A 141,823-nucleotide genomic window follows, 5' to 3' on the forward strand; every position below is an offset into this window, starting at 1 on the left:
ATTACTTATAAAACCAAGTACGTCAAAACGAGATATGTGTTGGGGGAGAGTGATTGTAAAGGGATTACCTATATTACTTTAAATATTCGATATTTAACAAACTACAATTTACTTTCAGACACAAAATGAACATGCGTACAACTTTTTAGTGAAGAATTTACGTCTCTTTCAAGGTAAAATTAATTTATTGACGTACATATATGTTTATTATTCAAAGCTCAACAAAGGAAAACAATCTATAATACAAAGAAGAACAATGTCAGTCTTTTTGTCTATTTGTCCGTTTGCCTGTTAGTCTGTCTCTCTGTGTGAAGCTTAAGATCTCAGTAACCAATGAACCGATTGGGCACTATTTTTCAAGGAATATACCTACTGGCCCTGTGATGGTTTTAAGCTATTTTCTTGGGGGGTGGGTGAATGTGCAGAACCTTTAATTCAGTTCCGTGCACAGGGTTATACCACGGGGATGGTGCACGAAGCGCATGCGAAAAATTTGACACCCTCCTTAAATTAGAATTAAAGGGAGTAAATTAAAAACAAATAGTGGGGGTAGTTTTAGTGCCAGGGGATTGGATACACCCCCCATCCACCCACTTAAAAGTCAAACAATTATCCTCCATGAATTAAAGGGGGGAAGGGGGGGGGGGTTTAATGCAACCATCTCGTAATCAGTGAGCAAATGGCACTTAGAATTCGAATTTCCGTCTGAAATTTTACATGAGTAAACCTTGGTAGGTCTATTATCCCTAAATCGAACAAAAAGTTGGAAAAGTAACGGCTAACGGCTGGCGGCTCAGCTGTTTTGCCATTTTTTGGATATTTATATTGCTAATTAGTTATAAAACCTATCTACACATAATATTCTTTTCCACTCCAAAACGCTTTCAAACGGTTCTAGACGGTAGCTGTTGGTACTAGAAGTTTTTAAAATGGTTATTGCTATCATTTAACATGAATTAAACCAAAAATATGTTTTAATAAGTTGATTCCTACGTAATTGATAATGGATTTACCCTGAAAATAGGCAAAAAACGGCTAAACGGCTGAGCCGCTAGCCGTTACTTTTCAAACTTTTAGTTCGATTTAGGGAAAATAGACCTACCAAGGATTACTTATGCAAAAGTTCAGATCGAAATTCGAATTCTAAGTGCCATTTGCTCACTAATTACGAGTTGGTTGCATTAACCCCCCCCCCCCCCCTTTAATAAATTGACAGGCAAAACTTGCATTTTTTTCTAGCATCACTCATTATTTAAGGACGATGTGATTTTTAGTTTTAGGGGGGGGGGCGGGGGAGGGGGCTCAGATCAGTGACGAGGAAGGTGTATCCAAATTCATCCACTTAATTTTTCCAGGGGGTTGGATACACCCTACTTTCTACATGCCTCTGCTTTTATTGTAAAATGGAAAAGAGTAGAAAAACTTTTATATTGTGGACTTTTAAAATTAAAATCAGCCAAAAATTGACATTTATGTTATCTTCCAACCATCTAATACAAATTTTTTATTCAGGAGATGGCATTGACCGTGGTATCATTAGATAAACTGAAACTGAGTATTCAAATCAAGAAGAAATAAGAAAATATAATGTTCCAAAGACAATGGTTCAAAATTTTAACTAGATAATAATACCTACTTTTTTTCTGTTTAATAATGTCAATTTCATTTTAATTATCATGAATTCACATATATGCAAATGATTTAAGCACCTGTTTTTAAAAGTGAATCTTTTCTTTAATAAGGGTCGGTCCGTACGTCCGTCCATACGTTCATAATGGATAGCTCTTTTCTTTAATTTAGGCATGTTAGAATTGTCCTATCAATTTTAAACTTTGCATGATGATTCCTATAAGAGTTAGTTAGAAAGCAAATTAACTCTAAAATCGTTACCAGAAAGTAGAAAAAAATAATATTTTTTGGACCTATAAAGTTTTTGGCAAGGGTTTTCTACCTTACTGTTACAGGATTCATCATGGCAATTCTACATCAACAAAACAATATAACATGCCTAAATAAATTTTAAGAGCTATCCATTACAAACGGACGGACTGACCCTCAATGTAGATAGGTTTGTTATTGAAATTAAAAATAAGTTGACACTAAAGATGATTTAATTCTTGGATACAAGGCTTACTTTTGTGATTTCTTTGTTATATATGTGTTTATATTTATTGATATTTTGCAGGGATCTATCTATATATCCATATTGAACTTAAACTTCTTGATAAAGCAGACATAGAAAACCATTTCATATTCAATTTCTCTAAATTCCTAACTACATAATAACGTTATGTTCCTAAAGTTACCATTTGTAAAATTATCTTTTTAATTTAATCTAAAATCTATGTAACCTTACTTTAAATCCTTTTTGTATTATATAGTTTCAAAACATGAAATAAATATTTTAAATGTCAATGTAAAAATGTATATACAGTACATATTGAACTAAACAAAACATTTCATACTCTTTCGACGAAAATAGATTAGCATTTTTAACTTTTTTCTTAAAAAGGGGTAGCTACACAAAATGCATTTAAACTTGACTTTAAACTGCGTATTTTTTCCTGTTCAATGGATTAAATTACATTTATAGATCAAGCATATATTTAAAAAAATTTCAATTTTCTACCATGTAGTTTTAAAAATATCTAAAAAATCGACTTTTTGTGATAAATGCAAATTAAAAAAGCTGGCTTATTTTCACAAAAACAGTATGACGAGTAATTTAGTGATGTCTAATTGTTTGTTATTTATTTTAAAACAAAATCATATATGTTTTATAGTATACTGGTAACTTCTGCTTCACATCAATTTTCTTAAATGCACTTCATGCATGAATCCCTTAATTTAGGCCCATATGTTATAAAAAAAAACCTGGTTTATCTCTCTCTTACCCAGACTTTCGGGACATTAGTGAATTTTGATAGGTTGGTTCGTTTGTTGGGCGTTAAAACGTTTCAACTACTAATTTTGATATTCCGAAGGGATACATTTGTTTATCATCCTTTGGAATAAACATCAATTTATCAGCCATTGTCTTATCTCTTAAGATCCTTGCTCTTACCTCTTTTTTTTTATATGTATTTCAGTCAAGTCGATTCCCCTTTCTTGTAAATATTTTAACAATTCATTTTTACCGTGTTTACTATGTTTTTATTAATGTTGTAAATCTTATCATTATATCTATTTAAAACATTATTGCAATATTTAATGGCTTTATCTTATCTTTTTTTGTTAATGGTAAATTCTACTTATTTTAATTTTAAATTCTTATCAGAGTTTTTAAATTGAAAATTTATGTCCAGAACCAATATAAATATTTTTTTTAAAACTAACTTCTTGTTTGTATTTTTATTGAAGATTAAAATTCCTATTATATACATATATATAGATTTTTTGTGCTTTGATAAATAAAATACTTTATTTAGAAAAGGTTTTCTTGGTCTATACATTCTATACGTCAAGTTTAATTTGTTGGATTAAACCTATTTAACTTCTAAATTATTAGACGTTAATAACAAGGGTGTAAATATCCATAAACAGCATAGGAAAACAAGGCCGGATGAACATCCATAAAAGCGAAGCTTTAAAATCACAAAAGGAACAATAACTCTTGTAGAGTGTAAGAACTTACTAAACAGAACATTAATGACTAAGACTAAACAAAATTGTTCCTAAAGGGGGAATTCCGTAAAGGTGTGTGTTTTAAGACAATAAAATAAGAGTAGAACTCTAAAATTTGGCATAGTAGTTGCTATAATGGGGTTTAAAGTGGATTTTTAAAAAAAACGGCGGCAGAATCACTACTCCTGCCGAAAACTGCAAAAAACAATTTCCGCATTTTCTCGCCAAATAAGACAATTTTGAATCATTTGAGACAAACTTTTTTTGATAGAGTTGGGAAATGTTTCTAAAATTAAAATCAAAGAAATCACAAGTGTCCAGAGCAAATAAAAGTTCAATTATTTTAGAAAATAATAAGCTTGTCTTAAATTATTCAAATTTGGGTTTTTCAGCAAGAAAAAGCAAACAAAAACTTTGTAGGACATATTGTTTTTTTTTGCCAGCAGCAAAGGTTTTGCCGCCGTTTCTTCACAGTTTTATATAGTATCATATTAGAGCAACTGTCATAACAAATTTTAGAGTTCTACTCCTATTTTTAAGTCTTAAAACACAACCTTTACGGTATAAACTATCTCCACATGTCATAGGAATCTTCACTGAAAATTTTTGATGAAACTTCAATAACAGGCGAGAAAATCACATTTCCCCAATAAAGTAATAAACAGACAAATTAAATTATAAATTAGCTTTGCTACTTCTAAAATCGAATAATAATAAGCAAACAACATAAGGAAATATTTGATAATCAAAAAAAGGGATAGTTCCACGAAATTTATTTTTTTAAATCATTGAACTTGTACTTACAAGAGGTAAAACTGTTAAGATTTATAACTAATCCCTTAAACAAAAATGGACATTTCTTATTATAGAGTAACTTTGCTACTTAAAAATTATACATCACAAAAAGTAAATATCATAAAAACAAGTCAATCTGTTAAGAGCATTTTATATTTTAATTTCAACTAGAACAATACCTAGTAAAGACATTTAAATTCTTAATTTTCGAAATTTTAAAAAATACAATGAATATTATAAACTTTTTTTATTTCATTTCTTATTTCTTGTTCTCAACAAAAGATTGTTAACTTCTCAACACCTGAAAAAAAAATTAATAAAAAAGATTTGAAAAGATCTCGCTAACCGAAAAGGATTCTTTTTAAATCGAAGCTTATAAAAAGTCCAGGGAAGGTTGTTAAAAATTCTAATGAAATAAAAACCCGAACAAGACACATACACTTCAAACTACCATTCACAGATATGATTCTACATTTAATAACTACCTAGAATTACTAGAAATTATTTACTCATATTTATTAGAAACCGATTAATATTCGGTGGATTAGAACCGGCTGTCATCCATATGAGAAAAAAAACTATGTCTAGCAATTTAAGGTCCGATTTAATTACTCCTAAGTAAATTTCTTCCTGGCCTTTGCAGGGCCTAAACCCTGCGGGGCTAATGTAACCTTTGTTTAACATTCACGAAATTTAATATACTTTATGTAATGAAGGGTATTTCAAGTTTTTAAAGTTAAAAAACATTATTATATACGTATAATATTCATTTATCATTAGACTCCCCCCCCCCCCCCCCACCAAATAAAAGAGTGACAACATCCATAAAAGCGAAGCTCTGAAACGGTAGAATAAACAAACATTTACACTTGTAGAGTGTAAGAACTGAATAATCAAAATGTATAGAAGTTGAAACAAATTTTTCTAAATGCTGCTTAAATACAGGATAATGTTTAAGGAAACATAAGAATTATGTGATACAATAGCCTAAATAACATGCTTAAATTAACGAAAAGAGCTATCTGTAAGGGACGGGGCCCTGATTATAAAAAAGCTTCGCTTTTAAGAGGGGGAGGGGGGAGAAGTTTTTGTACCTGATTGGGTTTGGTTGGTATCTTACCTGTTGTTGTGATGCCATAATGTTTTGTAGTTGTTGTTGCTGAGCCATCATATTTTGTTGTTGAATCTGCATTTGTGTCCTCTCACTCCTTGGAAATTAAAATTATAAATCCTTATTATAAAGTAACAGGATGTTTGTGTGTTTGTATGTTTGTACCGTAGGATCTCGCTAACCGCTGAACCGATCGGGTTCTCCTTAACAGAGTATCTTCTCATAGGTCCCAGGAAGATTCATAATTAATTTGGGGGAGGTTACCAACACCCTCCCAAGAGAAATCACAAAAAATTAATTTTTTTCTCTCGAATAGAGACTCCTTCATAACATTGCAAAGTATCGTATTTTTTTTAAACACCAAACATTTAAAGTGCCACTAGAGAGAGGGGTGTAGCAAGTATTAAGAGTTTTTATGTCTTTAACTTAAGGTGTCAATAACTACTTAACAGATGGAGTTCTCCCTTTCAGGGAGGCTTCACATAGGCCTCGGGATGGTTTTAGATTTTTTTCTGCCCTTCCCTACTCCTTCAAATGTAAAGCCCCTAAAGGCTAGGGGCACAGCCACTAGTCTTTGTGTGTGTTTGTATCAAAGAATCTTGTTTACTGCTAAAACGATTATAGTTCTCCTTTTTAGTAAAGCTTGGCAAAGGTCATAGGAAGGTTTTAACCATTTTGAAGGTTTGAGTAATAGGAAAAAATGACCCTCATGAAATAGAATATTGTCAAGATCTTGCTTACTACTGAACCAATAGAGTTAAAGTTGACAGATATATAACAGAATTTTACTAACCTTTAACAGTTTTTAAATAAACAGACTTCTGTCTTGCGGGTTCATGTTTAGCAGCATCTGTTTTGATGTTAAGTCATCTGAATGGTATGCCTCTGTAGCTGGACAGTCTGGCCCCATTGACCACTTGTGTTAGGTATTATCAGTCCCCTATAAAAAAAAATAGTATTTATCTTAACAATCCTTAAAATAATTACCACTATTGGTATTCTTTTGTACAAATCCTCTAGAATACAGGTTAAGGCAATGACCGATCAATTGATGTACCTTCCAATGATTATCTACAAAATTATCTCTTCTGTAAATTACAATTAGTGGTTAAAACGTTTGGACATTTAACTTGAACCAGCTATTCAATAAAATTACCTAAGGTGATTGAGCTAATGAATAGGAAAACAATATTATAAAACTTTGGGAAATAAAAAGCCCATTGTCCACTCCCTCCCTGTCTAGAATAAGATTCAGTGACCGGCCCAATTATAGAAAAGTTATGCTTTTAAAAATCTTGATTTAATAGATAGCTAGGTACGCATAACATCTATATAATTGTTACGTAAGTATGCGTACATATACACATAATCATAACTCAAATTACCAGGTGGTACTGGGCTGTAAATTATACGTGTAAAAAATTATGAGAACGCTCTCATTCATTGCAAGACAATTTTTGTACTTAAAAATGATTTTTATTGGCTGGTAAAAAATGCAGTGTCCAAACTTTTCCACGTAATTGAGATGCACATCAGATTATTTTCCATACTTTAATTTAATAAAAGATAATTATTAATCTAAAATAAACAAAGTTGGATAAAACATATATAAAAACAGATTATATCGAATATCAATAAAAAAGCAAGGTTTAACCAATCTAAAGCCTCTAGGGGCATTTAAGGTGAGTGTGAAAATGGCCTTAAAAACCTTTAATGGACCTATAGGAAGCTTCAGGAGAACCGTGGCGGTTCAGCGGTTTACTAGATCCATAGCTAAAGATAACAAAGCTTACAACTTTATATAATACCATAACATATAGTGATCAACACAGTTTAATTAAACATGTTATTTTTATTTGATAAGTCCAATACACAGGGATAAGATATTGTATAATACGTTTTTTAGAAAGCAAAACTTAGTTATAAATAGATGGGTCGACCTTTATTGTAGAAAAACCTTGCTTTTAAATTATAATGATAAAATAATTTGCGTTTACATTAAATTGTTTATAAAAAAACGTTTAAATGCATAATTATTTCAATCTACTCTCGACAAACAGACAAGCTACAGCTGTGCGTTTGTTTTGTTTTGTTACACACACGTCACACACTAATATGCTTTCCTTTCCCCCCTTTCTCATTCAATAATATAATGGTGCCGAGATTCTCAATTTTATGTATTCTATCAAAATATTAACTAATTGCATTTATTTATTTTGTTAGTGGTTATATTATTTAATCATATATATACAAAGCAAATAATTGCCTTTAAATGATTTTTAACATCATATATCTATAGATATGTAAAATTTGAAAAAATTTAAAATAAATGAAAAATGGAAAATCCAGGGTCAATAATCAAAACTGTTTTTCTCCATATATGGATATATTTTTTCGATAATCGGGAGAATTTTTAATCACCCCTAGAAAGCGATATACAACCTATTTTGGTTAGTTTAATATGTATGTAACAAAACCTTACATATTTAACTATTTATCCATGAGTAAATTTCAAGAAAAATGAGCGTTATTTGTCAATTTGATAGGTTTTAAGATATGTATAATAAAACACACAAAAAACATAAATGTTTTAATGTGTGAAAATTAATTTTTTAAAAGTTTAATTTATTTTGAAATGTGAAGTATATAAGACTTAATTCTTTTAAAAATACTCTTGAAAAACATTAATCTGTAACATATATCAACTATTTTCCAGCTTCGTGATCACTTTAAAACTATCTTTTGAAAAACTAGAATTTCTAACATTTTTTTTTATTTGATAACTAAGAACTGAGCAATAACAGTTTTTAAAAAACTACACTAACATTTATCATATTTTTAGAGGATTTTAGGCAAAAATTAAGAAAAGAAATATTTCGCGAATTTTCTCAAATATTTTAAAACTTTCCTAGGATTAATGAGAATTTATATTGTAAATAGACAGCATCTCTATATTTTTTATTTTCTATATTATAAAAATTTGCTCTAAAAAATCGATTTTTTATCTGACTTTTAAAGTGCTAGATTTTATATGTGTTGACTTTAAATAAAGTCATCATATGTTCGTTTCTATGCATTTTAAAAAAATAAAATGTTTACTGTAACTAATGTATGAAATCGTATGTTGTATAAAAATTTGTATGCTATTTTGAATAAGATTTATACAATTTTAAGGTAAGACAATATATGTATACTGTAGTAAAAATTAAATTATACAAAAATGAATAAATTTACCTATCTTATGATTTTAAAAAAATTACCACTACTAACTACAAAACAAACAAATACTACTACCTAATAATTCCTATAATGTTTCTTTAACTAAGGCGCCCTAGGCAACGGCAGGTAGAGAAAGAAGAAATAGAAGAAATAATTGCATAGAAAAAGAAAAGCCAAAATAAATATTAGACTAGTTTTAACAGTTTTGTTATTACTTAATCCCTTAAACATACGTGCGTCTGTTTTTATTTAAAAATTTAATTAAATTGTTTAAATTTTTATCTAGTTTTAGCATCATTTTGGGTGTCTAAATTTATCAACAATTGTCTTATTCCCTATAGTTAAAGTGTATAGGTCTCTATTACTATTTTTAGAAACAAAGGTGATTTTAGCGCCTAAAAATAAAATTTAAGAATGTAATCATTTTTTTAAAATTAAATTTAGGTAAACAAGTATCTCTTATGAATTCTTAGCATTATTTAAGCTTAAATATTAGATTTGTAGATGGAAAATGTTTTGTCTATCAATCAGACACATTTAGATTATCAATACAATTTTTAGTAAATATAACCAATGAAGTTTATTTTAAGAATTGTAACTAGTTAAACACAAATCATCAAAAACTATTATTAGTTTTAATAACTAGCTTTCTTGTTTGTCAATTTTGGTGATTTGTGACTAGTCAGTTACAATTCTTAAAATAATATTTAGTGAAATACAGAGTTACTAAAAAACTATCTTTTTTTGCAAGATTTTAATGTCGTCTCATTATTTAAATTTCAAAATTAAGCCCCTTTTTTTATCCAAAGGTATCTACAACAGAAGTTTTCTTGATTTTTTGTTTAAAAGTAATGCCTAATCTTAAATTTTTTTCCGTTTTTTTTACTAAAAAAAATTTTTAAGAGTATTAGTAGAAAGTTTTGTGTTTATTTTTTTCATAAAGATTAAAATAAACTAAATAAACTAGAAAAATGCTTTTGAGTTAATAACCTCTTCTAAATCACTGTTAAGTTGTTAATTAGATTTTTAAACACAGACATTGAATAAAAATAGCCCTAACAAATAGCTATTTTATTTCTGTATGGTTTCTACAACCTTAATTTTTAAATTTTTTTCTAATTTAAGGAATTCTTTTTTTTTAAGCATGGGTACTTTAAAGCAAATTAATTAATTTTTTATAAACATATAGTAGCGAAGCTCAAAAACTATGGATAGACATCTGAAAATAGAGCAGTGTAATACAAAAAAATATTAAAATAAAATCATTAATGATTTGTAAAGTGGGAATCTAAGAATTAATCTAGCACCAAAAACAATAAGTAAATTTCAATAAACTTATTTAATCGTCTATCTAGACTAAGAGTTAAAAAAAAAATTGAACTCTTTAAAAACTAGTAAAAACCAATAAGTAAAGCTTAATGGAATTTTATAGAAAAAATGTAAAAAGTAAACTCACTCAACCGTCTATCTAGACTAGAAGTTGAAAAAAAACCTTGAACTCTTTAAAAACTAAGAATCGATATAGCATCCTAACCAATAAGCAAATCTCAATGAAACTTTATAGAACTATGCAGAATTTAAATATATATAAAATCCCTAACAATTATAGGCGTATATCTTTAAAAGGAGCCGAAAAACGTTCCAGACAGACAAACGGACAGACAGCAATTTCAATTTTTAGAATAGCTTTGCTACTTAAAAACATTATAGAATTACAAAAATGTAATAAGTTACTGTTATTGTATTAAGCTAAAGCCACTACATAAATGCTACAAGATGCATAATAGCTTCTAATACTCTTTAAGGGGATATTACACATAATTTTAGGGAGGTTTTACCTGCCTTTATTAAGGTTATGTTAAGGGCAAAAAATTGTTTTAACATTTGTAAAAAAATTTTAGCATTGTACAAATTCACCAATGCTAAATTAAAATAAAGCCAATTGTTTAAAAAGAAAAATTGTGAATAAGATATTGTTTTTTTCTTAGGTCGATAATTTTGTTTGCATTACGAAACTTATATTAGAGATTCACAATGGTACTTCATGAGGTCAGCTGAATTATTCTTTCCGATTGTGTTTGTATCACCCTCATCCTGTCTCAATGATTACTACTAGCTAAAAAAGCTTTAAACTTCCCAAAAAAATCAAAATTTAAAAAAATTTAAATTTTGAATGTTTAATGTATAAATCGTTTATACATTATATCGCTTTTCCCTTTGATCAGAGTAGCTGAATAAAGATTTTGCAATAGCCTTTGCAGTGTGTGGACGCTTAAGGGCTTGCTCCCATTATGGCTGTAATTATTCAGTCTTTCTCATACACAGTCAGCTTATATATAATACAGGTTGAAAAAATGTGTTTGAAACCAATTTATGTAAAGAAGTGAGAAAACCAGCATGAAGAAATTTCCACATACCAAAACCATTCAGTGAAGCCAGCTTAAAATATAAGAAAAAATTCTTTTTTTTTTGTTTCCAAGATGTTTTTCTGTGTTATCTGTTGGGGAATATACTTCCCCACAAATCCTACTTGCAGACCAACCCTCCAGCCTCCTCCTCACCCTCCTTATGGAAGAACCTCCCTACGTCATTCTACAAGAACCTGTTAACCCCTTCTCCCTCCTCCCAAGCCTGACCGCTGGGTGACGCTTGGCTGTAATCTGAACCTAACTTCGCATCATCACATTGGTAAATATGGGACAAAACAATTTAGCTTGGAGATAACTAATTTGTTTTTTTTTACATAACTCTTGATGTTTCAGTTATTATCTCCTGGTTTTACTCATGCCAGGCAGCTGCCATTTTTTATGGGTAGAGGGTTTCTTTATTGAAACTTTGGCGTCTTGCTGTCGACGACTTGCAGTGATCTCTGACACTTTCCCTTCAATTCAAAGTCATGGTATACACTGCATAAGAAATCAGCACTGAGAAGCATTGATACCTGTCTATGTGGATCTTGTATAAAGTGTAAAAAGTGACAATAGTAAACTTCATTTATAGCAAAGTAGACGGTTTTCCTCCATCTTTATTTCCGTGGAATCTTGACTACATCAATTTGAAGAACATATCAACTTGAAGAATAACATAATTATATTTAACTACAAATCTATTATCTTGTTGATTATCACTATTATTATCATATGTCTGCCCATGCAGAGTAACATGGGATCATTATTATTTGTTTTGGTATATGCTTACCATGAACATTATTATCCAGTATTTAATGAAAAAAATACTGATGAATGCTATATGTTTGTACACACTATAGCCCATTGTGAGTAGCCCCCTCACCCTACCCGAAGCCTAGCCGGTCCAGTGTCATATATTTTGACAATTTACTAATTACAATTTTTTAACTCTATTATTACTGTGTAGTTAGATTAATGTTTTTATTATTCTTTAAATTGTTTATGTTTTTTTTTTAAATTTAAATGTATGATAGTTCCTTTAAATTAATATGTGATTTAATTATGTATAGTTTGTTCTTAAAAGAATAAATTATTAAATAAGAAAGTTGGGTTATCTGTTGTACAACTTTAGAAATTAAGGAAAAAATAGGTAATCAATTTTCATTTCATCCTTTATAAGGTTTTGCCCTTAGCCTCTAGGGGCTTTGCCTTTCGAGGTAACATTCCCATATAGAATTTGTAAGTGGTAATCTAAGCCTAAGTGTTCTTGCAGCGGAACTAAATAGAATAAAATGGTAGGTACCTACCTAAAAAAAATAGGTACCTATCTAAAAAAAAATATGGGGGGGGGTTGTTTTTAGGGGTGTCCCACCTTTCAAGAAAATAGCCTAAAACCACAACAGGACCAGTAAGTATATTACCTGAAGAGTAGAATCTAATCGGCTCAGTTGTTACTAAGATCTTAAGGGACAGACAGATGTATGGACAGTCAGACGGACAATCATCAAGCTACTTTGTATTATAAATAGGGCTCATGTGACAAAGACTAGGTTCAGGCCTTGTGACTAGTCTCCTTCACACAACACCATTTAGGGCTTTGGTTCTTCACACTTCAAATTTACAAGATATTAGACTATGGGCGTAAAAATATCTTTATCGTGCAAGTGGAAAGGCAACAGAAGACTTCATGAATTTGTTCCTCATTCAGTTAACCTATCTTTACACTTCATTAGTCCTGTAACATGCATTCACACATAAGCAATTGAATTATTAAAGGGACTGTGAACGTAAATTTTTCTCATCTTCCCAGTAAAATGTTGGTCACATGTCACAATAATTGTGACAATTTAATTTGTGACATGTCACTAGTTTTTACAATTTTAAGATTTTTTGTGACATTTCACAAAGAAATGAATCCCTCCAAAAATATTATTTGTGACATGTCACTAGTTTTTACAGTTTTAGAATTTTTTTGTGACATTTCACAAAAAAATAATTCACTCCAAAAATATTTTTTGTGACATGTCACTAGTTTTTACAATTTTAGAATTTTTTGGGACATTTCACAACAAAATGATTCACTCCAAAAAAAATGTTTTGTGACATGTCACTAGTTTTATAATTTTAGAATTTTTGTGACATTTCACAAAAAATTATCCATACCAATTTACAAAGAAATGATTCCCTCCAAAAATATTATTTGTGACATGTCACTAGTTTTTACAAATTAAAAATTTATTTGTGACATGTCACTAGTTTTTACAAATTTAAAATTTATTTGTGACATGTCACTAGTTTTTATAATTTTAGAATTTTTGTGACATTTCACAAAAAATTATCCATACCAATTCACAAAGAAATGATGCCCTCCAAAAATATTATTTGTGACATGTCACTAGTTTTTACAATTTAAAAATTTATCTGTGACATGTCACTAGTTTTTACAATTTTAGAATTTTTGTGACACTTCACAAAAAAATATTTGTGACATGTCACTAGTTTTTAAAAAAATACCTAAGGGAAATTGTGACAGGTCACCAAAAAAATTAACCCATTATATATCAAAATCCCAAATAAATATATTTTTTGCAATTTATATTATATATACTCCTCTAACACTATGGAGGACTATATTCGATTGTGAAGAGAGCAAAAAAAATGCCCAAAAAATCTTAAAAGGAGGATGTGCTTAAGGACCATTTGGGCAGGGGGGGGGGGTTTACTCGAGAACCCTTAGAGCTAGAGGGAGCTAATTTTGGATTTAAGCTTCTATGGGGCCAAAGTTACTTTTAAAATTATCGTCGACCCCCCACCCCCCCCCAAAAATTTTTTTTTTGGGGGGGGGGGGGGGTAAAAATTTTTTTTATTGCATTTCTCGCCGAATTAGGCAATTTGGAATCATTTGAGACCATGTTATTTTTTTCAAAAATTTTTCGCCTTACAAGCAAATTCTCGGTTATGAAGGTATATCTTAAATACAGTATGCTACTCTCTTAGTTTTAAAGATAATTGGATGAAATCTTTTTGATTGTGTCACTTATTACCCCAAGTTTTGGTATCTTTAAAAAAAAAACGGCGGCGGGACCGCCGCTCCCGCCGTCCGCCGCCGTTTTCCGTTTTGAAAAAAATAACATGGTTTACTCGAGAACCCTTAGAGCTAGAGGAAGCTAATTTTGGATTTAAGCTTCTATAGGGCCAAAGTTACTTTTAAAATTATCGTCGACCCCCCACCCCCCCCCAAAATTTTTTTTTGGGGGGGGAGCGGGTGGATTATACTATAGCATGTTTCTAAGAAACGACTTGAGATAAATGGAGCAAACCTTGGGATAACACTTTTGTAGGCCTATATTTGATTTTAAATTATCGCTGACCACCCACCCACCCCCAAACCCCTAATTAAGGGGGGGGGGGCGGGTGGATTATACTATAGGGTGTTTCTAAGAAACGACTTGAGATAAATGGAGCAAACCTTGGGATAACACTTTGGTAGGCCTATATTTGATTTTTGAATTATCCTGACCACCCACCCACCCCCAAACCCCTAATTAAGGGGGGGGGGGGCGGGTGGATTATACTATAGGGTGTTTCTAAGAAATGACTTGAGATAAATGGAGCAAACCTTTGGATAACACTTTGGTAGGCCTATATTTGATTTTAGAATTATCGCAGACCACCCACCTACCCCCAAACCCCTAATTAGGGGGGGGGGCGGGTGGATTATACTATAGGGTGTTTCTAAGAAACCACTTGAGATAAATGGAGCAAACCTTGGGATAACACTTTTGTAGTCCTATATTTGATTTTAGAACTATTGTTGACCAATGACCACTGACCCATCCCCAAAACTCTAATTTTTGGGGGGGGGGGGTAGGTGAATTATACTATAGGGTGTTTCTCAGAAACAATTTGAGATAAATGGAGCAAACCTTAGGATAAAACTTTTATGGGCCTATATTTGATTTAAGAATTATCATTGACCACCTACCCACCCCCTAACCCCTAATTTAGGGAGGGGGTGGGGGCAGGTGAATTATAATATATGGTGTTTCTCAGTAACCACTTGATATAAATGGATACCAATAGTTGGGGTAATTAGTGATCCAGCCCAAAAGATTTCATCCAATTATCTCTAAAACTAAGGGAGTAGCACCCAAAATAAAACACTTAGAATATTAGGTATTAGATAAGGGGGGGGGGGGCAAATGTGGTGACTCGTCACACGACATACCAGCAATTTTATTGTGGGTGCTACTCCCTTATTATTAGAGATAATTTGATGAAATCTTTTGGGATGGGTCACTAATTACCCCAACTATTGGTATCTTTAAAAAAAACAGCGGCGGGACCGCCGCTCCCGCCGTCCGCCGCCGTTTTCCGCCGCTACAAAAAAAAAAATTTATTGCATTTCTCGCCGAATTAGACAATTTGGAATCATTTGAGACCATGTTATTTTTTTCAAATTTTTTTTTAAAGATACCAATAGTTGGGTAATTAGTGACCCAGCCCAAAAGATTTCATCCAATTATCTCTAAAACTAAATGAGTAGCACCCAAAATAAAATTGCTGGTATGTCATGTGACCAGTCAACACATTTCCCCCCCCCCCCCTTATCTAATACCTAATATTCTAAGTGTTTTATTTTGGGTGCTACTCCTTTAGTTTTAGAGATAATTGGATAATTGGACAAAATAAAATTGCTGGTTTGTCATGTGACGAGTCAACACATTTCCCCCCCCCCCTTATCTAATACCTAATATTCTAAGTGTTTTATTTTGGGTGCTACTCCTTTAGTTTTAGAGATAATTGGATAAAATCTTTTGGGCTGGATCAATAATTACCCCAACTATTGGTATTGCTTGCAAGGGTGAAAATTTTTGAAAAAAATAACATGGTCTCAAATGATTCCAAATTGCCTAATTCAGCGAGAAATGCAATAAAAAAATTTTTTTGTGGCGGCGGAAAACGGCGGCGGGCGGCGGGAACGGCGGTCCAGTCGCCGTTTTTTTTTTAAGATACCAGTAGTTGGGGTAATTAGTGACCCAGCCCAAAAGATTTCATTCAATTATCTCTAAAACTAAGGGAGTAGCACCCAAAATAAAACATTTAGAATATTAGGTATTAGATAAGGGGGGGGGGGGGGAAATGTGGTGACTCTTCACACGACATACCAACAATTTTATTTTGGGTGCTTCTCCCTTAGTTTTAGAGATAATTGGATGAAATCTTTTGGGATGGGTCACTAATTACCCCAACTATTGGTATCTTTAAAAAAAACGGCGGTGGTACCGCCGCTCATGCCGTCCTCCGCCGTTTTCCGCCGCCACAAAAAAAAATTTTTTATTGCATTTCTCGCCGAATTAGGCAATTTGGAATCATTTGAGACCATGTTATTTTTTTTCAAAATTTTTTTTTAAAGATACCAATAGTTGGGGAAATTAGTGACCCATCCCAAAAGATTTCATCCAATTATCTCTAAAACTAAGGGAGTAGCACCCAAAATAAAATTGCTGGTTTGTCATGTGACGAGTCAACACATTTCCCCCCCCCCTTATCTAATACCTAATATTCTAAGTAAGTGTTTTATTTTGGGTGCTACTCCTTTAGTTTTAGAGATAATTGGATAAAATCTTTTGGGCTGGATCAATAATTACCCCAACTATTGGTATTGCTTGCAAGGGTAAAAATTTTTGAAAAAAATAACATGGTCTCAAATGATTCCAAATTGCCTAATTCAGCGAGAAATGCAATAAAATTTTTTTTTTTGGTGGCGGCGGAAAACTGCGGCGGGCGGCGGGCGGCGGGAGCGGCGGTCCCGCCGCCGTCTTTTTTAAAAGATACCAATAGTTAGGGTAATTAGTGATCCAGCCCAAAAGATTTTATCCAATTATCTCTAAAACTAAGGGAGTAGCACCCAAAATAAAACACTTAGAATATTAGGTATTAGATAAGGGGGGGGGGAAAATGTTGTGACTCATCACACGACATACCAGCAATTTTATTTTGGGTGCTACTCCCTTAGTATTAGAGATAATTTGATGAAACCTTTTGGGATGGGTCACTAATTACTCCAACTATTGGTATCTTTAAAAAAAAACGGCTGCGGGACCGCCGCTCCCGCCGTCCGCCGCCGTTTTCCGCCGCCACAAAAAAATTTTTTATTGCTTTTCTCGCCGAATTAGGCAATTTGGAATCATTTGAGACCATGTTATTTTTTTCAAATTTTTTTTTAAAGATACCAATAGTTGGGGTAATTAGTGACCCAGCCCAAAAGATTTCATCCAATTATCTCTAAAACTAAGGGAGTAGCACCCAAAATAAAATTGCTGGTTTGTCGTGTGACGAGTCAACACATTTCCCCCCCCCCCCCCTTATCTAATACCTAATATTCTAAGTGTTTTATTTTGGGTGCTACTCCTTTAGTTTTAAAGATAATTGGATAAAATGTTTTGGGCTGGATCAATAATTACCCCAACTATTGGTATTGCTTGCAATAAAAATTTTTGAAAAAAATAACATGGTCTCAAATGATTCCAAATTGCCTAATTCAGCAAAAATGCAATAAAAAAATTTTTTGGTGGCGGCGGAAAACGGCGGCGGACGGCGGGAACGGCGGTCCCGTCGCCGTTTGTTTTTAAAAATACCAATAGTTGGGGTAATTATTGATCCAGCCCAAAAGATTTCATTTAATTATCTCTAAAACTAAGGGAGTAGCACCCAAAATAAAATATTTAGAATATTAGGTATTAGATAAGGGGGGGGGGGAAATGTTGTGACTCATCACACGACATACCAGCAATTTTTATTTTGGGTGCTTCTCCCTTAGTTTTAGAGATAATTGGATGAAATCTTTTGGGATGGGTCACTAATTACCCCAACTATTGGTATCTTTAAAAAAAAACGGCGGCGGGACCGCTGCTCCCGCCGTCCGCCGCCGTTTCCGCCGCCACAAAAAAAACTTTTATTGCATTTCTCGCCGAATTAGGCAATTTGGAATCATTTGAGCCATGTTATTTTTTTCAAATTTTTTTTTAAGATACCAATAGTTGGGGTAATTAGTGACCCATCCCAAAAGATTTCATCCAATTATCTCTAAAACTAAATGAGTAGCACCCAAAATAAAATTGCTGGTATGTCGTGTGAAGAGTCACCACATTTCCCCCCCCCCCCCCCTTATCTAATACCTAATATTCTAAGTGTTTTATTTGGGTGCTACTCCTTTAGTTTAGAGATAATTGGATAAAATCTTTTGGGCTGGATCAATAATTACCCCAACTATTGGTATTGCTTGCAAGGGTAAAAATTTTTGAAAAAAATAACATGGTCTCAAATGATTCCAAATTGCCTAATTCAGCGAGAAATGCAATAAAAAAATTTTTTTCTGGCGGCGGAAAACGGCGGCGGGCGGCGGGAACGGCGGTCCCGTCGCCGTTTTTTTTTAAAGATACCAGTAGTTGGGGTAATTAGTGACCCAGCCCAAAAGATTTCATTCAATTATCTCTAAAACTAAGGGAGTAGCACCCAAATTAAAACATTTAGAATATTAGGTATTAGATAAGGGGGGGGGGGGGGGGGGAAATGTGTTGACTCTTCACACGACATACCAGCAATTTTATTTTGGGTGCTTCTCCCTTAGTTTTAGAGATAATTGGATGAAATCTTTTGGGATGGGTCACTAATTAACCCAACTATTGGTATCTTTAAAAAAAACGGCGGTGGTACCGCCGCTCCCGCCGTCCTCTGCCGTTTTCCGCCGCCACCAAAAAAAAATTTTTTATTGCATTTCTCGCCGAATTAGGCAATTTGGAATCATTTGAGACCATGTTATTTTTTTCAAAATTTTTTTTTAAAGATACCAATAGTTGGGGAAATTAGTGACCCATCCCAAAAGATTTCATCCAATTATCTCTAAAACTAAGGGAGTAGCACCCAAAATAAAATTGCTGGTATGTCATGTGAAGAGTCACCACATTTCCCCCCCCCCCCCTTATCTAATACCTAATATTCTAAATGTTTTATTTTGGGTGCTACTCCCTTAGTTTTAGAGATAATAATTGGATGAAATCTTTTGGGCTGGGTCACTAATTTCCCCAACTATTGGTATCTTTAAAAAAAAAATTTGAAAAAAAAAACATGGTCTCAAATGATTCCAATTTGCCTAATTCAGCGAGAAATGCAATAAAATTTTTTTTTGGTGGCGGCGGAAAAGGGCGGCGGGCGGCGGGAGCGGCGGTCCCGCCGCCGTCTTTTTTAAAAGATACCAATAGTTGGGGTAATTAGTGATCCAGCCCAAAAGATTTTATCCAATTATCTCTAAAACTAAGGGAGTAGCACCCAAAATAAAATATTTAGAATATTAGGTATTAGATAAGGGGGGGGGAAATGTTGTGACTCATCACACAACATACCAGCAATTTTATTTTGGGTGCTACTCCCTTAGTATTAGAGATAATTTGATGAAATCTTTTGGGATGGGTCACTAATTACTCCAACTATTGGTATCTTTAAAAAAAACGGCGGCGGGACCGCCGCTCCCGCCGTCCGCCGCCGTTTTCCGCCGCCACAAAAAAAAAATTTTATTGCATTTCTCGCCGAATTAGGCAATTTGGAATCATTTGAGACCATGTTATTTTTTTTCAATTTTTTTTTTAAAGATACCAATAGTTGGGGTAATTAGTGACCCAGCCCAAAAGATTTCATCCAATTTTCTCTAAAACTAAGGGAGTAGCACCCAAAATAAAATTGCTGGTTTGTCGTGTGACGAGTCAACACATTTCCCCCCCCCCCCCTTATCTAATACCTAATATTCTAAGTGTTTTATTTTGGGTGCTACTCCTTTAGTTTTAGAGATAATTGGATAAAATGTTTTGGGCTGGATCAATAATTACCCCAACTATTGGTATTGCTTGCAAGGGTAAAAATTTTTGAAAAAAATAACATGGTCTCAAATGATTCCAAATTGCCTAATTCAGCGAGAAATGCAATAAAAAATTTTTTTGGTGGCGGCGGAAAACGGCGGTGGACCGCGGGAACGGCGGTCCCGTCGCCGTTTGTTTTTAAAAATACCAATAGTTGGGGTAATTATTGATCCAGCCCAAAAGATTTCATTTAATTATCTCTAAAACTAAGGGAGTAGCACCCAAAATAAAATATTTAGAATATTAGGTATTAGATAAGGGGGGGGGAAATGTGGTGACTCATCACACGACATACCAGCAATTTTATTTGGGTGCTTCTCCCTTAGTTTTAGAGATAATTGGATGAAATCTTTTGGGATGGATCACTAATTACCCCAACTATTGGTATCTTTAAAAAAAAAACGGCGGCGGGACCGCTGCTCCCGCCGTCCGCCGCCGTTTTCCGCCGCCACAAAAAAAACTTTTATTGCATTTCTCGCCGAATTAGGCAATTTGGAATCATTTGAGACCATGTTATTTTTTTCAAATTTTTTTTTAAAGATACCAATAGTTGGGGTAATTAGTGACCCATCCCAAAAGATTTCATCCAATTATCTCTAAAACTAAATGAGTAGCACCCAAAATAAAATTGCTGGTATGTCGTGTGAAGAGTCACCACATTTCCCCCCCCCCCCTTTTCTAATACCTAATATTCTAAGTGTTTTATTTTGGGTGCTACTCCTTTAGTTTTAGAGATAATTGGATAAAATCTTTTGGGCTGGATCAATAATTACCCCAACTATTGGTATTGCTTGCAAGGGTAAAAATTTTTGAAAAAAATAACATGGTCTCAAATGATTCCAAATTGCCTAATTCAGCGAGAAATGCAATAAAAAATTTTTTTGGTGGCGGCGGAAAACGGCGGCGGGCGGCGGGAACGGCGGTCCCGTCGCCGTTTTTTTTTAAAGATACCAGTAGTTGGGGTAATTAGTGACCCAGCCCAAAAGATTTCATTCAATTATCTCTAAAACTAAGGGAGTAGCACCCAAAATAAAACATTTAGAATATTAGGTATTAGATAAGGGGGGGGGGGGAAATGTGGTGACTCTTCACACGACATACCAGCAATTTTATTTTGGGTGCTTCTCCCTTAGTTTTAGAGATAATTGGATGAAATCTTTTGGGATGGGTCACTAATTACCCCAACTATTGGTATCTTTAAAAAAAAACGGCGGCGGGACCGCTGCTCCCGCCGTCCGCCGCCGTTTTCCGCCGCCACAAAAAAAACTTTTATTGCATTTCTCGCCGAATTAGGCAATTTGGAATCATTTGAGACCATGTTATTTTTTTCAAATTTTTTTTTAAAGATACCAATAGTTGGGGTAATTAGTGACCCATCCCAAAAGATTTCATCCAATTATCTCTAAAACTAAATGAGTAGCACCCAAAATAAAATTGCTGGTATGTCGTGTGAAGAGTCACCACATTTCCCCCCCCCCCCCTTTTCTAATACCTAATATTCTAAGTGTTTTATTTTGGGTGCTACTCCTTTAGTTTTAGAGATAATTGGATAAAATCTTTTGGGCTGGATCAATAATTACCCCAACTATTGGTATTGCTTGCAAGGGTAAAAATTTTTGAAAAAAATAACATGGTCTCAAATGATTCCAAATTGCCTAATTCAGCGAGAAATGCAATAAAAAATTTTTTTGGTGGCGGCGGAAAACGGCGGCGGGCGGCGGGAACGGCGGTCCCGTCGCCGTTTTTTTTTAAAGATACCAGTAGTTGGGGTAATTAGTGACCCAGCCCAAAAGATTTCATTCAATTATCTCTAAAACTAAGGGAGTAGCACCCAAAATAAAACATTTAGAATATTAGGTATTAGATAAGGGGGGGGGGGGAAATGTGGTGACTCTTCACACGACATACCAGCAATTTTATTTTGGGTGCTTCTCCCTTAGTTTTAGAGATAATTGGATGAAATCTTTTGGGATGGGTCACTAATTACCCCAACTATTGGTATCTTTAAAAAAAACGGCGGTGGTACCGCCGCTCCCGCCGTTTTCCGCCGCCACCAAAAAAAATTTTTTTATTGCATTTCTCGCCGAATTAGGCAATTTGGAATCATTTGAGACCATGTTATTTTTTTCAAAATTTTTTTTTAAAGATACCAATAGTTGGGGAAATTAGTGACCCATCCCAAAAGATTTCATCCAATTATCTCTAAAACTAAGGGAGTAGCACCCAAAATAATATTGCTGGTATGTCATGTGAAGAGTCACCACATTTCCCCCCCCCCCCCTTATCTAATACCTAATATTCTAAATGTTTTATTTTGGGTGCTACTCCCTTAGTTTTAGAGATAATAATTGGATGAAATCTTTTGGGCTGGGTCACTAATTTCCCCAACTATTGGTATCTTTAAAAAAAAAATTTGAAAAAAAAACATGGTCTCAAATGATTCCAATTTGCCTAATTCAGCGAGAAATGCAATAAAATTTTTTTTTTGGTGGCGGCGGAAAAGGGCGGCGGGCGGCGGGAGCGGCGGTCCCGTCGCCGTCTTTTTTAAAAGATACCAATAGTTGGGGTAATTAGTGATCCAGTTCAAAAGATTTTATCCAATTATCTCTAAAACTAAGGGAGTAGCACCCAAAATAAAACACTTAGAATATTAGGTATTAGATAAGGGGGGGGGGGAAATGTTGTGACTCATCACACGACATACCAGCAATTTTATTTTGGGTGCTACTCCCTTAGTATTAGAGATAATTTGATGAAATCTTTTGGGATGGGTCACTAATTACTCCAACTATTGGTATCTTTAAAAAAAAACGGCGGCGGGACCGCCGCTCCCGCCGTCCGCCGCCGTTTTCCGCCGCCACAAAAAAAAAATTTTATTGCATTTCTCGCCGAATTAGGCAATTTGGAATCATTTGAGACCATGTTATTTTTTTCAAATTTTTTTTTTAAAGATACCAATAGTTGGGGTAATTAGTGACCCAGCCCAAAAGATTTCATCCAATTTTCTCTAAAACTAAGGGAGTAGCACCCAAAATAAAATTGCTGGTTTGTCGTGTGACGAGTCAACACATTTCCCCCTCCCCCTTATCTAATACCTAATATTCTAAGTGTTTTATTTTGGGTGCTACTCCTTTAGTTTTAGAGATAATTGGATAAAATGTTTTGGGCTGGATCAATAATTACCCCAACTATTGGTATTGCTTGCAAGGGTAAAAATTTTTGAAAAAAATAACATGGTCTCAAATGATTCCAAATTGCCTAATTCAGCGAGAAATGCAATAAAAAAAATTTTTGGTGGCGGCGGAAAACGGCGGCGGACGGCGGGAACGGCGGTCCCGTCGCCGTTTTTTTTTAAAAATACCAATAGTTGGGGTAATTATTGATCCAGCCCAAAAGATTTCATTTAATTATCTCTAAAACTAAGGGAGTAGCACCCAAAATAAAATATTTAGAATATTAGGTATTAGATAAGGGGGGGGGGGGAAATGTGGTGACTCATCACACGACATACCAGCAATTTTATTTTGGGTGCTTCTCCCTTAGTTTTAGAGATAATTGGATGAAATCTTTTGGGATGGGTCACTAATTACCCCAACTATTGGTATCTTTAAAAAAAAACGGCGGCGGGACCGCTGCTCCCGCCGTCCGCCGCCGTTTTCCGCCGCCACAAAAAAAAAAATTTTATTGCATTTCTCGCCGAATTAGGCAATTTGGAATCATTTGAGACCATGTTATTTTTTTCAAAATTTTTTTTTTAAAGATACCAATAGTTGGGGTAATTAGTGACCCATCTTAAAAGATTTCATCCAATTATCTCTAAAACTAAGGGAGTAGCACCCAAAATAAAATTGCTGGTATGTCGTGTGACAAGTCACCACATTTCCCCCCCCCCCTTATCTAATACATAATATTCTAAGTGTTTTATTTTTGGTGCTACTCCCTTAGTTTTAGAGATAATTGGATGAACTAAGGGAGTAGCACCCAAAATAAAACACTTAAAATATTAGGTAGGTATTAGATAAGGGGGGGGGGGAAATGTTGTGACTCGTCACACAACATACCAGCAATTCTATTTTGGGTGCTACTCCCTTAGTTTTAGAGATAATTGGATGAAATCTTTTGGGATGGGTCACTTATTACCCCAACTATTGGTATCTATAAAAAAAAACGGCGGCGGGACCGCCGCTCCCGCCGTCCGCCGCCGTTTTCCGCCGCCACAAAAAAAAGACAATTAGAAATATAATTTTGAGACTGTCATACTTACTTTTGGAATTCAACAATAATTCTGAAATCAAATATAGGCCTACAAAAGTTGTATCCTAAGGTTTGCTGCATTTATCTCAAGTCGTTTATGAGAAACACCCTATAGTATAATCCACCCGCCCCCCCCCCAAAAAAAATTAGGGGTTTGGGGGTGGGTGGGTGGTCAACGATAATTCTAAAATCAAATATAGGCCTACAAAACTTGTATCCTAAGGTTTGCTCCATTTATCTCAAGTCGTTTATGAGAAACACCCTATAGTATAATCCACCCGCCCCCCCCCCCCCAAATTAGGGGTTTGGGGGTGGGTGAGTGGTCAACGATAATTCTAAAATCAAATATAGGTCTACAAAACTTGTATCCTAAGGTTTGCTCCATTTATCTCAAGTCGTTTATGAGAAACACCCTATAGTATAATCCACCCGCCCCCCCCCCCCCCCAAATTAGGGGTTTGGGGGTGGGTGGGTGGTCAACGATAATTCTAAAATCAAATATAGGCCTACAAAACTTGTATCCTAAGGTTTGCTGCATTTATCTCAAGTCGTTTATGAGAAACACCCTATAGTATAATCCACCCGCCCCCCCCCCCAAATTAGGGGTTTGGGGGTGGGTGGGTGGTCACCGATAATTCTAAAATCAAATATAGGCCTACAAAACTTGTATCCTAAGGTTTGCTGCATTTATCTCAAGTCGTTTATGAGAAACACCCTATAGTATAATCCACCTGCCCCCCCCCCCCCAAATTATGGGTTTGGGGGTGGGTGGGTGGTCACCGATAATTCTAAAATCAAATATAGGCCTACAAAACTTGTATCCTAAGGTTTGCTCCATTTATCTCAAGTCGTTTCTTAGAAACATCCTATAGTATAATCCACCCGCCCCCCCCCAAAAAAAAAAAAATGGGGGGGGGGTGGGGGGTCGACGATAATTTTAAAAGTAACTTTGGCCCTATAGAAGCTTAAATCCAAAATTAGCTCCCTCTAGCTCTAAGGGTTCTCGAGTAAACCATGTTATTTTTTTCAAAACGGAAAACGGCGGCGGACGGCGGGAGCGGCGGTCCCGCCGCCGTTTTTTTTTTAAAGATACCAAAACTTGGGGTAATAAGTGACACAATCAAAAAGATTTCATCCAATTATCTTTAAAACTAAGAGAGTAGCATACTGTATTTAAGATATACCTTCATAACCGAGAATTTGAAAAAAATGACTAAGTCCCCCCGCAGGGTTGCTTGTAAGGCGAAAAATTTTTGAAAAAAATAACATGGTCTCAAATGATTCCAAATTGCCTAATTCGGCGAGAAATGCAATAAAAAAAATTTTTACCCCCCCCCCCAAAAAAAAATTTTTGGGGGGGGGTGGGGGGTCGACGATAATTTTAAAAGTAACTTTGGCCCCATAGAAGCTTAAATCCAAAATTAGCTCCCTCTAGCTCTAAGGGTTCTCGAGTAAACCCCCCCCCCCCTGCCCAAATGGTCCTTAAGCACATCCTCCTTTGAAAAAATTTATTTTCTGGCGCATGCGCCTGGTAGTGTTGTCAAATATTTTTTAATGGGGCCATAATATAAGAATAAAGATTGAATAAAAATAAGATTCTAGGGTTTCTAGCTTATATTCAAAAATATTTTATTACAAAATTTTAAATTACAATTTAGTTAAGAAAATTACAAAAATAAGTAAATTTGAACCTATTGGCGCTCAGTCAAAACAAAAGATGGCAACCTTAAAAAATTTAAAAAATACATACAACACAACTGTTACAAACTGAAACAACACTGGTGACTGAAATTGCAAAATTAAATTGTGTAAAATTACGTTATTCTAAAAACATAAGTTATAAGTTTATGGTAATTTTTAGTTTATTTACGTTTTTACATAGTTAATTTTCATAATATATTTATTTTTCAATGAAGTAAAGCAAAACTCGCTGCTTTTCTTTTAAAGTTTGATAGTTATTTCTCGTATCGTATTATAAACGGCTTTCCGCGGATATAGAATGTACAATTATATATGATTGTACATTTCTATATTCGTAGAAAACTGGATATAATACGATGCTAGACATAGTTTTTTCGTATGGATGAGAACCGGTTCCTATCCACCGAATTCGAATGAATACGAGAAATATTTTTCTAAATTTCAGAATCAAGAATGCAGGGAGTTATATCAGAGTTTGAAGCTAATATTTAAATTTGGCTTGTACGCCAGTTTTACTAAAGCATTTCAGTTTGTTGACAGCAGTGACCTCTGCAGAGTTGAAGCTTTGAATTTAAATATTTATCAAGGTAAAAAAAAATTTGTATTTTATGGCATGCTATTTTTTTTTAAATTTTGTCAATAAATCGCTTATCATGACATTTTGAATTAAAAAGATTAAAGTAACATTGTTCTATCATATGTATTCTTTAATCAAATACCTCACATCGAGGAGAGGGATACATACTATTTGTACCCAAAGTTTTATAATCATGTTCGTTGGATCAAATACTTTGGGTTGGTACTAATATTGAATTTTATTGGTTGGTTTAAAACTAGTAGGGAGTATTTTGAAGTTTATAACAAATAATTATATTTTGTTCATGATTATTGGGGATGTATAACAATTTATCTACATTGTCTTATCCCTGTTAATAGTAGACTTTTCAACCACTAACAAATGTCGTAAATTTTTTTTTCCAAAGTCTTATCCCCTAAAATCCCTGAAAAATTTTTTTGCTATTGAACTAACAGTTGTTTTATTCGCAGTACGATAGAGTAACTTAAAACCTAAAGATACGCACATACCAAAGTCAAATTCTTGTTTTATGTTAAGGTGGGCAACGAGAGCAAAAGTGAAATCGAAATTAACTGCTGTGGACTTTAATGCTAGCTCAAGGAATAAGGTTTATGCTTAATTGATTTGACAACCTATTTAAAACCTAAATTATACATGTATTAAATGTATCTCTAATATTTAATAGGTAGACGTTCCTATAAAAATAATTTTAAAAAACATCCTAGAAACTTTAAAAAGCATGTTATGCCTAGTCTCCTGAAAATAGTCGTAATCAGGGAGGGAGGGGACATTTGACTGTACATTGCACTAACTACCAAAGTTTTACGAACGCTTTCTAGTTTCTGATATTCGTTGGCTATAAAATGTAGATACACTAATAGTGTCGAAATGTTCTTTAATTTTATTTATCAGGAGATGTATACCTATACATTTATCGTTTTTGTTGACTTGTAACTTAAGATGCCAGATATTATGTAAACCTTATTTCTCTGTTGATTTTAGTTAAACAGATTTGGTGCTTAGTTTCACCATTGTCTTGCCTGTCCGTTCGCTCCTTAAGGTAAGATTCACATTCCCACATGAACAATTATTACACCCCAGAAAAATGTCCTTGTGTAAAAGTTCCAGGATGTCTGTCTGTGTGTCACACAATTGAGAATTGAGTATAGCCTATATAGATCTAATTTAGGATCCTTGATAATCAATAATTTTTAAAAACAAAGCTTTTCTAGTATTAGGGCAGGTCCGTCCGTACTTCCGTCCTTCTGAAACTGTTTGCTCTTTTCTTGAAAATAAATTTCTTTTTAATACTGATGTTTATACAATTAGATAAAATTGATAATAGATAATTTAGATAATCTACAAGTGGATTTCTTCTTCATAATACTTCTACGAGACGAACAGACAGATCCTTTTTATACAGTAGTTTCGTTTGAATAGTAAAGTTAATAATATATTTTCATTAAGGATGTCATAACTGCTGGGGGCAAACTTCCAGCATCTGAAGCTGGATGGTAACAGTCATTTATCAGCGCACAGGCTGCTTTGTATGCTAAGGAAAGAATTCATATCAAATTATTGTTTTTTAAGTCTCAAAAGCAATTAAAATATAGAAAGGCAAATAAAAAAAAACCTATGATAGAAGACACATCCTATTGAAGTCTTCACCCCCCCCCCCCTTGTTTGAGTCTTTACTTATTCTAACTTAACTAAAAAAAGTCTCCTATGTTTGCTATGTTAGATACATGACAATGTGTAATGTTAAATTAATACCTAGCATGTCGAACAAAGGAAATAACCTAAGAATGTTTATTTTATGAATTCATAAAAAAAAATAATAGGGATTTGAAACCTGTATAAAAGAATAAGATCCGATATTCCACATAATTTCAAAGAAAACTGAATCACCAAGGACTTTTTTCAATGCAAAAGAACAGGTAATTCTATATCTGTATTTTTAATAGCAGCTAAGATGTTTTTAAAAAATATGTACAAGGTTTACGACATACTGGCATTCAAATTATAGAGTAATTTTGCTTTAAAATTGACTAATATCATGTTTAATAATCATAAGAATAAACATAAATTCGTGTTATGGTCATAATAATACTTGAATGTTAAGAGTAATCTTAATAATAAAGTTTTCTTTTTCAGGGATACTGTAGAAGAAAGTATGCCGTTGATTTCGAAGCCTTATTGTAACTGACCTCCATTTTTAATTAACATATATCCTGCATTCCTTTTTTTGGGAGAGTAATTTTTAGCATTAGAACTTTTTGTTTTGCAAGAGTTGAACTTTTAACATAAATAAATTGCAGTGGTTTTCACTATAATGCTTGGCGACAAACCAACCACAAATTAAAACAACAAAAGTATTGAGGGGGGGGGGGGAGTCTTTAATCCTTAATTAACTTAACATAAATTCACTTAAAATAAGTATCAAAATAGTTTGTTTGGTCGGCAAGCATTAGACGGGAAAACTTCTTTCTATAGTATCAAACTTTAAATATGTTTTCTCGTATTCATTCGAATCCGGTGGATAGGAACCGGTTCTCATCCATACCAAAAAACTATGTCTAGCATCGAATTATATACAGCTTTCTACGAATATAAAAATGTACAATCATGAGATTAAAACAGTTTTTAGCCCGTGCCTTTGGTACCTCGGGGCTAAAAAAACTGGTTTTAATCTTATAATTGTATATTCTATATGCGCGGAAAGCTGTTTATAATATGATGCGAGAAATAACTATTATCAAATGCTGTGATTATTAAGTTTTGTCAAATGGTGTGCTTATTAAGAAGTTAATATTTATAAATAAATCTATTTTTTTATTACCTTTTTATTTCTGTAGTACCATTGTGACATGTCACTTATATTTCATGTTAATAAAAAATTGTGACAAGTCACACACATACTTGGTGACAAGTCACACAATACTTTGTGACAAGTCACATATTTGGAGACATTCATACATTCAATGTGACAAGTCACAAACATTCTTTGTGACAAGTCACATATTCTGAGACATTCATACATTCTATGTGACAAGTCACAAACATTCTTAGTGACAAGTCACACAATACTTTGTGACAAGTCACATATTCTGAGACATTCATACATTCAATGTGACAAGTCACAAACATTCTTTGTGACAAGTCACATATTCTGAGACATTCATACATTCTATGTGACATGTCACACACTTTCTTTGTGACAAGTCACACAATACTTTGTGATATGTCACTCAAAAATCTTGTGACATGTCACATTTTTGATGACAAACTCACTATATAAAGTGTGTGACTGGTCACAAGTTTAGGTGTGTGACATTGTGACATGTCACAAACGTTAACATCGGAAAAAGTTGTGACATTTTTCAAAAACATGTTACTGGGTTAATATCAAATCTTAACATTATCTCATTCATAATATCTCACAGATAGAGCAAAACGCGCTTTTGTTTGCTTAAAAAACGGTTTTTTCCAACGATTTTTATAAGGTAATTGGAAAGGAAGAAATTTTCCCTATTATATAAAATGTGCATTAAATTGCTTTTTCTCCCATTATAGCTAAAATTAAACTTTTTCACATAGTTCTTGATTTTTCCTAACGGTTAAGCTGACTGTTAACATAATCCTTGCTTTAATACGGACCTAGAAAATCTTCAGCAAATCCCGTATCCCTTATCCCTGTAATATGTTTGTACAATATTTTTAAGAATTTTTTTATGTAGATTTCAAAAATGATGTTAATTTTTTAAAATTTTGATTATTTCTGTGTTTTTTTAAACAAAAAATTTAATCAAAGAAAATTAACTATTTTCTGCTCTCTGGACAGTTATAGATATCTTACGATAAAAACCGCCGAGATTTTAAAGATAGGATGTCTAAATCCCCAATCACTTAATATGACCAATAGGAATAATACATAGACACAATCATACCACAAAAAAATTTAATTGAGAGTAAACAATTTGACAGGTATTTTTACAATAATTGATTAATACAACTTTCTTTGAATATTTGAATTTAGCTTCAGATAAAAGTTGTTTAGGGAAATTATGATGTCTACAAACTGTATTAGTTTATTTGGATTGTTTATCTAGTAATAGTATATCCTTTGTATGGAGAGTATTTTAGCCAATCGCATCTTATCATAATCATATTTCCTCCGGTACAAAATCTTCAAAATATTCTTGCCAAGCAGGCAGGCGTGTTGGGCCAGTTTCTTGCCGCAGGCAGGCAAGCGTGCTGGGACACATTATATGTTGATTGAGAAAGGGAGATGAACGCAAGGAGCAAGCGATATACACAGCGAGAAAAGGGGAAGGTGCCATTAATACTAGTAATGGTTGCCAACTAAAAATGAAAATAAGATTTCTAATATTTTTTATAATCCTTCTAGCTTTCTTTTACTATTACTTACCCCTTTTCTCCCACATCATATCCCTTGCTCCTTGCTCACACCTCCCTCATCCATTTCCCTATTGTGTGCCTTTAAAAGAGAGGTGGGGGAGTGGGGAGTGAAAAAGAGTATGGGGGCCCCCATACTCTTTTTGGGGGAGGCTGTGTATTCTCATTTTAAGCTATTTAAAAACTCAACTCTGGCAAAATAAAAGAAAACCAATAAACAAATCTACAAATGCTCATCTGTGATTGGTTGTTAAGCGGATCCAGCCTTCTGATTGGCTAAACTGCTAAAAAATATATAATTCACACATCACAGTACCTTCAATGTCATATAGCCTTTAAACCAATTTTTTTGTGATTTTTTGACTTTGGGTTGGGTGTTTTTATTGTAAAATGTGTGTCATTTATTGGCATCCAAATCGGTATTTTTCCTTAAACCCAGACCATTATTTGCACCAAACCAAACCAGTTTTTCAGTTGGTTAGTTTATCAATGTGCCAGGGATCCCAAAGTCGTCATTTTCACACAATGTTTTTAAAAAAAGTCGTATATTTCTATTTCATTTTTCAGCAAATCTGAAAAATTTGGTGCACACAAATTTGTATTGCTTTGTTGTTATATTTTTCTAAATTAACCTGTTTTGTAGGAAACCAATATATATTTCTTCGATGTGTTTTTATTGTCATATTTAAGTTATATGTATGAATTTAGAGATTGTATTATAGTTTTTCTAACTAACCTGTTTTGTTCAAAATTTTTACTTATTTGATAATAACTTTTTTTATTACCTTAGCTTCCTCTTTTCTCTACTCACTTCCCTTTTAAAAAGTAGTGTACTCTGAAAAGTAAAAGTCGTGTGATTTTAGTTATTATTGGGATCCCTGCAATATACCCGCTACTCACCAAACCTACACACAAACAGATTACAACAAACTGCAAGAATAAAAAGATACTAATGCTTATTTAAACTTACTCAATATTTACATAGTAGTTAATTAAAGTTGCCTTTTTATGTATATACAGTTGTATATTTTATTTGACTTTTAGTTAAAGTAAAAGTCGTGTGATTTTAGTTATTTTTAGGATCCCTGCATGAATATACCCGCTACTCACCGAACCTACACACAAACAGATTACAACAAACTTCAAGATTATAAAGATATTAATGCTTATTGTTATTTAAACTTACTCAATAGTAGTTAATTAAAGTTGCTTTTTTATGTATATACAGTTGTATATTTATTTGACTTTTATATAACAATGACATTATTTACTTGTTAAACCTTTAGAAAAATATATAGATTTACCTATGCTATTTCCATTAAATATTAATGAAACACATAACTTAATACTAAAAGAAATATTGTTCTTGCATATTCATGCCAATTTTAAATAATTCCTTAGGATTTCTTGTACGTCTGTGTGTTTGTATGTGCAATTTTGAACTTTTTTTCACACATATCAACAAATGGCCGGGGGGTTCGACATGATTTTGAAATGTTAAAAGACTACTTTTTCAGGCTACAATAATCTTAATAAATATTGATATTATTGATGTAATGTTTTTAATAATGTTGAAACGTGAATTAAAGGCATAATTCCCCTTTTCAGAATGAATTAGATTTCTATAAATAAAATGACTGTGCCAAATTCTAGCCAAGGACAAGGGGTTATACCGTTAACAATGACTCAGTCAGGGCTACCGACATTAGCACCTGCTCCATCTCAGCACACTCAACCAATACAAACTAGCCAAATTCAGCAGTTACATTCAGGTATACCAATTTATCTATATCAGTGATCAAAGTATTTTCCATACTCCCAAGATTGATTGCTATCTTAGATCACTTAATTAAGAAATTTTAATTTTCTACAATAAAGAGTTCAAAATTTGGAGACTATGATACATTAAATTTTAAATGTGTTTTATTTTGACTAAATCGTATCCTTAAAAATTCTATAATTTAATTGCTATTACTAAGTATGTAGAGGGGTGGGGGGGGGGGGGGGGTTCAAGTTCTGACACTAGTCTAGGTTTAAGAACCCAAATAGTTTTTAAACACTGCTCAAATTTTACGCATTTTGTACGCCCAAGGGTTAAGGACGTTCACAAACTAAATTAACCATCAGAATTTAACACTGTATGACGTCACTTAGCACTGCTAAAATTGAACGATGGGTACGATCGTTTTATATCATTAAACGCTCTGTAAACACACTTGATGTGGGTCACGTGACCATTGAAATACACTGAATTTTGATTTTGAAGATAATATTAAATGTCTTCTTCTCTATAAAAAGAAGGAATTCGATTCTTAATACATAACTATTAATTTTAAAAATTATTATATTTTAAAAGAAAGATTAATATTTATTCTATATAATAATTTTTTTTATAGACATTTAGGTAATATAAATATGTTCTTGATTTTTTTTTCTCTTATTAATAAATTAAATTTACAAAGAGTGTAGGTAATTTATATCAGAAAAATACAAAGAGGAAATCTTTATACAAAAGTAACAGGATGTATGTATGTATAATTGAAAAAAATCTCTTTTGTTAGGACAATGTTTGTATCTGTACTATGTATCTCAGAGAAACGGTGGCAGCCGCGCCGTTGCTGTAGAAAACGCCGCCGCCGGCGGAATTTTTTTTTATCATTTCTCGCCGAATCAGACAATATTGTATCATTTGAGTACATGTTATTTTTTTCCAAAAATTTTCCACTGCGGTAGGACTTAGTCATTTTTATGTCGAATTTTTATTTACTTAGGCTAAATCCTAATTTAAGGCTTTCAAAGTTTGGTTAAGGCCTACATAATAAAGCAGTTACATGTCCCCCTTAAAAAGAAATCAATTAAACTCGGTATTATTCCTATATGAAACGACGACATTAGAAATATTAATGCAAAAACATATGATTTTTTCTATGGCAACCCTGAACAAGCGTTGTTTACAGTGTTTAAAATTTAACTTTGCTAAACGTTCATTAACACTGACGTATGTAAACAAATGAAATGTCCTTAACCCCTGGATGGTTAATTTGAAGAGTGTTAAGATTTAGCACTGCTAAACATTGTTAAATAAAACGTTCTAAAACACTCAAAGTTCTTAAACCTAGACTACTTTTGCGTAAACAGGGAGTATAGGCTTTGTCTGAGGAGAAACCTTTGAGAACCCCAAATAAAGATAGGTTATTTGCCAGAAAAGTTTTCTTTTGAGATACCTATGTATAGTTTCCCTATTTAAAAAAAAAAAAAATTTCCTCCATGTTAATGTTCTTCAGACCTCTAGGTTGTCTCTGAACTTGTAAAAATAAAAAAAACAATATTTGAATAGTCGGAGGTCCACTTATAAAATAAAATACCTATGTATCTTTTATCTTTAAATATAAATGATATATTTTTTAATTTAACTGTCCAGAGACAACCTGGAGGCCCACAGCATCTATTAAATCTATTCTTGACTTTAACAAATATTCTTTAAATCTACTTGTACTTATTCCCATCCACGTTTTTTTGTGCTTCGCTACTTATGGATGTTGTAATTAGGGTTGGCAATCCGTATCCGGGATCCGGAATCCGGCCAAATTTTGGCCAATTTTGGAATCCCAATCGGATTCTTAATTGGTAGGCTAAAATTAGCGTCATGAGTTTTTTTTTCAACTCGCCCTTTTTGAAGGCAAAGATTATCATCATTAAACCTATATAATATCTTTTAAAATCTGGTTCGATTCTCGGAAGTGTACTATAGAGAACACCATGAACATTAATTTTTAGGATATATGTAGCACTTAAAATTTTTATTTTCTAAATAAAGCCTTTTAAAATATTGCTAGAATCCGGAATCCGCCAAAAATAAGAATCCGAATCCAGTCCAAAAATTTGACGGATTGCCATCCCTAGTTGTAATCCTTGTTTTGATTATAAAGAGTGGCTTTTTGTAAAAGTATAATTAGTTACTGGCAACTTAAGTTGGCAACTGCCAAAAATTATTTCTAAATTTCTATCAAAAGCATCAAATACCTACCTAAAATGTCAATTTGAAACTTTTTGGTTATTGAAGATTAAGGCTTCAAAATTTTGGTATTGGGTCTACTTGCGGCAGTGTTTTAGCAGTTAGAACGGTTTATTTTTTGCAGGGTTACTTCAATTAAACACTAGCCTCTAAGGGCTTTATACCAAGAGGTAAATGAAAAGAAGAAAAAAAAGTAGGTACCTATTACAGGACACCTTGGCTGCAATTATGGATATATACAGGGTGAGTCAGAAAAAACTGAGTTTTTCGATTTTCGTAAACAACCAGAAGGAATACAGAAAAAATAAGTATATATCCTTGTCCTCTGTAAAAAAGCACATCAAACTTGTAAAAGGTGTTTTTCATTATCTCTAAAAATGCGGCCTCTATGATAGGTGTATGGTGTCAAAAAATGCCTTGTGTGAAAAATGTTGATCAAGAAAAATTAAAATAACTCTTCTATTTTGTATCAAAAAATCTTAACATTTCAATATTTATTTAGAAAAGGGTCTAAGAAAAGTACTTTAATGAGTTTTAAAGGTGAAATGCTTTTTGGCTCCTCACAAAAGCATTTTTAGAATACTGCAATTTGTCATTTTTTCATATTTCTTGATTGTGATGCATGTGGTTTAAAAGAATCTTCTATAATAACGTAGCTTATAGTAAAAAGAAAAAAAACCTTTTTATTTGACAAAAAAATCTCTTAAGATTAAAAAGTTGTCAAGGTTTGAATTTTTAAAATGAAAATGCCTTTTAGAAACCCTACCCTATTTAAATGAAGTTATTATGATGGATTATAACACACAAGTATAATTTGTCAAAAGGGATTTTGGAGATTAAATCCCGTCTTGCACTAAATATAGAGGAAATTCAGGGGGAGGGGGTAGGAATTTAGGTAACAAGATGAAATATTTCTGGTCATGAGCTGGTTTTCCGGTCATGGAGTATTAAATCTTATAAACGTTTGATTTATAATGTGATAAATTATTTAAATAAATTGTATTTTTAAGATGTTAAATATTTACAATCTGTTGAATACAAATTTTAATAATCAAAAAATATGTTTGTTTATCTTTTTAGAATGGTAGACATTTTTTATTATAAATAAATCTACCTATAAAGTACAAAATAATGGCCGAAAAAGTCATCACACACACTTTTTGAAATCTTTGTGCTTTAAAAAGCGCCGTTGTTTTTAGAAATATTCAAAAACACCTTTTCTAACTTTAATGTATAGGTATTTTTATAGAGAACAAGAACCTATAATTGTTTTTTCCACATTCCTACTGGTTGTATCAGAAAATCGGAAAACTCAGTTTTTTCTGACTCCCCCTGTAAAAAAATTCAAGTTTTTATGGCCTTCTGCAGTTGTTACCCTGGAATTCACAGAATTTAGATACAAAAATCTCCCAATAGAATGTTTTTAATTATTTTGTTTTGTTTTACCTGCCATTTAATAAAAGTTGCAACAAGAATAAACATGAATATTCCCAGTCCAGCCGTTCGCCGACGTTTTGAGCTTCTGCCGTTTTCCGCCGCCAACCAAAAAATAACATAGTCAAATGATTCCATATCGCTTAACTCTGCGAGAAATGCTAAAAAATAGCAGTGAGCGGCGGCCACGCCGCATTTTTTTATGAAAGATATGAACACCAATATGCATATTTTTTCTTCAAATATGTAGATAACAATCAAAAAGGTTTAGCGTATCATTTGCAATTTTATTAATGGTTTCAGAGCTTCGCTTTTATGATTGTTCTCATCCTTGTTTTAGTGTCAACTAGACATTCTAAATCATTAAATATTTTTTTTCAAAAATCGTTTGAATAATACTTAAAGATAACTCAATATCTATAACTTGTTCGTTTGTCCATCCATATTTAAAAAAAAACTAAATATCGATTTTTGATCCTAAATAAACAAAGATTTGCATACACTTTTTCTGTAACTTGGAAATTTCTATTTTTACACCTGTTTAATATGCTCTTCTATGTAAACTTCAAGATATCATTATTTCTACTACACCTATCTTTTTTTAGGTTCTCAATCGGCAGGGCCCTCACATCAAACAATAGCTGGTCAACCAATGGCCCTTCAACAAGGATTAGGCCAACCGCAATTCTTGATTCAACAAGCCGCATTTCCTGGTGGTCAACAATATACTACTTTTCCCCAGTTTGCTTACACAAATCAACAAGGACAAATAGTTCTTCAACCAGCACCACAGTTTTCCATACAAGGGGGTAATCCTGGACAACAAGGTCAGCAAGTGATTTTAACAAACCTTCAACAAAAATCTGGACAACCCCAAATGATAGTATCTACACCGGGTGCAACTACAAAGCAAACACAGCCAACTTATACAATAACAAGCTCAGGTCCCATTCATATGCAAAGTGGGACACAACCTGGAGGCCAACATCCAACATTTATGATTCCAAATCATATGACTCAGAATATACCAAGTCCCGTAAGTATGTCAACTTCAAATGGACCATCAAGTATAAATGGATTAAAAGTGGCAGATGGAAAACAAATTAGTTGTTCGCCAAGTCAAATAAATGGAACTTCAAATACACCTCAATTTGTAATTCCAGCTCCTGGAATGACTTATATACCTACAGCAAATGGGACTCATCAAATCATTCAAAATGGTCAACAATTAATTTTTAGATCACCTGTTCCACAAGAACAACATGTTATGTTTTCATCCTCTCCACAACAGCATCAACATCAGGTGCAACCCACATCAAATATTGCTCAAGTTCCCAACAACCATATGGGATCTTTACAATTACAGGGTCCTAGATCACTTGCACAGGGAGCACCACCTCCAGGGAAAACATCCATTTCAAGAGCTATCGCACCTTTACCAACAACAATTAGTCAGACAAATAGTCGAGTAGGGTTCAGTAATACTATAGCTACGGGACAGGGTAGTCCAAAAACGAAACAAAAGATGTCTCCACGTGGAGCAGGCAATAATGCTGGGCGCCCATCTTTACCCAAAAGTGCTCCGAATAAATTCGCGCATTCTGGAATAATAACAGAACCTGAAAAAGTATCTGTAGCTGGTTCGGTTTCAATCGATGCTCAGTTAAATATGAATAAAATACCAGCTATAACAGATACCAGGTCCCAATCTCAACTTAAAGGACCACCCAATCTTTCTCCAATGATGCTTTCATCAGATTCTGCTCCGATATCAACTCCTCAATTAACCAGCTCCTTTCAGCAAGAATTTTCTACATCTTCAATTGTTAATCCTTTATGCACATCAGATCCAGTGTCTGCAGTTTCTCTGATTACTAATGTTAATTTGAGTGAACAAAACATAAATTCACCTAAAGAAACAAAGGAGGAAGCAACTATAACCTCAATAAACCTACCTGATATCTCAACATCCTCCTCAAAACCGTTATTGATGAAAAATATCTTGCAAACCGACTCGAAAGAATCTTCTACCATGACTCCAAAAGCAGTTGTCAAACCTCAAGTTCTCACTCACGTTATTGATGGTCATATTATCAAAGAATCTTGTCAACCATTTCCTGTAAGCCCAGTGAAAGGTAAAATTTATACCATCTGTCATTATATGCGACCATTTTGTAATCATTGCGTTATTTGCGTGTTAAACTTGACATGAGTTTACTTTGATTAGTTGAATAAAAGAAACGGCTTACGTCAGTTTTAGGACAAAACTATAAATACTTTTTTTTTGCTTTAATTCATTTAGTAGGTACCTATAGAACTAAATATTTTTCTAAGGGAGTGGGTGGGTGTGACACTTTTTGAAACCAAATCTAAAGGTCACAGGAACTCAGCTTAAAAAAACAGTTACAGCCAGCGTTGCGGGGCCGTTTGATTGGTGCAGCTCCGGCTCCGTGAAGCCGCCAGTGAAAATAACGGCTCCGGCTCCGACCTAAAATCAAGAAAACTTAACTCAACATATTTTTTTGCCAAATCTGTTTTTTACTTTTGAAGGTTTTAAAAGTTCAATATTTGATAACAATGGACTTAAAAATCTTATAATGGGCATTTGCACACAACACAACAGAGTTACCAATTATACTAACTTATACCTAATTATAATAATGAAAAATCTCTTATTTCAGCTAACCACCCGGAGCCGGAGCCGTTTTTTAACGAAAATTACGGCTCCGGCTCCAGCAAAATATGGCGGCTCCCGCTCCACAACGCTGGTTACAGCACTGAAATTTAGCATGGCAGTCTCTTTAATGAGGAACAATGTAGAACTGTGAAGAAAAGGCGGCAAAACCGGCGCTCTCGCTAAAAGCCGCCGTCTCCCTTATATTTTCACTTGACACTTTAAATATTCTAACATTTCACTTAACTAATAAGTTTCAATTAAAAAAATGAAGAATATTTTTATGAGAAAAACTAAGATTCTAGGATCATTTCTTCTGATTTGTTCACGTTCTTCCATCATATTTAGAGCATCAGTAGGAATTTCATTGACTACTCTCATTATTCTGCCCGCCCGGTTGTATTGAAGAGGTTGGTGAGAATTGACCGATCCACTATGACCGACGTGTTGTTACAACAATGTAATTTGGCATGACAGTTTCTTGTTTGTCTCAGATGATTCAAAGGGAGTTGGCGGAAGTGACACTTTTTTAAACCAAAACTAAAAGTCAAAGGAACTCAACTTAATAAAGAGTTACAGCTCTGAAATTTGACATGGCAGTTGCTTTAAAGAGGTACAATATGGAACTGTGAATAAACGGCGGCGCTTCCGACGAAAATTGCCGTTTCCCACCCAATTTTGTACATTTTTATGAAAAAAGTAGGTACATTCCTGATTATTGAAAATTGTCTGAAATGGCGAGAAAAGGCAAAAAAAAATTCCGCCGCCGTTTCTTCAGTTATTTTTCCCCTTTGTAGCAACTGACATGCCAAATCTCAGAGCTGTATATCTAGGTATTTAGTTGAGTGTTATATTTGGTTTCAAAAGTGTCACTTCCGCCCCCTCCCTTTATCTAATTTGGCGAGAATGTATAAAGAAAATTTCGGCGGGTAACGTCGGTTTCTTTACAGTTCCACATTCTACCCCAAAAAAGCAGGGATGTGGAGCCGTTTGATTTTGGTCCTCTGAAAATGACGGCTCCGGATTTGGCTCCAGCTCCGACCTAAAATCAACAAAAACTCAGGGGTGTATATTCTGCACAAGATTCATTTTTTTCCCCTGCTGCAAATTTTTTTATTTTTTTCCCTCTTGGTTTTTTCAAGCAAGGAAGGGGTAAAATTGAAAAAAAATTCAAAACTCTTTATTTTATTTATATTTTACCCCCTCCCACACATTATTTTAGTTTTTTTCAACGAGGATAACAGAAAAATGAAAAAAACATATTTTTTATTTTTTTACCCCCTCTCCCCCTCCCCATCAGCAGGGTCAATTTTAAAAATATACATCTCCTTCAAAAACTCAACAAAAAGTCTATTTTGACTTTTGAAGGTTTAAAAGTTCAATATTATTTTTGAGAAAAATGGACTTGAAAAACGTAAAAGGTGCATTTGCACACGACACAACAGAGTTACCAAATTATAATTAATAAAAATTTTCTTTTTTCGCTACCTAACCCGGAGCCGTTATTTAACTAAAATAACGGCTTCAGCAAAATATGGCGGCTCCTCACCTCCGGCACCGCATCCCTGCTATAAAGCAACTTTCAGTGCTGTAACACTTTTTTATATGCATTTCTTTAACTTTTAGTTTTGGTTTCAAAAAATATCACACCTGCCTCTCCAAGGGGGGTGGGGGAGGGGGGTCCTTTAGTGTTATTACACAATCAAGTATAATTTCAAATAAGTTTATTACAATGTTAGGCGATTAAAATGAGGTATTAAATACTATCTAGCTCCAAAATATATATCTTCTAGAGCAATAATAAGTTTAAAGCAATGGTACTTTTTATCTTAAGAGTTAAATTACTAACACCAATGTATTCACAAATGACTTATCTACAGTTAAAACACTTCAGTCCATTTAGTAGTGAAGCTACTCTATAGTTCGAAATATCCGTCTGTCCGTCCGTCAGACACGAAGTAAGGAAAATTTTCTCTGCTCCTATTTATTACGGGATTATGCGCAAATGGCACTTAGAATCTGAATTTCGTTATGAAACTTGGCATTAGTAATCCTTGGTCAATGGTAGGTCTATTTTCTTTAAATCGAACAAAAAATTTGAAAAGAAACGGCTCGACTTTTTAAATCATATTTTTGCTTTAATTCCTGTTAAATGATTGCAATAACTAGTACCGGCCATGGGTATGATGCATATATAGAACTCGTCACGTATAGGGCTTGTGATGTGACTATGGGTAGGTTTTTATGGGTGATGAGCTCAAAAATACCAACAAGAATTGTGACTGACCATACAAAGACAGCTGGGAAGTTTTTGAGCTCAGCACCCATAAAAACCTACCCATAGTCGCATCACAAGCATCATACTCTTGATAACTCCCAGCCTTTTCAGCCGTTTCTATTCGGTAAGCGGCTGGTACTAAAAGTTTTAAAATGAATTAAAGCAAAAATATGTTTCATAAATTTGAGTTCTGAAAATAGCAACAACAATAAACGGCTCAGTCACCTGCCGTTTCCAATTACTTCTCCGACGTTTTGTTCGATATAGGGAAAATAGACCTACCAAGGATTACTAATGTCAAGTTTCATAACGAAATTCGGATTCTAACTGTCATTTGCACTTGTTTCTCTATCATGACTAAAACACACCCATGGCAATACATTTTTTCACAAAGGGGGGGGGGGGGTTAATGCAACCATCTCGTAATCAGTGATTAAATGGCACTTAGAATTCGAATTTCGATCTGAAATTTTGCATGAGTAATCCTTGGTAAGTCTATTTTCCCTAAATTGAACAAAAAGTTGGAAAAGTGACGGCTGGCGGCTGGCAGCTCAGCCTTTTTGCCGTTTTTTGCCTATTTTCAGGGCAAATTCATCATTTATTACGTAGGAATCAACTTTTAAAAACATATTTTTGGTTTAATTCATGGTAAATGATAGCAATAACCATTTTTTAAATTTCTAGTAACAGCTGCTAAACGGCTAGAACCGGCTGTTAACGGCTGGGAGCTGCCAAGATTATGAAGGGTAGATATGGCTTGTGATATATCTAGGGGTAGGTTTTTATGACTGCTGAGCTCAAAAACACTACCAAAAATAGTGGCCGCCCATTTATTTGGCAGCTGGGTAACAGCTGCAGCTCAGCTGGGAGCGGCCAAGAGTAGAATGAGTAGATAGAGCTTGTGACGTGTCTAGGGGTAGGTTTTTATGGGTGCTGAGCTCAAAAATACTACCAAAAATAGTGAAGGCCGATCCATATGGCAGCTGGGTAACAGCTGCAGCTCAGCTGGAAGCGGCCAAGAGTAGAATGAGTTGAATCAGTACATAGGGCTTGTGACGTGTCTAGGGGAAGGTTTTTATGGGTGCTGAGCTCAAAAATACTACTAAAAATAGTGGCGGCCCGTCCATATGGCGGCTGGATAACAGCTGCAGCTCAGCTGGCAGCGACCAAGAGTAGAATGAGTAGATAGGGCTTGTGACGTGTCTAGGGGTAGGTTTTTATGAGTGCTGAGCTCAAAAATACTACCAAAAACAGTGGTGGCCCATCCATATGGCAGCTGGGTAACAGCTGCAGCTCAGCTGCCAGCGGCCAAGAGTGAAATGAGTAGATAGGGCTTATGACGTGTTTAGGGGTAGGTTTTTATGGGTGCTAAACTCAGAAATACTACCAAAAATAGTGGCAGCCCATCCATATGGCTGTTGGGTAACAGCTGCAGCTCAGCTGGGAGCGGCCAAGAGTAGAATGAGTTAATTGAGTACATAGGGCTTGTGAGGTGTCTAGGGGTAGTTTTTTATGGGTGCTGAGCTCAAAAATGCTACCAAAGATAGTATCGGCCCATCCATATGGCAGCTTGGTAACAGCTGCAGCTCAGCTGGGAGCGGCTAGGATAGAATGAGTTGATAGGGATTGTGACGTGTCTAGGGGTAGGTTTCTATGGTGGCCCATCCATATGGTTGCTGGGTAACAGCTGCAGCTGTGCAGTAAGCCTTTGTTTAAGACTTAGCTCTAAGCACTTTTTGGTACTATTAAAGGATAACCAAATATTGAATATTTCAGTATTGATTTAGTTGTTAAACAGCTAAAAATGGCTGAGAACAGTTACCAACAGATAAAAGTAAAAGTTTAAGACATAGCTTGTAATGTGTTGGGTAAGTTTTTATAGGTGCCAAGCTTATTAATACTCCCCAAAAATAAAAAGGCCCATCCATATGGCATTAGGGTAACGGCTGCTGCTCAGCTGTAGCTGTTACCCAGCGGCCATATGGATTGGACCCCACTATTTTTGGTAATATTTTTGAGCTCAACACACCTATAAAAAGTTAAAAACCTACCCCTATATTGCTATATCTACAACATATACTTTTGGCTGTTGATAACTGTTTTCAGACATTTTTGGTAGTTTTCAGTGAAACCTAGAAATTAAAAAAGTGTTACTAGTAATATGTTCATGAAATAAAGTTATAATGTTAATTGGGCGAAGTTTAATTCTACTGAAATAATAAATTTTTTGATATCCTTGACACATCACAAGCTATGTCTTAAACTTTTATCTGTTGGTAATTGTTCTCAGCCAATTTCAGCTGTTTAACAACATAATCAATACTAAAATATTCAATATTTAGTTAACCTTCAATAGTCCCAAAAGTGCTTACAGCTGAGTCTTAAACAACGGCTTACTGCACAGCTGCAGCTGTTACCCAGCAACCATATGGATGGGCCACCACTATTTTTGGTAGTTTTTTGAGCTTCGCAATCATAAAAATCTACCCCTTGACACGTCACAAGCCCTATGTACTCATTCTACTCTTGGCTGCTCCCAGCTGAGCTGCAGCTGTTACCCAGCCGCCATATGAACGGGCCGCCACTATTTTTAGTAGTATGTTTGAGCTCAGCACCCATGAAAACCTACCCCTAGACACGTCACAAGCCCTATGTACTCAATTAACTCATTCTACTCTTGGCCGCTGGCAGCTGAGCTGCAGCTGTTACCCAGCTGCCATATGGATGGGCCACCACTATTTTTGGTAGTATTTTTGAGCTCAGCACCCATAAAAACTTACCCCTAGACACGTCACAAGCCCTATCTACTCATTCTACTCATGGCCGCTCCCAGCTGAGCTGCAGCTGTTACCCAGTTGCCAAATGGATCGGTGGCCACTATTTTTGGAAGTATTTTTGAGCTCAGCAGCCATAAAAACCTACCCCTAGACACGTCACAAGCCATATCTACCCTTCATTCTCTTGGCAGCTCCCAGCCGTTTTCAGCCGGTTCTAGCCGTTTAGCAGCTGGTACTAGAAATTTAAAAAATGGCTATTGCTATCATTCACCATGAATTAAACCAAAAACATTTTTTTAAAGTTGATTCCTACGTAATTAACAATGAATTTGCCCTGAAAATAGGCAAAAAACGGCAAAACGGCTGAGCTGCCAGCCGTTACTTTTCCAACTTTTTGTTCAATTTAGGGAAAATAGACTTACCAAGGATTACTCATGCAAAATTTCAGATCGTAATTCGAATTCTAAGTGCCATTTAATCACTGATTACGAGATGGTTGCATTAAACCCCCCCCCCCCCCTTTAGGGGAACGTGATTTTCTCGGCTCCTTTTTAGATTGAAGTCTGAAACGTTTTTTCGATATTCCAATCATTATAGAGTTCAAAAAAATATTTAACATCCATGGCGGTCGGACTGCTTTTTAGAACGTTTTTTTGTTGCTATTTTCATATTTTTCACATTTTTGCTCATTTCTTTGTTTTTTTTGTTGGATTTTCAAAAAAAAATTAGAAAAGGGTAGGGTAGCATGTGGTAATTCAGGTCAATTTTTTTCTTCCTAAAAAACATACTTTTAATAACTTTTTTCAAAATATTTTGCAGATTCTTACAGTTTTGGCAATAAACTTGATGCCTGTCTTGGTCCCATTAAGATCTCGCACATAGAAGTTTGTCAAAATTCGGTCTAAAGAGAGGCGGTTGGCATGGACCGGAATTAAAATCCGGTCATTTGACTTTGGGGAGGTGGTACACCCCCTTAAAATATTTTTATCGATATTTTAAGCTATATATGGAAAATTTAGATCATAAGCTTTCTAACGGTAATAGTCGTATGCAGATCGGACAATTTTTTTACCTTTTTTTCCCATTTGAAAAAAAAACAAAATGCAAACTTTTTTTTTGAATCATACTTTTCATTATATTATTTTTTTTTAAGCTTTATACATATAATAGAGGCAATTGCTGAATCGCAGATCTTGGAATTTTTTGAAAAATTATTTTTTCCTAAAAAAAATAATTTTAAAAATCCTACCAGTTTTTGCAGCAATTCTTAATACATTATTTCTTGTCTCAAATTGGCTAAGTTTGTCCTACAAGGGTGGTTAAGGTGTCTAAAGATGCAGAATTACATGGCTGACAATAAATGGGGTCCAACTCTAATATTTCAACACATTTTATGCAACAGGAATTTAGAAAAATACAAAATCTTGAATATGCAGGGTGACCACGGTGTTGTACTATGTTGTACTATATATATATTTTTTTTTATTTTCATTTGAAAATTTATATATTTAGTACAATGACATTGTAATATAACATTGTACTTACAAAGTAAAATTTTCAGAAATATTTTTTTTACCTGTCTTTTTAATATTATAATTACGATTATTGTTTATACTTTCTTGGTAGGTACTATCCTCTTAATATATTTTTTTTTTCAATTAAAAAAAGATTAGTATATAGCTTTATCTGTATATTGCTAGATGACCAAGTTAAAGGCATGCCACAAACATACTATTTCCACTATTTTTGCATACTATGCATACTATTTCAACTATTTTTTATGACATAAAATTTTTTAAATCTTAATATTTTAGGTAACTTAAAAAATTCCTTTTTTTGATAATGGAAAGAAAACGAAGTAGCGGGTTTTGTCGTATTTTCACAGTAGCTTTTCTCCTATTTCTAGTTCCTGCGGGGGAGGCTCTAACTCTGCAGGACAATCATTACCATTTACCTAACCTTTAAAAAGCTACTGAGTAAATATGACGAAACCCGCTACTTTGTTTTCTTAGTATAGAAGTCATCCCCCTTTTTTCTTTCTTTAGCCCATTATCCTTCTTGTACATGGTCGCCGTCATCTGTTGCCAGATTTAGGAAGCTGGCTGCGTCAGTTGGATTTGTCCAGAGGCTTTAGACAGTGAGATTTGGCTTTCCGGGTCAGTTGAATAGGTGAGCAGAAGTGTGGCTGTTATCACAGTTAGGGCATTAATCAATGATATTTTGCTCAATTCTGGCCTTGTAGCTGTTGAGAAATTGACTAACCATATCTCAGTTGGGCCAATGTTGATCTGGTAGTTCAGGGGATGTTTTTCTCAGTCTCGTTGATAGCAGGTGGACGAGTGTTGAGAACTTTGTTATTAGAAATGGCTAAAAGTGAGTCCTTTACAGAGTTGGTGAGTATGACTTTGAGTTTTTTCTCGTAGTTGTCCACAGTCAGATTACGAGCAATAGGTGTTGCTGCATGTCCAAACTTGGATAGAAGTGCTTGTTTCATCTGACGGGGTGGAGGTGGTCTGTACAGGTCAGTGTGATTAGGATGGCCAGGTATTCACCGACTTTCCTTATTGTGAATTTTAGAGGTTTTTTTTAAACAAAACTATTTAGTTTCTTGTTTTCCAGTAAAAGATAATTGCACGACATTTCTAAAATGGTATTGTATTACGTTTTAAGTTAATATTTGATTAAATGGCAGGTAAAACAAAAAACAGTTACAGTGATGGTTCTTATAGAGATGAAAGTTAATCAAACCAATAGGATCTTATATGTATATTGCCTAAATAATGCTAGAACACAATCCTAAAAGTTTCCACTTTGCCATTTCACCGACTTTCCTTAATGTGAATTTTAGAGGTTTTTTTTTATACAAAACTATTCAGTTTCTTGTTTTCCAGTGAAAGATAATTGCATGACATTTCTAAAATGGTATTGTATTACGTTTTAAGTTAATATTTGATTAAATGGCAGGTAAAACAAAACAAAATAATTAAAAACATTCTATTGGGAGATTTTTGTATCTAAATTCTGTGAATTCCAGGGTAACAACTGCAGAAGGCCATAAAAACTTGAATTTTTTTACAGGGGGAGTCAGAAAAAACTGAGTTTTCCGATTTTCTGATACAACCAGTAGGAATGTGGAAAAAACAATTATAGGTTCTTGTTCTCTATAAAAATACCTATACATTAAAGTTAGAAAAGGTGTTTTTGAATATTTCTAAAAACAACGGCGCTTTTTAAAGCACAAAGATTTCAAAAAGTGTGTGTGATGACTTTTTCGGCCATTATTTTGTACTTTATAGGTAGATTTATTTATAATAAAAAATGTCTACCATTCTAAAAAGATAAACAAACATATTTTTTGATTATTAAAATTTGTATTCAACAGATTGTAAATATTTAACATCTTAAAAATACAATTTATTTAAATAATTTATCACATTATAAATCAAACGTTTATAAGATTTAATACTCCATGACCGGAAAACCAGCTCATGACCAGAAATATTTCATCTTGTTACCTAAATTCCTACCCCCTCCCCCTGAATTTCCTCTATATTTAGTGCAAGACGGGATTTAATCTCCAAAATCCCTTTTGACAAATTATACTTGTGTGTTATAATCCATCATAATAACTTCATTTAAATAGGGTAGGGTTTCTAAAAGGCATTTTCATTTTAAAAATTCAAACCTTGACAACTTTTTAATCTTAAGAGATTTTTTTGTCAAATAAAAAGGTTTTTTTTCTTTTTACTATAAGCTACGTTATTATAGAAGATTCTTTTAAACCACATGCATCACAATCAAGAAATATGAAAAAATGACAAATTGCAGTATTCTAAAAATGCTTTTGTGAGGAGCCAAAAAGCATTTCACCTTTAAAACTCATTAAAGTACTTTTCTTAGACCCTTTTCTAAATAAATATTGAAATGTTAAGATTTTTTGATACAAAATAGAAGAGTTATTTTAATTTTTCTTGATCAACATTTTTCACACAAGGCATTTTTTGACACCATACACCTATCATAGAGGCCGCATTTTTAGAGATAATGAAAAACACCTTTTACAAGTTTGATGTGCTTTTTTACAGAGGACAAGGATATATACTTATTTTTTCTGTATTCCTTCTGGTTGTTTACGAAAATCGAAAAACTCAGTTTTTTCTGACTCACCCTGTATATATCCATAATTGCAGCCAAGGTGTCCTGTAATAGGTACCTACTTTTTTTTCTTCTTTTCATTTACCTCTTGGTATAAAGCCCTTAGAGGCTAGTGTTTAATTGAAGTAACCCTGCAAAAAATAAACCGTTCTAACTGCTAAAACACTGCCGCAAGTAGACCCAATACCAAAATTTTGAAGCCTTAATCTTCAATAACCAAAAAGTTTCAAATTGACATTTTAGGTAGGTATTTGATGCTTTTGATAGAAATTTAGAAATTAATTTTTGGCAGTTGCCAACTTAAGTTGCCAGTAACTAATTATACTTTTACAAAAAGCCACTCTTTATAATCAAAACAAGGATTACAACTAGGGATGGCAATCCGTCAAATTTTTGGACTGGATTCGGATTCTTATTTTTGGCGGATTCCGGATTCTAGCAATATTTTAAAAGGCTTTATTTAGAAAATAAAAATTTTAAGTGCTACATATATCCTAAAAATTAATGTTCATGGTGTTCTCTATAGTACACTTCCGAGAATCGAACCAGATTTTAAAAGATATTATATAGGTTTAATGATGATAATCTTTGCCTTCAAAAAGGGCGAGTTGAAAAAAAAACTCAAGACGCTAATTTTAGCCTACCAATTAAGAATCCGATTGGGATTCCAAAATTGGCCAAAATTTGGCCGGATTCCGGATCCCGGATACGGATTGCCAACCCTAATTACAACATCCATAAGTAGCGAAGCACAAAAAAACGTGGATGGGAATAAGTACAAGTAGATTTAAAGAATATTTGTTAAAGTCAAGAATAGATTTAATAGATGCTGTGGGCCTCCAGGTTGTCTCTGGACAGTTAAATTAAAAAATATATCATTTATATTTAAAGATAAAAGATACATAGGTATTTTATTTTATAAGTGGACCTCCGACTATTCAAATATTGTTTTTTTTATTTTTACAAGTTCAGAGACAACCTAGAGGTCTGAAGAACATTAACATGGAGGAAATTTTTTTTTTTTTTAAATAGGGAAACTATACATAGGTATCTCAAAAGAAAACTTTTCTGGCAAATAACCTATCTTTATTTGGGGTTCTCAAAGGTTTCTCCTCAGACAAAGCCTATACTCCCTGTTTACGCAAAAGTAGTCTAGGTTTAAGAACTTTGAGTGTTTTAGAACGTTTTATTTAACAATGTTTAGCAGTGCTAAATCTTAACACTCTTCAAATTAACCATCCAGGGGTTAAGGACATTTCATTTGTTTACATACGTCAGTGTTAATGAACGTTTAGCAAAGTTAAATTTTAAACACTGTAAACAACGCTTGTTCAGGGTTGCCATAGAAAAAATCATATGTTTTTGCATTAATATTTCTAATGTCGTCGTTTCATATAGGAATAATACCGAGTTTAATTGATTTCTTTTTAAGGGGGACATGTAACTGCTTTATTATGTAGGCCTTAACCAAACTTTGAAAGCCTTAAATTAGGATTTAGCCTAAGTAAATAAAAATTCGACATAAAAATGACTAAGTCCTACCGCAGTGGAAAATTTTTGGAAAAAAATAACATGTACTCAAATGATACAATATTGTCTGATTCGGCGAGAAATGATAAAAAAAAATTCCGCCGGCGGCGGCGTTTTCTACAGCAACGGCGTGGCTGCCACCGTTTCTCTGAGATACATAGTACAGATACAAACATTGTCCTAACAAAAGAGATTTTTTTCAATTATACATACATACATCCTGTTACTTTTGTATAAAGATTTCCTCTTTGTATTTTTCTGATATAAATTACCTACACTCTTTGTAAATTTAATTTATTAATAAGAGAAAAAAAAATCAAGAACATATTTATATTACCTAAATGTCTATAAAAAAAATTATTATATAGAATAAATATTAATCTTTCTTTTAAAATATAATAATTTTTAAAATTAATAGTTATGTATTAAGAATCGAATTCCTTCTTTTTATAGAGAAGAAGACATTTAAGACATTTTTTACAGGGGGAGTCAAAAAAAACTGAGTTTTCCGATTTTCTGATACAACCAGTAGGAATGTGGAAAAAACAATTATAGGTTCTTGTTCTCTATAAAAATATACATTAAAGTTAGAAAAGGTGTTTTTGAATATCTCTAAAAACAACGACGCTTTTTAAAGCACAAAGATTTCAAAAAGTGTGTGTGATGACTTTTTCGGCCATTATTTTGTACTTTTCAGGTAGATTTATTTATAATAAAAAATGTCTACCATTCTAAAAAGATAAACAAACATATTTTTTGATTATTAAAATTTGTATTCAACAGATTGTAAATATTTAACATCTTAAAAATGCAATTTATTTAAATTAAATTATCACATTATAAATCAAACGTTTGTTAAGATTGTTCAGATTTAATACCTTATGACCAGAAAACCAGCTAATGACCAGGAATATTTCATCTTGTTAACTAAATTCCTCCCCCCTCCCCCTGAATTTCCTCTATGTTTGGTGCAAGACTGGAATTATTCTCCAAAATCGCCGCCCCCTTTTGACAAATTATACTTGTGTGTTATAATCCATCATAATAACTTCATTTAAATAGGGTAGGGTTTCTGAAAGGCATTTTTATTTTAAAAATTCAAACCTTGATAACTTTTTTATTTTTAGAGATTTTTTTTGTCAAATAAAATGTTTTTCTTTTCTTTCTAATATAAGCTACATTATTATAGAAGATTCCTTTAAACTAAATGCATCACAATTAAGAAATATGAAAAAATGACACACTGCAGTATTCTAAAAATGATTTTGTGAGGAGCCAAAAAGCATTTCCCCTTTAAAACTCATCAAAGTACTTCTCTTAGACCTTTTTCTAAATAAATATTGCAATTTTAAGATTTTTTATACAAAATAGATGAGTTATTTTAATTTTTCTTTTTCACACAAGTCATTTTTGACACCATACACCTATCATAAAGGCTGCATTTTTGGAGATAATGAAAAACACCTTTTACAAGTTTGATGTGCTTTTGTACAGAGAACAAGGACATATGATTATTTTTTCTGTATTCCTTCTGGTTGTTTCTGAAAATCGAAAAACTCAGTTTTTTCTGACTCACCCTGTATATTTTTCATTGATTTAAAAATGCAAACCTCCTCTAATAAACCCCGAACCACTTCATTATGCATTTCAAAAAAATCAATTTAAGCTTAGATTCAAAAAGATTTTTTTATGGAATTGAAGGAATTATATTCTTGTTTCATTAATACACACTTTTCAACAGTTATTAACTTAAATTAGGTGTTTCATCTATTTATAGCAATAAAAAAAGAAATAATTCATGAAATTGACTGAACCATAACATTATGCAGTTTTTACAATTCCTTTCCATATATCATTTAAAAATCTATTCAAAGTAAAACCTCTGGTATCGCATCATTGTACTTACTTTAATTAATAAGACACAACAAAAAACATATAAAATTAAACATTTTGAAACAAAAAATCATTTATGTAAAGAAAACAATGAACAAAAAATAGTAAATTCAATTGAATCTATAGCCCATGGCCGTTTGACACTTCAGAATTCTGGTATCCATGCTAGAGGTAAGCTTTGATATACTGGAGGCCGGAATAGGGGCTGCAGCGAGTTTAATGGCCTCCCAGAGGTCATCTTTGCTAGAAAACTGCTGGCCATCCCTGTAAATCTCATACTTTATGAGACTCCAGAGGTTCTCTATCGGGTTTAGGTCAGGTGAATATGGTGGCCAGTTCATAATCTTGTTCCCCTTGATACGTTTCTTCTCCAAGAAGCTGATAGTTAGCAGCATGGGCATTATCAAGCATGAAAATCACATTTGATTTCTCAGATCTTTTAAGCTTATTGTACCATGGTAAAAACCAGATGTTGAGAAGATCTATGTAAGCCTCAGAGTTAAATTTATCCTCTTATGGTACTCTAAAGGGCTCAAGAAGTTGATCCCCCTACATTCCAGCCCAAAACATCACACCCACACCCCCTTGTTGCCTCTGAAATCTTGTACCTGCTTCCCTCCCATGAAGAACCCAACCTGTTGCCCAACAATCTGGTCCATCAAGGCTAGCACGGCATTCATCTGTGAACAAAACCTGCTGGAAGTCTGTCTTTATGTACTGTTTGACAAATTCTAGCCGTTTTGAACGGTGAGCAGGGTTAGGGGGCAGGATACCTGGCGAGATTTGACAGTACCAAGCCTTTTCAAGATACGATTTTTCGCTGTTTTAGGTATATTTTCTACCCCAGCCTCTTCAAATACTCTGGCACTGGTAAGGTGTGGGCTCCTTGCTAAAACAAGCTTGATTTTGTTCAAATCACGAGAGGAAACCTTTTTTATACCTAGCTTTGCAGGGGGTTTCCGGTGCAGAACCCCCTCGTTAAAATATCGCTGAATTGTGCAGTGATCTCTACCCAATCTTTTAGAAATATCCAAAGTATCAAGTCCCTGTGAAAATAATATATGAATTTGACTCATTTCACCTTGATTAAGATCTTTTTTCTTCCCCATTTCGTCTGAAAAACAATATTTGCATAATGAAGTGGTTCTATAAAAATCAAAAAAATATTGTTATTGATTGATATTTAAGCATTTTATTTTAAAAAATATTCACTTTCTTCAATCACATGTGTTGCTTTAACAAATTTAAACAATGTAATGTAAATCTGTACACTTACAGACTACCATAGACAAAATATCCACAAAAATGTAGATAGCATAATGAAGTGGTTCGGGGTTTATGATGAATATTAACATAGACTTTATAGACTAAAATAATTGACTAAAAGATGTTTTATATGCACACTTGTGTTTTAAATGCATGCAATTTCATACTAGATATTTTATACAATTTTTACATACTATTGCACACTATTTACTATTTCCTACATTCTATTTTATACTATTTTGACAAATTAGGTTAATTAAAGACTAGAAATGCCCTGCTGGGTTAGGGTAGGACCTTTGTGTATGTATAGTAGGGTGGGTCGATTTTGGACATTTTTTTCTGAGACCAAAGCGGGGATCTGCAAATGATTTTTAGGAGTATAATCCTAAGTCTTAAAACCGCCATTCAATTGTATAGCTATTTGTAAATGGGTGTCAAAAATTTATCGAATTAGAAATATGCGTCATGGTGCACCCAGGAAAGGCACTGAGGAGTAGAATCAGGAACTTTTGACCGTTTCTAGCCTGAGAAAACCTCTACAAATTGGACAATTCTCAATAAACCTTAAAAAATTATGTTTTTTTAGTCATTTCTAAGGCTAGGAACAAGATATTTTGAAACGGACAAAAGTTCCTGATTCTACTACTCAAGGCCTTTCCTGGGAGCACCATGGTGCCATAGTTATAATTCAATAAATTTTTAATCTCATTTACAAATAGCACTACAATTGTATGTATAGTTGTTGGTAAAAGATTGGTAAATAAAGGGTAATGAAGCGAAATATGACTTTGACTGACATATAGTCGGAAATTCATTATTTAGCCCTCTAGCACTAATAGCAACTGAGATAATAAATGGAAAGCATTTGTATGTCGTCTTTGCACATTTTTTTTATTAATTAAATACATTTTTAAGTGGTCGCATTCTAAATCTCAATTTTTAAAAATTCTTTTTCTGTCAAAAATTTTATTTAAGTTAGTTTTATCTGTTGCACATCCCCTCTTTGTCTAATTCCGATATGAACCCACCCTAATGTATAGATTTAGATTCTCAATCTAGGGGCTAGAAAAAAGGGGTAGGGTTCACTTTTGGTGGCCATTAAGCAATATCCTTATAATAAAGTAACAGGATGTTTGTGTGTTTGTATGTTTGTACCGAAGGATCTCGCTAACCGCTGAACCGATCGGGTTCTCCTTAACAGGGTAGCTTCTCATAGGTCTTGGGAAGGTTTATAACTATTTTCTTGGGGGTGGGACACCCCCAACCTCCCCAAAAAATGAAAAATCCCCCCCCTCCAAAAAAATTTTTAATTTTTTGAACTAAAATTAAAAATGAGGGGCGGGCACCCTCCCCCCCAAAAAAGTTTTTTTCGCCCCCCCCCCCCCAAATTTTTTTTCTAGGGGCGTAACCGCTAGTAATATTTATCGTACTATATTAATTATAATTTTGGTACTATATTAGTTAAAATTTTGTGTACTACATGGTACTTTATGAAAATTTTTATGAACTATTTGTAAATTTTGAGTGGTCACCCTTAATATGTACTTTAAATCTTGGAAATAGAACCCATATCCTGTAGAGCTTTTGTTGGGGCATGCAAAGAGCTTTCTATAGACACCCTAAACACCTTTCTAGCTCAATCCTAGATTAAATTTAAAATAAATTTAGCTTAATAATGCTACCAAAAAATCCTAGTTTTTTTTTTAAATCCTCAGATTTTTGGCTTGTCTGAATAGAATCACACTTTTTATGTTTTTTCTTCAAAATGATTTTTATTTTAATTAAATGTTATTAACCAAAACTTGAAATGAAGGAATGAATTGTCGTTGGCAAAAATGTGTGAATTTCTCGTAAGTAGTGGATTTTTCCATTTTAATTCTTCTTGCTGACGTTTTGGTGGACTATTAAGAAAGTATCACTTTAAAATGTAATTTTGCGGATCAATTTTTTTTATTTTGTAGTGTGGATTAGAAAGAATCCTGTATATAACAAACATGAATAAGATGCATCATTTAGATATATAATGTCTACCTTCTGTTTAGGTACTGTAAGAAAAAAATCCGAGAGAAACGAAGATAACAAACAGCCAAACATAGGAACAAAACGCGGGCCTGGAAGACCGCCCGGTTCAACAAATAAGGCTCTAGAAAACGTTAAAAGTTACAATGAACCAGTTGAGAAAAAAATCAAATCAAAGGAAGACTTTTCTCCTAAGACGAACTTATCCGTTTCGTCTTCTGGGGTGTCATCAACAACAAAATCTTCCCAAATGCAGAGTTCAATATTACAACAACAAACAATTTTTGAAATTTCTCAGAAACCATCGTCACAAAATTCTTTACCTTTACCAGCGCAAAACATAACACATCCTAAACTTACAAATAAACCTCAGACTTCACATGTTAGTAATCTTCGTGGGAACCCACTGAAATGGAATGTAACCGAAGTATGTGATTTTGTGAAATCATTACCTGGATGTGGGGAGTACGTTGACGACTTTGCACAACAAGAAATTGATGGTCAAGCCTTAATGCTTCTGAAGGCTGACCATCTTATGACAGCAATGTCAATAAAACTTGGACCAGCCCTAAAGATCTGCTCTCACATCGAACAAATTCGTGACGAATTAGCAAAATTGTGATGAATCTCTTTTTAAAAAAGTGCAAAAATAAAAACATTCTTTTTAGTGCATCATGAAACTTGAAACTTTAATGTATATAATTTTTGATTATTAATATGAATATTTTCTTGTAAACTTTTCTCATTGTGTTGATCATCAAGTGTCCGTAAAAATTTTTTATCTATAAGCAGCTGTTTGCAGTGGATTTCAGCAGTGTTGTATATTTTTTTTGTATTTAAAATTGCTTGAAATTAGACATGAACAAAGCTATTTTTAAAGCTCTACAGTGACTTCACGTATTTTAGAAGCGAAAAACCTTTTTAGTAGCGAAGCTACTCTATAATTCACTTTTTTGTAGCGAAGCTACTCTATAATTCACTTTGTCCGTCCGTCAGTCAGTCCGTCCGTCAGTCAGTCAGTCCGTAACGCTATGGGGGAAATGGGATTTACTCAGCTCCTATAAAAGATAAAATGCTGAAATTTTTTGACAACATTCCCATCATGAAGGAGCACAATTGACTATAAAACATCATTGGCGTTCTGACCGATTTTTAGCAGGTTTTAGGCTATTTTTATTTTTTTCACATTTTTCTCCATATCTTCAGTGTTTATGGTCCGATTTTCAAAATTTTTTCAGTTATAGATAACAAAATTAAATTTCCCGTCTTTTAAAGAAAACAATCATGACGGCCAGACTGCCTTTTTAGCAGGTTTTAGGCTGTTTTTTATATATTTAACATTTTTCTCCATATCTTCAGTGTTTATAGTCCGATTTTCAAAATTTTTCAGTTATAGATATCAAAATTAAATTTCCCGTCTTTTAAACAAAATAACCATGACGGCCAGACTGCCTTCTTGGCAGGTTTTAGGCTATTTTTATATATTTAACACTTTTTTCCATATCTTCAGTGTATATGGTCCGATTTTCCAAATTTTTAAGTTAAGGATTTAAAAATTAAATTTTTTGTCGTTTTATTAAAACTACCATGACAGCCAGACTGCGGTTTATCAGGTTTTTGGCTATTTTTATATATTTTACTTATTTCCCCATATCTTTGTTTATTTTGATGCAATTTTCAAACTTTTATGGGATATCAGTATCATAATAATTTTTACTATTGTTATGAGCATCTTTAATATAATTTACTTTGACCATCGTCATCATGCAAAATAAAACAAGGTTTCATGTTTATTTTATCCAATAAATCTATTCTTGATTTTAGTAAAAACCTTTTAAATCTACCTGTACGTATTCCCATCAACGATTTTTTGTGCTTCGCTACTTATGGATGTTGTCATCCTTGTTTAACTGTTTACTCAACGTACATTTTTGTAACAATTTTCAGGGTAAATACGAATCACAAAAGGCATAGAAAATACTCTCATTTTAGTTCTATTTAACGAAATTTGTAACTGTCCCTAGAGGTTAGGGGCGAAGCCGCTAGTATCAATTAAAGTAGACAATTTTTGTAGATAAATTACAGAATTTACTACTATCTATAATACAAAGTAGAATGATACCTACTTGTCCTGTTGTGGTTTTAGGCTATATTTTTGGGGGATGTGACACCCCCAACCCCATCAAAACAAATAAATCTCGTACAATCTAGCATAGTCTAATGTTTCTATCAATGATTTTGAACGACAGAGATGGGGTTTTAAAAAATGCCGCGTTTTTTCGACAATTTTTTAGACATTGATTGAACGAAGACGATGGGATTTCAACACAGAGTATCCAACTTAGGAATTCAAAATTTTAAAATTATTTTTATATCTGTGTTAGACATTATACAAATGGCTAAAATAATAATTTAAAATTTTGAATTCTTAAGTTGTATACTCTGTTAAAATCGTACGGGGCATTGATTGTTTTTAACAGAGTATCTCTGATGGGTTTTTAAAAGATGCCGCGTTTTTTCTCGACATTTTTTACGCTATGAATAACAAGCGCGGCATTCGCGAAATCTAAACAGAGTATACAACTTAAGAATTAAAAATTTTAAAATTATTATTTCAGCCATTTGTATAATGTCCAATAGAGCTCTAAAAAGATATATTAATTAATATGCAGCAAAAATGGATTTAAGATAATTTGTTTTTCTTTTAAAAAGGCTGTACCAACAAAAGCGAAATAATTAAGTAAATAGTTGTATACTCTGTTTATATTCCGCGAATGCCGCGCTTGTTATTCATAGCGTAGTAAATGTCGAGAAAAAACGCGGCATCTTTTAAAAACTTATCTCTGAGGTGGGTTATTGAGTCAAGAATGCGGAGATGGGTTTTTGAAAGATGAATGCCGCGTTTCTTGATTGATTGATTGACTAAACAGAGTATACAACTATTTATCTAATCATTTCGCTTTTGTTGGTACGACCTTCATAGAATCATTTTAGAGCTGTTTTAGGCATTATACAAATGGCTAAAATAATAACTTTAAAATTTAGAATTCTTAAGTTGTATACTCTGTTGAAATCAAAAGAGCTATTTTTTTACTATCATTATCTTTTTACCATATGAATTGAAATGCTTTGTAAGCAAGAATTTTACCCAAAATGAAAAGACACATCATGATTCAGCAAAATTTACTTAATCCATAGTAAAAAAATAAACTTTAAAATCCTAATAAAAATCTATGTGGAATATTATAAACATGAACAATCAATTCCAAATGAATTTTGTATTATATCATATGTATGAAATGAGATGAAAGCAGTAAATATATATAACAAATAATGTGCATGAAATAGTAAAATAAATGTTGAATCACAAGAAAAACAAATTTTCTTATTCATTATTAATTACTAGGTCCTAGGGGGTGGAGGCAGTTGACTTCTTAAACTGTTTTTAACCTATTTTTAAAAAATATATAAAAAATATACTATGACAACAGTAGAATCGGACTGCAGAGCCTAAATTTGAATTAAGTCCCCAATAAACTTTTTTGGGGGGATTTAAAAATTAATTTTTACTGATGCTCTGGTCATTTTTGACCAAAGCAAAAGGTCTTTTTTTTATTGGGGTAAAATTCGTAGCTTTTAGAGTGTTTTGCTTCATAAATCTTGTATTCTGGTATAGAGTAAAATTAGGCCTTTTGATTTCATCTAAAGTAATTAATTAAAAAAATTATTCTTTATAATATATCAATGAATTAACATTAACATATTTGTGTTCTATCACTTATTTTAAAAACATAAAAAATGGCTGTAAAGGGTTAAATGACAACAAATGTTTATGCAATACAACAAATTTATTTTTGTCACATATACAAATGTGATATAATTGTTATTAAGAATCATGGTTGGTACACTGTTTTTTGCTGTACAATTTTAGTTGTAGATGTTTTAAATCTTTTTGTTGGATCAATTATTGAAATGTTTTAGTTATTAGTGCAATTTTATTTATTCTGAATATTTTTTCAGTTTCAACATGAGTTAGAAGCCTGAGTTTCTAGTTTTTTTTAATTTTAATTATGTTTGATTATAGTATTTGACTATATGTGTGTGATATCTATATCTTTTTTAACTTAATGAATAAATGTATTAATTTTTAATGGTTATAACTCCGGCACCTCGGGGCTAAAAAAACTAGTTTTCATCTCATAATTGTACATTTCTATATTCGTAGAAAGCTGGATATAATACGATGCTAGACATAGTTTTTTCGTATGGATAAGAACGGGTTCCTATCCAACGAGAAAATAAGATTATTCAAACTTATTTTTTAGAATAATTTTAAAAAAGTATGTAACTTTTATGTGTATGGTTTTCATTCTTTTCATTTCAATTAAATAAAAATAATTTAACTACATTGGAAATAAGTCACTTTGTGAAAACACTCTTTTTTTTGAATTGTAAAGATTTGAAATAAAACAAGACTTTTTATTGGTTAGACTTCAGAATTATTTGTTTTATTGTAAATGTTAGATTTTTCAATGAAATTAATTGTTTTGGAGAAAAAAATTATTTCCAATGAACAGAGTAATGTTTTTTTATTGTATCAATATAAAGTGAATTATATAAAAATGTTCTGTAAGTCACAATATTACCCGAAGTAAAAAAAGAGCTTTTGCTCTGGTCAAAATGACTACAGCAACACTAAAAATCAATTTTTAAATCCCCCAAAAAATGTTTATAGGGGACTTCATTCAAATTTGGGCTCTGCAGTCTGATTCTATAGGTGTCCTAGTATATTTTTGACCCCCCATTCAAAAATAGGTTAAAAAACAGTTTAACTAAAAGTTAGTTCATACCCATAATTGCTTGAACTGTTTTTAACCTATTTTTGAAAGGTATATCAAAAATATACTCCGACACCCTGTAGAATCATACAGCTAGCTTAGGCCAGGTACAGGTTTACCTAAGCACGACAAATAAACTAAATAGCAGGGGTGTTCTACGAAGGTAGTGTGAGTTCATAACCACTCGTACTTAAATCGTAGCTGTACCTTCCCTACTAAAATTTTTTCAAAATATATTTTATTGGCTGCTGGGTTTTAATTTTTCTTATTGCAAGAATTATGAAATGAATTGTTTGTTTCAGCTAGTTTACAAAGTTAAAAGAGAAAATCTAACTGCTAACTGATTATTTCAATCATATAATGCAATTCATCAATAAAAAATAATAAAAATTCATATTCTTTTACTAAATTACAAAATTATAAAGTAGATTATTTAAAGTTATATAATCTTCATTTAAGCTAAAAAACATCATTATCTTTAATTTAATTGATTAAAGCAATTATAAATGTATCATATTGTCTTGGACAGTTCTGAAACACCTAGTCTACTTTTCATTTTTCTACTGCAAATTATTTATTTGAAGTTTAAGATAAATGAGATTATTTTTAACTTAATCATTTAAACTATAATATGTCTGAAACAAGTGAACTGAAATATTTATTACACTAACAGGCAAATATGGCCAGGGTCTGAGCCCCTTATGGCAAAAAGATATCTGATAAGTAGAGTAGGTGATACCAGAGGGTTGGCAGACAAAAAACCCGTGGGTTTTTTGCCCTTTAACCCACCCAAAAAAACCAAGGGGTTTTGGGTTTTTAAAAAAAAAGTAGAAATTGTTTTAAAAATAAGTTTATTTTTTATTTCTCGTTATTTATACAAAAAATAACATGTTTTCATTGACCCCTTGCATGTATCTAACAAAGGAATAGACTCCTTATTCACACTGACATTACTCAATAGCTTCCAGATCCACATCTAGAAGTTCATTGTCAATATTATCATCATTAGATAGGACGTCGGCAAACAGTAAATCCTGACCCTCTGACCTTCATCCTCAGCATCACCCTCTGTACCACAACATTCACTGCTTGTGCTTGATTTTGTCATTGTCGTGGGCTCTGGAAGAGATATACCAGCAAGAAAAGGATGTACAGTTTTAGGATCATTGTGCAACAAATAAAACTTCTCCAATAACCACATGAAGAAGATAGCTAAAATTCCTAAGAGTGGTAGGCAAATATTATGTGTGATGTGCATGAGGGTCACAAGCAGGGGCGTCCAAGCTTTTTATTTTGGGGGGGTAAAAAGTTTTTAGGGGGGGGGGGGGTAATTCGTGTTTTAAGGGGGTAAAATTTACCCCCCCCCCAAAATTTTTACCCTGGGGGTAAAATTTGCTTGGGGGGGGGGTAATTACCCCCCCTGAAATCTGTTGGCAGGGGTAAATTTAGTTTACCCCCCCCAAAATTTACCCCCGGGGTAAAATTTTTGGGGGGGGTAATTTAAATTTTATTAAATATATAGTATTAAAAATGCGCGCGAAGCACGCAAAAATTTTTTTTATTGGAGATTTTTTTTTTGGGGGGGGGTATTTACCCCCCCAAAATTGTTTGGGGGGGGTAAATACTCCCTCCTAAATGGTTGGGGGTGCCTACGGCACCCCCAGGGTAGGGGTAAATTTTGAATGGGGGGGGTAAAATGAAAAAAATTTTGGGGGTGGCTACGGCACCCCCAAAATCGTTTGGGGGGGGGGGGGTAATCGCCCCATTACCCCCCCCCCCCCTTGGACGCCTATGGTCACAAGCCCTTTAAACATGAGTTGTGTGGTTTATGTTGTTAAACTTTAAATAGATACTTTCAGAAAGTAATACTTCTGTATTATTTGATCCATGCTTCTTTGTGATTGTATTCTATAATACATTTTGTAATAGGGTATGTAATAATAGGATATATATGTATGTAAAGCACTAGATCAAAGAAACACTTTTTAAAAGCAAAGCTTTTCTATAATTAGGGTCGGTCCATCCGTCCGAGATAGATAGCTTTTATTCATTAATTTAGGCATGTTAGAATTGTCCTATCGATTTCAAACTTTGCACGATGATTCCTGTAGTAGTTAGGTACGATTTAGAAAGCGTAGCAAATCTATAATCATTACCAGAATGTCCGTATGTTTATTTTAAACATGTTGATTTTTCTACTCTTTTAACAACAAATTTTTATGTGATCTAATTATCCTTTTGTTCTGATTTTTTGTTTATTTATTCCTGGGACAACAAAGAACAACATTATAAGCGAAGCAACTCTATAATAAAGTCCTAAAAATGTAAGTATGTCCATAAACATTATCCTGTATCAAGCAGTTTTTCAACAAATGTACTTACAATTTTGCTTCGACTCTTATACTTTTATATTCTGATTATTCAGTTTAGACACTATACAAGTGTTAATGTCCGTTTTGTCCTACTGTTTCAGTGCTTCGCTTTTATGGATATTGTCATCCTTGTTATACCAAAAATTATTATTTAAAAAGCAAAATGAAACCCAGCATTATTACTTTGAAGTTAGAACAAAACTTATCTAACAAAAGTTGCTACTTTATGGATGGTATGGACTAATTTGAAGAAAAATTTGAAATCGGGCTCCAGGTTCAGGTCCTGCAGGCCTCCAGGTAAATTCTGGACAGGTACAAACTGAAAATTTTTACTTTTGAAGTTAGAACAAAACTTCTTTTACAAAAGTTGCTGCTTTATAGATAGTATTAACTCATTTGAAGAAAAATTTGAAATCAGGCTCCAGGTTCAGGTACTGCAGGCCTCCAGGTGGATCCTGGACAGGTAAACTTGTTAGAACAAAACTTGTTTAACAAAAGTTGCTACTTTATGGATAGTATTAACTCGTTTGACCTGCACCTCCAGGTGGATCCTGGACATGTAAAAACTAAAAATTTTCACTTTTAAAGTTAGAGCATAACTTCTTTAACAAAAGTTGCTACTTTATGGATAGTATTAACATGTTTGAAGAAAAATTTGAAATCGGGCTCCAGGTTCAGGTACTGCAGGCCTCCAGGTGGATCCTGGACAGGTAAAAACTAAAAATTTTCACTTTTAAAGTTAGGACATAACTTATTTAACAAAAGTTGTTACTTTATGGATAGTATTAACTCATTTGAAATTGGGCTTCAGGTTCAGGTACTGCAGGCCTCCAGGTGGATCCTGGACAGGTAAAAACTAAAAATTTTCACTTATAAAGTTTTAAAATTTGCTACTTTATGGATTCTTTTGTTAAATTAGTTATGTCCTAACTTTAAAAGTGAAACCTGGAGCCCGATTTCAAATTTTTCTTCAAATGAGTTAATACTATCCATAAAGTAACAACTTTTGTTAAATAAGTTTTGTTATAACTATAAAATTAAAAATTTTCAGTTTTTACCTGTCCAGAATTCACCTGGAGGTCTGCAGGACCTGAACCTGGAGGCTGATTTTTATTTTTTCTTCATATATGCTCATAACATCCCAAGAGATGCATATTTGGTTTAATAAGTTGATCTCTAACTCTTCAAACAAAATTTTTTTTTTATTTATACCTGTCCAGAAGTGACCTTCCAGCCTGCAGCACCTGAACCTGGAGACCTATCAAAAAAAATTTAAATATAAGAAAAATAAACCCTGAAACTAAACTTTTTTTCTTAAATAACCTATCCTCTCACTCCTAAGACAAAGCCTATGCTTCCAGTTTACGCAAATGTGTCAGATCCGCCCCTCCCCTTGCTCGTTGTCCCCCCCTCCCTTACTCCTTGATAATATCCCACATCGATTTTTATTAGGATTTAAAGTTTATTAGTAGCGAAGCTACTCTATAATTTGAAATGTCCGTATGTCTTAGTTTGGGGGAAACGTGATTTTCTCAGCTCCTATAAAAAACAGAAGGCTGGAATTTTTTGACAACATTCCCATTAATAAGGAGCAAAATTAACTATAAAACATCAATGGCGGTAGGGCCGCTTTTTAGCAGGTTTTCGGCTATTTTTGTATTTTTCTCCATATCTTTGGTGTTAATGGTCTGATTTCCAAAATTTTTTCAGTTATAGTATTTAAATTAAATTTCTTGTCGTTTCAAGAAAACAACTATGATAGTCAGACTGCCTTTAAGCAGGTTTTAGGCTATTTTTTGTATTTTTCACATTTTTCTCCATATCTTTGGTGTTTATGGTCCGATTTCCAAAATTTTTTCAGTTATAGTATCTAAATTGAATTTCTTGTTGTTTCAAGAAAATAACTATGATGGTCAGACTGCATTTTTGCAGGTTTTAGGCTAATTTTGTATTTTTCACATTTTTCTCCGTACCTTTGGTGTTTATGGTCCAATTTCCAAATCTTTTTCAGTTATAATTATCAGTATTGAATTTCCTGTCGTTTCAAGAAAACATCAATGGTGGTCAGACTGCCATTAGCAGGTTTTTGGCTATTTTTATATTTTTCACATTTTTCTTATATCTTTGGTCCGATTTTTAAAATTTTTGTAGTTAAAATTATCAAAATTAAATTTCCCATTGTTTTGAGCATCCAGTATACAATTTAATTTGACCGTCAGTCTGTTAGTCATAGTACTGAAATATAAATATTAAGAAATTAAAAACAAATGTTGAAAAGGTATCATGATTTATTTCCTAATATATGTACATGCTTTTGACAACTAATCTTTAAATTCTTATACATATTTTTGGTGCTTTGCTACTTACTTTGTTGTCATCCTTGTTTTTTACTATAGATTAAGTGAATTTTGCTGAATCGTGATGTGTCTTTTCTTCTTGGGTACAATTCTTGCTTACAAATCATTTTTCTTCATAATATGATTAAAAGATAATGATAGTAAAAAAATAGCTCATTTGATTTTAATATAGTAATTCATTAAAATTAACATAAAAACTATGAAGATTCAGAGGTGAATTCTTCAAAAAAAAAATTTTGCCTCACTAAAATCAGTATGCCCCACTAAAATTTTATTAAGGCAAATTATCCCCTCTAAATTTTTTAGTGGGGCAAACTGATTTTAATGAGGCAAATTTTTTAAAAAGAATTCACCTCAGCATTAACCAATGACAAAACTAAAATCTTTCCAATATAACAGAATAATTTTTATTTAATTAAAACGAAAAGAATGAAAACTATACACATTAAAGATACTTTTATGTGTTTTAAATGGATAATAATGATGAAACATTTTTATGTTAATGCATTGATATATTGTAAAAGAATTAATTCTTAATTAGTTTTGATAGATGAAATTAAAAGACCTAATTTTACTCTTTACTAGCATACAATATTTATGAAGCAAAACAATTTAAAATTTTACCCACAAAGGAAAGACACATCACTATTCAGCAAAATTTTCTTTATGTATAGTAAAAAATTAACTTTTAAATCCAAATAAAAATCAATGTGGGCTATTGTTTTCATTTTTTAGCTTTGCATTATGATTCTACAGGTGTCAAGAGTATATTTTTGATATACATAGAGAAAAAAAATTATATGTGGTTTCCAGACAATTATAGTTGCTGTTTGAAGCATAAATCTGGTTTTTATAGGATGATATAGAAATATTTTGAATTATCAATTCTGATAAAACCTGATGAAAGAATTTAAAATTCTAATTTGCATTTAGATAAATGAATTAGGGAACTTCTCATTTGAGGAGTGAGCCAAAGCCCATGTTAAAATTGTTACCCCCCCCCCCCCATCCCACCTTAAATTCTGATACTTCAAGAGAGGTTATTTTAGGTCTATGGAGGACCAAAGATGGATTAAATCCAGAAATTTTCAAAATGTTCTAACAAGGTTTTTTTTGAGAAAATTAGATTTGAAAAATACAAGTTCAATTTTCATCCCCTAGGAGTTACCGCATTAATCATGACAATAAAAGCAAAGATATTACTTATTTAAAATTTTGAACAAGTTTGCTTTTATAAAACCACTCCTGAAGGGAGTTAATTAATGGCAATTTTTATCAGTTGCTTTGCTAAGGTCACGGAAACTCAAACGAAAATTTTAAATAAATAATCTTTGCTTTTCTTGTCATGATTATGCTGTAACTCCTAGGGGATGAAAATTGAGCTTGAAATTTTCAATTCTAATTTTCTCAAAAAAAACCTTGTTAAAATATTTTGAAAATTTCAGGATTTGATCTTGATATAAATGTCTAAAACTTTTGTTTTCTTCTTATGGGGCAGACATTTTTTGTTTTCCATTTACACTTCTACACTACGGTCTAAGGGTGGAAATTTGGCCAAAAAGTCATGATCAAATTTTCTTATTTTAACTTGATATTATTGATTTACATATCCCAGCTCATGCATAATGGACAAGGAAAAGAAAAAATAATGTTTGGAACTAAGTTTTTTTTACTTCAAAGTTGGGTCAAATCAATATTTTTTGAAGGTCAAAAATCTACTTTTTATTTTCTACCTAGATACGAAAAATATTTTTTTTTGCATAAATATCTATTAAAAACTAATTTCGTTCATATTCTTTACAAATATATATACCAAATCAATAAATAAAAACATTTTTATTATATATCTTACCTTATAAGTGTTGATTTTATGCTTTGAAAGTAAATTTATGAAATAATTTTCGTCATTTTTTTAATGAAAAATTTGTTTTTATCATTTTACTCCTAGTTGCACTACCAACCCCATACCAAACCATATATGATTCTAATACAACTTTTAGATAAGTTTCCAGATTGGGGTCGGTAGCGCAACTTAAACTGTTTTTAACCTATTTTTTAATGGAGGGTCAAAAATATACTAGGACACCTATAGAATCAGACTGCAGAGCCCAAATTTGAATTAAGTCCCCAATAAACTTTTTTTGGGGGATTTAAAAATTAATTTTTAGTGTTGCTGTAATCATTTTGACCGAAGCAAAAGCTCTTTTTTTACTTTGGGTAATATTGTGGCTTACAGAACATTTTTATATAATTCACTTTATATTGATACAATAAAAAAACATTACTCTGTTCATTGGAAATAATTTTGTTTTCCAAAACAATTAATTTCATTGAAAAATCTAACATTTACAATAAAACAAATAATTCTGAAATCTAACCAATAAGAAGTCTTGTTTTATATAATTCTTTACAATTCAAAAAAAGAGTGTTTTCACAAAGTGACATATTTCCAATGTAGTTAAATATTTTTTATTTAATTAAAATGAAAAGAATGAAAACCATACACATAAAAGATACATACTTTTTAAAATTATTTTAAAAGATAAGTTTGAATAATCTTATTTTATAACACATTTGTATTTGTGACAAAAATAAATTTGTTGTATTGCATAAACATTTGTTGTCATTTAACCCTTTACAGCCATTTTTTATGTTTTTAAAATAAGTGAGAGAACACAAACATGTTAATGTTAATTCGTTGATATATTATAAAGAATTAACTTTTTAGTGAATTTTTATAGTAAAATCATAAGGCCTAATTTTGCTCTATACCAGAATACAATATTTATGAAGCAAAACACTCTAAAAGCTACGAATTTTACACAAAAAAAAAAGACCTTTTGCTTTGGTCAAAATGATCACGGCAACAGTAAAAATTAATATTTAAATCCCCCCAAAAAAGTTTATTGGGGACTTAATTCAAATTTAGGCTCTGCAGTCTCATTCTACTGGTGTCATAGTATATTTTTTATATATATTTTAAAAATAGGTTAAAAACAGTTTAAAAAATTTTTTATCTGAAAAATGCCTGTAAAACCTAAATTTGATGGGGGGGGGGGGGATTACAAATCATAACAACAATCTTAATTTCTCTGTAATTCCATTACTATTAAAGGTAGGTAAAAACTTTTTTTAATGAATCAGTAATTACTTGAGGAACAATTTTAAAGAAAAACCGCGACTAACTAGCAGTTCCCGCAAAAAAAGCCGCCACCTGCAGATTAAAAAAAACACATTTGTTTAAGAAGGTGTTTTGCCCCACTAGTCCTTAGAAGGAAAGTGCAAAAATTAATTTTTTAGTAGCAGGGCGCAAAGTCCGTCAGTCTGTATGAATCGATATGTAAAAAGCATTAATTTCTTTGCTACGACTCAATTTGCTTCGACTCAAGACGATTAAAAGAAAATCTTTTTATGAACATTATCTGTACAAACAACCATCTAGTGTAGGATTTATTTGGTCCGTCGTTCTCTCGGTAATTCTCTTACAGACATTAGAAATCTGTAGGAAAAATTTGATTTACTACGATTTTTTTTATGTTAGAAAGCTGATTTTTTTGTGATGATTAAGCTCACCAACGCGCATCTACTCTTTAGTTCACTTGGTCCCCTCATCTGTCTGTAAAACTCTAAAAACATTAGGATTTCAAAGAGTAAATGTGTTCGTTTCGTCTGTCTTTTTTTTGTAAGATACAAAGCATTTTTATGTTATGATTTAGCTGGCCAATACTGTTTTAGTCAGGGTTCGGAAGCCGCGCTATCAGCCGCGCGGCTGCGGCTGACCTGGCTGAGGCTTATAAGGGATGGAAATGGCTGCGGCTAAGTGTAGCTGAGGCTTAATGCGGCTAAGTGTAGCTGAGGCTTAAACTGTTTTTAACCTATTTTTAAAACGTATATAAAAAATATACTATGACACCAGTAAAATCAGACTGCAGAGCCTAAATTTGAATTAAGTCCCCAATAAACTTTTTTGGGGGGATTTAAATATTAATTTTTACTGTTGCCGTAGTCATTTTGATCAAAGCAAAAGGTCTTTCTTTTATTTGGGTAAAATTCGTAGCTTTTAGAGTGTTTTGCTTCATAAATATTGTATTCTGGTATAAATTAGGCCTTATGATTTTACTATAAAAATTCACTAAAAAGTTAAATCTTTACAATATATCAATGAATTAACATTAACATGTTTGTGTTCGTGCACCTATTTTAAACACATAAAAATTGGCTGTAAAGGGTTAAATTTGATGTCAACATGACAAGATGTCAACAAATGTTTATGCAATACAACAAAATTATTTTTGACACATATACAAATATGATATAAAATAAGATTATTCAAACTTATTTTTTTTAAATATTTTTAAAAATTATGTATCTTTTACGTGTATAGTTTTCATTCTTTTCATTTTAATTAAATAAAAATTATTTAACTACATTGTAAATAAGTCACTTTGTGAAAACACTCTTTCGGAAATCATAAAAAATTGAAATGAAACAAGAAATCTTATTGGTTTAACTTTAGCAAATGTGTTTTATTGTATTATGTTAAATTTTTTACTGAAATTGATTGTTTAGAAAAAAAATTATTTCCATCGAACAGAGTAGAGTTTTTTTATTATTGTATTGATATAAACTGAATCATATAAAATTGTTCTGTAAGAAACAATTTAACCCTAAACTAAAAGTTGCTTTTGCTTCCGTCAAAATGATCACAGCAACATATATAATTAATTTTTAAATCCCCCCAAAAAAGTTTATTGGGGACTTAATTCAAATTTAAGCTCTGCAGTCTGTTTCTACTGGTGTCATAGTATATTTTTGATATATGATTAAGAAATAGGTTAAAAACAGTTTAAAGGGCGAATATAGGTTCGATATGATATGAGCTTACATCAAAGGTGCAATTCCATAGATTATAAATAACTTAAAAATATTGACATATTCAATTGTATAAGTCTATTTAAAACTTAAAACCCGTCAATCTCGAAAAAAAAATTTGGAATTAGTGTGGTTCCCTAAGAACTCAAACACCCTAGCATCACACAAGGCTTCGTGGCAAGGTTGAATTAAAAAGCTTTCGTTAAATGATAGTCGTAATAACGTGGAAACCAATTAATCAGGGGTAAATATACCCTCCTTCTACCTTCATAAAGTAAATTATTTAAAAGTTAAAAAAAACATCAAATAATGTAAAAAGTAAAAAAAATTAATCGATAAAATTTTCTTGGAGGAAGAATGATTTCAAATCCCTGTTTTTTTGTGGCCGTGTGTGTGTGTGTTGAAAATGCGTACAGAAGGGTTGTTTATATCATCATGAATTAATCAAAGATCTCTGTACAGAAAATAAACTTTAAGACGTATTATTTACCCTGTCAATACTCCTGACGCCTTTCTACGCAAATTATTTTTATGCTTTTTAAAAAATTAAATAAACTAGTATATAATCTAAAATAATAAACATTTAAATTATCTTTTAAGGTGCGTGCCAATGTAATAGTCAATCAAACTTAAGCAAAATAGTCAAAAAAAAGTCTTGCAAAGGGCTAAAATAAACGATTTTGTCGGCAATCTCATTTATTATATGTTCAATTGAAACAGAAAATTGCAAAATCTACTTAAGGATTTTTTTGAATTTTTAAATTTGGCATAGATATTCTAAAAGTATGTAATGGCACCTTTGATATAAGCTCATATCATATCGAACCTATATTCGCCCTTTAAAGGGCGAATATAGTTTCAATATGATATGAGCTTATATGAAAGATGCCATTACATACTTTTAAAATATCTATGTTAAATTTAAAAAATCAAAAAAATCCTTAAGTAGATTTTGCAATTTTTGCTTTTACTTCAACATATGATAAATGAGAAAGTCAACAAAATCGTTTATTTTAGCCCTTTACAAGACTTTATTGACTATTTTTCTTAAGTTTAATTGACTATTACATTGGCATGCATCTTAATTGATAATTAAAGTGCTTATTTTTTTTATATTATATACTATTTTATTGATTTTTTAAAAAGCATAAAATAATTTGCGTCAATTTGCGTCCGGAGTAATTACTAGGGTAAATAATACGTTTTAAAGTTTTTTTTTTCTGTATAAAGATCAATGATTAATTCTTGATGATATAATTACCCTAGTACACATTTTTCAACACACACACACAAACGCACCGATCGCCAGATTTTCTCCAGAAAAAAATATAAGAAAAAAAAAACACTATTCACCTATTATTTTTGTCCTCTTTAAATTAATTATAACAATTACCATATAATTTTCATACTTACATGAAATAAAATTTCTCCTGTAAAGTTTTTTTTTTAAAATGAAATTCATATACTTTACACTTTGTTGGGGAATATTGTCAAGGAAGAAACAATCCACAATACAAAAAAATAGATTGATAACTGGTTTCCACTTTTATTACGACTATCATTTAACGAAAGCTTTTTAATTCAACCTTAAACCGAAGCCTTGTGTGATGCTAGGGTGTTTGGAGTTCTTAGGGAACCACACTTATTACATAAATTTATCCTGAGAATGTTCAGGTTTTAAGCTATAACAGACTTATACATTTGGATATGTCAATATCTTAAAGTTACTTATAATCTATGGAATTGCACGGTTTTTTTGAGCCCATATTATATTCAACCTATATTCGCCCTTTAATGCGGCTGAGTGTGGCTGTGGCTGAATACGAATCAGAGGGGCTGAGACTTAGATTGGCTGAATGGGAATTTTGTGGCTGAGGCTTCGTGCGGCTGAGGCTTTCAGTGACTGAAAGATTTGTGGCTGAGGCTGAGGCTTACTGAAAGCCGCGCGGCTTAGTGCGGCTGCGGCTTAAAGTGGCTGATGGGAAAATTAAGCCGCGCAGCTTATTTCGGCTGCGGCTTATTGTGGCTGAGGCTGAAGAAAACATAAGCCTCGCGGCTTATTCTAAGGCTTAAGCTTAATTAGCCACGCGGCTGAGGCTGTAGTTTAATATAAATAGGTACACAAAGTTTTACACTGGAACCCAAATTTTTTACTGTTACCCTAATTTTTATACAGTTACCCAATGTTTTTTACTGTTACACAAAGTTTTATACTGATACCCAAAGTTTTATACTGGTACCCAAAGTTTTATACTAGTACCCAAAATTTTATAATGGTACCCAAAAGTTTATTCTGGTACCAAAAGTTTTATACTGGTACCGAAATTTTATACTGGTACCCAAAGTTTTATACTGGTACCCAACGTTTTTTACTGGTACCCAAAGTTTCTTACTGGTACCCAAAGTTTTATACTGGTACACAAAGTTTTATACTGGTACCCAAAGTTTTATAATGGTACACAAAGTTTTATACTAGTACCCAAAGTTTTATACTGGTACCCAAAGTTTTAAACTGGTACCCAAAGTTTCTTACTGGTACAAAAAGTTTTATACTGGTACCCAAAGTTTTATACTGGTACCCAAAGTTTTATACTGGTACCCAAAGTTTTATACTGGTACATAAAGTTTCATACTGGTACCCAAAGTTTCATTCTGGTGCCCAAAGTTTTATACTGGTACCTAAAGTTTTATACTGGTACCAAAAGTTTTATACTGGTACCTAAAGTTTTTTACTGGTACACAAAGTTTTATGCTGGTACCCAAAGTTTTATACTGGTACCCAAAGTTTTATACTGATACATAAAGTTTTATACTGATACATAAAGTTTTATACTGGTACCCAAAGTTTTATACTGGTACCCAAAGTTTTATACTGTTACCCAAAATTTTATACTGGTACCCAAAATTTCATTCTGGTAACCAAAGTTTTATATTGGTACCTGAAGTTTTATCCTGATTACCAAACTGAACACCTGTTTCGTGCCAAGGGATTCCCTTTATTCTAACTATTAAGTTCGCGCACCTATCCTAGTAGCTATGACTCATTGCAAAGCCGAGATTCGAACCTATTAACTCCCAGACAACAAGCAGATGCGCTACATTTTGAGCCACGGTCGAGGGTTTCTATGACACTAACTTAACCCTGGATAACTATGGGAACCATATCTTTACTTTTATGAATTAGTAATTTCTATCCAGCAACCAACTTTTTTATTGAACTACCTGTCTGAAATTCATAACTGTTCAAGGTAATGAGTTGCGCTTGTTTACGACTCAAGGAATTCCTCCTATTCTAACTTTTCATGTTACATACCAAGCATAGCAGCAGTAGGAACCATTTAACGTCTTCAGTTATAATGCAGTGTCTGGCTAAGATTCGAATCTATTACCTCCCTGATGACATGCAGATGCGCTACGTGTTGAGCCATTGTCGCAGTTTATATTTGTCCTTAAAATAAATTATCATAAAGTACACTTGTAATAAATGTATTTGTCATAAAAACTTGCCTCTTTTTTTTAGGGGGATTTTATCTTGGGAGGCTGATGGTACCCTCCCTCAAAATAGTTATAAACTTTCTAAGAACCTATGAGAAGCTACCCTGCAAAGGAGAACCATATCGGTTCAGCGGTAAGTGAGATCCTTTAGTACAGACAAACAAACAAAAAAACAGACAGACATCCTGTTACTTTATTATGAGGATATACCTAAATTTACATAATTACTAAACAAATGTTTAAAATGTGTATTATACTCATTTTTTAAAAGTTATAGTATTAACCCCTTGTAGACTAGGGGTAGCGTGTGTTTTAAAGTTTTACTTCTCCTTAATTGGCTAATGTGTGCATGTTCTAGCCCATTCAAAAACAAATTGAAAAAAATAGTTTTTTTCTAAGATTTTAAGTGACTGTTTAATATGTAAATTTAAAAAACAGTTTTCGCCATTTAATCAGAAAAATCTCAGAAAGTGAAAATGATATTTTGTGTGTTTAGATGGATTCGATCTCGCATCCTCGGGATATGATTTAAAAGTAAAAGAATAATATAAAGTTTAAGCATTGTACTATAATGCTGAACATATTAAGTTCTTAAATTTAATAATGACATTAAAAACTAATACGATACATAATTTTTTCAGTTTGGCTTAGACCAGGTTCTAATCCAACGGATATTAATCCGTTGCGAAGCCATACTGGTAATCATATTATGCCTTTGGAAACTTTTAAAAAATGGGAGAGAGGACGTGCGGGTATTATCTTTAATACAAAGTAGTACGTTGTCTGTCTATCTGTCTGTCTGAAGCTTAAGATCTCAGTAAACACTGAACCGATTGGGCTCTACTCTTCAGGGTATATACCTACTGGTCCTGTAATAGTTTTAATCTATTTTCTTAAAAGGTGGGACACCCCCAACATCCCAAAAAAATGAAAAATCCCCCCCCCCCCCCCCCAATTTTTTTTTCTTTCTAAAATTAAAATTTTAAAAGAGGGGTCGACTAGCCTTGCCCCCCCCCCCTCCAAAAAAAAATCTCCTCCCCCCTAATTTTTTTTTTATTTTTATTTTTAAATCTAAATAACACAAAATAGGTTGATTAAACCTCTTGGGGCAAAGCATTAGAGGCTAGGGGCGAAGCCGCTAGTGAACTATAATGGACTTATATTTTTTATATTACATTAAGTTCATGAGATCTAAAGGGATAAGACAATGACTGGTAAATTTTGGTTCATCACCTATGGTGATACATAAAATTACCCCTTCTGTAGATTACAATTAGTAGCTGAAACATTTGGACACTCAACTTAATGAACTAACTAATTTAATTCAACTAAAATCCCCAAAGTTGTTAAGCCAAAGAATAAAAAAATTGTAATATGATCGTTCTTAATAGAAAACAAAAATATAATGCTAACAAATACTAGAAATAGTAAAATATGTATAACTTTTTTCTATTAACTTTCAATGTCTCTCATAGCCCACTCATAAAGTATCAATTACTAAATTCTTACGTTGCAGGTTCAAACCCAACCAAGATTTGGTAGTTTCTATTTAGTAAATTTTAAAAGTACCAAGATGTTTGTTTTTTTGTCTGTACCACAGGATCTCGCTAACTACTGAACTGATCGTGTTCTCCTTAACAGGGTAGCTTTTCATAGGTCACAGAAAGGTTTATAACAATTTTGGTGGATGCTTACTGCTTAGTTAGTGTCATAGAAACCCTCGACCGTGGCTCAACATGTAGCGCATCTGCTTGTTGTCTTGGAGTTAATAGGTTCGACTCTCGGGATTGCAATGCGTCATAAATAAAGATGTTAAAATGAGTTCCTACTGATAGGTTAGGTACGCGCACTTAATAATTAGAATAAAGGGAATGCCTTAGCACAAAACATGTGCTCAGTTTGGGTACCAATATAAAACTTTGGGTACCAGTATAAAACTTTGGGTAACAGTATTAAATTTGGGTACCACTATAAAACTTTAGGTACCAGTATAAACTTTGGGTACCAGTATAAAACTTTGGGTACCAGAATGAAATTTTGGGTACCAGCACAAAACTTTGTGTACTACTATAACAGTATAAAACTTTGGGAACCAGTATAAAACTTTGGGTACCAAAATGAAATATTGGGTACCAGCACAAAACTTTGTGTACCACTAAAAAACTTTGTGTACCAGTATAAAACTTTGGGTACCAGTATAAAACTTTGGGTACCAGTATAAAACTTTTGGTACCAGTATAAAACTTTGGGTACTAGTATAAAACTTTGGGTACCAGTATAAAACTTTAGGTACAGTCAAAAACTTTGGGTACCAGTATAAAACTTTGGGTACCAGTATCAAATTTGGTTACCAGTATAAAATTTGGGTACCAGTATAAAACTTTGGGTACCAGTAAAAAACTTTTGGTACCAGTATAAAACTTTGGGTACCAGTATAAAACTTTGGGTACCAGTATAAAACGTTTGGTACCATTATAAAACTTTGGGTACTAGTATAAATCTTTGGGTACCAGAATAAATTTTGGGTACCAGTATAAAACTTTGTGTAATTTACTAAGTATATTTGTGATAACTTTTATTTAATGAAATCTTCCAATTTTTAACATGTACAAAACGGCCTGCTTTATTGCATCAAGATCCATGACAGATCTATATAGGAAATAAACGTCTATATATGAGCTCGAATCTTCCAAACGTATAGTGTATAAAACTCATAGTGCTCCAATAATCCCTATTAAATTCTCATTGACCAGAACGTTAAGACCCATTATTCTACTTTTAGCATCATAAATTCAGTTTTTTAATTCATAATGCTATTTAAATAACATTGAAGTATTTGATTTCTATTCATAAAACGGAAAACTTAAATTTATAATATAGTAAATCTAAGAAAACTTAGTTTTAAAATGAAATGATTCATGCGACACTCCCGTAATGTAGTCAGATATTAAACTAAACATTTCAACCCTTTGAGGACGATAAATTGAAATGAATTTAAAATATGATAATAAAATGGAGCAAAACGTTAAATCGTGTATTGTTACATTGGGTGTAAATATAAAACTAATAATTACTGATTAACGGTTGGGGGGGGGGGGGGGCGTTGAACGCCCCCCCATCCGTTTTTTTCTATCTCATTTTCTGTGTGTGAAAGATGAAGAGCCCAAACTGCTTGACTTTTTAAGTATGGGTATGACACATAACTGAGAGTTAGAATTTTTTGAATATCTCCATCCTGGCGGGCACAGGATGCCAGCAAACCTGGCAGGGTCATCCAGGTAAAGAGCAAAAATATTTTTTGACTAAAACAAAGCATTTTATCATACCAAAATACTTAAAAATCCTCTTGTAGTACATTCTTATATGAAATACAGGTGTTCAAGTCATTTTCAGGTTCCAGGTATGATCCTGCAGGTCCTGATCCTCCAGGTCTCCAGAAATCTTTAAAAGGCTCCTGTGGCCGCAATTTTTGACTTAGAGACTTCAAATTTTAAACTTAAGCTTTTCTTACATGTCTACATAACGTACTAAAATTTCATGAAGATCTGCCGCCGTTTTCCCGCCGACCGCCGACTGCGGCGGCTGGCAGCTGCCAAGTACAGCTGCGGCCGCTGAAATTTATATTTTATATTTCTAATGTACAATTTACATAAAGATAAACATTTTCTGGAAAAAAAATTTTCTTCTAGCTTCAAAAATAAGAAAATTACAGCCGTTTGAAATTTTTAAATAAAAAAAGACCTAAAAACAAAGGATGTTAAATAAAAGGGTGAAGGAAGCGAAAATTGACTTAGACTTATAAAAGGTCGGAAATTCATTATCAAATAGGGGACTTGCACAAAAAAATTTAGCCCTCTAGCTCTAATAGGAACTGAGATCATAAGGGGGGGCGTTGAACGCCCCCCCCCCCCCCCCGACTGATTAAGGTGCGGCAAGGGGCCCGACTGTAAAGGGTTAAATATATATTAAACAGATATTCTAACGTAAAATGTTAAAGTCGAATCATTATGTGTAACGTATATATGAAGAGAGAGAAAAAGAGAAGGAGCGAGAGTGATAGGAAGAGAAAGGGGGGAGACAGAGAGAGAGCGGGGGAATGAGAGAGAGAGAGAGAGAGGTGGGGGGGGGGGAGTGAGAGAAAGAAAAAGAGAGAGATGGGGGGGGGGGGAAGTACATGAATCATAGGCATTCTAATTTTATTACAACCTGAATTTGAAGAGATAATAAAATGAACATTTAATTGAAGAATAAGAGAATAAAATTTGTAAGGCAAAGAGCGATAGTATTTAAAAAGAGTAATTATCTCTGATAATTAATAACATTAACAAGGATGACAAAATCCGTAAAAGAGAAACATTAATCAATTCTACTAAAGAACATTAAGAAATATAGAGTAACTGCACTTAAAAGAGAAAATATTTAGATTTCAGCAAAAAATTAAGTAAATATGTCATTTAATATCTTAAATAAAAGTTATTTTATTTGGACATACTAACGACATGGTGATAGGGCTATCAGAACTACCTGTTAGGGACGTACGGATGGACAGATCAACCCCCACTGTAATAAAGTTTAGCTTTTAACAAGAAATAGATCATTAACATTATCCAACCCTTCTACCCCATTTCCATCCCTCTTACTGGATGAACGAACTGACCAATAGATAAGGTCCATACTGGCAAGCTATATAGGGAATATTAACACAATTTTCAGTCATTGAATAGCAAATGAGAAAATTACTTTTTCCTCTAATCCTAGCCAACAGACGAATGGGCGGACATTTTGAATTATAAATAAGCAATAAGCAATTATAATAACAAATGTCTATTATAATCTTGATTAAAAATTTAAGCCATCTAATTTTTATAGCAGCTAGGAAAACAAATATTTTAGAGTGAATTATAGAGTAAGAAGGATAATTTCAATTCCAAAATTTCTTTTCCTCAGAGAAGGTGGTAACATATGACTGTAAATTACACTGTTAACCAAAGTTTAGTAACCACTTTGACTAAAAAACTTAATCAGTGTTTCGTCAGTTCTAAACAAGAAGTGTTCAAACTTTTAAATCAACCGAAGGCTTACCCCTGTTTATCATCATGGGGGATGTAAAATAAATATAAAACATTATTTCCTAAGATCCCTGAGTTTAAAAATCATCAACCCGGATGATAATATCCATAAGTAGCAAAAATCCTAATAGTAAAAGTAAAAACACAAAAGCAAAAAGAAGAAAACGCGACATAACCAACAGACAGACGAACGATGATCAGTGCAGTGGTCATACAAATGTTCACACAAAATATTAGTAGTCTTTAATATCAGAAAATAAAATTGTGTTTATGTGCAGTACTGATTGATCAACGGATAGGTGGACAAAAGTGCTGTGGTCTCAAAAAAAATAAATCTTCTATATTAAATAGCAGAAAGGAAAATAAACATTTCCCCTACAGTAATTCTATTTTTCAGAGCACTATAGACAGAATAACGGACTAAGTAAGGAATAAAACTTTTAAAGTTTAAATTAATTGACTTCGTTACTAACATTTAACAGGTAAATAAGGATGACAACATCCATAACTTTAGAAGCTCTTGAATTTAAAAAAAAACAAAAAGCAAAGCAAATAAAAGCAAAAAGGGTGCACAACAGACAGACATATAAAGTAATGATGCATAGTGAATCTTTACACAAAAAAATATCTTCGATAAAAGCTGGGAAAATTATTTAAACTGTTTTTAACCTATTTTTAAAACATATATCAAAATTATACTATGACACCAGTTGAATTAAACTGCAGAGCCTAAATTTGAATTAAGTCCCCAATAAACTTTTTTGAGGGGATTTAAAAATTAATTTTACTGTTGCTGTGGTCTTTTTTGATCAGAGCAAAAGGTCTTTTTTTTTATTTGGGTAAAATTCGTAGCTTTTAGAGTGTTTTCCTTCATATATATAGTATTCTGGTGTAGAGTAAAATTAGGCCTTTTGATTTCATCTAAATTAATTCATTAAAAACTTAATTCTTTACAATATATCAATGAATTAACTTTATCGTGCTTGTTTTCCATCACTTATTTAAAACACAAAAAAATTGGCTGTAAAGGGTTAAATAGTGAAAGATGACAACAAACGTTTACGCAATACAACAAATTTTTTTTGTCACATATACAAATATGATAAAATATAAGATTATTCAAACTTATTTTTTTAAATATTTTTAAAAAGCATGTATCTTTTATGTGTATAGTTTTCATTCTTTTCATTTTAATTAAATAAAAATTATTTAACTACATTGGAAATAAGTCACTTTGTGAAAACACTCTTTTTTGAATTGTAAAAAACTGAAATGAAACGAGACTTCTAATTGGTTCAGACTTCAGAATAATATGTTTTATTTTAATGTTAAATTTCTTCTATATAAATTATTGTATTGATATAATCTGAATCACATCAAATTGTTCTGTAAGAAACAATTTAACCCCAAACTAAAAAATGCTTTTGCTTCCATCAAAATGATCACAGCAACATATAAAATTGATTTTTAAATCCCCCAAAAAAAGTTTATTGGGGACTTAATTCAAATTTGGGCTCTGCAGTCTGATTCTACTGGTGTCATAGTATATTTTTGATATATGATAAAAAAATAGGTTAAAAACACTTTAAGAGCATTACCGATAGACCGACAGACAATATTATTCTTTGGTCAGCAAACATAAAATAAGTCTTCTGTCTTAACCCTTAATCCAGTACGGATATTTAATATTCTTAAGAGCATTACAGACCAGCGAACAACGTGAGCTGTAGACTAGTAGTAAAAAACCTTGGGTACCTGTATAAAACTTTGGGTAACAGTATAAAATTTGGGTACCAGTATAAAACTCTGAGGCTTAATGTGGCTGAATTGGAGTTTTGTGGCTGAGGCTTACAGTGGCTGAATGCGCGATGTAGGCCCTTGAGGGGCAGTACTAAATTTAAATACTTATAATGGTAGACTATAAGGTAGAAAAATACACATAAGAGACTTTGCAAAAAGAATTTAATCAATATCTTTATTAGGAAGCTCGATTATCCAGTCTCAATATTCATTTTCTAAGTTTAAAAAGACCGAGCTCCTTTTAAATAAATTATAGATATTAAAAAGCAGTAAGTGGGTAGAAAAAGTTGTATTATAATACTTATATTCATATAGATCACTCTTTTCTATTGACTCCAAACAGCCAAATGAGGCAGCAAATAACACGGCGGAATTCGGCGGTAGACGGCGGTTTTGGCGGGAAATTCATATTATTTATCAATAATCGTTTACCTAAGGTAGTAATTGAATCAGGGAAAAAATTTGAATCAATTATCTTTAAAAATAACAGAGTAGTAACAAAATTTTAATTTTAAAAATCACCCCTTTCTGGCCATCTCCCAATCATATTCCTGTGCACGCACCTATACATGACCAACTTTAAAAAGTTAATTGCCTAATGTTATATTACTCATAACTTTTTATTTTAATGAATTCGGACTGGTAGAAGTGTAAATATTTAAATTTGATTAAAGCTATACCAAATTTCCATTAAATTCCTTAAATAGACCGTAGTGTTCTAGAAAGATGTGGGAGGGATTCGTCTTTAGGGAAGGGGGATACCTAGAGTTGATAAAAATATATAGATACAGGAATCTTTAGGTTATGAGTTTAATGATTTTTTATAATCAATGAACAACATATTTTAATACTTTTCCTACTTTATATTCTAAAAAATACTTTTTGCTCCATTGCATTGTAGTACAATAAAAATAGTTTGTTTTAACCAATTCGTGACGAGCTCCATTTTTTTAGAACTATCAAGCTGAAAATTTCAGTGAAGTCTTATTTTATCATATCTGGAATTCCATTTTTTTGTTTTTTGACCTGGTGGCGTGCACAAAGCAAAGGAAGAAGTTAAATAAACTTTCAGCTATTCAAAACTGGTTCGCCTCAGGAATAAAAACTATATGAAAGCATAATAAATGTTCTGTTGCTCTCTTAATTAAAATGTAATAATTATAAAATTTTTATAGTTTTTTAATATACATCAAATTAGGTTGCTAAACTAGAAAAATGCTTTTAAATGCTGTTTATATTGACCCCTTCTAAATCACTTTTAAGTTGAAAATTAGCTACAGAAACACATTAATTTATTTTTCAAAATATTGATAACATCCGGAATCTAGGAATAAGGTATAACCAACAAACGAAATAAATCTAAAATAATATTTGGGGGGCAAATGGAGAGGTCGTCAATTTTACGATGTGTTGCCCCCCAACGACAGCTGAAAAACATGTATAGGTTTTTTCCTAATTAATTTCATTGTTGGTATAAGCTGTCCAGAATCCGTCAAAAAAATAAGAATCCGCGGAGAATCCGTTTTATTTTTGGGCGGATTCTTGTCAGAATCTAATCCGGTCCAAAAATTAGATGGATTGGCAACCCTACTATATGTACTTAGAATTATTACATATGTATATATACAGGGTGCGGCACATAAATCGAGACGTTTTTTAAACGGCCATAGCGTCAATTACTTGACCAATCAGGACGTATGACCCCACTACGTGTTCACCGAGCTGGCCACGCATATGTACAACAAGGCAGATTCCAAATGCGCCGGTGGTTTAATCTGGATTCTCGACTAGGGCCCACTAAATCTGACCTCAGCCCATCTGTAGGTGAGGTAGAGTTATGCAACTTGCTGGGGATACTGTTAGATACATAAGTAAGACACTAGAAAAGACTAGAGTGCTCTATCTGAAATGGCTTGGCCGTAGTACTCTAGCAAAGTGAAACGGGGCAGATTTTGAGATGTAAAACACGTCAAAAACCGTGAAAATTCGTGAAAATTTCTCGTTTTTTGATTCAGGAACCCATATTAAACTTCAAACTCATTTTAGACTATGGGTTGCGCTGACAACCCTAGCTGAAACTTCATGCCTTTTCTAAAAAGGTAAAGAACGTCGTTCTAGCTCAACTGTAGTCCAAATAAGAGCCTCCGTGTCTAAGGGTAGCTTGAAAGTTGGGCGAATTTGGATCCTGCGGTTACTCACGTTCCTAAGGAAATGTGGCCTCCCAGCAGCCCGATCTTAATTCAATGGCCTGGGGCTACTTTGAAGCATGCACCAATAGACGTGCCCATACCACAAAGACCTCCCACATTGCCACTATCAAGTAGAACTACGCCAGCTTGGATAGGTACATTTTGACCTGGACCTGCCGGCGGTTGAGGAGGCGGTGTTTGAGGTTGGCGGCCATTTTTTAAAAATAATCTAATAGTCATATACCTATTCTGCCTCTCAGTTTTTAAAATTCAATAAAATCTTTAAAATTGACGATTTTATGTTCATTTGTTAAAAAATTAGAATTTGTCTCAATTTATGTGCCGCACCCTGTATATAACAGTGAGCAAAATGGTCTAAATATTGAGCTTAGTTTCTTGAAACTTGATACTAGTTCTATAGGTACTACATCTTAATGAAAAAAATTCAAGCTTTTAGATTCAATAACAAAAAAGTTATAATTCATATCTAAATGATGTTATCTAGAAACAAAATTAAAAGATTATTTTTGGCATGAAGTTAGGTTGCCTGTAAAACTCTATATTATCCCATTGCATTGTCTTGATCATTGTGTGAGTGTTTATCAGAAAAAATTAAACTTGAAAAACGGGAGTATTTATGTGGAGAAAAAAGTGTGTTGTGAGATGACATTTTTAAATTGAGTTTGAGAATTGCGCGGCATTCCTTCTGTCTTGCGTGTTGTCTGCTAGAGAGTGATAGCACGTTTTGTCAGTGTGGTTGGGTTCTTTTATTTGGATTGATGGAAATATTCATTCTTAAAAAATTTATTATTTATGATAAGAGAGAGGTCTTGAGTTGTGTGAAAGGACATGATGTGAATTCTCTAAACAGGTATAAATGTTTTTATCCATTTTAACCCTCCCAAACATGATAATTGGGTATTAAGTTATAATACAGCTAGTATTTTTTAAGTACCTAAGATTTTATTTTAGCTTGAAATGAGTAACACCACAGTATTTGTAAATGCAAAATTGGTTTTCTTTTTCTAAAGTAATAAAGAGATGTTTTTGATTCTTTCATTAAATATAAAGTGTATAAAAATGTAACTAATCATGTTATTTTATTTGTAGATGTCAAACTGTTTTCTATGACCTTCAATAAAGCAATTAACTGCTGAATGAGATATTCATCCTTTCCTGGCCAAGCTCCTCTATAATCTACACTGCTGTGTATGTCCTAGACTAAACAATGGTCTTGTCCAGATTGAGGCTGTGACATCCATATTTGTAAGCATTAATAGTAATAAGTGTTAAGAACTTAAACTTAATATTATAAGCAAGGCTTTTTTATAATTAGGGTCGGTCCATACGTAACTGATAGCTCTTTTCCTTAATTTAAGTATGTTAAAATTGTCCTATTGATTTCAAACTTTGCATGATGATTCCTCTAGGAGTTAGGTACGAGTTAGAAAGCAAAGCAACTCTATAATCATTACCAGAAAGTCCGTACGTTAATTTTAAACATGTTGATTTTTAACTTTTTTAATATCAAATTTTTATGTGATAAAATTATCCAATTGGTCTGATTTTTGGAATACTGATTCCTAGGACAACAAAGTACATTGTTATACGCGAATCATCTCTATAATCAAGTCTTTAAAATGTCCTTAAAGGAACTCTGCAAGCCATATACTGCTTAAAATACTGAAAGACTGCCATGAGTAGACCCAATACCCAAAATTTGAAGCTTCCAGCTTCAATAACAAAAATGTTATAGACATTTCAAAATTATATTTTTAGTAAAATGAAAATTTTAAAATTTTTTCGTTGCTAATAATAAAAATTTCATTATAAAGATACGTCGCCTAGAAAGAAAATTATTAGCTTATTTTTGGCAGAAACTTAGGATGCCAGTAACTGATAACATTTTTACAATAAAAACACCCTTCTTTAAAGTCAAAATCATTCAAAAAAATTCAGTTTCAAGGGCGAATATAGGTTGAATTATAAATAACTTAAAGATATTGACATATTCAATTGTATAAGTCTGTTTATAGCATAAAACCTGGATATCTCAAAATAATTTTATGTAATTAGTGGGGTTCCCTAAGAACTCCAAACACCCTAGCATCATACAAGGCTTCGTCAGAAGGTTGAATTAAAAAGCTTTCATTAAAGGGAGTGTGAACGTAAAAATTTCTCATCTGATTATCAAATCTTAACATTTACTAAGCACATTTCACTACACTGATCAACCAAAAACGTCCTATTAACAAAAATATCCAGGAATAATGTCTTGATTTTATGGTATTTTGAGAGGGAAAAAGGAAAAAACAGGGAAAATCTGAACGTTTTTGATTCTTTATAATGTTTGTAGGGATATTTAACTTGTCATATATAGTTGAAACAATTTACTTACTGTTAAGGATTTATTTTATGCTATAAAATTGCCAATTAGTTTTTTTTATAACGTAGTAATTAGGTAATAAAGAAATATTTTAAATTCGTATTATTGACAAAAAAATACCTCACTGTCTACAAAGGGTTGAATCTCATAGGTTATTTAAAATAATAATATCCTTTTTTATTGTGTTGGACAATAAATAACCCACTTTGGAGAATTAGTTTACACTTTTATCAGACTGTTTAAAAAGAAATATTGCGTCTTTATTATTTACAAAGAAGGTGTATCAACTTTTTTTTTATAGCTAGCCGGTTCTTTTAGTAAGTAGTAGATGTAAAATCTTTCATAGAATTCAGATATGCAATCGGTTTTTTTGTAGACCTCTTATTTTTTAAGTACTTTAAGTTTAAAAAAAAAAAATTAAGTCGATTTTAAGGTACTAAAATGCAACAAAAAAAAGAAAGAAAATGGCCATTATGAACAAAAATAGTAAGATCTTTAATTTGACACCTTACTTTTTTAATTCCTGTCAGGTAATTATTGAAAAAATCGATTTTTTTAAACCCACGAGAATAAAAACTTTGAACTTAATTTTATTATTTAACAGGTAAAAAAATATGGGTTCATATATACCTTTAGAATCAGAAAAATATTACAAATTCATTGTAAGCAAAATTGAAAAACAAAGTTTACAATATAGTATATAAACTACAATAAAAGGAATTATATGAAAATATCATATTATATTGTACAGGCAACGTCTTAATTCTTGAATTGAGTATAAAAATGGGAAGGGGGTAAAGAGGGAGTAAAGAGGGGGTAAAAAAGGGAAGACGATAGTGTTGCCTGAACAAAAAATACAATTGGCCATTTGTTTAATTTTTAATTTTTTTACTTTTTTTCAATTTTGCTTACAATGGATTCGTAATATTTTTCTGATTCTAAAGGTATATATGAATCCATGTTTTTTATGTCTATTTGAGAAAATATTTAGGTCTAAAGTTTTTATTAAACCGAGGTTAAAAAAATAGATTTTTTCAATAATTACTCAACAGAATTTTAAAAGTAAGGTGTCAAATTAAAGATCTTACTATTTTTGTTCTTACTGGCCATTTTCTTCTTTTATTTTGTTGCGTTTTAGTACCTTAAAACCGACTTAATTATTTTTTTAAAAAACTTAAATTACTTAAAAAATAAGAGGTCTACAAAAAAACCGATTGCATATCTGAATTCTATGAAAAATTTTACATCTACTACTTACTAAAAGAACCGGCTAGCTATAAAAAAAAAGTTGATACACCTTCTTTGTAATTAAAGGTGGGCGAGAGATGGGCCATCTAAAGTTAATTGGATAATAATAAAAAAACCTGTTTCTGGCTTTGTTATTGTATTTGGTTTTCAATAAAAAATATTGCTTATTTTATCAATTTCTAAGTAACTATACATTGGTTTAAAGCAAGGATTATGTTAAAAGTCAGCTTAACTGTTAGGAAAAATCTAGAACTATGTGAAAAAGTTTAATTTTAGCTATAATGGGAGAAAAAATCAATTTAATGGACATTTTATATAATACGGAAAATTTCTTCTTTTCCCTGTACCTTATAAAAATCGTCGGAAAAAGCCGTTTTTTAAGCAAACAAAAGCGCGTTTTGCTCTATCTGTGAGATATTATGAATGAGATAATGTTAAGATTTGATATTAAGATGAGAAAAATTTACGTTCACAGTCCCTTTAAATGATAGTCGTAATAAAGTGGAAACCAGTTTTATCAATGTATTTTTTTGTATCTTGGATTTTTTCTTCCTTAACAATATTCCCCAACAAAGTATATAGTATAAGAATTTTATTTTTAACAAAAAACTTTACAGGAGAAATTTTATTTCATGTAAGTATGAAAATTATATGGTAATTGTTGTAATTAATTTTAGGGTTGGGCCGGATATCCGGTGTGGCCGGATATCCGGCCATTTTCAATATCCGGCCGGATACCGGATATTGAAACTATCCGGCCGGATATCCGGCAATATAATCGTTGATATTTTACAATAAAAATCTCTGTTTTTTTCAATCTTAAATGGCTGTAATTTTCTTATTATTGAATCTAGAAGAACAATTTTTTCTAAATATGTTTATCTTTATGTAAATTTTATATTAGAAATCTCAAAACATAAATTTTGGCGGTGGCAGCAGTACTCGGCAGCTGCCAGCCGCAAACCGACGGTTGACAGGTAAACTCCAACGGATTTTATGAAATTGTAATATGTCATAAAGATATATAAAAAAGCCTAAGTAAAAAAATTGAAATCTTTAAGTAAAAATTTGCAGTCACAGGAACCGTTTAAAGATTTCTGGAGACCTGGAGGTTCAGGACTTGGAGGATTATACCTTCAACCTGAAATCGACTTGAACACCTATATTACATATGAGGATGTACGACTATAGAATATTTTAATATTAGATAACATGAAATGCTTTGTTAAAGTAAAAAAATATTTTTACAGTTTACCTGAATGACCTCACCAGATTTGCTGGCATCCTGTGCATGCCAGGAAGGAGGTATTAAAAAAATTTCAACTCTTAGTTATGTGTCATACCCATTTTTCGAAAGTCACTCAGTTATAGCCATCTACCTTTTATACACAGAAAATGGGATAGAAAAAAACAGAGGGGGGGGGGGCAGGCATTCAACGCCACCTCCCCGCCCATCCTCCAACCGTTAGGGGTTGATATTACAGATTGAGGTTAGTAATAGTTAATTAGATTTATTTGCTTAGAAAAAAGATCATTTAATAGTTACTTAATTTTTAAGTTTTAACCTTAATTTCAGGGGCGTCCAAGCTTTTTATTTTGGGGAGGGTAAAATTTTTTTAAGGGGGGGGTAAAATGGCGCGCGAAGCGCGCCGCAAATTTTTTGTTTGTTAGAGATTTTCTATTTTGGGGGGGGTATTTACCCCCCCAAAATGGTTGGAGGTGCCAACGGCACCCCCCAGGGTAGGGGTAAATTTTAAAGAGGGGGGGGGGGTAATCGCCCCATTACCCCCCCCCTTGGACGCCTATGCTTAATCTTATCCTATTTTATAAAGTAGTAAGCTTTTTTTTGTCTGTAGGGAAGGATCTCGCTAACCACTGAACCGACATAGTTCTCCTTTAGAGTAATTTGGCCGGTTATCCGGCCGGATATCCGGTAATTTGGCCGGATAACCGGATATCCGGCCGGATACCGGATAACCGGCATTTGAAATCAGCCAGATATCCCGTATCCGGCCAAAAATAAAATATCTGGCCCAACCCTAATTAATTTCAAAGGGACAAAAATAATATGTGAACATTGTTTCTTTTTTCATATATATTTTTTTCTGGAGAAAAATTTGCATTTGATTTGTGTGTGTTTGCTTGTGTGTGTGTTGAAAAATGCGTTGATATATACTTAGGGTATATATATCATCAATAATTAATCAATGATCTTTGCACAGAAAATAAACTTTAAAATGTATTATTTATCCTAGTCAATACTCCTGAAGCACTCTTATGCAAAATATTTTTACGCTTTTTAAAAATTGAATAAAATAGTATATAATCTAAAAATCATTTAAGATGGGTGCCAATGTAATAATCAATTAAACTTTAGCAAATTAGTCAAAAAAAAGTCTTATAAAGGATAAATATGCCTTTTTTGTTGGTAATCTCACTTATCATATGTCGAGTTTACCACTAAAATTGCAATATCTACTTAAGGATTTTTTGAATTTTTAAATTTGGCATAGATATTCCAAAAGTATAGAATTGCACCTAAATTTTAAGCCCATATCATATTCAACCTATATTCGCCCTTTAATTTGCATTGTGCTGAGAGTACTGTAGAGTGAGAATGCCAGCCTTTAGGATTTCTAGCCAATGAGAAGGCTGAGTCCGTGCTAAGTCCGCTGAACAACCAATCACAGCTGAGCAACTGTATTACTTACATTACTTTCATTTTTTCTAGCTATGATTTTACACTTACAGATGTAATTTAAAGGGCGAATATAGGTTCGATATGATATGAGCTTATATCAAAGGTGCTATTACATACTTTTAGAATATCTATGCCAAATTTAAAAATTCAAAAAAATCCTTAGGTAGATTTTGCAATTTTCTGTTTCAATTGAACATATAATAAATGAGATTGCCGACAAAATCATTTATTTTAGCCCTTTACAAGACTTTTTTTTGACTATTTTGCTTAAGTTTGATTGACTATTACATTGGCACGCACCTTAAAGGGCGAATATAGGTTTGATATGATATGAGCTTATATCAAAGGTGCCATTGCATAGTTTTAGAATATCTATGTTAAATTTAAAAATTCAAAAAAATCCTTAAGTAGATTTTACAATTTTCGTGTTTTCTTCAACATATAATAAATGAGTTGGCCTACAAAATCGGATATTTTAGCTCTTTACAAGACTTTTTTTGACTAGTTTTCTTAAGTTTAATTGATTATTTCATTGGCATGCATCTTAAATGATAATTAAAATGTTTATTTTATTTAATTATATAGTATTTTATTCAAATTTTAAATCGCGTCAAAAATTTTGCTTTATAGTGCATCATAAAGATAAATATTAAGTTTTTAAATTTATTTTCTCTACTAAGATTTTAGATTTATTCATGATGAATACAATTTATTTATATAAAAATATATAATATGTAAAATATATTTACCCTTTGTAGCCTGGGTAAAGACACAAACATGATGCAACTTTTAGCAAACAAACATAATATTTTAATTTTGAAATATTTTTTTAAAATTAGTTTTCAGCCCTCCCTTTTTCAATGTACTTTTACAAAATTATGTTATGAAAAATTTATTTGATCAAAAGTAAAAGTTGCAGCATCCTTTTTTTTCCCATTCCTTTCGTCTCCATTATGACTCTGATTGAACAAAAGCTTTATAATACAACCTTCCGACGCAGCCTTGTGTGATGCAGGGATGTTTGGATTTCTTAGGGAACCACACAAGTTACGCGAAATGGCGTAATTATATCAACGAATCAGTTCGGTTTTAGGCTAGAAACGGACTTATACAGTTAAATATGTCAATGTCTTTAAGTTACTTATAATCTATATAATTGCACGCTTGAAATAAGCCCATATCATATCAAACCTATATTCGCCCTTTAAAAGATAATTTAAATGTTTATTATTTTAGATTATATACTAGTTTATTTAATTTTTAAAAAAGCATAAAAATAATTTGCGTAGAAGGGCGTCAGGAGTATTGACAGGGTAAATAATACGTCTTAAAGTTTATTTTCTGTACAGAGATCTTTGATTAATTCATGATGATATAAACAACCCTTGTGTACACATTTTCAACACACACACACACGGCCACAAAAAAACAGGGATTTGAAATCATTCTTCCTTCAAGAAAATCGATTATTTTTTTTTACTTTTTACATTATTTGATGATTTTTTTTTAACTTTTAAATAATTTACTTTATGAAGGTAGAAGGAGGGTATATTTACCCCTGATTAATTGGTTTCCACGTTATTACGACTATCATTTAACGAAAGCTTTTTAATTCAACCTTGCCACGAAGCCTTGTGTGATGCTAGGGTGTTTGAGTTCTTAGGGAACCACACTAATCACAAAATATTTTCTTCAAGATTGACGGGTTTTAAGCTATAAACAGACTTATACAATTGAATATGTCAATATTTTTAAGTTATTTATAATCTATGGAATTGCACCTTTGATATAAGCTCATATCATATCAAACCTATATTCGCCCTTTAAAGGAACCCTGCAAGACATATACCATTTTAACTACTAAAAGACTGCCACATGTAGACCCAATACCCAAAAATTTGAAGCCTCCAGCTTCAATAACAAAAAAGTTATAGACATTTAAAAATAATATTTTTAGTACAATGAAAATTTTGAAAGTTTTTCATTGCTAATAATAAAAATTTCATTATACGTTGCCTAGAAAGAAAATTATAAGCTTATTTTTGGCAGAAACTTAGGATGTCAGTAACTGATAACATTTTTACAATAAAAACACACTTCTTTACAGTCAAAATCATAAAAAAAAATTCAGTTTAATTTACGTTGTAATGAGAGTACTTTATTGTGAGAATGCCAGCCTTTAGGATTTCTAGCCAATCAGAAGGCTGAGTATGCGTTAAGTCCACTGAACAACCATTACTTACATTAGTTTCATTTTTTCTCGCTATGATTTTATGCTTACAAATGTAATTTAAACCAAATTTTTTATACAGATTTTGACTATGAAAAGGGGTGTATTTATTGTAAAAATGTTATCAGTTACTAGCGGCCTAAGTTTCTGACAAAAATAAGCTTTTAATTTTGCTTTTAGAGGATGTAATTTAATATTGAAATTTCTATCTTAAGCAATGAAAATCTTTCAAAACTTACATTGTACTAAAAAAAACATTTTGAAATGTCTGTAACTTTTTTGTTATTGAAGCTGAAGGCTTCAAATTTTGGGTATTTGGTCTACTCGTAGCAGTCTTTCAGCAGTTAAAGTGGTATAAGTCGTGGGTTCCTATAAACTGAATTTTTATTAAAAAGGATTTTGACTATGAAAATGGGTGTTTTTGTTGTAAAATTTTATCATTTACTGGCAGACTAAGTTTCTGACAAAAATAAGCTTTTAATTTTGCTTCTAGACAACGTAATTTAATATTGAAATTTCTATCATAAGCAATAAAAATCTTTCAAAATTTTCATTGTACTTAAAAAAACATTTTGAAATGTCTGTAACTTTTTGTTATTGATGATTGAGGCTTTGTGGCGTTATCCTGTTACAAAAATTTTTATCAATTTGAAAATTTGAGTAGCCCCCCCCCCCCCGACAGTCCGGATAGAACGCTGCCGGAGGACAAGGGAAAAAGGCAAGCTTAAATTTAATTCAATAACGTGTCCGTGCTGTTGGGAAGCCGAGCGAAGCGACAAGTCAATTTAAGTTTTTGCCTTGCCTTGTCCCTTAACTTTTCCTCTTTGCCTCAATCTAATCGCATTTAGATAGAGCATATTCATCTAGGCATAGGTAGGGGGGTTTGCGTGTAAAGGGGGAGGCAGAAAATTGAAACAGTATAAATATTTAGGTTGATAGCATAATTTTCTTAGTATTTTGACAGTGTGCAAAATGGTAACATGTAGCGGAAGTAATGGCGTTCAGGGTGGTCAACATGGAGACAAGGGTGTTGGAGGAGGAGCTAAGGGCAAGGGAGATATTAGAGGACAGAAAAGAAGATACAAAGAAAGAAAGAGGCTTTCCTAGAAAATGAAGATGGCAGCTATGAGTGGGAACCAGTACCCACGATGCGCTTTTTTTATAATTTAATGATATTGTTTTAACAATTACTAATAGCTCTGTTTAGAGCCCCAAAAACTATCAATGAGATTATTATTCTAAAATAAGGAGGGGGGGGGGGGCAAAAAATGTTTAAATTTTCGCGCGCTATTGATGAGAGGGGTAATCTAATTTTTAAAATTTCCAAAAAATATTTTAGGTTAGGTTAGCTTATAATCTAGGGAGCCAAGCGCTGCGGCCACAGATGTTGGTTGTCGAGGGTTCTCTATTTTTATAAATTTCAAAAAACTATTTTAGGTTAGGTTATAGGCTAGGGAGCCGAGCGCTGCGGCCACAGATGTTCGTTGTCGAGGGTTCTCTATTTTTATAAATTTCAAAAAACTATTTTAGGTTAGGTTAGGTTAGGTTATAGGTTAGGGAGCCGAGCGCTGCGGCCACAGATGTTAGTTGTCAAGGGTACGCTAATTTTATAAATTTCAAAAAACTATTTTAGGTTAGGTTAGGTTAGGTTATAGGCTAGGGAGCCGAGCGCTGCGGCCACAGATGTTAGTTGTCAAGGGTACTCTAATTTTATAAATTTCAAAAAACTATTTTAGGTTAGGTTAGGTTATAGGCTAGGGAGCCGAGCGCTGCGGCCAAATATTTATGTTATTCTAAACCCATTAAATTACTAACAATATTTGTTAAAAAGTATCGTTAAATTTGACAATTTTTAACGTAAAAATAAATTACTTACAATACTGAAAAAAATAAAAGATCCCTCATTCATGGAAATATTTACAAGGTAGAACATGTTGTATAGTTAGGTTGCTAATATGGACCTCATTTATTGGTAAGGGACCAACGTGGCAGGATTTATGCTAGTTTTCATTTACTAGGTTTAAATTTCGGATCAATTATTTTTTTCCTGTAACAAAATTAGCATTAACTTTTTTTTTGCAAAAAAAAAACTAAAAATAACGATAGGAATCTGAATTTTTTTGTGTAGATTCCTTAGACAAATGAAAATTGCCGTTCTTTTATGCTTCGTGTCCGATTTTTACGTTTAAACCCATATAATTATTTAATCTTTGTCCGTAGGTTTTAAGTTTAAATTTCGGATCAAGTATTTTTTTCCTTTCACAAAATTGACGTTAACCTTTCGTGGAAAAAAACCCACTTAAAATAAAGATAGGAGTCTGATTTTTTTGAGTAGATTCCTTGGACAAATAAGAATCGCCGTTCTTTCATGCTTCATGATCGATTTTTACGTTTAAATCCCTTTAATTATGCAAACCTTTTCCGTAGGTACTAAGTTTAAAAAGATTACATATGATCTCAAACTTGATAATGTTTTTGTCCTAAACAGGATGGCATCATGGTTGGGCTTGCCGGCGCTCTTCTTGGTAAACTTGACGGCGGAAGTGTTGGTAAACAATTGAGATATTCATTTAAATTTAATACTGTTTGCATCATGGTTGGGATTCCCGGCGTTAATCTCGGTAAACATTTCGGCGCAAATGTTATAAAACACTAAGTTTTTAAATGTGAAAATTTAATATTTAAATTACTCTCTGGCTTTGTACTCTCTCGCACTCCCCCCCCCCTCCCAACCCAATCCCCACGGCGTTTTGTCCTGATTCTAATTTCATAGTAAACTGACCTAATTTTGCTACATGTACTAATATTTATATGTGCTTGCGGCTCCTCCTTCTCTCGCACTCCATCCCCGACAGAATTGAAGAAAGTCCAAATCAAAGAGTTCCTCTTCCAACCAATCAGAGTGTTTCATTTTTGACCAATCACACACGAGTATTTTGAAAGCTTTGCAGATTTTTTTGTATAAATAAACTGTAAAGACAGGTTAACAATCAGTCGCGTGAGGCTTGTGGTAGTAACCTGAGTGTTAGCTAACCGGTTGCCACAGCGGCTAAAGAGGCTTATGTCTCTATCTTCCCTCCCCTCCTCTCCTCTCCTCTCTTTCCTGTCACACATTATAATATTTCATGGAAATATTATTTTGTTGTCGGGGGGGGGGGGGGGGGGCCGGGGGGGGCTACTCAAATTTTCAAAAGTGAAAAAAAAGAGTTGTAGGAGGAATTTACCATTTTATTTTAAAAATTGTAACTAGCCAATAACGAATCTCGAATTGACAAATCAGGAAGCTTAACATCAGGGAAAAGGGATGGGAAACGTAGGAAAATATTATTTCAGGCCTATTTCAAGCATTAGTTTATTATCAACTCTAATGAAACAGCTAAATAAACATTAAGAATTTAAAATATAGAATAAAATTCAGGTAGCTAGTCTCAAGTAAAAATAGAACTTTTTAAAACAAATATATTAATGGCTTTTGTTAAAATCATGTTATGATGTTTTTTGTCTCCCAAAATTTTGTTATCTTTTACTCTAGTACTTTGAATTTTTCAGAAAGCTATCATTGGTTTTGCCTCAGACAGATTTTAGGATGTATTGCATTTGCATTTTTAAAAGTGAGTAAAAATTTTATTTGAAAATATTATTTTATCATTGCTTATTAAAATTCAAAATAAATAAATAAATTTAGTACACGTAAATAAGCACTTGGGTAAAATTCTAACAATTATTCATGTTAATAGAAAATCAAGTTTTTGTACTATAATAGTACATTACCTTCGTATTACCTCTTTAAGGCGAGGCAGCCTCTGAGCTGCCAAGGACTAGTCCACATGTGTCTGTGAACTTTTTGTTCAATTGCCTGTATTTTCCTTATACCCGTTATAAATTTACAATCCAACCCTTCCCATAATTAGTCCTTCGCCCTCTCAGGGGAAAGATCAGGCAGGAGGGGTCTGACGTACTCTTTTACTATCTTATTTCCAGAAAGCCAAAACATTAGCAATTAATTTAAGATTTATATATGTATATAGGGCCAGGGTCGCAAGCAATTACTTTTTGATATGCCAGGGAGCTTTTAAAACTTTTATGAGAGCCAATATGGTTAGCAATTTTATTCAGACCTTTATGATTACTTTATTTCTCGTATTTAAGACATTGAGCGATTAAGTATTATTAAAATTAAGACATTGAGTCTGGGTATAGCCTAATGATCATTCTCCAGATTTGTTCTTTCTTGTTCGAATCTCTTTGTTTGTTTGACAAATTTAAGCAGTTTGCTTATCTTGATCTAAGAGAATTCTCCATGTATATTTTGCCAAAGATATTTTGTCGGTTTCTTGCAAAGGCTGGACACTGTAGAATAAAGTGTTCCATTGTTTCTTCTGTGTTGTCTTCCATGCATTGTTGGCACAGTGATTCATCTTCAATTGTCATGACATTTAAATGACGTTTGAGTGTTGTGTGTCCAGTGAGTATTTGTGTGATGATATTCATCTTTCTTCTTGGATGTTTCCTTATCTGCTTCCATATGTGATTACCGATCTTCGGCATGGCCATCTTTGATTGGCGGCAGTCTGTTCTTCTCCTCCAGACTATTTGTTGGACTTTATTACTCCATTGCTTAATTTCATCTTTGATGGTGGCTTCTGCTATTGGTAGTATTGACAATGGTCCCTCAGCCTTCAGGTTGGTTCCTCTTTTTGCAAGACGATCCGCAATTTCATTTCCTTTATGATTTGAATGTCCTGGTATCCAGGTTAGGGTCACATTATTTTTCTCTGAAAGCTTGTTTATCATCATTTTACATCCTGCAGCAATTTTGCTCCTTATTCTGTAACTGCCAAGTGTTTTAATTGCAGCCTGGTTATCAATATGGATTCGTATATCTTTGTCTTCGATTTCATGTATAAGCATTTCATGAGCAGCTTCCTGAACTGCAAGTATTTCTGATTGGAATACAAAAGCCTCTCTTCCAAGATGCTTAAAATCTTGTTTACGAAAGCTTTCACCAAAGATAATGTAGGCATATCCGCTTCTGTTATCAAAACGTGATCCATCTGTGTAGCAATTTATCTGCCATGCATGGCTAGGCATTGGTCTGTGAGCCCTATTATTTGCTTCTTTCCTTGAGAGTATTTCAGTATTAAAGTTTGTGCTAATAAATTCTGTATTTAGGAGTTTATCTCTAGGATAGTGTAAGAATTCAAACCTTCTTGTGATTCTTTTTACAATGTTGACATGACTATCGACATCAATAATTTCTCCTTCTTTGACCCTCCAATTTCCATTGTCAAGTAGTCTTTTATAGGTATTAATAGCTTGGGTTTTAAGGAAGATGTCTATTGGTTCCAGGTTTAACATCAGCTCCATTGGTGTTGGTGTTGTGTGCATAGCATTGAGTACTGTCATACATCCTTTTCGCTGTACTTTGTTGAGTATGGTTTTGTGAGACTTAAATTCAGTACTTCTTATCCAGACTAGATTTGCATATGCCATTATTGGTCTAATTAGACTTATGTACATCCATCTACAGATCTCTGGGTTCAATCCCCAAGATCTGCTGATCATTTTTCTGGCATTAATTAGAGTATACGTTGCCTTTTGTGTTACATTTTTAACATGTTCTTTCCAGTTTAGTGTTTCAGTGATAGTAACTCCAAGATATTTATAGGAAGAAACATATTCTAATTCAACCCCACACATCATAATCTTTGGTTTTTTCACATTCTTACGTCTAGTGCACATCATGAGTTTGGTTTTTTGTGGGTTAAATCTGAGGCTATGATCCTTAGCCCATGTTTCCATTATTTTTACATCTCTCTGGATGTTTCTTGCACATGTATCTTCATCTATTCCAACTGCCATGTCTAACAAGTCATCAGCAAACACATTAAGTTCTGTAGGTCCATTTTCAGGAATTCTATCATGAAGATCATCCTTGCAGCTATTCCAAAAATGAATTGAACCAACACCTCCCTGTGGTGTGCCACGTTTGTTTTTCTTTGATACTTCTTTACCATTTAGAGAGGCAGTAACTTCCATGTTACGTAACATATCTTCAGCCCATATCATAGTTTGGACTGGAGCTCCTTTGATGGTTAAGTTCCTAATCATGCTTGTTATATTTGCTGTGCTAAATGCAGCATCCATGTCACAGAATAGTAAGAGTGCTACTTCATTATTTTCAAATGCTTTTTCAATTTTCGTTACTACATTATGTACAGCATCTTCAGTGGATATTCCCTCACGATAGGAGAAAATATTTTTATTTATTTTGTGTTTAATTACTGTATCATTTAAGTCCCAGAATAAGCATTGCTCTAGTCCTTTCAAAAGGAATGATGCGAGATTAATGGGCCTCACTGACTTTGGTTCTGTATAATCTTTCTTACCTGGTTTGGGTATGAAAGTTACTCTGGATTTTAGCCAGCTCCTAGGGGATTTCCCCAATTTAACACTTCTCTGGTATAGTTCTAAGATGTCATTTTCTAGAATGTCAAGCCCTTTCTGCAGCAGAGCGGTATATATTATCATATCCTGGACTCTTATAAGGTTTAAAACTTTTGATAGATTCTCTAACAGATTCTAAGTTAATGACTTTATCAACATCAATATTTTTTATCATTTATTTCATGATTAAAGGGTATTTCATTTTTTTGACTTATTTCATCTGGAAAATGTGTGTTGAGTAGTTCTATTAGTGATTCTTTTTCATCTTTTGTATATGTTCCATCCCCTTTCTTAATGGTTCCAATTGTCTTTCTTTGTCCCATTTTCATGATTTTTTGAATCTTTGCTACATAGTTCAAGTCTTTCATTTCATTGCAGAGTGTCTGCCATGATTTTCTCTTTGCTTTGTTTACCATACGAACATGCTCCTTGCAGGCACTTCTGTATTCCACTATTCTTTCCTCAGTCTGTTTTCTTTCCATCCTTCTTTTTAGCCTTAAAACATTTTTCTTCGATTTAGCTAAATCATGGTTCCACCAGGGTGGTTTAGATTTTCCATTCCCAGTACTCTCTTTACAGCTGTCATAATAGTACATTGAGGTGTTTCAATCAATTGCATATAAAATTTTAAAATTTCAAATACAACATTTCATTTATAAACTACCCAATGAAAATCGTAGCTACCCACTTTTCAAAAGATAATCCCTCTATTTTTGGTTTTCCTATATGGTACTTTTTGAATGTAAAACTCAGGGCAGATTTGGTAAAGAAGCTGATGTGAAAAACACCTTTAATCATTGTTTCTTAGAAGCAGACTAATTCAAATATTTTCTTCAAGTTCAGATGCCGCGGTTTTTATATTGGCTGCCTCCAGTTGCTTATTGGTTAATACAAAACAAGCTGATCTATTGAAGCGGCTGCCAATGACATCATTTTTTTAGGAAATGGTAAAAGTTGCAATATCCCTTTCAAAACTAGGCCAGGACCAAATTTATGGCCAGGTTTCCTATCCCTTATCCCTGCTTAACTTCAAATTTAACTAATAGAATTGCTAGAAAAAAAGGAGAATGTTCATACGTGGATACTACAATAAAATAATAATACTTACATAACATGTAAAGAATGATATATTATGAACAAATATGCTTCAGTCTGTTTATAAACTTCAAAACAATGCAGTTAAAAATGCATTATTGTTTCTTGTGTTTAAAAAATATCTGTTACATTGCATTGTACATTTTTTTTATATTAACCCTTTAAAGCTGAAAATTATGTTTGTCTAGTTTGTTTGTGATTAGCTAGTTACAATTCTTGAAATAAACTTACATTTTTTATTAAACTTTTTAAATTTTGCTTAGAATAGATTCATTATATTTTTCTTATTCTAAAGGTAAGTATAAATACATATTTTTATGCCTGTATTATGATATATTTAAGTTTAAAGTTTTTGTTCACCGAAGTTAAAAAAATAGAGTTTTCAATTATTATTCAACAGAATTCAAAAAGTAAGGTGTCAAATTCAAGATCTTACTATTTTTGTCCATAATGGCAATTTTCTTCTTTTTTTTGTTGCGTTTTAGTTAGGACACCTTATTTATGTTTTTTTGCCATGAAAACTGTAAATTTGACAGCCTCATTGAATTTCTTGAATACCAGAATGTCTGTACGTTCATTTTAAACATGTTGATTTTTTACTTTTTTAACAACAAATTTTTATGTGATCTGATTTTTGGTATATTGATTTCTGGGACAACAAAGTATAATGTTATAAGCAAAGCAACTCTATAATTAAGTCCTAAAAATGTAAGTATGTCCATAAACATCATCCTGTATCAAGCAGTTTTTCAACCAATTTACTTACAATTTTGCTAAGACTCTTATTCATTTATGTTCTGATTATTTAGTTCTGACATTCTACAAGTCACTGTTGCACCCTCAGATGTAAGAACTTTATTTTAGTGTTTGGCTAAATTGACTTAGCAATTGTATCTGTAAGTACGTCTAATAACACCCTTAGCTATTTTTAAAATCCGAGAAAATTTTTTTTGCAAGAAAATGACAAAAGTTTGCAACCTTTTTTCGCACCACTACTTAAATCGAGTTTTAAAACATTTTATATAAAATCATTTTTACAAAAAATATCAATAAGTACTTAAAATTAATCCTGAAAGAAAAAAATCTCATTACATGTTAATTTTCATGTTTTAGGTCTTTTTTTCAGGAAAGTATAACTTCTCCTTTTTTGACAATAATATATTTTTTTAACAATTCAAAGTAAAATAAAATAAAACTTAAACGATTTTTCTTGAATTATCAGTTGAAATTTTCATCAAACATGCAATTTAAGTGATGAAAATTTAATAAAATCATTTTTTGAATGTTTAGAATTACCAATTTTCGACATTTAAAACAAAATGTTAACAAAATTTAAAAACATTCTAATATACAACTTTAAAAATCAATAACATTTTATAAAATGGTGTTTTAAAAAATAAATCATTAAAAGGTATTAAAATGCATTTTAAGTTCCTTAAAATTAAAATGGGAACACCTTTTTATACTTTATTCTTTGTAATAGAGATTAATCGTCATTTGATGAAAATGAAACATTTAATAAACTAATTGAATCTTTTTGTGACCATATTTAAACTTTTTAATGTTTACACTAAGGTGTTTTTAATGAAAATCTTTGTTAATTTCTCTAATGCGACAAAAAAAGAATTTTTTACTATTTCTATGTTATATTATGTAATTTAAACTATATATAATATGAAATAAATTTTAATTGTCTTTCTTTTGAGCCACAAAACACTGTAAAATGTAACATATATGCAAAAATGACAATTTTTTTAATGAATATTATAATATCCTTATATGACATTCTGTCAGAGCATATTCTTCAGATCATATGTTTATGAAAAGTAGCCATAACTTGGAGGGTTGCACTATTTATTAGAATATTAAATAAACTTGAATGGTAAAAATATTAGCATAACCTTTGTCAATTCAAATGCTTTAGGTATATTATTCGGAAAGTTAGTTAAACAAGGATGACAACATCCATAAGTAGCGAAGCACAAAATTTTGTGGATGGGACTGACGGTCATTGTTGTTTTCTTCAAACGACGGGAAATTTAATTTTGATATCTTTAACTGAAAAAATTTTGAAAATCGATTAATAAACACCAAAGATATGGGGGAAAATGTAAAAAATATAAAAATAGCCAAAAACCTGCAAAAAGGCAGTCTGACCATCATTGTTGATTTCTTCAAATGAGCGGAAATTTAATTTTGATATCTTTAACTGAAAAAATTTTGAAAATCGGTCCATAAACACCAAAGATATGGGGGGAAATGTAAAAAAAATATAAAAATAGCCAAAAACCTGCAAAAAGGCAGTCTGATCGTCATTGTTGTTTTCTTCAAACAAAGGGAAATTTAATTTTTATATCTTTAACTGAAGAAAGTTTGAAAATCGGACCATAAACACCAAAGATATGGGGGAAAATGTAAAAAATATAAAAATAGCCAAAAACCTGCAAAAAGGCAGTCTGACCGTCATTGTTGTTTTCTTTAAACGACGGAAAATTTAATTTTGATATATCTAACTGAAAAAATTTTTAAAATCGGACCATAAACACCAACGATATGAGGAAAAATGTGGAAAATAAAAAAATAGCCTAAAACCTGCTAAAAAGCCGTCTGACCGCCATTGATGTTTTATAGTTAATTGTGCTCCTTAATGATGGGAATGTTGTCAAAAAATTTCAGCTTTCTATCTTTTATAGGAGCTGAGTAAATCCCATTTCCCCCATAGCGTTACGGACTGACAGACGGACTGACGGACGGACTGACGGACGGACGGACAAAGTGAATTATAGAGTAGCTTCGCTACTAAAAAGAGAGAATTTACTGTGTATACTGTTGAAAGACTTTCAAAAATGCGAATTACAAAGCAATCCTAAAAGATCGGGCCGTAGGCAAGTCTTAGTTGATAGGGGGGTACGGGGGTTTTCTGATAGCAAATATTGCGTTATTGGTATACAAGGTAAAAAAACAATATTTTAAAGAAATTCTTTAAATAAAACCCAACGTGTATAGACAGTACAAACATCTTAATGCTACCAGACATATGTTTATCAATATTAGAAGAAAACTATTTCCACAAGAAGAATTATTCAGGTTTCTACTTTATAATTTTAAATATTTTTTTCTGATAAAATGTTTGACATATATCGTATAATCATTTACAAAAAAAAATATTTTGATAATTTAGATTTCAGAGAAGATGAATCCCTTCAAAAAACTAAGACGACATTATGCATCTTCTGCTATGACATTTTAGAAAAAAATATAAAAAACCAAAATTTAGTATGAAAACTATTTTTATCGATTTTTCTGAAGGTATTATCGTATTCTGTGGGTTTGTTATTATCATTAACTTGTATCGAAAGTGCCAAACATTGTACCCTAACTTATTCATTTAATAAAAAATGAACCGTGCAAGTGTTAATGTCCATTTGTCCTATCGTTTCAGAGCTTTGCTCTCATAGATGTTGTCATCCTTGTTTGATAAGTAATGAACAATGATTTAATTTTGAGCTTTAGATCAATAGAGCTAATCACAAACGGTTTATTAGGGACCCTTTAAAAATAAGGGTATCTTAAGCTTTACTTTAGTTTGGGGGAGATAGGCTACCCTTAAATTTAGTAATGTCAAGCTTAAGTAAAGATTTTAATAGGCATACTTTAGCCTTACATAAACCTCTCATAAACAAGTGTACATAAGCCTGTACTAAACCTTCCTTATTACATCAACTTGCAATAAAAAATAGGAATATTTTAAAATCTTTCTTAACTTATCCTTTATGTATTTGTTTATGTAAAATAACGTGGATTTAAAAAAAAGTATTTCATAAATAAATTACAGTTCTCTTTGCATTATTTGTAAGAATGGAATTGTAAAAATGAACTCTTTGTATGATTAAAAGTTCATAAAGGCAAAGAGAAAAAAGTAAAAGAGGGGAATCAAGGGAATTTAAGAATGGACAAAATCAGTAGGCCTGGCCATTTTTGCTGTGCTAAATCATATTGTTGTTGCACCTCTTTCCAAACTAAAAGAATTTAAAGAAGATTAATTAACTTTTGTTATAAAATTTTGATATTAAATTGTTAAAAAAATATTTTAAACCTTTTTCTACTAATATCGTGAATTTAAAAGATTTTTATTAGCAAAGTTACTGTATAATATGAATTTATGTCTGTCCATCTGAAACATTTAGGGGAAATTCAATATTTGAGAAAGCCATTTTGGTTCAATTGCTTTTAATAGAAAAGGTTCTGATTGATTTGAAAACAATTTATTTTATCTTTTATCTTCATTTTAATTTCAACATTAAATGAAAATATGCTTAAAAATGATATTGGAAAAGATGTTGTCTTAACTCTTATTAGTTTTCCTCATGACATTATAAGGCTGCACCACCAATGTATTTTTCCCCTCTCTCTTTTACTTTACTTACTGCTTCTCTTTTCCCCCCAATTGTTTATATCTACCCTTTTCAACCGATTCCCCCCAATAAGTGTACCTTAATTTTGTGTTAACACTCACTAGGCCAATCCTCCCCCCACCTCCCCCCCCTTAGTGTTCTTCATTTTGGGTTTAAAAGTTATCTTGAATGAGGCTGTACATTTGTATCTTACGATTTTTTTCCTTTTTTCCCATTATTCTTAATCTAGTTTTTGCTACTTTAAAGATAGCATTTTATTCCTTTTCTCCCTTAATCTTGTTTTTAATACTTTAAAGATAACATTTGTTTAGCTGATTTATAAAAACTCTTCCTATCTTTTCTGTAAAAGATAGGATACCCTAAGAAAAAATAAGGCTTTCCTTATTTTATTTAAATAATAATGAATGAAATTCTTTCTTAGCTAGACAATTTGATACATTTTTTTAACAAAACATATTGTAGATTAAATTTAACTTTACTACAACAGAAAAAAAATTAACAATCTATTTGCATGAATTTGTCTATTGGATGTACTCTTTACATTTTTCCTTTCTTATTAGAGAGTTGCTAAACAAGAATGACAACATCAATAAAAGCGAAGCTCTAAATTTGTAAACAATTATAATGTAAAATTGATTAAATGCAGGATAATGACAAATATAAGATCAAGATGAATAGGATAACTAAATAATTAAAGTTTTTATAAAAAAAGTTTTAAAAATCAGTATGTTTAAAATGAACATGTGGGCATTTGGATAACGATTATAGAGTTGCTAAATCGTATCTAACTATTACAGGAATCATTATTTGAAATTGATAGGATAATTCTTTTATGCCTAAATTAATAATATGAGCTATCAGATACAGATGGACGGACTTACCCTTATTATAGAAAAGCTTTGCTTTTAAAAAGAGGAGTACAAAGTTGCATTCTCTCAATTAAATTTGTTATGTAATTACATTTATGTTCCCAATCTTATTAGTATTGTTATTTTTAAAATTTTAGATTTAAGGAACCTGCCCTAATTGAATAGATATAGGACATTTAGATACATATTTTCTAATGCAGCCAATAGGAAAACAATGTAGCAATAATTCGGCCATATTATTGGTTAAAAATCATGCAGATTTTTGTACAAAAGTGAGGACGTCAAAATATGTGGGGAAGGGGGGGGGGGAGGGATGGTTGTTTATCTTCCTAAAAATGCTTTTAAAATTTTTTTTTTTTTATTACCCTCACAATAAAATCTTTACCAACATTTGATGAAGGGGTAAATAATTTTTAGTAGTGAAGTTACTCTTTAGATCCAAATGTTTGTCTATCGGTCAGTTTGTCCTTCAAAGACAAAAATGTAGAGAATATGATTATCTCATCTCCAATTCAAGATATACAGCAGTAACTTTTTGTCAACACTCTCATATTAAGAAGTATAATTATCTATTAACCCTTACAGATCAAAAAATTTTTTTCAATGTCATTTTTTTTGTAGGTAAGATAGAGAGTTGTGACTTCATGACTTTTTAAGTTTAGTAATTATATGTCGGCAAGAGTTGATCTTATAAGGATATCTAGTCTGTGTCGGTCATGGCATCCTGTCAAAGTTGGTTAGGTGGCACCAAAGAAGGTGTATTTACTTTTATTTTTATAGCTAGCCAGTGCTTTTAGTAAGTAGTAGATGTAAATTTTTCCATAGAATTCAGATATGCAATCGGTTTTTTTTGTAGACCTCTTATTTTTAAAGTAATGTAAGTTTTTTTAAAAAGAATTAAGTCAATTTTAAGGTATTAAAATGCAACAAAAAAAAAGAAAGAAAATGGCCATTATGAACAAAAATGGTAAAATCTTTAATTTGACACCTTACTTTTTAAATTCTGTCAGGTAATTATTGAAAAAATCGATTTTTTAAAACCCACAAGAAAAAAAAATTGAACTTAATTTTATCATTACCCAGGCATAAGAAATAGGCGTTATATATACTGTTAGAATGAGAAAAATATTACAAATCCATTCTAAGCAAAATTGAAATAAAAAGTTTACACTATAGTATATAAACTACAATAAAAGGAATTATATGAAAATATTATATTATATTATACAGGCAACCATCTTATTTCTTATTTTGAGAATAAAAATGAGAAGGGGGTAAAGAGGGGATGAAGAAAGTGTTGCTTGTACAAAATAATATATTAGGCCATTTTTTATTTTAAATTTTTTTACTTTTTTTCAATTTTGCTTATAATGGATTTGTAATATTTTTCTGATTCTAAAGGTATATATGAACCCATATTTTTTATACCTGTGTAATGATAAAATTAAGTTCAAAGTTTTTATTCTCGTGGGTTTAAAAAAATCAATTTTTTCAATAATTACCTGACAAAATTCAAAAAGTAAGATGTCAAATTAAAGATCTTACTATTTTTGTTCATAATGCCCATTTTCTTCCTTTTTTTTGTTGCGTTTTGGTACCTTAAGATCGACTCAATTTTAAAAAAAAACTTAATTATTTTAAAAATTGCATATCTGAATTCTATGAAAAATTTTACATCTACTACTTACTAAAAGCACCGGCTAGCTATAAAAATAAAAGTTAATACACCTTTAGAAAAAATTCTAAATTAATCTTAATTTCTACATTATGACTTTTGTGTAGATGGTAGAAACCTAAAATTTTTTTGGCGAATACTTAGATATCAATGACCTGAGAAAAGTGGTGTTATGACCGTTTGACCGCTCCCTTAACAACTTTATGACCAATTTTTGTCCGGCTTTTACTACAGACATATATCATGAATATCGTGGCTTCTATTACAGCTAGAGACCTATAATTTTTTTGGTAAATCCTTGAGCAACAATAAACAGATAAAAACATAAATTGACGACGCCAACCGCTGTTTTACCACCGTAACCGCCGAAAATGGCGGTTTCCGTTATTTGCCGTTTTTCGGCAATTATCAGAAAAAGTAATTTTTTGGTTATGAAAAATAAAAGTTCGTTCTAAAATTTGGTCATCCTAGCTGCAAAATTGGCCGCTCTACGGCTGTTTTAATAATTAGCGGCTGGCTGCTAAAAAGCGGTCTGACTGCTATGACTAGAAAAAGTAATTTTCTCTAAAAATACACATGAACCACCAGAAAAAAAATTTATGTCTCTAACTGTAACAGGAGCCGAGATAGAAGGGGGAGGGTTCAATATGACCCCCCCCCCCCAATCTATTAAGGCCCATTCTGTAAGGGTTAAACATCCAATGCAGTTGGACTGCTTTTTAGCAGGTTTTAAAATTTTTCACATTTTCCCCCATATCTTTGGTATTTTTGGTCCGATTTTTAATTTTTTTGTATATAATTATATCAAAATTTAACCCTTACAGATCAGGCCCTAATTCCCAACTTAATAGATTAGGGGGCTAATGTAGCCCTCCCCTCTATCTCGGCTCCTATTACAGATAGAGACTTAAAATTTCTTCTGGTGGTTCATGTGCATTTTTAGAGAAAACTTTTTCTAGTCATAGCCGTCAGACCGCTTCTTAGCCACTTTTAAGCGGCCAGCCGCTAAATATTAAAACAGCTGTAAGGCTGCCAATTTTTAAGCTAGGATCACCAAATTTTAGGTGGAAATTTTTTTTATATAAAAAAAAATACTTTTTATGACCATCGCCGAAAAAACAGCAAATAATGGAAACCGCAATTTTTGGCAGTTACAGCGGTAAAATGGGCGTTGGCGGTGCCAATAAATATGTTTTATCTGTTTCTTATCACAATAAAAGACAAAATTACAGGTAGGAAATAGAAAATTGGTCAAAAATCGGCCAAGAAGTGGTCAAACTATCATGACCTTAGTATTCAAGGAAGTTTATTATTGCTCAAGGATTGATATTCATGATACATGTCCATAGTAAGCCAGAAAAAAAAATCAGTCATAAAATCCATCATGGAGCGATAAAATGGTAAAACGGTCATTACACCACTTTTCTCAGATGTTCATTGATATCTAAGTATTCACCAAAAAAAATTTAGGTCTCTACCTTATACACAAAAGTCATAATGTAGAAATAAAGATTTATTTAGAATTTTATCTAATTTTGATGCCACCTATCCAACTTTGACCGGACATCACGACTGACACAGACCAGATAGCCTTATAAAAAATCAACTCTATCCGATGTATAATTACTAAACTTAAAAAGTCATGATGTAATGAAGGCAAGTGACATTGAAAAAACTAGAGGGGGGGGTCTAATTTAGCCCCCCCCCCCCCCAATCTGTAAGGGTTAATTTCTTATTGCTCTAAGGGAAACATCCATGGTAATTGGAGTGCTTTTTAGCAGGTTTTTGGCTATAGGACTACTTCCTAGAGTATTTAAAGCTAAAGAATCAGGAAAAAATATATCATCAAAAAATTTTGTTGCCCAAATTATTGAATTTAAACAAATACGTCTAAATAATCAAAAGCATTTCAGAAATTTATATCATCTAAACATTTTGTTGCTGAAATTATCAAAATGAAACTTATACAGTTACAAATAAACAAAAGGGTTTGTCTTACACCTCTATATGTATGTCAGAATTTGGTGCCAGATAGACCATCTAGATCTTATATATCTATTCATTGGATGTCAAAGCTCTTCCCACCTCTACCTGCTTTCTTTTAAATTAAGAACCATTAGGCATCGCTAACTTTAATGTAAGCCTACCTTAAAGTTGTACTAAAAAAGCTTACATAAATTTAAAAGTAACCCCCCCCCCCCCCCACCACCCTTCCCTATTAATTTCTACCTGCTTTCTTTGCAAAGTTAGAAAGGTTTAGGAATCCCTAACTATTTATGTAAAGGTAGCTTAATCCCCTCCCTATTTTCGATGCCCCTACCTTATGAAACATCCCTTTTGATCCACTTCTCCAAGGGTATCTTATCAAAAATCCTAGGGTATCTTATCAAAAAAAGGTACCTTAACTAATTTAAAAAATAATAAGAAATAAAATTCTTTCTTAGGATGACAATTTGATGTTTTTTCAACAAAACTTTGTGTGGATTATTTTTAATTTTACTATAATAGAAAAACAAACTATAAGGATAGATCATATAGAACTAAAAGCTACTCTTTGTAATAAACATATAAAATTTGTTAACATGTGACTCTTTGTAGATTTTAATTTTAACATCTATATAGATGTTCATACATTTTAACAAAAAAGTATCTTAGGTTCAACACTTGCCTATTTCTAATATTTGATTATATGTCATGTGTTTTACCTATATATTACATGGTGCCTTTACCAAGCTAAGAAATCACTCTCTACAAAACGTTTTTTTAACCTTTCTTTATAAATCTAACAACTTTAAAGCTTAGAGGGGTTTTACCTATTAAGTATAACAAAGACAGGACTTGAATAGAAACTACTTAAAAACTAATGAAAGCTATATAATTTTTATGATTTTTAAGCTAAAAGAACAGTTAGCTGTTTTAAATAATAACCTTTAAAAAAATATTCTACCAAGAAAGTACAAAAGTATAGTATAGTGAACCAATAGATATAGTAGATCTAGATGGTAAATCGGGCCCAATAAGTTGTGAAACTTAATAAGGAATATCCAAAGAGGTAACATTATCCCAAGAAAGTTAACTATTTAAAGATGACTTCTTATATATGGTAAGTCATATGCTTTAAATCATGCGAGGGAAGAAATTTTTTAACCATATGATTAACCAAAGCAAAGGCTTATCTTATGAAAGTCTATTTATAGATGATTCATTTTGCGAATTATATCAAAGGATAATCGCTCTTTCTAACCAAATTTTGTTTACTTTCTAACCAATATATGGTAGATTGATCCTCCCCTGTATTCCTATTGGCTGAATTTGGGAGTATGTATCTAGATTATACCTTTTAATAATTCTTACTTGATAATTTCTTTATTGGTGTTCCTTTATTTCTTCAAATCTTGAATGACAGCTTTAAATGACTTATTTTTTATTACATTTTTTTACGGCAATGCTTCGCCTATCTATTATGAAGTGTTGATTTAGGGAAAAGAGAACACTGAAAACATTTTTTACTGTGCTAAGAAAATTGCTAATAAAACATCACATGTTTTATTTTAATAGAGAAAGAGGGGACAATGGGCTATTTATTACCAGCTTATACCAATAACGAAAGTAATTTTAAAAAATCACAAACATTAACACTTGTATAGTGTCAGAACTGAATAATCAGAATATAAATGTATACGAGTCGAAGCAAAATTGTAAGTAAATTTGTTGAAAAACTGCTTGATACAGAATAATGTTTATGGACATACTTACATTTTTAGGACTTGATAGATTTGCTTTGCTTATAATATTGTTCTTTGTTGTCCCAGGAATCAATATACCAAAAAGCAGATCAAAGGGATAATTAGATCACATAAAAAATTGTTGTTAAAAAAGTAGAAAAATCAACATGTTTAAAATGGACATACGGACATTCTGGTGATGATTATAGAGTTGCTATGCTTTCTAAATCGTACCTAACTACTACAGGAATCATCATGCAAAGTTTGAAATCAATAGAACAATTCTAACATGCCTAAATTAACAAATAAAAGCTATCTATCTTGGACGGACCGACCCTAATTATAGAAAAGCCTCGCTTTTAAAAATCATCCTGTACAAAACATTTTGAAGCAATTCATATAAATCTAATATCTTTAGAGGGGTAGCCAAAAGATATGGTGTATGTCTGTGTGTGTGTGTAGGACTGGACTAAGAACTACGCATGAAAACAGTTTTTAGTATCTTTAAAAGTTTTTTAAAGCAAGAATAAGTTTCCTTTTTTTTAAATATAACTAATGGCATATAAGAAGCTTCCATGAAAAGAAACCTATTCATTCCAGAAGCTAGCAAGATATTTTGAACATCCTTGATTATATCTCTTTTTTATGAGCATTGTATTTACCTTCACTTTTACTTTATTTCTAAAATAGCGGCTACGCCCCTAGTGGCCTCTAGTGGCACTTTATATGTTTTTATTTGTTAAAGTCTCTACATTACTTCTTTATTTTACAATAATTCTCTTTATGTTACAATGAAGTCTCCCATATATTTTAAATATTTCGATTTTTTGTCATTTCTCTTGGGAGGTTGGTTGTACCCTTTCCCAAAATAGTCATAAACCTTCCCAGAAACCATGAGAATCTACATATTAAGGAGAACCCGATCGGTTCAGCGTTTAGCGAGATCCTTTGGTACAGACACACAGACAAACAAACATCCTGCTACTTTAGTATACGGATTTTAGCACATATGAAGGAACACAAATGAATATATCAATCAGTTAAATGTAGATGAAATCAGGGATCTAAAGGGATAAGACAATAGTAGATAAATTGATACCCCGCCCAAATTGAATTTTGGGATGCCTAGGCAAAATTTTTGAATTTTGATCTCCCCCCCCCCCCCATATAAAAAAAAGCTTGGACGTCCTTGTCCTGTACAATTAGTGGTTGAAACGGCTGGATATTAAGATTAATGAACATACCAATTAAATTTCGAAAAAAAGTCCCAAAAGTTATTAAGCTATTGAATAAGAAAACGTTATAATACTTTGGGGACTAATGTAATATTTTAGAAAGCCCAATGACCCCTCCCTCCCTGGATTGAATGAGAATCTGTACTTGCTTTCTACCTGACTTAACTTGATAAGATACCTTTTGTATGTTAAGTATACCTAAGTAATTTTATGTAACCCTAATTAAATAATTACAAAATAAAATGAAAAAATATGAAAGATAAGTCTTAATTAGAGTAAAGTTTTTTTCGTCTACATAAATAGAAAAAAAGAAACATTATAAATAACTAATAGTGTACTCATTGTAATAAAATTTGAATTGTAGCTCTTTAAATGTAGAATCAAATAATTACATCTATTTTGTTGTTCATTCATTTTAACGAAAAAAAAATAATTTGCAAATGTTTAGCACACCTGCCCATTTCCAATATTTGAATATGATTTGTGTTTTTTATATATATTGGGGAGGTTAATTTACCATATTTTCTACTAAAAAAATCACCCTATAAAAAAATATTTTTAAGTAACCATTCTTTATAATTATGAAAATAAAAAATATCTTTAAAGAGGCCTTAGATGGTTAATTGCTATTATGTATAACACAGATAGGATGTATGTGGCAGAATTTACAAGGAACCGTGCTCAAAAACTTTAAAAAGATAGAAATATTTTTTTTAAATCTTTAGTTAGAAAAATAATTGGCTGTTTTAAGACATAACCAAAAAGGTACTCGTGTATCAAACCTGATTTTTCTTGACCTAACTTAATGTAACTAAGAACAAAATAGGAACCCCTAGTAAACTTCATAAGGTACCTTAAAGCTTTTCTAAGTCTTACTTAACATTACTACATTTAGGAATACTTAACAATAACTTAGAAACTTCATAGGGATACTTAACTAAAAGCTTACATAAGCCTGACATAAGAAAATACCATTAGGAACACTTATCTTCGTTCTTGATTCTCACTAATATCAATATCAATGAATTAACAAACAAGCCTTGATGATTCAGAATTAACTAATAATAAGAAATCTTGAATTCTTTAAATTTCAAAAAGAGTGTTTTCACAAAGTTACTTGTTACCGATATAGTTAAAGAATTTTTATTAAATTAAAATGAATAGAATGAAAACTATACACATAATAGATACATACTTTTTAAAAATATAAAAAAAATAAGTTTGAATAAACATATTTGGCGTTATCCTCTTAGAAAATTTGTTTTCAATTTTTTTCAATTTTGTACCCCCCCACCCCGACTACCGACGAACAACTATTTTAGGTTAGGTTAGGTTTTAGGTTAGGGAGCCGAGCGCTGCGGCTAGGCAGGCAAGGGGGCCGAGCGCTGCGGCTAGGCAGGCTAGGGAGCCGAGGGCTGCGGCCAGAGTTCATAGTTCGCTGTCGGGGGGGGGGGGGGGGGGGGGGGTACTCAAATTTTCAAAATTGAAAAAAAAATTTCTAAGAGGATAACACCTCTTATTTTATATCATATTTGTATAATTGACAAAAATAAATTTGTTGTATTGCATAATACATTTAATTACATCTTAGATATTAAGATTAAGCCTTTACAGCCAAATTTTGTGTGTTTTAAATGGGTAATAGATCATAAACATGTTTATGTTAATTTATTGATATATTGTAATAAATTAATTTTGTAATGAATTTTAAAAATCAGTCTATTTAATGTTTAAAATGATGATGATAGGGGGCGTGGTGACGCTTGGGGTACAAGTCCTCTCCACGTCACCTGTGAACATACTCTGCATTATGAATTGACTAAGATAACCAACACACATCAGACAACCAACTCTGATTGCACGACCTTTGTCTAAGAAGTCCTAACTGTGCATGGTTATGGGTTGCGCCTGTTTTGGGATGGCATTTCCCTTACTCTAACTATTTATGTCGAACATCTGACATAGCAGAAGTAGGAACCATTAATAACGTCTTTAGTTATGATGTTGTGTCGGGCCAAAATTCGAACCTTCACCGGATGCGGGTTATGTTTAATGTATATAGCTTTGGAAATGCATAAAGTTGCAAATATATGTTACAGATTTTTATGATTTACCTTCATTTGATTGCTCTAGTAAAAAACATAGTAAGACATTTATTGTATAGAGTCATAGAATATCTATAATTTCAAATAATCGACATACATTTATAAGTATTTAACCCCTTTTTTATAAAAGGCAAAATACTGAAAATTCGATGAAAATATTCTAATAAATTCAATGATATTTTTTTTACTTTACCTTTTTTCATGAAGGGCTAAATAAAACTATATAAATTCATGCAACCTATGTTTATTAGGTTGACCTATATCAGGAAAGGAGGGAGATATTACTTTAAAAGAAAATATTTAATGCAATTTAAAATTGAAGATTTCTTAGTAAAATAAAATATAATTTTACCGTATTTAGTAATCATAAACCAAAAATTACAAAAATAGGTTGTGCTTTTTTTTGTTGTACTCGAAGCCTAAGCCGCACTCAGAAACAGCCGCTTGGCTTTCAGAAAAAGTAGCTGCAGCAACATTCAGCCTCTTCGAGTGGCATAACACGACAAAACAGTATTTTTTCAGTTCAAGAAAACCAATCTTGTTTAATCATGTCCCAGTTTAGCCCAGAATTGGTGTAGTTAGAATTTTCTTATCTAAAGGGTGTGCATAAAAATGCGGACATTTTTAAAATTTAGATTGCGCGGCTTGTGTTAATAGTAGAAAAACGTTATGCATACTGTTACAACCGCTATAAAGTCTTTTTTTTTTTAGAAATATAAAAACGATTCCTGTGCTACGTATAGTTTAGGAGCGATGTGGTAAAATGTCCCAACTGCCTTAAAACTTGACTTGCGAGTAAATCATTAAAGATTAAAGTATATAAAAAATATGTAACTTTTTAAAATTCAAATTGCGCGGCTTGTGTTAATAGTAGAACAACTTTTTGCATACCGTTAGAACCGCTATGAAGTCTATTTTATGGAAATATACTGTGCTACTTATAGTTTAGGAGCTACGTAGTAGAATGTCCCAACTGACCAAAAACTTGACTTGCGAGTAAATCATTAAAGATAAAAAAGGGTGTGCAAAAATGCAGACATTTTTAAAATTCAAACTGCTCGGCTTGTGTGAATAGTAGAAAAATGCTATGTATATCGTTAGAACCGTCATAAGCTCTATTTTTTGGAAATATAAGTTCGATTTTTGTGCTATTTTTAGTTTAGGGGCTATATTGATAAATGTGAGAAAAGTGGAAATTTAGCTCATGAAATATACGTAGCACATGAATGGTTCTTATATTTCCAAAAAATAGAGTTTATAGCAATTCCATAGGTATGCAAAACATTTTTCTACCATTAACACAAGCCGAGCAATTAGAATTTTAAAAATGTACGTATTTTTATTTATTTAATTTAATCTTTAATGATTTACTCGCAAGTCAAGTTTTAAGCCAGTTGGGACATTTTACCACATAGCTCCTAAACTATACGTAGCACAGGAATCGTTTTTATATTTCCAAAAAATAGACTTCAGAGCGATTCTAATGGTATGCATAACGTTTTTCTACTATTAACACAAGCCGCGCAATCTAAATTTTAAAAAGGTCCGCATTTTTTTGCACACCCTTTATATCTAGTTTACTTAAGTTGAAAAAAACGACGGATAACTATTCTCTTAACACAGAACATAATCATGAGTCGCGTCATCACTTTCTGTAAATGTGTTCACTATTTGTCCTCGTAAATATCTTTATCTGGAAATTGCTATCCCTCCCCCCATAAAAAAAACACGAATTTAGTAGGAAGGAAGGATTTCAATGAGCGCTGAGCATTTAGAATTGGGTGGAACGCATAGCCAAGGTCATATTTTTCCACTGAAGCTTAACCATTACAGCATTCCTCCACTTGAATTGGTTTGCTTCTTGTTCAATATACATATTTACTAGTAGCAACAACGGTTAACAAGCAATCTTTTGTTTAATTCAGGTCTGGCAAAATCCTGCAAATTCAGAGGAATGAGGTTGAAAGAACTGCAGTGGTCGTACTCAAGCGCGCGTTTACACACCCGTATAGCTTGAAATTTAAATGCATGCATACACTCGCGCGCACACACAAACACATATATTACACACAGACTGACTAAAGACAATTACGGTTGGTTTAAATTTATTAACAAGTTCAAGCAGAAAGGCGAAGGATCTTGCTAAGAGTTCTCTCTCCTTTTAGCTATTCTTTCCCCTCTCTCCTCTTGGTCTCTCGCAAGTGGCAAGTGTGCCCTCTGGCTAACTATAACTAAGATTCTGGATAGTGCCAATACGTGCCTCACAAGGGTGGTATAGGCGTACATCCGTAGATCAGTCATACAGAAACAAGCTATCATAAGACATGTTACAAAGGTATTAAACCTTTAATAGTGTTTTTTTTTTACTGAAGCGTGCTGTGAATAATATTATAAGTGTTTTAAAGACCTTACCAACAAATAAAGTTTTTGAAAAGAGCTAGCTTTTTTGGTGTGGGGGACTGGGGAAAAGTTTATAATTTTTTGCTTGTAAGTTTTAGTGTTTTAAGCCAAATTCTTTTCACGCTTTTTACTTCATTTCAAATTTATAATTTCATAATTAGCACAATATCAGGATATATTACTTCACATATCAAAATAATGTAGGAATGACATAAAAAAATAATGTATTGGATTAATTTTAAGGGAACAGCGTTGTAGCAATTTAAGGATCAAACCTTTTCTTTGGTAAAAATATTTATATGGTAAAGGCGGATTAAGACCAATTTGGAAACAGTGGAGTAATTTTTGACAAAATTCGTTATTCCTCTCTCTGAGAAAGGATTGAATAGTCATATATCAATATTTAATTTAATCGTATTCTATGTCCTCAGGTTATGAATTGATATTGAACAGGGACGTTCAAGTGTAGGGGGGGGGGGGGGGGGGAGGTGGAAAGGAAATAGGTGATTACCCCAACCCCTTAAATTATAAGAATTTTTTTTTTTTTTTTTTTTTTTTTGGGGGGGGGGGGTAAATACCCTTCCAAAAAATAAATAATCCATAAAAAAAATTTCGGCGCGCTTCTATTTCTACTTCCACTATTAAGATTTTTACCACCCCCAAAAATGAAATGGCTCGGTGTTAATTGATCAAATACTATGTAGTTAAACCAGATTAAAACAGTTCTGAGTCATGAGAAAAAAGATATAGTTTGTAACGGTAAACAATACACTGGGTGTGTCTAAACAATGTCTATTCAAAGATGTAAAATTTTCCTAATTATTAAGAAAAAAAGTTTAAATCAAAATTAGTTGTAAAGCTTTCATAAAATAGATAAATCAACTTAATCAAACATCAAAATCTTTTTTTCTATGGGCATTTTATTATACCCTCCCCAAAACTATTTAAAAACCTTACCAGGACCCTTTTTGAAGCTATTTATTTCCTCCTTAAATTTTTTTTACATAATAAATTTTTATGGAGGAATAAAATAACCTATTAACTCTATTCGACTACCCCAAAAGCTTGTTATATTTTTTTAGATTATCTTTGAGTAAAGCTGGTATTTAATTGTAATCAAAGAAAAATTAATATGAAGGATTGAAAATATTTTTAAACAATTAAAATCAATATTTCTTTCAGGATATGTCTTGTTGTTCTTGGATTGGGAGTTGCCAATTCCCAGCTAGTTGATGATTTTACTTGTCCTGATGAGTTTCAAGGATATTATCCACATCTTATAAGGTAAGATATTTCTTATATTTACAATTTCAGACTACATAAGATGCTTTAGGTAATTAAAAAAATTCTTGTAATTATAGTTTTACCTTTTTTCTTCAAATCAAATTTAATAGATTCTGATAATAATTATAAAACTTTATTATTCTTTTTTTCTTTTCTTTTTTTAAATCGTTCAATCACTTATGATTTTAAATAAAGATAATGATAGAAGACACCTTTGATTATGATATTTTTTTTAAATAACAACCGTGTCCTGCATATTTTTAGGTTTAGTGACGGTTTGCATATGGCAAAGATATATTTTATATACTTACATTCTCATTAAAAAAAACTATGCTTGCAAGAATTTTTATTCGCTAGGACGTACAGAGGCTTTTTTTTCAAACTTCTGAAATTGGAATATGAAATTTGCGTCACCCTGATCCAATACTGCGTATGACCGCGTACGACTTCTTTTAAAAACGAAAAAGGGCAGGAATATTTTATTTCTTAAGGCTTATCTTCCAATAAACTATTCTTATTTTTTTTTTAAATTCTAAATGTTAAGGTTTTCACATTACAGTTATTTTTTCAATGGTTTATGTGTTTAGTCTGGTTAAAGAACAATAAAAAAAAATATTTGTATCTAGCCTAGGGGTTTAACAGGATTCATATTCGCTTAAAGAAGACTGCGCTGCACAATAAAGTGTGTTACTTTTTTATATGTTTCATCATTATTTTGCCACAACTCAGTCAAAAATGCTTACAAAACATACCCTTTTCGACCTAAAGTACTCAAATAGTTCCTTTACAAGCCCCATCACTCAGTTTTGAGATATCTCCATATTTCAAGGAAAATTGACAAAAAAGGCAAATTTGGGTGTTACCTTTTTATATGCTCAGATACCATAAAATCAATAAAAAAATACTTATTTATACTTTTCTCTCATTTTTAAAGTTTGATTTTTAAAGTAAATATTCTTGAAGGGATTTATGCATTGATTTATACAGAAACATAATATTGGGTGGAAATAAATTGTATCCAAAAGTATTCTTGTTGGAAAATAAGAAATTTATCCTCCATCGCCCTAGAGGACAGCTGCTGACCTCTAGTGTACATGGTTTTGTTAAATACATGTTAAAGAAAAAAATTAGCCAAAAAAGTACATAAAAAAAATATTTTAATGTGTTAGAAAATTAAATTGTTTAACTTCAAATTTGGGGATGCAGACCTTAAAGATGCTCTTACTGGTGGTGATGGTGACCCGGAAGGCATTGAAGTACATGAGCATTATGGCAACACAACTATTGATCTATGTTTTGATTTTTATATTCCTAGCAGCCTCCAATCAAGAGAAATCCCTAAATGATTTTTTTGTTCTCAAATTTATAAGGTAAATACTGTGATTTTGAAAAGTTCTTGTTGTATTTTTTCATTGGAGGCTGCCAGGAATTTAAAAATCAGAACATAGATCAATAGTTGTGTTGCCATAATGCTGATGTACTTCAATGCCTTCCAGGTCACCATCACCACCAGTAAGAGCATCTTTAAGGTCAGCATCCCCAAATTTGAAGTTAAACAATTTAATTTTTTAACACATTAAGATACTTTTTTATGTACTTTTTTGGCTATTTTTTTCTTTAACATGTACTTGACAAAACCATGAACACTAGAGGTCAGCAGCTGTCCTCTAGGGCAATGGGGGTTGAATTTCTTATTTTCCAAAAAAAATTCTTTTGAAGATCATTTATTTCCACCAAATATTATGTTTCTGTAAAATCAATGCATAAATCCCTTCAAGAATATTTACTTTAACAGAATCAAACTTTAAAAATGAGAGAAAAGTAAAAATAAGTATCTTTTTATTGATTTTATGGTATCTGAGCATATAAAAAGGTAACACCCAAATTTGCCTTTTTTGTAAATTTTCCTTGAAATATGGAGATATCTCAAAACTGATTGATGGGGCTTGTAAATGAAGTATTTGAGCATCTTAGGTTGAAAAAGGTCTATTTTGTAAGCATTTTTGGCTGAGTTGTGGCCAAATATTGATGAAACATATAATAAAGTAACACAATTTACAATAGTCATAACACACAAGAATAAAATACCAAGAATATTATTTTCCATCCATATAAAAACATTGCGCCCAGCTCATTATCGGTAACTGTTTATTTGGAATGAATTTTGAAATTGTCTCTTTTGTCACAAAATATTTTTGATATTAGGGCTTTTTCTTACTCACAGTTGGACATTCTAAGCTAAACTTTGAACCAAACGATTTAGCTTTAGGAGCTTTATAAATATTAATTTCTGTGGAATAAAAAGTTCCTTTATTTCACAAACAACATTGTAAGAACTTATTTCAATAAGATACGACTAAAAAACCGATTTTTCCTGAGGCTTTTTAAAGAAGATTTATGGACCATGACCAAATTGTGGGAAAAATGCATACATTTTTTTAAATTCAAACTGCGCGGCTTGTGTTAATAGTAAACAAATGTTATGCATACCGTTAGAATCGTCATAAACTCTAGTTTTTGGAAATATAAGTACCATTTTTTTTTAGTTTAGGAGCTACATTGAAAAATGTGGGAAAAGGGTTAAAAAGTGTTAAGTAATAACATTTTACCATGTAGCTCCTATATTACAGGAATGGTTCTTATATATCTAAAAACTAAAGCTTTGACAATTCTAACGGTATGCATAACATTTTTCTACTATTAACACAAGCTGCGCAATTTGAATTTTAATAATGTATGTATTTTTTGCACATCCTTTAAATTGGTCATGGCCCACAAATCTTCAAAATAAAGCCTTTGGAAAAAACGGTTTTAAAGCATAATTTATTGAAATAATCATTTCCAAATATTTGAAACATAAATTTCCCAAAACAGGTTTTAAGTTTAAAAAAAACTCATTTCTCTTGAAACATCCTGTATAAAAATTCACTCGTCAGTCTTATTCGTCAGGCTATTTTTAGAATGATTTTTGTAGCTTTTCTTTAGTTCTAATTGCCGTAATTGGTAGGTTCAAGATAATAAATTTATTATACATATATTTCAGTTGTGACAAATATTGGCACTGTAAAGATGGTGTAGCAGAACTTAAAACTTGTGGAAATGGTCTTGGATTTCTTGATACAGATGAAACATTTACATTGGAACAGTGTGCTGAGCTACATCTAGTAGAATGTGGAGCTAGGAATGAATTAGAACCACCAATATCTACACCTAATTGCCCAAGATTGTATGGTACTTTCGCTGATCCTGAAAGTTGCAGTGTTTTTTACAAATGTATCGATGGTAAAGCTAATAAGTATGAGTGTGGACCAGGGTTAGCTTATGATCAGGTTGAAAAGGTATGTAAATGGGCTGACCAAGTTTCTGAATGTAAAAATATTCTTGTTACCGTTGATGGAGAATCTGAACAATTCCAATGCCCTCGTTCTGCTGTGGGAGCTTTTACTAAACATGCCCATCCAGCTGATTGTAGACAATACTTTGTTTGTATTGGGGGAGTTCCCAGGGAATATGGCTGTCCTTTGGGCACTGTATTTAGTATAGGTGGTGATGAATTTTCTGGGAAGTGTACTGATCCTGCTGAAGTGCCAGATTGTAAAGACTACTATGGAGATTTAGAATTTAACAAGTCTGAATTAACTAAGGCTGGTGCTGACACTGGACCTGTCAGAGAAAGAGTCCGCTCTAACTCTGGTAATTCGGCATCAAGAAACTCTGTTAATCGTACCCCTACTGAAAATAATAGACCTAACCGGTTTGAGTCACAGGATGTGAAAAGAAGACCCGCACCACCATCGTTGCAGTCAATCTTAGATGAAACAATTGTTGAAAAAGAACCAGAACCTGTATCCTCTTCTCAATTTCGGCCTCGTCCAAGACCAAGGCCTAGTAGACCATCACTAGATAGACTCGAAGAAAGCATTATTCCTACGCTTCCCCCGGTTCAAGTAACTGCAAGCCCAAACAGACTTCAAATTATAACTGATAGAAGGCCAGATCCCACAACAACAATTCAGACTACAACGACTTCATCTACTGAAAATATTCTTCCAATTTTTGTAGATCCAACACCAAAAGCTCCGGAGCTGCCAGCTGATGAGTCTAACGCTTTCTCATCAAGTGCTGGTTTACCAGATCCGGTACCTGCAGTTCCTGGTCCTAATGGAGAAGAATATTATTATTACTACTACTACTATGATGAGGAAGAAGCAGAAAATCAATAAAAAGTAATATTGTATAAAAAGAAATAATTAAGGACGTATTTATAGTAAAAATGTTACAACTTTAATTTTTCATTATTTGAGGCATTAATCTTATATGTTTTTAAAATAAAGATATAATGTGCTGTAATCATTAAAAATTGTTTGTGCATGTCTTTTTCATCTCTTGAACTGATGAACCATTTAAGTGTGTACTGAAAGATATCCCAAGCAAGGACGTGCACATTATTTTGGGTTGGTGGATGGGGTGTTGAAAATTGTCCATAACATTTCTACCCTTACAAAAGAAACAGAAACCTCTATACATAAACGGACAATCTATTATTGATTATTAAATTATTACAATTACACCCCCATAGAAGGAAAAAATCAAGAATAACAATATCCAAGTAGAGAAGCCCAAAAAATCATTGGTAAGATTACGGACAATGAGAACTAAAGAACTATTTTTAAAAAATATTTGATGTTTACAAACGTTTTTATAGAAATAAATAACAACAGAATATGCATTACCATCAGATAAAAAGCAGAAACAATTTGAAAGGGCGCGAAGGGAAAATTTAAAAAAAATATGTAGGGGAGGATAGGACATTAGACTATACACTAGTCACCAAAGTTTCAAAGGAACATTTTATTATTCGTTGGCTCAAAAGCTTTGAGGTCTTAAATGCAGAAATAAGTTATAACCAAAAAGCAAATTAAATAAAAAATTGATTTTGGGGGCAAAATAACGCAACCTTTATTAAATTGCCTTTTTCAGCTGTCGTTGGGGGGCAAAATTTGTATTTCACCATCAAGAAATCAACAGAAATCACGGCAATTCCTAAATCAGTTGGGGAGTTCAATCCATTTTTATAGAAGCAGAAATATAATCTATGATTACGGTTTTGACTCTCTAAAAAGCGTAATCTACCATTCCACTTTCCCCTCTCTTGGTGATGATACATCAACGCTGATATGATTTTTGTAATCTACCATTCCAATTTTGCCTCTCTTGGTGATGATATCATCAATGCCTATACGATTTTTAAAATGTACCATTTCACTTTCAAGAGAGGCGAAACTGGAATGGTGGAATTGAAATCATACATACTATTTTTAAATTATGTTAATCGTAGGAATGTATAAAATACTATTTATAATTAAAAATTTTTAATGTAAAATAATATTAATAACTAGAATATACCAGCACTATTATGTCGATTTAAATAAGGAAATCAATGTTTATGAATATGCTGATATGTAAACATAAATGTACCAATGCAGTTTTGCCTCTATTGAAAGTGGAATGGTACATTTCAAAAATTCGTATTGGCGTTGATGATATCATCATCAAGAGAGGGGAAGGTGGAATGGTAGATTACGTTTTTTAGAGGGTCAAAACCATAATCATAGATTATATTTCTGCTTCTATAAAAATGGATTCAACTCCCCAACTGTAAATATTGTGCTTTATTTGTTAACAAAAAAATTGCAGACAATTTTTTGTTAAAGAATAGTTATTTCTCGTATCGTATTATAAACGGCTTTCCGCGGATATAGAATGTACAATTATAAGATTAAAACTAGTTTTTTTAGCCCCGTGGTGCCAAAGGCACCGGCTAAAAAAACTGGTTTTAATCTTATGATTGTACATTTCTATATTCGTAGAAAACTGGATATAATACGATGCTAGACATAGTTTTTTCGTATTCATGAGAACCGGTTCCTATCCACCGGATTCAAATGAATACGAGAAAGAACTATCCACAAGCGGAAATTTCTTTTTAAAGAAGATTTTATGTTGACGTCCAAGCTTTTTAATTTTCTCCAAATGGATATAGTATATGTGGATATATTGACAGGAAGGGGCGTCGTAGCTCAGTGGTAACGCACTGAGTTACGGTGGTGAGAGTTCGAGTTCAAGTCCCCATGTGGCAACTCGAATTTCTCAGTCGCAATTCATTCACGCAACTTCCCCTTGGTTGTGTAAGAAGGGTGATAATTGGGTAGTTTGGATACTCAATAATCAAGTACATAATATCAGTACAACCCTTACCCAAGCTCCTCTGTGGAGAGCGTCATTCATTACGGTGACTTAATTTGGGACACCTGCCATACTCGGCGAGGGTGAGGTAATAAAGAGTAGGTCCCTTGAGACAGCGGGTCAAGTACTTGTGCTTGAGCGTGGACCTTGAGCTGGCCCTAGTGCTAGCATACAAAAGTGTCTCGTCCTACTCCATGACTACTTAGGTCCAAACACTAAGAAACTATGGCTACACACACACACACATATATTGACAGGAGAAAATTGTCGTCAATTTTGGTTGTTTTTTTTAGAGTAGATTAGATTTATTATTTTTGGGTGTTCATAAATAAAAAGAACAACATTAACAAATGAATTGAATGAATATTATCCACATTTGTGTAAACAGTCAAATTTTATTGATATGGTTATTTTATATGAAAATTTCATCTTTCTTATATGGTAGTCATTATATAGGATATATAAGTTGGAAGGAATTTTAATGTTAGGGGGAGATTTGAAATCTGCATCAAATTTTAAGGATTTTTTTTATAAAGTTCGTTTTTGTATAATTCTTTATCTAAAAGCGGAAATACGATTTAAGTTAATTAATTTTGACCAATAGGATAGGTGGATTAGAAACTACCTGCGCTCTAATTGGGTGAATGATGTACGACACTTAAGCTTTTCAAATCAGAGCGCAGATAGTTTTCAATCCACTAATCACAGATTAAAATTAGTCATAATTAATTAAAGGGAGTGTGAACGTAAAAATTTCTCATCTGATTATCAAATCTTAACATTTACTAAGCACATTTCACTACACTGATCAACCAAAAATGTCCTATTCACAAAAATATCCAGAAATAATGCCTTGATTTTATGGTATTTTGAGAGGGAAAAAGGAAAAAAACAGGGAAAATCTGAATGTTTTTGTTTCTTATAATGTTTGTAGGGATATTTAACTTGTCATATATAGTTGAAACAATTTACTTACTGTTAAGGATTTATTTTATGCTATAAAATTGCCAATTCGTTTTTTTATAACGCAGTAATTAGGTAATAAAGACATATTTTAAATTCGTATTATTGACAAAAAAAATACCTCACTGTCTACAAAGGGTTGAATCTCATAGGTCATATAAAATAATAATATCCTTTTTAATTGTGTTGAACAATAAATAACCCACTTTGGAGAATTAGTTTACACTTTTATCAGACTGTTTATAAAGAAATATTGCGTCTTTATTATTTACAAATTTGTAATTAAAGGTGGGCGAGAGATGGGCCATTTAAAGTTAATTGGATACTAATAAAAAACCTGTTTCAGGCTTTGTTATTGTATTTGGTTTTCAATAAAAAAATATTGCTTATTTTATCAATTTCTAAGTAACTATACATTGGATTAAAGCAAGGATTATGTTAAAAGTCAGCTTAACTGTTAGGAAAAATCTAGAACTATGTGAAAAAGTTTAATTTTAGCTATAATGGGAGAAAAAAGCAATTTAATGCACATTTTATATAATACGGAAAATTTCTTCCTTTCCCCGTACCTTATAAAAATCGTCAGAAAAAGCCGTTTTTTAAGCAAACAAAAGCGCGTTTTGCTCTATCTGTGAGATATTATGAATGAGATAATGTTAAGATTTTATATTAAGATGAGAAAAATTTACGTTCACAGTCCCTTTAACTTAAATTGTATTTCCGCTTTTAGATAAATAATTATACAAAAAACGAATTTTATAAAAAAAATCCTTAAAATTTGATGCAGTTTTCAAATCTTCCCCTAACATTAAAATTTCTTTCAATTTATAAATCCTAGTAGTCATATTGGTCAGTTCGTTCATTCAGTAGGAGGGGAGTGGTTGGGATATAGGATGTATATGGGGGGTATCGTCATTTTAGCAAGCTGTGAGTTCTAGTGCGTTAGAATGTGCTTTGACTTTTGTGCCAGAACCTGAATTGGGACATAGTGCATTTCATTATCCTAGGTTAGGTAACTTGATTTCACTTTTCAATAAAATCTAAAATGCAACCGTTTTTGCAGGAGGTACCATTTTCAGTGAAAATATTAAAGGAAAATTAAACAGTCTTTACTTAATTTCTACTTCTATTTGCAACTGAAGAAAAAATCCTTTTGGGTTTATACAGAATCATTGTTGTTACTTAATCTTATAAAAAAAAAAAAAATTTTAAAATAACCAATAATAGCTGATTTTTTCATTTTGTTCAATATGGCTCTTAAATGTTGTTCATCAAAAATAAATAGCAGTTAAAAAGAATTTTTGCATCCAATTTTCTCATTTAACAGGAAAAAAACAAAAATACAATCTATTTTTTGTTTTGACATAAAAAAAGCATTTGATAAAAAACAAAAAATAATAATTTTTTTAAAGTGCTAAAAAGCAGGGGTGGTTTGTCTTGTCAACAATTCTTGGAAAATCACGAAACCTACCCTGGTAACCGTCAGCTGTATATAGCAAAAAGAAAGGTGCAATATGTAATTACATTTATGTTCCCAATCTTATTAGTATTGTTATTTTTAAATTTTAGTTTTTAGGAACCTGCCTTAATTGAATAGATATATGACATTTAGATACAAATTTTCTAATGCAGCCAATAGAAAAACAATGTAGCAATAATTCGGCCATATTATTGGTTAAAAATCGTGCAGATTTTTGTACAAAAGTGAGGACGTCAAAATATGTGGGGAAGGGGGGGGGGGAGAGATGGTTGATTATCTTCCTAAAAATGCTTGGAAAAAAAATTGTTTTTTATTACCCTCACAATAAAATCTTTACCAACATTTGATGACGGGGATAATAATTTTTAGTAGTGAAGCTACTCTTTAGATCCAAATGTTTGTCTATCGGTCAGTTTGTCCTTCAAAGACAAAAATGTAGAAAATATGATTATCTCGTCTCCTATTCAAGATATACAGCAGTAACTTTTTGTCAACACTCTCATATTAAGAAGAATAATTATCTATTAAACATCCAATGCTGTTGGACTGCTCTTTAGCAGGTTTTAAAATTTTTCACATTTTCCCCCATATCTTTGGTATTTTTGGTCCGAATTTTAAATTTTTTGTATATAATTATATCAAAATTTAACCCTTGAGATAAAATCAACCTTATTCAACGTTCACTCAAAGCCCCAAAAATAATGGACTTAAAAGTGTATTAAACTGTATATAAGACATTTGCGAATATATTGATACCATTAATTTGCCTCTTAAATCAAAAAAAGTATGTTTTTTTAATATTTTTCTCTTGCTACAAATCAAATTTCAAATTTGAGTCACCAAAAATCCTAAACTAATTTTTGCTCTAGAAGAATCAATTTTTGGAGTTAGAAAGTGCTTAATACCTCATTTTAATCGCCTGGCATTGCTTTATAATATATAGGAAATAACTTGGTTGTTTATAGAACAGCTGACTAAAAAATCGAGGTTTTGTGATAAACCCACATTAGTTGTTGCTCCATAAATGATATTTTTTTTCCCAATTTTTTTGGCTGTAAAGAAGCTTTATATATTCATATAACATCCACCTAAATTTGACTTTTGGTATTTTATTTATAACATCACCAGAGGGAATTGAATTTTGGAAAAAAATATCAATTTATATTTTACACTGCTTTGCATTGTTCTTGTTCTTGTTTCCAAAAAATATTTATATTATTAAAAAGAGAATTATTTAACGCTTCTATAGGTATGTTTATCATTTTTCTAGGCTAAATATAACTATAATTACACCATTTTAAAGTTAGACATCATAACATATTAACACAATTATTGAATCAGTCTGTATTATTAAGCTGGCAACCCTTAAAACAGCTGCATTTCATTATCCTATTATATAAAGTAGTAAGCTTTCTTGTCTTCAGCTTAAGATTTCGACAATTACAGTACCTATTGAGTTCTCTGTTTTATGGAAGCTTCTTATAGGTCCCTGGATAGTTTTGGAATTTTGAAAAAAATATCAATTTATATTTTACACTGCTATGCATTGTTCTCGTTCTTGTTTCTAAAAAATATTTTATAATTAAAAAGAGAATTATTTAATGCTTCTATAGGTATGTTTATCATTTTTCTAGTCTAAATATAACTATAATTTCAGTATTTTTTAAACATCATTATATTCAAGTTATTGTAATTTTAAATAAAATATCAATATCAAGAACTATTGGAACAATTTTTACCTTGCAAAACAAGGTGTTATAAAGTGTAGGATCCCTCACAATACCTATCTGTCTGTCTATAATGCATTACACATGTAATGCTAATAGAGAGGATGCTATAAGAGTGCTATTATAATGTGAACTTCTCATAATTGAATGGGCTTCCTGAAACCAGAGACCATGAAGTTGGCCTAGTCACTACAAGGGGGAGTGCAGGAATATCCAGGGGGAGGTGCTTGTAAAAGGGTATTTTTTTTAGGGATGGGGGTAATCACCCCCTATAATATATTATGGGGGGTATAAACCCAGCCTTTTAAATTTTTTTTAATAGAAGTAAAAAATCCTGAAAACTTAAAAATCTAGGAATCAAACTAGCACCCCAACCAATAATCGGTTCCATGCCAAATGTAGGAGTGGAAAAACATTGGAGAAACAAATGCATGAGTCCCAAACGTCAGAGTGGAACAAACGCAGGAGTGGGACAAACATCGGAGTGAACAAATGCAGGAGTCCCAAACATCGGAGTGGACAAACGTAGGAATGGGACAAACGTCAGAGTGGACAAACATTGAGGTGGACAAACGTCGGAGTAAAAAACATTGGAGTGGACATTGCTTAAATAAAACCTAGGAGTGACTGCTATTTTAATAATATTACAATTTTGAAATTTTTTATACCTCTGTCTACAAAATAATGACTATGGCTGCAGAGCTCGGCTGGGTTTATACCCCCAATAATATATTATAGGGGGTGATTACCCCCATCCCTAAAAAAATACCCTTTTGCAAGCACCTCCCCCTGGATATTCCTGCACTCCCCCTTGTAGTGACTAGGCCAACTTCATGGTCTCTGGTTTCAGGAAGCCCATTCAATTATGAGAAGTTCACATTATAATAGCACTCTTATAGCATCCTCTTTATTAGCATTACATGTGTAATGCATTATAGACAGACAGATAGGTATTGTGAGGGATCTTACTCTTTATAACACCTTGTTTTGCAAGGTAAAAATTGTTCCAATAGTTCTTGATATTGATATTTTATTTAAAATTACAATAACTTGAATATAATGATGTTTAAAAAATACTGAAATTATAGTTATATTTAGACTAGAAAAATGATAAACATACCTATAGAAGCATTAACCCTTACAGCTCGGGCCCCAATTCCCACCTTAATAGATCGGGGGGGGGCTCCAAGAGCCCCCCCCCCTCTATCTCGGCTCCTTTTACAGATAAAGACGTAAAATTTTTTTCTGGTGGTTCATGTGTATTTTTAGAGAAAATTACTTTTTCTAGTCATAGCAGCCAGGCCGCTCCTTAGCCGCTTTTTAGCGGCCAGCCGCTAAATTTTAAAACAGCTGTAGAGCGGCCAATTTTGCAGCTAGGATGACCAAATTTTAGGACGAACTTTTATTTTTCATATCAAAAAAATTACTTTTTTCTTATCATCGCCAAAAAGAATTTACCAAAAAAAATTATAGGACTCTAGCAGTAATAGAAGCCACGATATTCATGATATATGTCTGTAGTAAAAGCCGGACAAAAATCGGTCATAAAGTCGGTCAGGGAGCGGTCAAACAGTCATAACACATTTTTTCTCAGAAGGTCATTGATATCTAAGTATTCACCAAAAAAATTTTAGGTTTCTCCTTATACACAAAAGTCATAATGTAGAAATTAAGATTTTTTAAGAATTTGTTTCTAATTTTGGTGCTACCCAACCGACTTTGACCGGACACCACGACCGACACAGACCAGATATCCTAATAAAATCAACTCTTGCTGACGTATATTTACTAAACTTAAAAAGTCATAAAGTCACAGCACTCCATCTTACCTACAAAAAAAATGAGATCGAAAAAACTAGAGGGGGGGCTCCGATCTGTAAGGGTAAAATAATTCTCTTTTTAATTATAAAATATTTTTTAGAAACAAGAACGAGAACAATGCATAGCAGTGTAAAATATAAATTGATATTTTTTTCAAAATTCCAAAACTATCCAGGGACCTATAAGAAGCTTCCATAAAACAGAGAACTCAATAGGTACTGTAATTGTCGAAATCTTAAGCTGAAGACAAGAAAGCTTACTACTTTATATAATAGGATAATTAAATGCAGCTGTTTTAAGGGTTGCCAGCTTAATAATACAGACCGATTCAATAATTGTGTTAATATGTTATGATGTCTAACTTTAAAATGGTGTAATTATAGTTATATTTAGCCTAGAAAAATGATAAACATACCTATAGAAGCGTTAAATAATTCTCTTTTTAATAATATAAATATTTTTTGGAAACAAGAACAAGAACAATGAATAGCAGTGTAAAATATAAATTGATATTTTTTTCCAAAATTCAATTCCCTCTAGTGATGTTATAAATAAAATACCAAAAGTCAAATTTAGGTGGATGTTATATGAATATATAAAGCTTCTTTACAGCCAAAAAAATTGGGAAAAAAAATATCATTTATGGAGCAACAACTAATGTGGGTTTATCACAAAACCTCGATTTTTTAGTCAGCTGTTCTATAAACAACCAAGTTATTTCCTATATATTATAAAGCAATGCCAGGCGATTAAAATGAGGTATTAAGCACTTTCTAACTCCAAAAATTGATTCTTCAGTCATGAAGTAATGAAGGCAAGTGACATTGAAAAAACCTAATCTGTAAGGGTTAATTTCCCATTGCTCTAAGGGAAACATCCATGGTAATTGGACTGCTTTTTAGCAGGTTTTTGGCTATAGGACTACTTCCTAAAGTATTTAAATCTAAAGAATCAGGAAAAAATATATCATCTAAAAATTTCGTTGCCTGAATTATTAAACTTAAACAAATACGTCTAAATAATGAAAAGCATTTCAGAAATTTATATCATCTAAACATTTTGTTGCTGAAATTATCAAAATGAAACTTATACAGTTACAAATAAACAAAAGGGTTTGTCTTACACCTCTATATGTATGACAGAATTTGGTGCCAGATAGACCACCTAGATCTTATATATCTATTCATTGGATGTCAAATCTGTTTTAAACAAATTAGAGAAGAAAGAAAAATTAAGTGCTTTCTCATAAATTTAAGAATACCTTAATTTAATCTATCCCTAACTTTTCAAGCTAGGTATACATTATAAGAATTTATGAATCCCTTACCCTCATTGGCCCTTCCCACCTCTACCTGCTTTCTTTTGAATTAAGAACCTTTAGGCATCGCTAAATTTAATGTAAGCCTTCTTTAAAGTTGTACTAAAAAAGCTTACATAAATTTGAAAGCAACCCTTATCACCCCCCCCCCCCCCCCCACCACAAACCTTCCCTATTAATTTCTACCTGCTTTCTTTGCAAAGAACAGTTTAGGAATCCCTAACTATTTATGTAAAGGTAGCTTAATCCTCTCCCTATTTTCGATGCCTCTACCTTATGAATCATCCCTTTTGATCCACTTCTCCAAGGGTATCTTATCAAAAATCCAAGGGTATCTTATCTAAAAAAGGTACCTTAACTAATTTTAAAAATAATAAGAAATAAAATTCTTTCTTAGGATGACAATTTGATGTTTTTCAACAAAACTTTGTGTGGATTATTTTTAATTTTACTATAATAGAAAAAAAACTATAAGGATAGATCATATAGAACTAAAAGCTACTCTTTGTAATAAACATATAAAATTTGTTAACATGTGACTCTTTGTAGATTTTAATTTTAACATCTATATAGATGTTCATACATTTTAACAAAAAAGTATCTTAGGTTCAACACTTGCCTATTTCTAATATTTGATTACATGTCATGTGTTTTACCTATATATTACATGGTGCCTTTACCAAGCTAAGAAATCACTCTCTACAAAACGTTTTTTTAACCTTTCTTTATAAATCTAACAAACTTAAAGGGGTTTTAGCTATTATGTATAACAAAGACAGGGTGTGTGTGTGGGACTTGAATAGAAACTACTTAAAAACTAATGAAAGCTATACAATTTTTATGATTTTTAAGCTAAAAGAATAGTTAGCTGTTTTAAATAATAACCTTTAAAAAAATATTCTACAAAGAAAGTACAAAAGTATAGTATAATGAACCAATAGATATAGTAGATCTAGATGGTAAATCGGGCCCAATAATTTGTGAAACTTAATAAGGAATTTCCAAAGAGGTAACATTATCCCAAGAAAGTTAACTATTTAAAAATGACTTCTTATATATGTTATGCCATATGCTTTACATCATGCGAGGGAAGAAATTTTTTAACCATATGATTAACCAAAGCAAAGGCTTATCCTATGAAAGACTATTTATAGCTGATTCATTTTGCGAATGATATGAAAGGATAATTGCTCTTTCTAACCAAATTCTGTTTACTTTCTAACCAATATATGGTAGATTGATCCTCCCCTGTAATCCTATTGGCTGAATTTGGGAGTATGTATCTAGATTATACCTTTTATTAATTCTTACTTGATAATTTCTTTATGGGTGTTCCTTTATTTCTTCAAAACTTGAATGACAGCTTTAAATGACTTATTTTTGATTACATTTTTTTACGGCAATGCTTTGCCTATGTATTATGAAGTGTTGATTTAGGGAAAAGAGAACACTGAAAACATTTTTTACTGTGCTAAGAAAATTGCTAATAAAACATAACATGTTTTATTTTAATAGAGAAAGAGGGGACAATGGGCTATTTATTACCAGCTTATACCAATAACGAAATTAATTCAAAAAAATCACAAATATTAACACTTGTATAGTGTCAGAACTGAATAATCAGAATATAAATGTATAAGAGTCGAAGCAAAATTGTAAGTAAATTTGTTGAAAAACTGATTGATACAGAATAATGTTTATGGACATACAGGGTGCGGCACATAAATCGAGACATTTTGTAATTTTTAAAGAAATGAACATAAAATCGTCAATTTTAAAGATTTTATTGAATTTTAAAAACTGGGAAGCAAAATAGGTATATGACTAGTAGATTTTTCAAAAAAATCGCCGCCAGCCTCAATCACCGCCTCTACCGGCCTCCTCAAACGCCGGCAGGTCCAGGTCAAAATGTACCTGTCCAAGCTGGCGTAGTTCTCCTTGATAGTGGCAATGAGGGAGGTCTTTGTGGTATGGGCACGTCTATCGGTGCATACTTTAAAGTAGCCCTAGGCCCAAAAGTCCATTGAATTAAGATCGGGCTGCTGGGAGGCCACATTTCCTTACGAACATGAGTAACCGCTTAATTGACAAAATCCATGTTTTTGCTCTCATTTGGGCTAGGATTTAGCTACAGTGAACTTTAAGTACTCAAAATGCGTGTCTCGATGAGCGTAAGACACACAAAAAATTTTGGGTCAAATTTCAAACTCCTTCCCTGTCGGGCCCTACTGTTTGTGATTTCTTAAGGCTCAAAATCTTGAAAAATCGACCTCATTTCGGCTAGGATTGAGCTAAAATGGATTTAAATACGGCAAAATGTGTGTCTCAATGAGCCTAAGACACCCACAAAATTTGGGGTCAAGATTCCAACTCCTTCCCTGTCGGACCCTGCGTTTTGTGATTTTGCGCATTAAACCACCGGCGCATTTGGAATCTGCCTTGTTGAACATATGCTCGGCCAGCTCGGTGTACACGTCTATCTTCGTCCAAAGATTTTTTTGTGCTAAAAGGTCATTACCTAAGCTTTCTATAGAGGGGTCAAACGTCCTGATTGGTCAAATAGTTTTCGCGCCATGGCCGTTTAAAAAATGTCTCGATTTATGTGCCGCACCCTGTACTTACATTTTAAGGACTTGATTATAGAGTTGCTTCGCTTATAATATTGATCCTTGTTGTCCCAGGTTTCAATATACCAAAAAGCAGATCAAAGGGATAATTAGATCACATAAAAAATTGTTGTTAAAAAAGTAGAAAAATCAACATGTTTAAAATGGACGTACGGACATTCTTGTGATGATTATAGAGTTGCTATGCTTTCTAAATCGTACCTAACTACTACAGGAATCATCATGCAAAGTTTGAAATCAAGAGGACAATTCTAACATGCCTAAATTAACGAATAATAGTTATCTACCTTGGACGGACCGACCCTAATTATAGAAAAGCCTCGCTTTTAAAAATCATCCTGTACAAAATATTTGAAGCAATTCATATAGATCTAATATCTTTAGAGGGGTAGCCAAAAGATAGGTGTATGTCTGTCTGTGTGTGTAGGACTGGACTAAGAACGGCACATGAAAACAGTTTATAGTATCTTTAAAAGTTTTTTTATGCAAGAATAAGTTTCCTTTTTTTAAATATAACTAATGGCATATAAGAAGCTTCCATGAAAAGAAACCTTTTCATTCCAGAAGCTAGCAAGATAATTTTAAACTCCCTTGATTATATCTCTTTTTTATGACCATTGTATTTACCTTCACTTTTACTTTATTTATAAACTAGCGGCTACGCCCCTAGGGGCCTCTAGTGGCACTTTAGATGTTTTTTATTTCTCCACATTACTTCTTTATTTTACGATAATTCTCTTACGTTGAAGTCTGCCATATATTTTTAAAAATTTCGATTTTTTTGTCATTTCTCTTGGGAGGGTGGTTGTAACCTCCCCCAAAATAGTTATAGATGTTCCCAGAAACCATGAGAATCTACCCTGTTAAGGAGAACCTGATAGGTACAGACACACAGACAAACAAACATCCTGTTACTTTAGTATAAGGATTTTAGCGCATATGAAGGAACACAAATGAATATATCAATCAGTTAAATGTAGATGAAATCAGGGATGTAAAGGGATAAGACAATAGTAGATAAATTGATACCCCACCCAAATTAAATTTTTGGATGCCTGGGCAAAATTTTTGAATTTTGATCCCCCCCGCCCCCCAATATAAAAAAAAGCTTGGACGTCCTTGTCCTGTACAATTAGTGGTTGAAACAGATGGATATTAAGATTAATGAACATACCAATTAAATTTCGAAAAAAGTCCCAAAAGTTATTAAGCTATTGAATAAGAAAATGTTATAATACAAATTTGAGGACTAATGTAATATTTAAAAAGCCCAATGACCCCTCCCTCCCTGGATTGAATGAGAATTTGTACTGGCTTTCTACCTGACTTAACTAGATAAGATACCTTTAGTGTTGTTTTTTTTTTTTTGGCGGGGAGGGGAGGGTTGAATATAGGGCAACGATCAAAGTGGCATTCTATAAAAAGATATTATTTTGAATTGAGAAATTTCTGTTTTTGAAAAATAATAAAATAATAGAATGACAAAGTCTTGAAGTATTGCTTTTTTTTCCTTTTTATGTGCTTTTTTTCTTTCTCCTTTCTTTTTAAATAAAAACTTTACTTATTAATCTTCAATGAAATTTTAAAACTTAAAATATGGTATTAAAATTATGATCTATCTTATAATTTTTCCTTTTTTACTCTCTTTGCTTTCATAATTGATTTATTTTGTTTTATTTTTCTCTAAAATCCTTTATCTATTTTTTTCCATTCTTCTTATTATTTACTGAATATAAATGTTTATTTGTGTTTTTTTTTCTTTTTTTTTACCATCCTCACAACTCAATTTAACTAAATTAAAGTTTCAATTTTCCCTTTAACATTTAATTTTTTTTCTTTTCGTCTTCCTTAAAAAGGGGCTTCAGGAATCAAATACACTATCCCCATTTTGGTCAAGATAGTACTCCTGTAGCTCCTGGTGCATATCCTGAAAATTTTCCTTCTTTTCCACCAATTTATATTTAGTTAATAATTAAACTCTTAGTATATATTATTTTATTTTTGTATGAGACTAAACATCATAATGTAAACTCTAAATTGTCGATAGATAGCAGCAATTTAGAGTATTGTATGTGCTATCTCCTAAGCTAGGGGGAACCTAGCAGCACCAAATAAACATTATTATTATTATTATTATTAATATGTTAAGTATACCAATAGAAATAGAAGAATAGAAGCAAATTCTAAACCCTTTTTTCGTCAAATCTAAGAAGGAACATTTCTAGCAGACAAAAGTATTGTTTACTTTCGACTCAAGCTGATGTGGATTCTTAAGAAATTATAGACTCGCTACTCGATAGTGAGGCAAAATTATTTTTGTGAAAAATCATCCAAAAGCACATTAAAAATCTACAAAAATTAAACAAAATCATATGTTAATAACCCTTTTAAGATTTTATTTAATTTTTGTAAATTTTTTTATTCGATTTTGGAGGATTTTTCACAAAAATAATTTTGCCTCACCAGCGAGTAGCCAGCCTAACTTTTTTTTTTAAGAACCCACCTCGTTACTAAGCTTTCAAATTTAAACGAAATTTTTGGGCAATTAATTCTGGTTCCGCAAAGCTTTCTTCTAAGAAAATATACTGTTTACAGCTGACTTTTACCTATGTATGAAATGAAAAAAAAACATGCATTCTTAACAAGATGTGTACAAAATTTCAACCAATGAAATTAAATGTATGTACCGATGCGATTCTCCTAATGGCTCAATCAGACATTCCCTCTCTTTCTTAGTACCTTTATTAGTATACCTAAGTAATTTTATGTAACCCTAATTAAATAATCAAGAAATAAAATAAAAAAATATGAAAGATAAGTCTTAATTAGAGTAAAGTTTTTTTCGTCTACATAAATAGAAAAAAAGAAACATTATAAATAACTAAAAGTGTACTCATTGTAATAAATTTTGAATTATGGCTCTTTAAATGTAGAATGAAATGATTACATCTATTTTGTTGTTCATTCATTTTAACAAAAATAAATAATTTGCAAATGTTTAGCACACCTGCCCATTTCCAATATTTGAATATGATTTGTGTTTTTTACATATATTGTTGGGGTTTAATTTACCATATTTTCTATTAAAAAAATCACCCTATAAAAATATTTTTAAGTAACCATTCTTTATAATTAGAAAAATCAAAAAATATCTTTAAAGAGGCCTTAGATGGTTACTTGCTATTATGTATAACACAGATAGGAGGTATGTGGCCGAATTTACAAGGGACCGTGCTCAAAAACTTAAAAAAGATAGGAATATTTTATAAAAATTCTAGTTAAAAAAACAATTGGCTGTTTTAAGACATAAACAAAAAGGTACTCGTGTATCAAACCTGCTTTTTCTTGACATAACTTAATGTAACTAAGAACAAAATAGGAACCCCTAGTAAACTTCATAAGGTACCTTAAAGCTTCCCTAAGTCTTACTTACTATTACTACATTTAGGAATACTTAACAATAACTTAGAAACTTCATAGGGATACTTAACTAAAAGCTTACATAAGCCTGACATAAGAAAATACCATTAGGGACACTTATCTTCGTTCGTGATTCCCACTAATGATTCTGTATACATTAGACCTTTTCATGAAAATACACTTTTTCGAATTTTAGTCTTCTGCTAACCTAAAAAGTTACTTTAGGAGCCTAGAAATACATGTACAAAATTTCAGCTCTCCATCTTTACTGGCGACCTAGCGCCAGGCATGTAAAATATCAACAGATAACGGTAGCACGGCGGTTTTAACAATATCTAAGCAATGTGCAGGTTTTAAGATCTTCTGCATATTTCAATTTAAACACATAAGTAAAAAGATATATTATCCCAAAAATCTTTTGTCAAAGTCTACTCTACACCTAGCGCCAGTCAGTTTTCTAAAATCATGCATTTTATACCTGTAAAAATAGAAATCGCCAGCGCTAGGTGTAGAGTAGACTTTGACAAAAGATTTTTGGGATATTATATCTTTGGCCTTATGTGTTTAATTTGAAATATGCAGAACACCTAAATTCATCTTCCAAGCCATTCTCTAAGCATTTTAATTTTTTTATTAAATAACGGGATTTCAAAACTGCCCTTTGAAAAGGCCTAAAAAATATTTTTTTTTTGTCACTTTTTTCACTGCTTATAATTACAACTTATTAAGATATTATGCTCAGTTAAAAAAAAATCGGCGCCTCCAGCACCAAAACCGGCAAAAACTGGCAGTTAAACTTCTGTGCCCCTGCTTGCCCCCCTCTTCGGCCAACAGTAGTTATCTCAAGAAGTAAAAGAGATATCAACACACAGAAATAAAACTTTTTTAACATAACCGAACAGATTGTAATGTAATGTTTACAGATTTTTTTTTGTGACTTTCCTTCTAGGGGCTTGTGGAGCAAAAGACCCCCCAAAACACTAAAAATATGAGTTTTGAGCTTATTTTTAAAGATATCAACCTGATTTTTTTTGAAAACTTTGTTAACATAGCCAAACTCAGTAACATTTACAGATTTCATTTTGGGACTTTCCTTCTAGGGGCTTGTTTGGCAAAAGACCCCCAAAACTAAAAATTTGAGATCTGGACTTATTTTAAAGATATCAATTTTTTTTTGAGAAAACTTTTCCACATAACCAAACTCAGCAACCTATACAGATTTCATTTTGGGACTTTCCTTCCAGGGGCTAGTGGAGTAAAAGACACTCAAAACACAAAAATATGAGTTCTGAGCTTATTTTTAAAGATATCAACCTGATTTTTTTAAAAGAAAACTTTTAAAATAAAACTGAACTCAGTAATATTTAAACATTTCATTTTGGGACTTTCCTTTCAGGGGCTTGTGGAGCAAAAGACCCTCCAAAACACAAAAAAATATGAGTTCTGAGCTGATATTTAAAGATATCAACCTGATTTTTTTAAAGAAAATTTTTTTAATATAACCAAACTCAATAATGTTTACAGATTTCATTTTTGGACTTTCCTTCAAAGGGGCTGGTTGGGCAAAATACTTATTTTTAAAGATATCAACCTAATTTTTTTTTGAGAAAACTTTTTTCACATAACAGAACTTAGTAACCTTTACAGATTTCATTTTTGGACTTTTCTTCTAGGGGCTAGTGGAGCTAAAGACCCCCCAAAAACACAAAAAAATATGAGTTCTGAGCTTATATTTAAAAATATCAACCTGATTTTATTAAAGAAAACTTTTTTAACATAACCGAACTCAGTAATGTTTAAAGATTGTTGTGGAGCAAAAGACCCCCCCCCCCCCATATTTTAGTGTTTTGATGAAATCTGTAAACATTACTGAGTTTGGTAATGTTAAAAAGTTTTCTTTAAAAAAATCAGGTTGATATTTTTAAATATAAGCTCAAAACTCATATTTTAATGTTTAGGGGGGTATTTTCCTCAACAAGCCCTTCAAAGGAAAGTCCCAAAATAAAACGTGTAATAGCTACTTAAATCAGTTTTATTAAAAAAGTTTTCTTTTAAAAAAATCAGGTTGATATCTTTAAAAATAAGCTCAGAACTCATATTTTTGTGTTTTGGGTGTCTTTTGCTCCACTAGCCCCTGGAAGGAAAGTCCCAAAATGAAATCTGTATAGGTTGCTGAGTTTGGTTATGTGGAAAAGTTTTCTCAAAAAAAATTAGGTTGATATCTTTAAAATAAGTCCAGATCTCAAATTTTTAGTTTTGGGGGTCTTTTGCCAAACAAGCCCCTAGAAGGAAAGTCCCAAAATGAAATCTGTAAATGTTACTGAGTTTACAAAAAAATCAGGTTGATATCTTTAAAAATAAGCTCAGAACTCATATTCTTAGTGTTTTGAGGGGTCTTTTGCTCCTCAAGCCCCTAGAAGGAAAGTCTTAAAATGAAATCTGTAAACATTACATTACAATCTGTTAGGTTATGTTAAAAAAGTTTTCTTTCTATGTGTTGATATCTCTTTTACTTCTTGAAATAACTACTGTTGGCTGAAGAGGGGGGCAAGCAGGGGCACAGAAGTTTAACTGCCAGTTTTTGCCGGTTTTGGTGCTGGAGGCGCCGATTTTTTTTAACTGAGCATAATATCTTAATAAGTTGTAATGATAAGCAGTGAAAAAAGTGACAAAAAAAGATATTTTTTAGGCCTTTTCAAAGGGCAGTTTTGAAATCCCGTTATTTAATAAAAAAAATTAAAATGCTTCGAGAATGGCTTGGAAGATGAATTTAGGTGTTCTGCATATTTCAAATTAAACATATAAGGCCAAAGATATAATATCCCAAAAATCTTTTGTCAAAGTCTACTCTACACCTAGCGCTGGCAATTTCTATTTTCACAGGTATAAAATGCATGATTTTAGAAAACTGACTGGCGCTAGGTGTAGAGTAGACTTTGACAAAAGATTTTTGGGATAATATACTTTTGTCCTTATGTGTTTAAATTGAAATATGCAGAAGAGCTTAAAACTTGCACATTACTGAGATATTGTTAAAACCGCCGTGCTACCGTTATCTGTTGATATTTTACATGCCTGGCGCTAGGTCGCCAGTAGAGATAAAGAGCTGAAATTTTGTGCATGTATTTCTAGGCCCCTAAAGTAACTTTTTAGGTTAGCAGAAGAATGAAATTCGAGAAAGGGTATTTTCATGAAAAGATCTAGTATACATATACCCAAAAGGATTTTTTCTTCAGTTGAAAATAGAAGTAGAAATTAAGTAAAAACTGTTTAATTTTCTCTAAAATTCTTACTAAAATGGTGCCTCCTGCAAAAACGGCTGCATTTCAGATTTTATTGAAAAGTGAAATCAAGATATTGATAGGATAATGAAATGCACTATGTCCCAATTCAGGTTTTGACACAAAAGTCAAAGCACCTTCAAACGCATTGGGGACTCGTGGAGTATAATTTTATTTTTAATTAAAATTAGGTCCCGGCCTAGATTAGAAGGGGATATTGCAACTTTTACCTTATCCTAATCAAATTACTTAATTAGCGGCCACTTCAAATTGACTATCTCTCTAAACCAGTAAGGATCGGCTTGTTTTGTATTAACCAATAGGCAATGGTCGACTGGCATGTAAAAACCGCGATATCTGCACTTCAAAGAAAAATTTAAATTGTCTTCTTGTAAGAAAATAATAAAAATACATAACAAATAGTGTTTGATCACATCAACTTAATTATCAAATCTGCTCAGATTTACATATTCAAAAAAGGAACCTATAGAAAAGGAAAAAATAGAGGGATTATTTTTTATGATGTGCGTAGCTAAGAACATTCAATTGTTAGTTTATAAATGAAATGTTGTTTTTCAAATTTTAAAAATTTTATACAGAATTAATAAAACACCTTAACCTTTGTACTATTAACTATTTGTACAAGTACAAATCAACTATTACATTACCATTCATAGAACAATTGATAGAATGTTACCCAAATGCTTGTTTATTAATTTAATCATTTTGAATTTCAATACACAATTATAAGAATTTGCAAAGAACAGTTTAGGAATCCCTAACTATTTATGTAAAGGTAGCTTAATCCTCTCCCTATTTTCGATGCCTCTACCTTATGAATCATCCCTTTTGATCCACTTCTCCAAGGGTATCTTATCAAAAATCCAAGGGTATCTTATCTAAAAAAGGTACCTTAACTAATTTTAAAAATAATAAGAAATAAAATTCTTTCTTAGGATGACAATTTGATGTTTTTCAACAAAACTTTGTGTGGATTATTTTTAATTTTACTATAATAGAAAAAAAACTATAAGGATAGATCATATAGAACTAAAAGCTACTCTTTGTAATAAACATATAAAATTTGTTAACATGTGACTCTTTGTAGATTTTAATTTTAACATCTATATAGATGTTCATACATTTTAACAAAAAAGTATCTTAGGTTCAACACTTGCCTATTTCTAATATTTGATTACATGTCATGTGTTTTACCTATATATTACATGGTGCCTTTACCAAGCTAAGAAATCACTCTCTACAAAACGTTTTTTTAACCTTTCTTTATAAATCTAACAAACTTAAAGGGGTTTTAGCTATTATGTATAACAAAGACAGGGTGTGTGTGTGGGACTTGAATAGAAACTACTTAAAAACTAATGAAAGCTATACAATTTTTATGATTTTTAAGCTAAAAGAATAGTTAGCTGTTTTAAATAATAACCTTTAAAAAAATATTCTACAAAGAAAGTACAAAAGTATAGTATAATGAACCAATAGATATAGTAGATCTAGATGGTAAATCGGGCCCAATAATTTGTGAAACTTAATAAGGAATTTCCAAAGAGGTAACATTATCCCAAGAAAGTTAACTATTTAAAAATGACTTCTTATATATGTTATGCCATATGCTTTACATCATGCGAGGGAAGAAATTTTTTAACCATATGATTAACCAAAGCAAAGGCTTATCCTATGAAAGACTATTTATAGCTGATTCATTTTGCGAATGATATGAAAGGATAATTGCTCTTTCTAACCAAATTCTGTTTACTTTCTAACCAATATATGGTAGATTGATCCTCCCCTGTAATCCTATTGGCTGAATTTGGGAGTATGTATCTAGATTATACCTTTTATTAATTCTTACTTGATAATTTCTTTATGGGTGTTCCTTTATTTCTTCAAAACTTGAATGACAGCTTTAAATGACTTATTTTTGATTACATTTTTTTACGGCAATGCTTTGCCTATGTATTATGAAGTGTTGATTTAGGGAAAAGAGAACACTGAAAACATTTTTTACTGTGCTAAGAAAATTGCTAATAAAACATAACATGTTTTATTTTAATAGAGAAAGAGGGGACAATGGGCTATTTATTACCAGCTTATACCAATAACGAAATTAATTCAAAAAAATCACAAATATTAACACTTGTATAGTGTCAGAACTGAATAATCAGAATATAAATGTATAAGAGTCGAAGCAAAATTGTAAGTAAATTTGTTGAAAAACTGATTGATACAGAATAATGTTTATGGACATACAGGGTGCGGCACATAAATCGAGACATTTTGTAATTTTTAAAGAAATGAACATAAAATCGTCAATTTTAAAGATTTTATTGAATTTTAAAAACTGGGAAGCAAAATAGGTATATGACTAGTAGATTTTTCAAAAAAATCGCCGCCAGCCTCAATCACCGCCTCTACCGGCCTCCTCAAACGCCGGCAGGTCCAGGTCAAAATGTACCTGTCCAAGCTGGCGTAGTTCTCCTTGATAGTGGCAATGAGGGAGGTCTTTGTGGTATGGGCACGTCTATCGGTGCATACTTTAAAGTAGCCCTAGGCCCAAAAGTCCATTGAATTAAGATCGGGCTGCTGGGAGGCCACATTTCCTTACGAACATGAGTAACCGCTTAATTGACAAAATCCATGTTTTTGCTCTCATTTGGGCTAGGATTTAGCTACAGTGAACTTTAAGTACTCAAAATGCGTGTCTCGATGAGCGTAAGACACACAAAAAATTTTGGGTCAAATTTCAAACTCCTTCCCTGTCGGGCCCTACTGTTTGTGATTTCTTAAGGCTCAAAATCTTGAAAAATCGACCTCATTTCGGCTAGGATTGAGCTAAAATGGATTTAAATACGGCAAAATGTGTGTCTCAATGAGCCTAAGACACCCACAAAATTTGGGGTCAAGATTCCAACTCCTTCCCTGTCGGACCCTGCGTTTTGTGATTTTGCGCATTAAACCACCGGCGCATTTGGAATCTGCCTTGTTGAACATATGCTCGGCCAGCTCGGTGTACACGTCTATCTTCGTCCAAAGATTTTTTTGTGCTAAAAGGTC

The 141,823-nt window shown here is 32.2% G+C and overlaps 3 protein-coding genes and 4 long non-coding RNA genes across 20 annotated transcripts in view; 5 read left to right on the plus strand and 2 right to left on the minus strand.

Moving 5' to 3' along the window:
- LOC145316654 (uncharacterized) overlaps positions 1 to 3,432 on the plus strand; it is a 3,954-nt gene extending 522 nt beyond the window's left edge. Inside the window, exons 1-2 of the long non-coding RNA XR_013878628.1 lie at positions 1 to 173; positions 1,513 to 3,432. The exon at positions 1 to 173 is cut by the window's left edge and continues 522 nt beyond it. This is a non-coding gene — a long non-coding RNA (uncharacterized LOC145316654). The remainder of the gene's footprint in view (positions 174 to 1,512) is intronic.
- Positions 3,433 to 4,554: 1,122 nt separating this feature from the next.
- On the minus strand, positions 4,555 to 8,780 carry LOC145316651 (uncharacterized). 2 transcript variants are annotated; one of them, XR_013878625.1, is made up of 4 exons: positions 8,765 to 8,780; positions 6,324 to 6,470; positions 5,540 to 5,627; positions 4,555 to 4,720 (listed from the first exon to the last, which is right to left on the minus strand). It is a non-coding gene; the product is annotated as an uncharacterized LOC145316651 (long non-coding RNA). The 2 variants fall into 2 exon arrangements; XR_013878624.1 differs by lacking the exon at positions 8,765 to 8,780 and having other exon boundaries at positions 6,324 to 6,509.
- A 17,696-nt stretch (positions 8,781 to 26,476) lies between these two features.
- On the plus strand, positions 26,477 to 28,159 carry LOC145316652 (uncharacterized). Its single transcript, XR_013878626.1, has 4 exons — positions 26,477 to 26,614; positions 27,142 to 27,211; positions 27,607 to 27,664; positions 28,072 to 28,159. It is a non-coding gene; the product is annotated as an uncharacterized LOC145316652 (long non-coding RNA).
- A 278-nt stretch (positions 28,160 to 28,437) lies between these two features.
- LOC145316653 (uncharacterized) lies at positions 28,438 to 29,442 on the plus strand. Its single transcript, XR_013878627.1, has 2 exons — positions 28,438 to 28,541; positions 28,759 to 29,442. It is a non-coding gene; the product is annotated as an uncharacterized LOC145316653 (long non-coding RNA).
- A 2,465-nt stretch (positions 29,443 to 31,907) lies between these two features.
- On the plus strand, positions 31,908 to 58,441 carry LOC145316655 (uncharacterized). Of its 13 annotated transcripts, none has more exons than XR_013878630.1 (4): positions 31,908 to 32,792; positions 37,075 to 38,604; positions 55,085 to 57,992; positions 58,117 to 58,441. XR_013878630.1 is itself a non-coding variant. In XM_080157324.1 (3 exons), the coding sequence occupies exons 1-3, from the start codon at positions 32,654 to 32,656 to the stop codon at positions 55,681 to 55,683; spliced, it is 2,268 nt and encodes a 755-aa protein (XP_080013450.1). In that variant the 5' UTR covers positions 31,908 to 32,653; the 3' UTR covers positions 55,684 to 58,441. The 13 variants fall into 13 exon arrangements, 1 of the variants encoding a protein (XP_080013450.1); XR_013878631.1 differs by having other exon boundaries at positions 58,142 to 58,441; XR_013878632.1 differs by having other exon boundaries at positions 55,085 to 57,009; positions 58,107 to 58,441.
- Positions 58,442 to 94,893: 36,452 nt separating this feature from the next.
- Positions 94,894 to 96,765, minus strand: LOC145315414 (uncharacterized). The gene has a single exon (XM_080155396.1). The coding sequence runs from the start codon at positions 96,763 to 96,765 to the stop codon at positions 94,894 to 94,896; it is 1,872 nt and encodes a 623-aa protein (XP_080011522.1).
- Positions 96,766 to 114,377: 17,612 nt separating this feature from the next.
- Gasp (Chitin binding Peritrophin-A domain-containing protein Gasp) lies at positions 114,378 to 120,228 on the plus strand. The gene is made up of 3 exons (XM_080159401.1): positions 114,378 to 114,519; positions 115,767 to 115,868; positions 118,912 to 120,228. Exons 1-3 carry the CDS (start codon positions 114,509 to 114,511, stop codon positions 120,089 to 120,091), a joined length of 1,293 nt encoding a protein of 430 aa, XP_080015527.1. The 5' UTR covers positions 114,378 to 114,508; the 3' UTR covers positions 120,092 to 120,228.
- The last annotated feature ends 21,595 nt before the right edge of the window (positions 120,229 to 141,823 follow it).

Source organism: Acartia tonsa, chromosome 4, assembly GCF_053477335.1.
Source record: "Acartia tonsa isolate MP-2025a chromosome 4, ASM5347733v1, whole genome shotgun sequence".
Lineage (NCBI taxonomy): Eukaryota > Metazoa > Arthropoda > Copepoda > Calanoida > Acartiidae > Acartia > Acartia tonsa.

Bases quoted from the DNA above. Each gene is read 5' to 3' on its own strand.
- LOC145316655 (XM_080157324.1), top strand. From the start codon at position 32,654: ATGACTGTGCCAAATTCTAGCCAAGGACAAGGGGTTATACCGTTAACA. The intron at 32,793-37,074 runs GTATACCAATTT...ATCTTTTTTTAG, and splicing joins AATTCAGCAGTTACATTCAG to GTTCTCAATCGGCAGGGCCC. The intron at 38,605-55,084 runs GTAAAATTTATA...CCTTCTGTTTAG, and splicing joins TCCTGTAAGCCCAGTGAAAG to GTACTGTAAGAAAAAAATCC.
- LOC145315414 (XM_080155396.1), bottom strand. From the start codon at position 96,765: ATGGATGCTGCATTTAGCACAGCAAATATAACAAGCATGATTAGGAAC.
- Gasp (XM_080159401.1), top strand. The intron at 115,869-118,911 runs GTAAGATATTTC...CATATATTTCAG, and splicing joins TATTATCCACATCTTATAAG to TTGTGACAAATATTGGCACT.